Raw genomic sequence first — 137,361 nt, 5'->3', positions numbered from 1 at the left:
CAGTGACAGTGTGATTCCAAGAAATATAATTAGAATACTCCATAAATGTTTGCAATAGAAGAACAACCTATGGAGACATGCAAAGACATTTGACCCTCTGGTAGAGTTGTGTATGGCTCCTACATCCTGCAAGGCTTGAGAAAAATAACTAAAAATTCCAAAGCGTAAGATTGCATTAGCGGTCTCTTTTGTGAAAAGGCACAAAACATGCCAGGAATACCTAAAACAGCTTTGAAAAATGAGGATTACGTGTCACTCACTACACCTGTGTTAGAATTGGTTCAGCAACTTTTGGTAGTACTATAGAAGAAATTCAGGAAAGGGTATAATCATGATCCATGATAAAATACTGGTATAAATTTGGACAACTTTAATCTAGACCAGGGATGTCAAACTCGCGGCCCCGGAGAACTTCCAGTGCGGCCCTCGAACGCTTAACAATAATTGTAATAGTATTTTGGAAGTTTTTTTTATCTAAATGTAACAGATTTTTCAAACTTTTCAGAGTGAAATTGAATATTCACACAGAAAACAATTTACTGAAAGTAGTTTTAAAAAACTAATTTTTTTTGTTCACATTTTGACCCATTTAAGAATACACATCAAGCTAGCAAAAGAATACTTGAATAAAACACTTGAGTGAATAAATTAAACGCAAAGTACATGAAGAAGGTGGCATTTTCGAAGAAAATGGGAGTTGCAATATTTCTGCATTTTACAAAATTCTCTGAAGCACATTGTTCAATTTGTCATATTTCCATCAATACAATAACCAACTTCAAACAGAAAATTTCCATGTGTTTGTATATTAATATAATTATACAACGACTTAGTTTCTAAAAATCAATATCAATATTAATTCAAGAAATCCTATGCCATGCAATGTGGCGCGAAATGTCTTGTCGAAAAAATCTGTCATTTGTTTTTTTACTGATCTATACATGAAATGATAAAAGTAACTTTTTTGCATAACTGGAATTAATTAAACATTCGCAAAGATCCAGATTAACCCATGATCATGTGACCTCGTTAGTTAGAGTTGGTACTATAAAATCATTTCAGCCTGGCCTTAGTATGCTGTTGACACAAAAAAGATGCCAAACGTCAGGACAAATGTAATTAAAAGAACATTGAGTTTATATTGTAGTATTTTTGTTAATTTCAGGTCCATATATTTAGAATAAGTCATTTTTTAGTGTATGTATTATTCTTTCCTTATCGAAAGCTCGTTCAAAAATGATTTTGATGGTTGTACATGGAATTTTATGATTCTTTGTAATAAATACAGTAACTTGCAATAATAGTGGAATGCAAATAGTAATATGTAATTGCATTTGAAATTGAAGAAAATAAATAAAACTTAATCCAACTGTTTAGTTGCATCCTAATATATGTCACAAACTAAAACTATACGTATAGTATACATTATCAAAAACTGTTTGCGGCCCTTTTTACAATTTCCAACATGCAATGCGGCTCTCGAAAACCCATGAGTTTGACACCGCTGATCTATTCTAGACGATTTAAGCATTGCTTTGGGAAATAATATCACTTCAATTAAATTGAAAACAATCTCGCTATATTAAATACAAAATCGTTGCTATCATAAAGGTAAACCAATTCAGCCACTCGGAATATATTGGCCTTCACAAAGCAATGGAGGCAAAATTGAGAGTTCATGAGCTATGAATTTTTGTTCTTTTCTTTGTCTTGAACTTTTCATACTCCACTGCCCCTATTATTTTTTTTTAAATTTTAATTACCATGTGATGGTCATACATATCTTTAACTTGTATTTTCTGTCATGATGTATTAATGTGTCAAACTTTTAATTAGTGTGCATATTTTGCTTCCATATGACATAAATGTATTGTCTTGTTTATTACATCAGCTTGGAGTATTGACAAGAAAAAGGTGCCAGTAAATTACGTAAAATTTTTTTTAACTCTTCGTTATAATCAGCCAACAATCAATGAGAATTATATGCGAAATCCCTCAGAATAAATTTGTCTTCTAAATCGGAGGAAGGCAAAACATATAGGTAGTTTCCATTCACACAAATCTTTCAAGAAGACTTGTTCGAGACAAACTAAATGAGCATCGTCAGGTGATCGGTAGGGCTGCAAGTTAAATTAGCCATGCAACCTCCTGCATAGAAGATAATATTAATTAGTGGGCTATGAGCTAAATTCCTAAATTTAGACACAAACCTATTTACGAGGCATTATGTACCAGCAATGTTATCTACGATTAACTAAATATGTAATATGTCTAATAAATTCACCTACTAAAGCAAGTTCGATAGGTGCAAACTTTGTGTTATGGAATTGTATCGCAGCACCGTTAAGAGAAGTAAAAACAGTTTTGCTGTTTTGTATGACACCCTCTTTAAATGAAATTTCAATGTTTAGGCGCAAACATTAAAATTACTAACTTTGTCATTATCTGCAAAATGTTCCACACAAATCTTTACGCTATCGCGTTTGTAATCTTCTCTGATAAAAAAAAACGTCTATGATGTCCAGAATTACTCTTTCCAGCTTGTCTGCCATTCCAGCTTTCCAAGTGAGCAAAACTTCTTAGATATAGAGATTATTTTCTTTCGTTACAGGCGCAAAAAGGCAGGTACTACACGTGAAGAGGACGCCGAGTAGCAAAAGCGAGCGGAAAACGGTCGCGAAAGGCGACGAGAAATATGTGCATTGGAGCGTATCATGAAATACAATCTTTCGCATGTAGTCTTACGGAGTGACGTCAGAGTTGCCTATCATGTTGTTGTCATTGTTTGAAATAAAGGACGGTTGGCAACCCTAATTACAAATCAAGTGTGAACACAAGCGACAAATATCGACGAGAACGGTGAAGAAACCGAACTTTCATTGATACGTTTCGAATCATTGGTATAAATTATGAGTCAAAATTTCATCATCCAAGTGGTTGTTTGGTTGACACAAGTTGCCGCATACCTGCCACAGAATGCGCAAACAAAGGTCACCGACACCGTCAACCCTATTTGCATAAAAATTAGTCAAAATGACATATGTAGATCTCAACAAGGAAGTATAAACAAAGATGATTAGTTCCACCGAGAAGCGAGAATATTTTAGGTGTTCGCACCACTTTCTCCCACTACCGAAAGTTTGTCAGCTAGGTGACGCTGCTCGATAACCATTACTGGTTTATCGCGTCTTCCTTCACACTAAAATGCATTTTTTTCTTTTTTTACTTAATCCTATTCGTATAATGTGTATTTTCGGCATGTGTAAAAATAAACTACTGATACCGATACTGTCAGACTGAGAGAGAGAGTTTTTATTCCCACAAACTGCTCGTCCGCTACGGCTTCCTCCGCGATTGAGTCCAAAAATTCAAAACAAATAAATGGCTATCCAATTTCATATCAGTGGCGGCCTGGTAAGGAGACGCCGAAAACCAAAGCCGGTTATCGAGCGGCGACACCGTTGAGAAAATCCAACAAAACGTGATAAATACAATAAAGTCGAACAAAAATATGTTATTTAATAAGTAAAATGAAAGAGCAATAGGTACGTCAAGGCGACCTGGTGAAACCAAGCAGTCGCCGTTTCAATCGAAAGAATGTAGACTCCCAGCACCACAGTCTATGTAACCATGGAGATTATATTGTAAAATAGCTTGGCAGTGTTGGCAATACGAGGTACTGGTAACTTGGATTGTGTGCATATGGTCAAAGTCAAGGTGGACTGAATGTAAAGAGCACACACAGTGTACCAGCACGATATACTGTCATCTGTACAAGTATCAAAATAGTGACACTCTAATGGCAGGTAGGGAATTGTATTGTTAACCCTATCCCTTCAACCGGTACGGTACCCTGTGCTTGCAAGAGTTTTGATGCTGGAGTCTTAGAATTTACAAACAGGATTCGCGAAGACAAGAATATACGTTGAAAAATTTCACAATATTGGTAAAACTGAACAAGATAGTAATAAATAACATTCTGGATTGTCTACTTTATATTATGTAGAACATGGCAGACCAGGGTAGATTTGTAACAAAAATTAAGTTGATTAATGAGTTAAAATAGATAAAAACAATTGATATAGATTACGGTTTCATAAACATTCGAATGATAAAAAGATAGGCATTGGTGCCTGAAATTTATAAGAAGATTTCAATGAATTGCTACTAAGTTTGGGATTGGGACCATGACTTTAGAGCAGGGGTCTCAAACTCGCGGGCCGATTGCGGCTCGGAGGATGATAGTTTTTGGCCCCCGCCTTGGTATCAAAGTTTAATGTTAGTGCGACTCGCAAGTCACTTAGCATGATTAATGCTTTTAATATAACAGCGTTTCCCAAACTGTGTTCTGCGGAAACTATTGTTCTGCGAGCATCTCCCGAGTGCTGCGTGGAAAAAGTACCAAAAATACATCTAAATTGATGCCATGGCGATCTGAAAATCATGAAGTTGTTGCCCAACTGACCACTTAAAATTGCGTCACTGTCGGCCTAAAGTGGACTAACTAAGTTAGGGTAGTGGCATTTTCATTAACCGTCGGTTAGCTTTTTGACTGTTAACTTTTGACTTTATTGAAGACAAACAAAGGCAAAAGGTCAACGGTTCTTCCTCTATCTCTACCTGGTTTTACTTTGAAATGCTGAAAGTTTTTCGCCACGGCGAAACCATTGGGAACCGCTGCATTGCACCGTTTTTCTTTATCAATTTCACCCTTTCATTTTTTGGTGTTCCGCGAGGAGATATAAAAATTGTAAGTGTTGCATGGCCGAAAAAGGGAAATTCTCACGTAGGGCAAAACGAAATATTTTATCATCTATCCCCTGAAAGGTTTATGCGGTGCGGTAACCTACCAGTACCATACCTGTAGGCCTGATATTCGATCGCGGAACCGCCTGAAATAATTTAAAAACAATGTTTCATGATTTTTGACGTCACAATCACTAACGCTTAGATTTATCTTAATACATTGTAACCATGTTTCTTATGTGGCGAAACATCACTCTCCATCGGCTAAATGCTTGATAGAAACATCAGCGCAACAGTTATTACAAAATGGAATTTTATAATTTCGCACATCCCCAAACGTGTCGTTGGAAGTGAAGTTTCAAAAAACAGAAAGGTTGGTGATGAGCACAGACAATTTTAAAAAGCTGGGAAATGCAATATTTCTTTGTTGAGCATAGGAGCATCCCGACATATGTTATCTGCACAGTTAAAGTTGCAGTGCACAAGGAATACAATTTAAGCGAGTTGCTAAGCTTTTATGGTGGAAAACCTGATGCGGCCCGGACTCATCCAGACTCTGCCCTAGCGGCCCACAATAAATTGAATTTGAGACCCCTGCTTTAGAGGAACAGGATCCAATATTCGGTTCGCTTGGAGAGCCCTAGTTGTGCTTGAAATAAAACAGCAAAATGCAGGTAGATAAAATTAAATGTAATAGAATCCTAACGACCTCCTCCATCTCTGATTGATGAAATACTAATGATTCAAATGTTCATATACGATTATGATAGCTGAGAAACTGCCAGGAATATATATAAATACAGCTGATCCCGAATGCTGCAAATTCTGGGTCTGGGATGTTAAATTGTTTTGTAAAGATTTATATAACAGTATAATGGTACCGGTACCAAATTTTTTAGCATAGGCAATTTTGCATGCAGAAGAAGAATTTAGAAATTTAAATGAAATTGATATAGACCAGGGATGGCGAACCACTGACCCGCGGGTAACAAAGCCACCCACGGCGTTTTATTCGTGACCCACCAAGGCACGATTAAAATAAAAATATGCTAACATATATAGGATAAAAATTGATAAAATCAGCCTTAAATTAATCTAACAATAACTAAACTATTATAATGTACCGTCAGTTGGGCAGTCAGGGCTGCGATCGCTTATATTTATATTGTTAATTTCCGGGCCGGTATGGTAATTTTTAAAACCCCCAATCTTCGAAGCATGTCTGTACCATTGTCTACCGGTATTTAGCTATTGGCGTTTATGACATAGCAATGCAATTGATCTGTTCATTTCTCACAACATCTTGTCTCTTTGGAAGTGCATCTGCAGGATATATAGGAAATAGACTAGATGCTACTTCGCATTGCATTAGTTTCTCGCTTACAATGCCATGGAAAAAACAAATTTTTTCGGACTTGAAATAAAAACCTAGAAATCTGAAATAGCAATGGGGCAGTGCAAAAGTGCCGTAATGTAGTTGAAAGCTCATCGAAAAATATAACATTATCAGAGTGGAATTCCCTCCAAAATCTTTGGGACTGTAAAATAATTTGCCGTATCATACTAAACATTTTTGGGAATTCATATGCGTGTTTTCGTACTCTAATCGAGTGCCATAAAGAGTCCCTGATAGAAGTGCTGCATAAGAAGCTTATAATAGAAGCATATAAGATTGGTTTCAGAAGTTTCTAATAGATACAAACATTAATTAAATATCTGTGACCCACTGTCTTCTGTTCCGCGAAAAAAAATATAATTTTTGACCCATTCATTGAGAAAGGTTTGCCATCCCTGATATAGACTATAGGTATAATAATAATATTAGTATACGTATATTTTGATTTTTTTTACTACTTACTACGGTAAAAAACAGAAGAACCACATATTTGATTGAATTGAAATTTAGAAAGTACGGTACTGAATGTTATTACTTTGGCAAAATTGACAAAGGATAGAATTTATATATTTATTTCGGGGAGAGGAAAGCCGATTGCAAGCCACAGTTTATCGTCCAGTTACCAGTTCATGTCGGGTACCGGTATGGAATTGATTAGTCAGTTTGTTTCAGATGCGTGGACTTGGGTGAGGAGGAGGTTGAACCAGAATTATGTGAACCACCCTATTCTGACCGAATTATATATTTGCAATTGCTTGTTCAAGTTTCACTGAATTTAACAAATCTCAAATTACAGAATTAAAATATAGTCAATATTCTATACTAAGCTATCAGCTTTTATTCCTGTATAGAAAATATTTTCCTAAATTCAAGATGTTTTTTCTTCTACTTAAACTTGTCAGGAGAATTATTACCGATTGACAGACAAATTAAAATTTTGAATCTGGTTTAGTTTGATTCTAACTCAGCTAGTTATGACGATTATTGAGGCATGACTGGCCAGAATATTCTCATCTCAATTTATGAGCGATTGTGCTGCTATTTCTAGCTTTTTGTTTTGTCATGTTAGGTCAAGGTCAGGTCATGGTAAAGTTGACTAATACTAATACTGAGATCCACAATCCTTGTTCTAACACAGTAACATAGAATTCACCTCAGTGCAAAACTTTTTATCTTTTTTCAACCTGTGGGTCTGGGTCGACTGTTTTGGGTTTTGTTTTCGGTCTTTGTCATAAACTAGGTTGCCTGAAAATCATCTTGTGTCACTTGTTTTTTTCAACAAAAACTTGGTAAAAATTTCCAATTTCATTGCTAGTAGATTTTATTGTTGATTTTATATTAAGTATTAGAGTGTTGCTCATTAGTAACTGTTTATGTGGTATCATAGCATAAAAACTTGGCAGTATCTATTTTGCTCAAGTGAAGCCACGACATGATTTTAAAAACTCGCTGATTACAATCAGGGAGGCGCAGTTCTTACCACTTCATGGCAGCTCCTGCCACGAACGAACCGGGGCAGCTCTTGCCATGGTTTTATAGCGATTTTCAGTAATCAGTATTAACGGTATATTCACAAATTAATGTACCAGATTTTAATTGATCATGCGGAATTATATCTACTTAAACCCTAACCCCAAATCCATCAAAACTGTATCCATAAGAAAAACGTTCAAACTTACCCAATATTTGTCACCATAAGGGACAGCCCTGTCTTTACGGCCCACCTGCCGTGGTTACGGCAGCAAAATTTTACCTGGCTTTGGTTTTCAATTTGCTGCCGCTATAACGGCAGCTCGTCATTGGTTTGTGGCAGCTAAAAAGTCAGTCGCCATAGGTTGGCTGTAGCGGCCATGGTATGGAAATACCGCCATGGTTTTGCGGCAGCTGCAGACACCACAAAATACTTAAAACTGCACTTGCAATCAGGCAGATGTGGATTTGATTTGTAAATATTATCTTTTGTACTAAGGTGACTTTGGTGCTCCAGAGGTATGTGTACCAATATGGAAGTAACTAATTTTGTTTGCTTACTTTACATTAAGTTGTGTATAGAGATTGAAGCCTATGAGCAAGTGTATATTTACTTGGCTAATACTGACGGTACCGAACTCATAATAGAACAAAAATAAGGAAATTTGGAATAAAATTATGGCCTTACCCTAGCCTGGTACACATACTACGGAAGTACCGGAATTTCTAGGTAAAAAAAGACATTCAAAAATAATTGTTTTACATAGTCTTTCAATTCTGCGAATGAAAAACACTACATTGCGCTTCTATGTGAGCATATCCTTGGGTCGTGAAATATCACAAAATTTATTTAAAAAAAAAATTGAGGTGGTTTGAAAAAAGATTGGGAAACATTGTATTAGAGCATGCTTACAATATATTGTTTTTCTCATGGAATTGTAGGCAAAAACTCTGTATGTTCTGCTGAGAATGGGACAAGTTAATGTAAGTAGGTTTCATTTCTTGGTGTCTTTGCGACTCATATTTATCCATTTCACTGTTGTTTATGAAATCTCCCATTATTACTTTACCTTCATATTGTGACTCCACTTATACTTGGGGTTAAAAATTTGCTGCGACTAAGATTTGACTTTAAATTTTGAATGACCTGTGGCTCGACTTCAGACTCGGCATTCAGAGACTTCTACTCAACACTGTTATTTACATGGGAATGGGAATCATTGAAGCATGACTGGTCAGAATAATCCTAATACCAATGTCAAAGTGCTGTTGCTGCTAGTTTCTAGTTTATCAGGCTTTTGGTCAAGTGAAGTTTATTTGAGCCAAGGTTTTTACGGTTTAACAGGTGAAATGTTTTTCCCATGTATGATATATAAATTACTGTACGAATATACCTTACACCGGTTTTATATTTTTCAGAATCTAATCCTTAAAATGTGATAATGCTAGCTTTGGGGATATTTCGTATTCTCAATTTTATTGCTGCAAGTTTCTTCATTTTGTCAGCATTTGTACAATACAATGACCCAGATCCTAAGCTATGGATTCCAGTGTATCTGGCTCCTGCTATCATTTCTCGATTAATTGGTTTTAGGCCGTCACTATCTGGATCAAAATTCATAAAAGTTTTTGACTTTGGATATATTTTCTTTGGAACTATTTTATCTGTGTATGTGTTACATCAAAACTATCAGGATAATTTCATCCACTGGGTGGTGCATGATGAAGGGGGGAGGGAGTTTGGTGGACTTGTGATCGTTATATTTTGGTATTATTTTTATGCACGAAATATCACATTTATCTGTGAAGAATTGGTTATTGTCGGTTTTTATTTGGATTCCGATTGCAATGTGGATTTATGTTTATAACAATCAGGAATATCGTCAACTTTGGCCTCAACATTGCCAGACTGCTCTTTATCCAGAAAGGACAGATAATAGTTATTCTCAGAGAGAGGAAAGCTGATAAGATAGCTGAACCATAACCACCGGGAGAGGGAGGGAGGCTGAGAAGACGTCTACTGATACTATTTTTTATTATGAGAAAATTTTTTCAAAGCAAGGTCATGCACACAAAGTCAAAGCAAAAGGGGTGTTTTTTTGATATTTTACAGGCGGCCACTGGAGTGTCAAGAGCAGTTGACATGGTAAAGAATTATAGTGGTTAATTAGGTTTTAGTGAATCCCGAATGACACAGGGCTTGAAGGAGCTCAGGTCAATATAACTAGAAAAACAGTTGATAAATTGGAGTGTACTAATACAGATGTCCAACAGGTTACCATAAATCTGCCACTACTTTAGAAAATATATTCAAATGTCCTATAAACCAGCATGATTCCAAAAGCAGGGTCTGAAAAGTCAGTAAATCATAATGAAGCATTTGATTGAACATTTTACTACTTGATTTTTAGGATAGAATAGGATTTACATATTTATTCCTCTATGAAAGTCAATAATATGGCTCAATCATATGGACCAGAGCGTCTGGTCTGGTTACCAGTCCATGTCGGGTGTGGGATTAGTCAGCTAGTTATTCATTTTCAGATGCATGATGGTGGATGAAGGCAAAACCGACCAGTGGTTAATGTTACGTGAACCACCCTACGGCCGTGAGGAGTCCAGCGATACTCTCATACATAATTCTCCCTCACAAAGGATTCAAACCTGCGCTCTTGCGCAAGGTAATCAAAGGTGCGGTGGCGGGCATATTCCCAATATTAAGCCTGATGCGATACATTGTCTTGTTCTCTTTTAATTTAATTTTATGACAAAAGGTAAGACTTTAGTTTGAGAGAAACTAGCTATACATTTTAAATTGTATTCTGAACACCTATGACAAATTCTACATGGCTATTTATAACTGTTTTATTCCTGTCATATTCAGCCTTGAATTACATAGATAATAGTTAGCAGTATCAGTAAAATGCCTCTTGAAATTAAAGTGAAGACTAATGGACATGCAAATAGGATTTTACAAGACTTGAACAGGTGAGTGTGAGACAGGGATATCTAAAATGATGGGGTCAAAGCCTAACTCGGGCAAACTATGTGACGCTGTCTGAAACCGGCCTGTTCGGTAATTCAATCTGGCCCGCCTGATGCTGCCTCAACCAAACAAACAAATTTCGTTGCTTCAGCTAAAAAAGCTCAAGGGTTCGGGGTTGTATTGTCATTCTTTGGGAGGAATTCTGCCATGTATTTCATGCCTGTAGTTTTACTAATATTCTTCAGTTCTTTATCATTACTGAAATATGTATTATGTATGTGAATCGGGAGTGCGACATGGTCATGACACTAGCTTAACCGCCTTGAAGCTCCCATCGCTATCTATTTCTCCAATGTCTCCGATATTAGTAAGGATTCATTAAATATTGAATTAGTAAAGTATTATTAAATGTGTAGAGAGGAAGGAATAAGAGTTCCAAAATAGGGAAAGGGGGGGGAGGGGATTTCATGAAAAAGATTTGAAACCACTGGGTTAAAGCATTGGACATTACTGTATTGGCTTTGCAAGTAACACAGTTTTGGTTCAAATCTCATTTGATACATCAAATTTTAATTTCGGGAGTGATTTAAAACTGTTTATATGAAAATTTTTTTGATTTGACATCTGATGGTGATACAAACACTTCATTTATATAATTTTGCTTCTAAGACCTTACCATCAGTTCTTATATTTGTCACGTTTAATATTAAAAAGCCAACAAACAAATGAGTAGTAGAGATGCACCGATGTATCGGGTATCGGTATCGCCAATATCGGCCATTTTTCCGGTATTGGCCATGTATCGGTATCGGTTAGATCAGTGATTCCCAACCTGTGGTACGCGTACCACTAGTGGTACGCGAAGGTCTTCCAGGTGGTACGCGAGCACATTCTGTTTGTTTTTCAATCGACGATAGTTCTTAATTAATTGCGGTGCTTTTTTGAAGGCGTCGTGGTAAGGGACGTCTTTTTTACTTCTAGCCATTGTGACGTCATAGAATGTCTAAATTGTATGTGCGCGTCGCGAGCGCTGGATGGTACTGGTAACACACCAGGAGCTTGTCTAACGTGGTGGTTTGTTTAAGGAAGGTTTGTCATTGACAAATTTTCATTTAATATTGCGATAAATAGTATTTTTCATTTGACTTTATACCATGTCCAAGCGAAATTATGATCCAGATTATTTAAAATACGGTTTCATCTCGATCGAACACAAAGGAGAAGTTCTACCGCAATGCGTGGTCTGCATGAAGACCCTTCCCATCGCGTCCATGAAACCCAGCCTGCTTCTACGTCATTTTAGAACGAACCACGCTGATAGGAAGAATCGAGATCTGAGCTACTTCCGGCGACTTGCGGAGCAAATGAAGCGGCAGCGTTTGGACAGAACTGGCTTATTCCACCAGAAGGGGACAGAGATTGTCAAAGCGTCGTATGAAGTCGCTTTCTTGGTGGCTAAAAGCATAACAGCTCATACCATTGCAGAGTCTCTCATAATGCCGGCGGCAAAGATTTTGGTCAGACGTGTGATGGGAGAGGAGTCCGTGTCAAAGTTGGATAGTGTGTCCCTCTCTAACAATACTGTAAAGCGCCGTATCGAGGAGATGTCAGTTGACATAGCCGATCAAGTTACTGCGGGAGTAAGAGCTTCAAAATTTGGGTTTGCAATACAGGTTGACGAATCCACAGATGTTTCGAACTGCAGTCAACTACTTGTCTACGTCCGTTTCACACAGGATAATGCTGAAAAAACAGAATTACTGCTGAGCCAAGAGTTGTGCAGTACAACAAAAGGAAAGGATGTTTTCAGCGTTCTAGACAGTTTCTTCAAGCTGAATGGACTGGATTGGCGCAAACTAATCGGATGCACGACAGATGGGGCTCCGTCCATGCTTGGTCGAAAGTCTGGGTTTCAAGCCCATGTGAAAGCCGTGTCACCAAACGTCACCGGTGTACACTGTTTTTTACACAGATTCGCCCTTAGCGCCAAGATACTTCCACCGAAGTTGTTATCGTGCTTGAACCGAATTATTAAAATTGTGAATTTTGTTAAAGCGTCAGCTCTAAAGAGTCGCCTGTTTAAGCTGATCTGCGAAGATCTCGGTTCCGATCACACTTGTCTTCTCTATCACACAGAAGTGCGCTGGCTCTCCAGGGGAAATACAACAAAACATCTTTTTCAATTGAGGAATGAACTACTTGTGTTTTTACGGGAGAAAGATCACGAGTTTCAGAAAGATTTGGAGGATGAGGGATTTGTCATAAGATTGGCTTACTTGGCAGACATTTTTGAAACCATCAACCGTTTAAATTTGTCATTTCAAGGACCAAACTGTACTATCGTAGAGTTTATTTCAAAACTGAGAGCGTTTGTCCGGAAGTTGGACCTCTGGAAAAATAACGTAGATAGCAAGCAATATGGAATGTTTACATCCTTGACAACCCTTCCCAGCGCGCCCAATGATGAAGTCTCCCATAAAATCGTTGATCACCTGTCACTGCTCAATGCCGAATTGAGGCATTACTTTCCGGATGTTATATGTTGTGCCTACATAACCGATCCATTTTCTATTGATCCAGCCGACCTGCCTGTCGGGACTGGGGAGCAAGAGGAGCTCATAGATATCCAGGCTGACCAGACTGCAAAGACGAGACACAAAGAATGTTCTCCAATCAACTGCTGGCTTAGCATGGATTCCTCATATGTGACGCTTGCTTCTCGCGCTATTCCCCAGCTGTTAATTTATCCTTCGACGTGGGAGTGCGAGCAAGGGTTTTCATCCCTTATGACTATCAAATCTAAGAAATGAAACAGACTCCTTGAGCCAATGCATGACTTCCGATTAGCTGTGAGCAAATGTATGCCACGCATCGACTACCTCGTAGAAAATAAACAAATGCAGCCATCGCATTGAATGAATTGATTGTTTTGTTGTTATTTCATTATGTTGTTCTTCTTTTGAATAGTGGCGGAAAAACAATAACTTGCACCACATCAATCTTGGCTGATGCGGCCTAGTTTATTAGAATTTGTTGTTACACTTTGCATGAATCAAATACGTTATTATGACGTCACAAACGGTGAGGAATAGTACTTCGCGCGCATTATTTGTGTAGGTGGTACGCGAGCACTGCACCAAATCCCGAAATGGTACGTGGGCGGATAAAGGTTGGGAAACACTGGGTTAGATTAAGGCCGATATTTCCGATATATTTACCTTTTTGATATATATAGAATGTTTTAAAAGATAAGTCGGATTACTACTTTTTAAATTTATTTTTTGTCTGGAGAGATCGTGAGCTATGAGCCATACATGTCCCCACACCCGCGAGAGAATAGGATTCGCGTGTTTTTAACTATTTATCAGCCAAACTAGCTCAACTAATTTGGCTATTTTCGCTGTCAAATTTTTATCTTGACATTTTTAATATTACATAGTTATGAAGAAATATATCAACACAGCACATAGCAAAAAGCAACTAGGCGCCCAGTTTTAAATCATCCAGTGGAATTGGGGTCTTTATTAACGGCACATGGACTTTTGGCACGGGTATAAATTCTGACTGTTTGTCGTCAAGTACAAGTGTCATTTAGTCCGTCGACATCGATAAACTAAATTCTGACACAGTTATCCCTCTACGCAGGTATTAATTTTAATTTTGTTCAACTACACAATTTCTTTATAGATATATTGACATGACCGTCTAGCCCTAGAATCTCTCAAAATATATAATAGCAACTGTAAAATATTATTAAATAGTAAAGTTAAAAAACATCTTCGACGGTTATAGGTAAACCGTCGGTGCTGATTGATATTCTTTCATGTTGGCTTTGACTTATTGCATCGACGATTACGATTAGCCACTAAATGAAATATTTGTAAAATGCTTTTAATTTGAACGTAGGACGGCGGCGCTAGAATGTGTGGGTGATATTCGATATTCTTCTAAACACAAATAACGATATTCGAAGGTCGCGATATTAACATTAAATTCAAATTGGACGTCCCGGCTTATGAGTTTTCTAATTGAACACCGAGATTACTAGCGTTACTGAACAATGTATCTCAATCAGTTAAAGCAAACACCAAACATTAATTTCATATCATGTGATATATCTTTTTTATCGATCTAAAATAATGTGTACCATGAACAATGCTCAAAGACCATTGTTTTAGCCCGTCTGCCCTACACAGCACACCTAATTAAGTAATAATTACATAGTATCGGTATCGGAATATTGGCCTTTTTGTGGTATCGGCGTATCGGTATCGACGATTTTAGTTGGTATCGGTATCGGCGACAAAAGTGGTATCGGTACATCTCTAATGAGTAGAGGCATTACTGGTAAAGAAATGATCAAATAATATGGTCATCGCGACTGGCACCATGTGATGGCTTTTGCATGTGCTACTCCACAACAAGCCTCATGAGCCATGAGCCTCTTGGACAAGAACAAGAGTCCATTTTTGACAAACTCAGATATAAACTATTCTTTCCTACTTACCATATATCCTCGCATATAAGCCGATCCCCTAAAAACACCTTTAAAGCGGGGAATTTATAAAAATTCGCATATAAGCCAACATTACAAATCGTAGAAGGCCATACGCACCTATCACAACCAGGGATGTTCAACAGACTTTAATATTCGATATGGCTATTCGCTACCTTCCCAATATCGTTTTTGGTGAAAATTGATATCGCGCACACATCCTAGCGCCCTCCGTCCACGTTTTGATTGAAAACATTCTTCGATTATGACTTAATTTAATAAGTGAACAAATAGCTCGTGGAGCCCCTAGGTTTCTCATTCAGAGCCATGGGCACTTTGAGAACCTATGTTCTAGTGAACATATTTATCGGGTGGTTTCACGTCTTCTTTGCAAACATGACTCTAGCTCAGGGGTGAGTAAGGTTTTTAAACCTTTAGTGAGTTAAATTTTACCTCCCAAGACTGGCGGACCAAGTAAGTGTGACTTCTATTTTATGAACAAACAATAGGCCTCGTGCCAAAACTGAATTTATCTGCAATTTCAACCAATTCCTTGAGCTATTTTTTAGCTAAAACATCAAAATTTGGTTTCTGTTTGGTTGTGGCAGCATCAGGCTGGCCAGATTGAATTACCCAACAGGCCGTAGTTTCCCTATGTCAGCTCTAGCTAATCAGTCAGAATATAGGAGCAGCTATCATGTTGCAAGGTTCACTCTGGTTTGTGATATGACTTATCTATCTATAAGACTGGGTTTACTGGTGGTTGTGAGTTGTCACCCGAGACCCAGTGTTCACTTCAAGAAAATTATGAGTGTGTGCGTTTCTCACAAGCCAGAAATTAAAAAAGTCAACATTTTACTAACAATATATTAAAAAAATCTTGCATGCTGCAAAGTTTCTGATTTGGTTGTTCGGAAGACACGCAACTTCGGTTTCTGGTGTTCACTCTAAGAAAATTAGGAGTACGTGGATGCCTCACAAGCCAAAAAATAAACTGCAAATTTCCGGTTTAATCCAGACGTTAAATAAATACACAGTGCAAGAAAATTAAGAGTGTGTATGTGCATTGCAAGCCAAGAAATAAACTGAAATTTAGGTCAAATTCAAGAAAACTCTTGTTTCTGGTGTTCACTCTGAGAAAATTATGAGTCTGTGGTTCATGTGTTTGCTCTGAGAAAATTTAAAGCACAAGAATAAACTAATATTCTGGTTGAACTCGAACATTGCATAAGTGCCTTGGCGGTTCGGTATCTTTTTTGGCGCTCCAGAAGTATGTGTACCAATATGGAGGTAACTAATTTTGTTCGCCTACTTTACATCAAGTTGTGTAAAGGGACTGAAGCCTATGAGCAAGTGTATATTCGCTTGGCTAACACAGACTGTCCCCGAACATGTAATAGAACTAAAATAAGGAAAATCTGAATAAAATTATGGCCTAACTCTACCTGGTACACACACATTTTGTTATAACTCATTTTAAACATCATATGTACTCTATTATTTATACTTTCCTCATACCTTTGCTCTATGATATCGGGGCTAGCATCAAATCCTAAAAAATTAAGGTCCAAAAATTATACTACTATTATTAGCAGATGTCATAAGATTCATTATTCCTGGCTGCTGGTTTCCACCATCCAATTCCTTAATTGGACTGAGCGCAAATAAAATCTGCCACTATTATCACCGGATGTCATATCCAGCCTGAATGCATAAGATCTATTTAACCTGGATTTGCCACATTTGTGTAGCCTTTTTTTCTACATGTCACAAACCCATTGTAAAAATATGACTGCTGACTGAATGATATCTTTTACTCAAATTGTATTTTTTGCTATTTTTTTTTGGCAGACATTTCGGTGTGAGTAGTTTTGCTTTAGAAATTTAAACAAAAAGTATATCTTTGCTTGCCATTTCGACCAATCAAAATTCCCTAAAATTTTATGCTATATGCTTATCAAATTGGTTGCCCTAGAGCCATGACAATCGATCAGAAATGACGTAACGTCCCCAACAAGATCTTACGAATAAATATATACAGTTCGTTCCAATCAAAGCTCTGCACAGGCAGACACTGTTATTTAAGAAGACACTGTTATTTAAGGTAATTTATTTTGAAAAGCTCGGATTATATACTTGCGCATCGCTCTATTGTCGAATGGTAAAGAGGCAGCTGAGATGCGCGGTTCGACTGACGTCATCTCACGGTACTCCCGTAGTATGTAAACCAAGATGGTGGACAACGGAACATAGTATGTGTACCAGGTTAGGGTTAGGCCATAATTTCAGTTACAAATACTACGGAAGTCACTTTGTTAGTCCCCGAGTTCGTAATAGAACTGGAATAAAATTATGGCCTAACCCTAACTTGGTACACATACTGCGTCTGCCATCTTGGTTCACATATTACTGGATCGCCCATCTCACTCGTCGACACGCTTGGGTGTTCGGGCGCCGCCACAGTTTTGAATTTTTTAGGTCAACCACTGAGGTATCACTGTTGTTGTATAGTCAGAATTGGTGACGGTGATATCGCTTATCTCTATGATCATGTATGTTTACATACTTATTCCCTACTAATCAGAGCTGGGTCCATGTAGCCACAGTGTTTTTTTGTGGATGGAGGTGGAAAATGAAGCTGAAGCCTGAGCTACCAGAAAATTAGTGGCTCCGACTTTTAACCATCTAATTCTTTTTCCAGACTTATAATTTTCTAATACCTCATACAAATAAAATCCGTAAGCATCCTATAATTTTTTCAATTTTGATTTTCTTGTATGAAATTGAAGTTTCAATTTTACAATCTAAAGTCCCTATAACACAGATTTAACTCTCGCATAACTGTATCTGAATTAATGTGTCATGTAGTGCTCATACCAAAAAAACAGCAGACCAGCAGATGAGTAAACCAGCAGACCTGGAGCCACATTTGATATATTGTAGCTTCGGAATTAGAGATAGAACCATAGTGATTTCAAACCAGCTTCCCAGCCCTGTATTAAAACTTGAAAGTTCACACAAGAATTTCCTGTGCGGAATAGAAAACACATTTAGTGCAATGCTGATTTAAAATTTAATTTTGCAGAAGCAGAAAGGAAACTCGAGATCATTGTGATTTCATGATCATAGCTGGCTCTGAAGAAATCCCAGTTCATAAGAATATTATATCTGTAGGATCTGATTATTTCAAAGCAATGCTGGCCCATAATGTAAGTTGTGTTTATACATGCCATAAACTGTTTGAGTTAACTCTTTCACAGTTAGTACTGTAACCCTTGTTAATGTATTTTAATCGTTGGTATTATCACACTTCAGAATGCTGAGACAGCGTCTGGTAAAGTGGAAATGAAAGAAGTTGATCCATTATCCTTGCAACAATGCATAGAATATATTTACACTGGTGAATTGTCTACTACTGATGAAAATGCTGAATCTTTGATGTACGTGGCTGAATTACTACAGTTGAAAGGTGATGATATAAAGTAGATCCTTCTTCTGGACTGTACAGAGATTCACTCAATTCTCTGTGATTAAAAATACCTAGACAATCTCCCACAAATAAACCTATTTGGTTTGCTTGGGCCTGAATTTCTATAGTTGTTCTGGCCAGTTTCTCACTGAAAGGAAGACCTGTTTGTTTCTGATTTCATTCAGCTTGTTAATTAATCTGTTATATCTGTTATTAAGTTTCATTCATGCCAACCACTAAAAAATAAAAAAAAACTGAAGCCATATTTCACTGAAATCATTCACCAAAATTTATTTAACGCTTGAACTTTGTTTATGTATGATTGTACCCAAAAGTTTTACTAATCCAGGATGCTTCAAGGTGCAAAAGTTATGTCCTCTCTAAAAATATGTCTTAATTTAATATGGGTTCTGTTCTGTAAATTAGTAAGAGGTGTGAGGACTGGAGATTTGTGAGGAACAAATCAAAATGGATGTGTGCTTGCCCATAGATAAATGTATAAATACATATAATATAAATGTTTGTTTTATGATAACAGATGTCTGCAGAGGCATCGTTGATTCACTTGAAGAAAATCTCGAATCATCTGCAGAATCATTCTTTGCGACAAAAAGAATCGCAAACCTGTACAATTACAAAGAATTGATGGAAAAATGCAAGAAGTTCATGTTGGATAAATTTGATGAAATTGCAGTTCTTGATGAGTTCAAGGAAATAGAGGAAAAGGAATTTGTTAGATTGATCAAGTCACAAGAAAACAAGGTATATTTAGTGTTTAGTTAGGTTTGTTTGACTCCTTCATTCTGAACAAAAACCTTGTACCTCAAGTAGCCACTCTTTTAGCGGGGTTTTGGATTCAAGCTGACCAAAATAAACTTACGATGATTAAATACAGCCACTCATTTGTGCATAACCTACCCTATTTCTCACTTCGCTTAAGATGATAGGATAGAGATGAACAAATAGATTCCGACTCTTGATGCTAAAATAACTGTTTCAGCTTGCTAACCACGGACTTGTTTATCGAATCAATATTCAAGCAATGAATTTAAGCACTCCGCTTTCTCAGTTTACAGCATGAGTGCTAATCATTTGTCTCTAAATGTAAGATATTATTTTATATTTACATATCTGTATTCTTTCTAGGCGTCAGAGAGTGTCAAGCTAGATGCGTTGATATCTTGGATAAAACATGAGCAAAGAAATCGCAAAAAACTTCTGAAGAAATTGAACAACTACATTGATTTGCATAAAGTACCGGTGACTTATAGAAGATTCCTTGTTGAAAACGAGGTGGGTAGTTTTTTTCAATTGATGATATTTTGAAACCATTCATTTTCGAAACAGTTATATGACTTTGGATAGGCTGTGGGATCGGCGTTTATAGTATTGCACACGGTAATTTCAAACTAGAAGCGTGTGACAACTTTCAATTTCTTTGGAGTCTGATTTCAGTTTAAAAATGCTTGCATTTGCCAAAGTTTTTTTGGTCTATATTTGGTTTCAAATTCAGAATTCAAATATTTAAATTTCCTTGTATTCGGGGATCTGAGTAAATTTTATAATCCCACTACATGAATTTCCTTTTTTTATATCATTTAACATTCATTGTAATAACATAACGCACTTTGGTTGTTTCAGCCAATGGTAAAGTCATGTACTGAATGCTATCAAGCTCTCTGCATCTCTGTGATGGACAGCTTAAATGTTGGTGCTTCAAATGTTCACTCCGCTAAGAATATAAAACAAGAAGAAAAGGAAGCAAGCAAGTTTGAATTAAGATATAGACAATACAGAATATCATTTGTCATCTAAAACTTTGAAACTCACCAAACTGTAGATTGATTCTAATTCAAACGATGCTATAGTTTGTTGTCTTTGCTCTTCCCTTTCTGATACAATGTTTATTTTCTTACAGTTGCAGTGTTTGATAAAAACTCGAAGAGTCTTCAATGCTTTGACCCACGGAATAATTCTTGGACCAAAATGCAGGTTGGCAACCTTCAACTCAGTTATATCAGTCTAACCATTCTATACCTCGAAAATTTTCTATGTTAGTCTCCATTCTTACTCCAGATGGTTAAAAAGTAATGCTGAAAGCTTATGTTTTTCTGCAATTGGATTGCAAGATGGGGTTTTTGTAGTCCGGTTCGGCCTATAGTATTGTTGCGTCACTTATTTTATTTCAACAAGAGACTGTGTTTGGCCATCATCTCATTGCTTTCCGCTTCTGATTTCCCCCCTCCAAGATAGACTAAAACTCAGCTACCTGACTTGTACTGTCTATCTCACTTCGGTATCGAAGTACGTAATATACATCACATGTACGTGGACAAGGCTTTATTACGACGATTATTTGAGCAGGATTTGATTCTCTTATCCTCCCAGTTCAAGCATCTGTGTTTACATTAAAGCAAACATTGCAATCTTGTTCATTAATATTTTCCAGAACATACCTGGATCAGAATTTCGCTTTTCTGCTGTGGCTCTTGGTGACTACATTTATATTCTCATAATTGATCAATCTGTCCATCGGCTGAAATATTCAGATCATGAAGCTACTTGGGAGAGAATGAATGATATGATGTATAGCCATGGAAAGTATCCTCCTGTTGCTGATTTGTCTGGTAAGAATTGCTTCAAAAAATCTTTTGCTAAACAATATCTTGTTACCTTTGCCTCAAGACTAGTAATTGAGTTTTTCAAATATCCTGTTGCGGTTTTATTAGGTGAGAAGTTGCCTAAGGAATTCTTAGTACTGGTCTGTTTAAGGATTTATCGAAAAACACATTTTAATAGCATTGTATGTATGTATGTATGTATGTTTATTCGTCTCGTAAAAGCAATATAAAAGAGTAAGTAATTATAAATACTGAAGACGGGATGTATGCACAAGACCATATTGGCCTAAAACACAGATGTGCGCATACACCCCTTTGATTTATATAAATTATAATAGGGTAAATCAAATATGTACAATATGGTCCTTTATACAGGCAGTTGTGCAAGGAGGGTGGGTGGATGCGGTAACAGGGATAAGGGTGGAGTGTACAAAACTGTTTGTACAAAGGAGTTTGTTAGACAAAACAACATCTATAAATAGAGACACAACACAACATGAAACACACTGCATATGAATATTGTAATAAAAAAATTTTTTAAAAAAAAAAAAATTAAGAATTTGGATGAATGTACAATACCATTGAGTGATGATACCACATACTATAAAACGCGGGAATGGTCAAGTTTAAAGGGTGTGTACATATATGGTATGCACCACTCAAGGGCGACAGTATCTACCTATCTATCTATCAAGGGCGACAGTATCTCATTTGGTATCTAATTCCAGTTCAGCCTTGTATTGTAACTATATCACTTCATTGTGGGTGACCCACAATTCTTCTGAACGTTTTGTGCACAAAATACTGATCATTTTTTTCTGATTTGTAAAACTTTGTCACTTAACATATTGACCGCCAGTAAGCCAATTAGGGCTACCCGGCGCTATTTACGCTAGCGCAGGGTAACCTACTGTTAATATCGCTCTTAGCTATTTATCGACGTAATGCCTTGATGCGAGAGAAGACAAAAATGCTTCCAGCCATGACGCAAAGTGCGAATCGTATATTCAAAATCGTCAGTTAGACCTGTGAAAATGTTGACGCGATTCAGACATGAAATCAATAACATTAACTGCCTTATAATGAATTATTATTGGTTTAGCATGTATTATCAGTCATACATACAATCCCTGGCGTTGTGATGTTTTGATAAATATGATTTTGACCGCACCATACTTGGCAGAGGTATCGAGATTTTCTGTAAGTGAAAAAAACATAAAATTAATGGTAATTTTCACATGTAACTGTGCGTATTGGATTGTTTACGCCTTTACGCATTTCCGTCGTAAAAAGAGACATTTTTTGCATTGGGGGAGGGCTGTGCAGTATTAACTATAGCTGTGACATCATCAAAATTGTCAATTGAAGAATTGAATATGAAAATCCTGTAAATACAATTGTGAATTTCAGGGTAAACATTCTTGCTATAATTGTCGTTTTGGTATTGTTCTGTTGTAAAAAACTTTAGGAAAACATTGAAATAAAAATTAATTAATTAGGAATTAATTATTAACCCTCTACCGTACACAGAATATCTCAAGGATAAGGTTTTTAATTAAAAATTTTCAAAAAAAAAAAAATTATAGGAGTGTGTTTTAAAGAAATATTGCTGAATAGAACTCAAGCAGACACTTTTAAAAAGCCATGAGTGAAGTTTTAGGGTTTAATGGTTTGTGCAGTCAGAGGGTTTCAAAGCATACAAATACAAATTATATTTTTATATTAACACCATTGAAGAATTATAACAAAACCTATCTGTGTGAGAAATAGTTGTTGTTATGTAGGATTATATTTTTGAGTTCAGGCGGGACAAGATATAAATGCCAAGACAAAAATTGCCAAAATATTTAGGATTGAGTTACTTTGCTAAAACACGCTTATCCGGAATTGAATAACCAATGGACTTGAGTTTATTATACAACACACTAACACTCCTATTTTAAGATTAGTAGTTTATTTGTGTTTGTATATATCCCATGAAACTTTTTCTTATTTTTGGTTAATGTTTTGTCTTCCATTGCTAATGTCTTATCTATTATTTTGACATGATTTCCATAAGTACCGTTTGCTTTGCCTCAAGACAAATAGTTCTTTACTTTATCTTCTATTATTTTCCAAGTATCATTTGCTTTCTACCATTGGTCTGAAATATAAATTGTTTACAGGAAACCTCTACGTTGTTGGTTCTTCCGATGTTTACTCAAAATTAGTTGAAAAGTTCGAGCCATCAAGCAACAAATGGGAAAAAGTAAAAGACAAAAATCTCAGCAGTCATTTTTCAACAGCACTGGGTGCTGGAGGTTAGAAGGTGTTGTCTAATAAATAAATGGGTACTCCCGAAATATGTGGATCAAGATGGCAGACACCGGAACGTAGTATGTGTACTAACCAGGTTGGGTTAGGCCATAATTTCAGGTACAAATACTTGGATAGTCCCCAAACTCGTAATAGAACTAAAATAGAGAAAATTGGAATAAATTATGGTCTAACCGTAACCTGGTACACATACTAAGTTCCAGTGTCCGCTATCGTAGTTCACATACTCCGGGAGCGCCAAAAAAATGTCATATACATTGAACTGGCTCGAAACAGGCAGTCATACAACAGGATAATAAATGGAATTGTCGCTGGACCATATAACCAACTTAATAAATCTAGCTGGACCAATAAATGCTCTGCTTTACAGTAATAAAGGCATCGGACAAAACGGCGAAGTATTTAACACATTAAATAGAACATAAAAAACATTTTACCCATGTGGGCGACTATTTAAACATGAACTGCCGGATTAACTCTTTATGCTTGATGGGGAAAAATGAGCAAAAAAGTGTTGACAAGGGCCACACTAGATAGCTTTGCGGTCACTAAATAGTTTTTCCTGTTGCAAACCAAACCGCTGGTCTAAACCAAACAGGAAAAATACCGTCTTCAACAGACCAGTAGGTTGTTTCGTATCAGTGGTTGCTTTTACAAAGTGTTCTTATGAAGCAAACTTGCTATACACTTCGGCAACTAAAAAATGACTGCCAACAGATATCGGATTTATCAGTTTGTCCTAAGTTTTCATCGAATACCAGAATGCAGAAAACACTTGAAAGTAATAATCCCTGTTTAATTCCAGGTTGTATATACAGCATTGGTGGGTCAGTACCATATCACTACACCAACCAAGTAGAAAGATTTGACCCAACATCATCAACTTGGTCCTTTGTTGCATCCATGAATGAAGCAAAGGAATGGGTCGCAGCTGTTGAAAATGACGGAAAAATATATGTTCTAGGTAGGTTGGTGTTTGTTGCTAAAAATGTACGAGGACTCAAGAAAAAAATATATTTAGAGGTGCCCATAATAATATTTAGTTTTACATAAAATAGCAATTAACCAGAATATTTCAATGATTGTGCTTCAAGATATCAAATGCAATGCCATTATGTTAGAGCATCGTCATGAACTACTAATATTCCAATCATTTTCTTCTGCAAGATTGCAGAATTATATTGTTATGTGGAAAATCATGTTCAAATGTTTGTATAATTAATTATATATTTACGAATGCAAAGGTCAATCCGAATGCCGTGCAACTTGTAAACTCATAAATATATTTGGTACTATTGCGCCCTTCTTACTAGAAATATTAACCAGTTAGTGTTTGGAATTAGGAGTGATATTCAGACATTCTGAACAGGTTTCAAAATCTTCAGTTCAGGCTAGTTCAATTTTCTGCGGTATATTTGTAACGTTGCAGTGGTTACCTGCTATCATGTTAGTTCACTTTTCCCTCTTTATTTATTTATTGCTTTGTCTTGTGTAGGTGAGATTGTCAAAAGATGGACAAACATTGTTTTGTATCATTTTGGCAAAATTGCAAGCAGATTTTAACAAACTGTTTATTTCATTCAGGTGGATGGACAAACGATCACTTGACAACTGTTGAACGATATGATATTTCAACAAACGTGTGGTCCACGGTAACTCCCATGTTAACTGAACGGAGCTGGTTTAGTGCTTTTGTGATTGATTCAAATATTTATGCAATTGGAGGAAGGAACAGGTAGAGTTAGTGGAATTTATTACAACATGGTAGGCACTAGGGCAGGGGTTCCCAAGCTTTTCTCAGGACGACCCCAAAGACAACTTTCAAGTGTCCAGTGCGACCCCAGGTCAATATATATAATTTTTATGTAACTTTAGAGATTCTGTCACTGGACTTTTGAGTTTGGTCATGTGGTGGTATCAAGTAAAATAAGCTAAAACATTTAAACTTTCGATTTTAATTAAAAATACCGAAATTACGAAAAAAAAGTTTTAAAATTAAAAAATTTCTTTCATTGGGAATGGTCACTGTTTAATTTTAATCAATTTTCTGTATCTGGGGATGTATGATGTCAGGCAGCATACCAAAGAATTTTCCAAGGAAATGTTTGTTATGCGACTCCGATAATCACTTTTAATTAACTTTTACCATACCTCAGCGACCTACCGACCCTGTGACCTGTTTGCGACCCTACCTACTTATCACTCCGATCCAATTTGGGGTCGCGACCCCTGGTTTGGGCACCCCTGCACTAGAGTCTTCTGTTTTGGAGATTTTGTTCTGAAATACTTATTCCCAGAGAAATATTTGTTCCCCTGTATTCATCACTATAAGTGTTGTACCAATCTAGTGTCTATATTGTCGTTGCTCACAGAAATAAACTGAAATCTTTATATTTTTGTGAATATATTCATAACTTTGGATATATAATCGCTTTTGGTTTGAGCTCTTTGTGCGGATAGAAGAAGCAGTATAATCATATTGCTACCTATAAAGTTTAATCAGAGTCTGCCACCTGCGGTAATCGGTCATTTTTGCTTTTTTCGTATCTTGAGTTACTGTAGAATTTAAAAATCTAATTTCAATGAGTAGCCTAACAACCACTTTACCAACCATTTGTCTTGTAGAACTGATATCTTCTCTGTATATTTTTCAGTTCACCCGGAAGCATGGAAAAGTTTGATTTCAAGAAGAATCAATGGGAGATGATTGACGTGAAGAACATGGATCTGAGGATAATCGATGCAGTGAAGATTAATTTGAAGTGATTTGATTGTATATGACAGAGAATATTCAGTTACCATTAAAGGACATACTAGTAGCGTATGTTTGCTTCCTTACTAATATGAAATTGTATAATATACTTGATATAATATATAGATATTCGACAGTTAATAGGTGCTTGTGTTACCACTGAGTGAATTTTGTACTTCTATAATGAGTTATTGCATTACTTAACTGTAATAAATTTATATAGTTTTTTGAAATGCAATTGCTCAATGACATTGCCTAGAAACTTCAACTCACTGGCCACTGCATATAGCTATGTTTACTACTGATGTGAAGAATTTTTTTTAAATGATTTGTTTGTGTTATTAAATACCCTATATTTGTTTGTAGCATTTTTTTTTATGTGAATTCCGATTATGACAGTGTGTAGTCGGACAGAATCGATGCCCATATAAAAAACGATTGTTGGTTGATGGACATTCTGACTCCTGCTCTCAACGACAGGAAAACAGAGTTTATAAATCTTACATTGGCCTCGACTCCTCAGCCCTGATTTAGCTTGCCTATCATTTAAAGTTAATTTTTGGCGAATGGAGTGGGATTCTATATCCTTGTTATGTAAAATTTGTCACCAAATATGATAGGTCATTGGAAGCGAGTGTTATATATAGCCAGTGGCCAGTAAAAATTAAATTGATTTATTATTTCTATTCAGTTTTTGAGGCAATTCGATATTATCTGGGTATGATATATTGTCTTGTGCATTCTTCAAGCGGTTTCTTCATCAATTGAATTCACTTATCATTTTGTAATTAAAAACAGTGAATAACATGCAATTTATAAATTAGCAGATGCCTTTTACTGCATAATATAATATATTCAATATAGTTTTCCTTAAAACAAACCTTTTTTAGTGCTATCTGCAAAATACTTACATAATAAGTTGCATTCACGCCGTATGTATGTTGGGGTTTGAAATAATTTCATCTTTGCTGTATATTTTATCGTACACATGCAATCAATACTTTACTACCATGCATCTAACGCTGAATTCAATTCTTCATTTTTTACCTGATTTGAAAATTTGCCGGTTGGTATTTTCTATCACATATTTTGAATTAATTCTGTTTGATTCACTGCATTCCAAGCTTACTTTGTGTGAGAACTCAAACGAATTTATTAATTTGTCGATTTCTTTTTGGAGGATTGCTTTGGTTTTCAGCGAAAATTTGTTTCTTTGGTATCAAGTAGGAATTTATTGCTGTTGAACCTGGAAAAGACGATTGCACTTTAAAAAAAACTTGTTATTACGACCAAAATTAAAAACATATTCACGAAGAAGCGGAATTCTAAATCAAAAAATTTTCAAACTATTTACTTTTCCGAGAGTAAAATAAGTTTCTAATATTTTTCAATTTCAAATTCTATTTCTTCCATTTCATGAAGTCTGTACATGTGGTAGACGGGCTCATACCTCGATTTCTACCCCGATGGTTGCTTTATCTTTAAAAAGCTCGCAAAATTGAAATAACATTTTAGCTTCCACTGTTTCATTCCCGAGGCCGTTTTCGAAACTTCACTGAAAACTGCCAAATAACTTGAAATTAGGAAAACTAGCAAATGTTTATAACCATGCTTGAAAATCTGCCCCAATGTGAAATGCGATTGGTCAATTTCAACTATTACATCCATCGCCGTCATCTTATTGTTTATTGATTCTAGCAAATGAATTCAATAACCAGGAAGTCGATCTGGAAAACAAGCTGCCGCAATAACATATTCAATTACATACATAATATATCGTATATGCTCGTTTTACCGCCCGATTGATTAAGGGCCCGTTTGAATAGCCGCCCGTGTGAACGGAACATAAAAATAAATAAGGGGCGGTGCTCGAATACCCGCCCGATGTAAAAGCTGATTTTTCAGTGATAGAGAACAATAGGAAATAAGCGATTTTGTCACAACGCTGTTGAATTTTAAGCGCTGGTAGATAACACTCACGCCTTAGGCGTCCAATTATATAACAGATAGCATTGATAACGTTACACCGTGGTTCTTAACCCTTATCGTGCGGTGAGCACGTATACGTACCAATGACAAAACTCGCTAGATAGCGGCGGGTACTTTAAGTTACCCATTGTTTTATTTAGCAATCGGTCGCCAACTGTTGGTCTAGTTTTTCCGGGTTTTAGTTTATTGAGTCTGAGTATTTATTATTAAGTCTTCTTCGAGATTAACCCTTTCCATGCGATTTTTATTTTTTATTAAATAATCGTATTTGCTACGCCGACTTTATGCATTTGTACCCCCACAACTAATCGATCGACTAACGAAAAAGTAATGATCCTCTGCTGCCCACTGACGGCTCGTTGGAAAGCTTATTTAAAGAGCTTGCAATTGGCGATTGAAAATTTTTTTTTTTTTTCAAAAGGGGTGGTCTGAGTCACAAACAGGATAGAAAAAAGACATTTTTTTTCTTGGGTGTTGAAACTTCAAGCCGTGATAAAAAATAGAAATATTCGCTAAATCCTTTACTGTTACCGCTTCTTGGTTGGCAAACAATAGCATAATATTACTGTAGCAATTTCGTTATCTAACTCAAAATACTTTGGTAGATGGAAGGGATAATATGTCTTCTATTACCACCCAAAAAACACCGAAATTTGCATAAATCAAAAACACTCCCTCGTTCCGCCGCAAATAAAACTCCCATGGTAAACGAAAGCGAGATTTACCGTCGCTTATGTTAATCTCGAAGAAGGCTTCTTATCAATAAACTAAAACCCGGAAAAACTAGACCAACAGTTTGCGACCGATTGCTAAATAAAACAGTGGAGTACATCAACGTACCCGCCGCAAACTAGCGAGTTTTGTCGTGGGTACGTATACGTGCCCACCGCACGGAAAGGGTTTTAACATAAGCGACGGTAAATCTCGCTTTTGTTTACGACAAAAATTTTATTTGCGGCGGAATGTGGGAGTGTTTTTGAAATTTATGCAAATTTCGGTGTTTTTTGGATGGTAATAGAAGACATATTATCCCTTACATCTACCAAAGTATTTTGAGTCAGATCACGGAATTGCTACAGCAACATTATCATATTGTTTGCCAACCAAGAAGCGGTAACAGTAAAGGATTTAGCGAATATTTCTATTTTTATCACGGTTTGAAATTTCAACTCACAAGAAAAAAATGCCTTTTTTCTATCCGGTTTGTGACTCAGACCACCACTTCTGAAAAAACTTTTTTTTTATCCACAATTGCAAGCTCTTCAAATAAGCTTTCCAACGAGTGGGCAGCAGAGGATCATTAGTTGTTTGTTAGTCGATCGATTAGTTGTGGGGGAACAAATGCATAAAATCAGCGTAGCAAATACGATTATTTTTTAAAAAAAAAAATCGCAGGGAAAGGGTAAACTGGGTGTCGCGACGCACAAGTGCGTTGTTTCAATATTGATAGGGCGTCGCAAAACTTTTCTTCTTTTGCGGATTAGTACCTGCGGTGCGTAGAAAAATTTAGAGAATTGCTCTTAAGACGTGAATAATTTTCGTTTGACGTGAATAAATTGACATGGGAAAGGGATTGAAGTCGTCAAATATTTGTCTTCAAAGATACCGTAATTTTTATGTATAATTTTGCTTTAAAAATAACAAGCACCCGTGCTTGAATAAGGGCCGGTTTGAATAAGTGCCCGGTTGGTGAGTTTGGTTAAAAAATATGGGCCCGGGCTACAAAACGAGCAAATACGTAGCTGGAATATCGCATATCAACTGTAATAAAATGTTCGAACATCCCAAATCGAATATCTCGGAAGAGCTCATTCTGAAAATCGTCCATAAATATAGTATGTTATTGTGACAAAAAGTAAAACATATTTATGAAAATGCGTAATTCTAGATAAAAAATTTTACTATCCACTTTTTTGAAATTAAAATGACTTTCTAATATTTTTCAGTTTTAAATTCTATTTCTCCCATTTCATGACATGTGGGTTTACTGATGATTGCTTGATCTTTGCTAAACTCACAAAATCAAAATAATATTTTAACTTCGTCTTTTTTATTCCCGGGATCGTTTTTCGAATCTACCAAATAAACTCCAATTAGCGAAACAATTAAGTATTTACAACCGTGATTGAAAGTTCCAATGTGAAATGTGACTGGTCAATTTCAACTAATACATCGCCGTAGTCTTATTGCTTATTGATTCTAGCTAATGAATTCTATAACAAGGAAGTCGATCCAGAAAACAAGCTGCCACAATAGCATTTTCGTTTACATACATAATATAGCAGGGATACGGCCTGTAATAAAATTTCCAATCATTCTCCAATTAAATATCGTGGCTACCTATGAATATTGTCGATGATATAAATGTAATATATGCGATATATACAAGTAATCGCTGTTAATTTGAAAAACCATGCGACTCCTATTTACATGGTGAAAGAAGTGCACATACGTCCGTCTTTTGGTTTGTTTACGTCAGAATTTCAAAACTATTTCGTTTACGTCCGCTTCTTATTGGCCCATATCTGAGTAAAGTACTGGCCATCATATACAGTACAATTATGATGGAGCGTTGTGCGCCAGTAAACAGCTATGAGATACCGTGCAACTAAAGCTTTTGAAAAACTTGTGGCATGCAAATTTATTTTCATTGGGCTACGCTAAAATACTCCGTGATGCGAAGACGTAACAGTGATGATTACAAATCAAGTGTGAACTCAAGCGGCAAATATCGACGAGAACGGTGAAGAAACCGAACTTTTATTGATACGTTTCGAATCATTGATATAAACAAGAGAGCTACGCCCAAATATATGGACACCTCTGGTCGCAGTACAGTACGGTTTACCGTACCACCAGATCACAGTCTACAAATATATTAACACCAAGCGAAGCAGTACAGTAGGACACAAAATGGCGTCCGATGACCGCAGAACGTTTAATGACGTCATAGCAAACAAAAACAAATCTCACAGAGCTAACAGAAATATTTAAAATGAATAAAAGTAATAGCCCTCTGGGGAAAATTTTTATCTTCAACCACTGAACATTTCAAAGCAATTGGTCCAGTATTCGGAGAGAAAAGAGGTTTTTTAATATTTCCACTAGGTGTGTTATTCTGTGTCAAATAACAAGAACAAGAACAACATAATATTGAAACGATCGTTATGTCCACTACGTGTCCAATTATGAGTCAAAATTTCAGTGTTGTTGTTTGGTAAACACAAGTTGCCGCATACCTGCCACAGAATGCGCAAACAAAGGTCACCGTCAACCCTATTTGCATAACAATTAGTCAAAAATGACTCATGCAGGTCTCAACAGGGAAGTATAAACGAAGATGATTCGTTCCACCGAGAAGCGAGAATATTTTAGGTGTTCGCACCGTTTTCTCCCACTACCGAAATTTTGTCAGAGAGAGAGGGAGAGAGTTTATTTCCACAAACGTAACTGCTGGTCAGCCACGGCTTCCTCCGCGATTGAGTCCAAGTATTTAGAGCAAATAGATGGCTATCTAATTCATAACAGAGGCGGGCTGGTAATCGTAAGATCACTCATATTATTGAGCCGTTTAAACGACTTTCGTTTTCCACGGATAAAAATATTTGGTATGAATCAATAACCTCGACTAACCCATGAGCGTTGACGCACCATAATAAAACACATACAACTGGTATGAAGCAAACAATATATTTTACGGGAAAATAAATAAATTGCAATAAGTATACAACTGGCAAAAACTGTATGAAAAATTGTTAAACCAATAGTTAGAAATTATTTCCATACGCACGAACAGTTATTTCCCCGTGTAGGATTAATATTGAATGCACTGCTTCGCTTGATGTGAATATATTTGTAGACTGTGATCTGACGGTACGATAAACCGTACTGTACTGCGAACAGACGTGTCCATATATTTGGGCGTAGCTCTCTTGTTTGGTAGTGCAGATGTTTTCTCGCATGAATAAAGAGCAAGATTAGATCTTCTATCACTGATCGTTATCTGGAGCAATGCATGCGCTTGGCAACTACATTGTTGTAATCGGACATCAGTTTTTTAGTTCGAAAAAAACAACTTCAACTTGCTTATTAAACCAGATATATCACAACTCTCATAAAAAGCTATAAATTTCACCACTGAAATACCAGAATCAATATACATTAGTTGGATATATGATTATTCCGCCATGCAAGAAATCAAAACACTAATTACCATACTATACAGTAACAGATTTTATCGAAATTCACAGAAAGACGAGAAGAACCAGAAATGATCATATAAGTCTGCGACAACAAGATTAAAAGTGAGTCAAAAATTGATATAAAAATCAATAAGCACAATGAGAAATTTAGTCATTCAAAAATTTCACCAACAAGGTAGGGATTGATATAAATCTTCATATATGATTTGAGAAAAAAAACTAAAAGTCGGGGAAAGTACTTTAAATACAATTAAGACGCGGTAATTCTAAAAATGGTTTACCATACTATTCAGTTATATCTCGGTACGATTGCAGCTATTAAATTTTTATTTATTGTCACTTGCAGCATTTGAGTACTTGCAACATTTAAAAAATAAATAAACAGCTCCCATGTACGAATGCTGAGGCAAAATTCTTACTTCATGTAATGATAGCAAAACAATATTTCAAATTTAAAAGACCAAGAAGGCTTGTTGGGAACAGGAATAAAAAGTTAGAAACAAATAAGAATGGGAATAACTGTCTATCAACGCGTATCTGAGACGTACCATGTCTTGCCTGAAAGGTATTTTGTTGGTTTTTAAATGTAGGCTAAATTGTTTCTGCTGTTTCGGATTCTCCACGCACAACCCAGTACTGCATTCAATCTGTCGCAGCCAAGACCTCCTTCGCTGAAGCCATGGCTTGGCGCCATCCCACATATAATTAGGTTTTTAACTCCTTGTTCCCTCTGAAAAAACATCTAGTTTAAAACTTGAGCCTCAAACTCCACAACGCCACTGAACCTCCCACTTTTGCATTTTCAACCGGTGTGTGAAACGCCATGTCAAACGTTTGAATCTATCTTGAATATGAATATAGCATATACAAACAATTTTAACCTAGAACAGGGGTGGGCAACCCCTTGAAACGCGTGCCGAACTTGGCATGCGAGCCCATTTATTGGGCACTCGAGCGAAGCCTCGTAAACGAAAGTACTCTCCTTCTGATAAAAAGTTGTTCATTTATTCATTATCATTTGTTAATAATCCGTTATTTATTTATTTAAACCATTATTTGTCCTTTCGTGACATACGGCTACAAAGAAATATATTGTGACGTAACAAATGAGTGAGCTCTCGAGAAACTTGAGCGTAGAATTCATTTGGCTACATTCTTACGTAATATAGTTCGTCTGATACAGCTGATGTTGGTTAGAGTTACTTAATATTATAAATTGATTTCGAAAGAAATATAAGCGATTTGGGGAAGGGAATAAAAAAGAGAAGTGAAGAAAACGAACTATTGCGTGATTGGTATGCCAGTCGCGTCCTAAGAACTTTGCAACTTTATTATTCTCCATTTTTTCATCTACATAAGCTTGTGAATCTCTGTTTGTTTAATAAAGTGTTTAATTTTTGTCGGCAAGCGGAAGAATTTTGCTGTTAAATTTAGCCGATTCTGGCATGCGAGCCGAAAATGTTGCCCTTCCCTGACCTAGAAATATGTGTTTAACTTATATAATATGTCTCAAACCAATGACATTAAACAACATGATAGGCAACTCTGACGTCACTCCATAAGACTACAGGCAAAACATTGTATTTCATGATACGCTCCAATGCACATATTTCTCGTCGCCTTTCGCGTCCGTTTTCCGCTCGCTTTTGCTACTCGGCGTCTTTTTTACGTGTAGTACCTGCCTTTTTGCGCCTGTAACGAAACAAAATAATTTCTATATCTAAGAAGTTTTGCTTACTTGGAAAGCTGGAATAACAGGCAAGCTGTAAAGAGCAATTCTGGACATCATAGACGTTTTTTTTTTATCAGAGAAGATTACAAACGCGATAGCGGAAAGATTTGTGTGGAACATTTCGCAGATAATGACAAAGTTCAAAGTTAGTAATTTTAATGTTTGCGCTTAATCATTGAAATTTCATTTAAAGAGGGTGTCATACAAAACTGTGCTGCGATACAATTCCATAACACAAAGTTTGCACCTATCGAACTTGCTTTTGTAGGTGAATTTATTAGACATATTACATATTCAGTTAATCGTAGGTAACATTGCTGGTACATAATGCATCGTAGATAGGTTTGTTTAAATTTAGGAATTTAGCTCATAGCCCACTAATTAATATTATCTTCTATGCAGGAGGTTGCAGGGCTGAATTCAACTTGCAGCCTTACCGATCACCTGACGATGCTCATTTAGTTTGGCTCGAGCAAGTCTTCTTGAAATGCTTGTGTGAATGGAAACTACCTATATTTTTTGCCTTCTTCCGATTTTAGACAAATTTATTCTGAGGGATTTCGCATATAATTCTCACTGATTGTTGGCTGTTTATAATTCCTATTGATTGTGAATTCTGATTATAACAATGAGTTGAAAATTTTTTTACCTAATTTACTGGCACCTTTTTCTTGTCAATACTCCAAGCTGAGGTAATAAACATGACAATACATTTATGTAATCTGGAAGCAAAATATGCACACAAAATAATAGTTTGGCACATTGAGATAATACATCATGACAGAAAATACAAGTTAAAGATATGTATGACCATCACATGATAATTAAAATTAAAAAAAATTAATAGGGGCTGTGGAGTATGGAAAGTTCAAGACAAAGAAAAGAACAAATGTTCATAGAACATAGCTCATATATTGTGATGCAACTAAACAGTTGGATTAAGTTTTATTATTTTCTTCAATTTCAAATGCAATTACATATTAATATTTGCATTCCACTATTATTGCAACATTTGCAAGTTACAGTATTTATTATAAAAAATCGTAAAATTCTATGTACAACCATCAAAATCATTTTTGAACAAGCTTTGAATAAGGAAAGAATAATACATACACTAAAAATAACTTAATCTAAATATATGAACCTAAAATTAACAAAAATACTACAGTATAAACTCAATGTTTTAATAATTACATTCGTCCTGGCGTTTGGCATCTTTTTTGTGTCACCAGCATACTAAGGCCAGTCTGAAATGATTTTATAGTACCAACTCTAACTAAGGAGGCCACATGATCATGGGTTTATCTGAATCTTTGCGAATGTTTAATTAATTCCAGTAATGCAAAAAAGTTACTTTTATCATTTCATGTATAGATCAGTAAAAAAACAAATGACAGATTTTTTCGACAAGACATTTCGCACTACCTTGCGTGGCATAGGATTGCTTGAATTATTATTGATATTGATTTTTAGTAACTAAGTCGTTGTATAATTATATTAATATACAAACACATGGAAATTTTCTGTTCGAAGTTGGTCTTCGAATTTGTCATATTGACTGCTGAGCTTATTGTGTTTTTTGATTGTATTGATGGAAATATGACAAATTAAACAATGTGCTTCAGAATTTTGTGAAGAGCAGAAATGTTACAACTCCCATTTTCTTCGAAAATGCCACCTTCTTCGTGTACTTTGCGTTTAATTTAATTACTCAAGTGTTTTATTCAAGTATTCTTTTGCTAGCTTGATGTGTATTCTTAATTGGGTCAAAATGTGGACAAAAAAAATTAATAGTCCAAAACTACTTTCAGTAAATTGTTTTCTGTGTGAATAATCAATTTCACTTTAGAAGGTTTGAAAAATCTATTACATTTAGATAAAAAAAAAACTTCCAAAATACTATTACAATTATTGTTAAGCGTTCGAGGGCCGCACTGGAAGTTCTCTGGGGCCGCGAGTTTGAGATCCCTGGTCTAGATTGAAGTTGTTCAAAAAATATATGATAGTATTTTATCATGAATGATGATTATACCCCTTCCGGAATTTCTTCTATAGTACTACCAAAAGTTGATGAACCAAATATAACACAGGTGCAGTGAGGTACCCGTAATCCTCATTTCCAAAGCTGTTTTAAGTATGTCTGGCGTGTTTTGTGCCTTTTTACAAATAAGACCGCTTATGCAATCTTACGCTTTGGAATTTTTAGTTATTTTCCTCAAGCCCTGCAGGATGTGGGGGCCATACACAACTCTACCGGAGGGTCAAATGTCTTTGCATGCCTCCATAGGTTGTTTTTCTATTGCAATTTTCTATTTTCAATTGCATTATATTTCTTGGAATCACACTGTCACTGATATGTCGCCAGACTTCTGATATCTCCCCGTCTGCTATAGTTGTCCTGTGAATAAATAATAGGAAATTGAGATTAGACGAATAGTTGAAAGTTTTGCTTTATGTCGGCTTAATTTCTTAATTGATATACTTACTATTTCTGCTATTGCCTCTTGTGCTGCAAGAGTCTCACAATGCTTAGACAGGTTTGTCCACAACTTTCACATCTGAAGAAAGAGAGGAGATTTATTAATTTTCGTTAAGAATAAATAAAGCAGTCTATATGATTCAGAATGGAAAAGCTAATAAATCCAATATCTCATGTTTTATTTAAAAAATATTTTACTGAATTTTGGAAAATAAACCAACTAATAAAAGGGTTTAGTCAGAAAATTACAAGCATTCGTGGCTCCAAATACTTGAGAAATCAGACTATACAATATAGACCGGTATGAGTGAAATGTTAGGTGAACTTGTTAACACTTTGATTCAATACGCAAATAAAAGTGAATGCGTAATAGTATGTTACAATGAGCAGCAATCAACAATGAGTATATATCCTCACTGATTAAAAAAATCTAACTGGAGGTGCATGAACTATTTGAAACCATAAGGAGTAAGTAAATATGTAATTTCGGCAAATGGGCAACTACGTACCGTACTGAATTAATAACTTCGTAGTATTTGACAAAGGCTGGCTTTCCCACATGTACTTAACAGTGCGATGCCCGGGTGTGATATACAACAATAGTATTCACCTTACCTTTTACCGATTTCTTTTTACCCCAACTTTCAAAAATATCATTAAAATCGACAACAACTGTCAAAGCAGGCACGAACACCATTCGTGCTACGCCTTGAAAGCAGCACACATCCGCTCGTTTTCGTCTCGTCAAGTATGTGCATTGGAGCGTGCTATCGAATACGATCTTCGGACAAAAATGCCGGAGTTGCGCATCATGTTGTTATATGTCATTGCTCAAACTAAGATATATTCGAATAAAGAGCATAGAGCGCTGTTGCCCTATAGACATATTTGCACAATTGGTATTCCTCGTGCGTTTGTTGTTGTGGGCGTGCCTATGGTGTATTGCTCATTAAGGGCCGCTTTCCGCTCGGGACCATATCGCGTTTTTTTCTCACCCTGTGGGGCGAATAATTGATAAATTCAGTACAATTTTAAGAAAAAACATTTCTAATAATGAGCGTTGTGGTAAACAAAGGATAAATGGAAGAAATATAAACATACTTGCCTAAAAGAGCACGTCCATTTCAGACAAGAGCAGACTCCTGAAGTGAAACAAATGCGATATATGGTAGAGATCTTGTGAACACACGGGTCAAGCATCAATAACTTTGGTCTATCCTTGGTTTATCAATTTTTCCAATCAAAAAGTAATACAGCGCGTTATCCACGAGTGTGCTTCACAATGCATTAGTACATTACATCATCGAATAATAAAACGCGACACAAACAAATTAGTTTTAAAAAATAAGACGTAAACGAACAAAAAGTACTAGACGGACGTAGGCAAATTTCTTTCCCCTTGCTAATCCGTGTCCAGCATATTTGATTAGGAATGTTCGAACATTACATTACAGGCCGTATTCCCGCTATCATGTATTGTATTTGTTGCAGCTTGTTCTCCAGAACGACCTCCTTGTCACTGAATTAATCGGCAATAAGTTTACGGCGATGTGACAGGTAAATTGACTGGCGCATTTCACGTGGAAATGGTTCATAATATATAGTTAATTTGATAGTTTTCAGTAGGGGTCCGAAAAACGGCCCAGGAATAAAACAGACGCAGCCAACATATTATTTTAATTTTGCGAGCTCAAGATCGAGAAATAACCGAACTATAAATCAAGGCGTGAAACATTAGAAAGTCCTTTTCAGTTCTTAAAGGTATATAATTTGTAAAATTTTAGATCCAGAATTACGCTTCTTCGTAAATGCGTTTTTACTTTTTGTCACGATAACACATTTTTAAAGTGCAAACTACTTTTCCAAGCACAACAGCAATAACTTCCCACTTTAAAAACAAAGCAATCCTCCAAAATAACAATGAATTTGAGAAAACAAGATAAATAAATTGATTCATTTGTTTATTTAATAAAGTTCTGTCACAAACTAATACATGAACATTCGAAATGCACTGAACTGTGGGATTAAAATATAGAGTCATCACGTGGCTGATTTTAAAAGTAACTAAAAACCGCGTTTAATTTAACTTTTTATTAATAAATTAAGGATGATAAATGAAGAATTGAACTCAGCAGCATTACATGAATATTGATTGCATATATAATATAAATTATACAGTGATGTTAAAGATAAATATTAATATACATTAATGAACATTGGGTAAATGAAGGCATGTATTAATCTATAAATTACAATTTATTCAGAGAGTTTAGTTATAAGTGACCGGTGAATAAGTATGATTGAGGAATTAGCACATAGAACAAACAATATTTCACACCCAGATAATATTCAATAACACAAAAAATGAATGGGAATTCTATTTGCCTACTAGTTCAACGTTTGTCAATCAGAGAGGAATTTTTTATTTGCTTTACTATTACTAATATTCTTTAGATTTTCATTATCGCTAAAATATTATACGAGAACAATAATAAACTTCTTGAACTGTACAAAATCAGGAGTACGAATTGCGTATAACACTAGCAAAGGATTCATTACAGTCTGAACAAATAAAGTAGTACACAAAACAAGGGCATCAAATTTCGCATTCTCCAATTTGCCAAAAACCATCTTTTAATGGTAGGCGAGCTAAATCAGGACTGTGGAGTCGGGATCAACGTATGGTTTATTAAAAACTTTGTTTTCCAGTCGTTGAGAGCAAGAGTTGAAATGTCCATCAACCAAAATCAGTTTTTTAAATGGGGGTGAATTTTCTCCGACTTTCTTCTTGTATAAATAATACAAACAATTTGTGTGTTAAATACAATCAAACCATTTAAAATTAATCTTGTTGTCATCAGTTGTAAACATATCTATGTCCAGAGAGGTGATGATGCTGGACAATGTCACATGTGAATCATATTTAAGAAAACTATATAAATTATTTACAGTAATTAATGCAGGAACTCATTATAGCAAATATACAAAATTCAATCAGTGGTTTCACAAGCACCTATGCCAATTATATTAACAACTACTAGTGTCTGGTAATGGTAACTAACTATTCTCTGTCATATACAGTCAAATCACTTCAATTTAATCTTCACTGCTTCGAGTATCCACAGTTGCATGTTCTTCATGTCAATCATCTCCCATTGATTCTTCTTGAAATCAAACTTCTCCATGCTTCCCGGTGAACTGAAAGATACAGAGAGAAGTGGTGTGTGAAAAGGTTGTTAGGCTACTCATTGAAAGAAGATTTCAATTTCTGTGGTTGATTCGACCTTATTTGATAAAAACTACAAATAACCAGATGCCGCGGATGAATACCTCCTAGTCAGCAATATGAATATACTGCTTCTTTTATCTAGCTAAGGTTATGAATATTTTCACAAAAAAAAAATTGCAAGATTTCTGTTATCATCGACGATACAAATATAGACACTGGCTAGATTGGGTACACGCTTGTACTGATGGATACAGGGAAACAATATTTCTTTATTATTAAGTATTTCAGAACAAAATCTCCAGAAACGTTAGACACTAATGCCTACCATGTTGATAATAAATGAAGCACAACCGGTGTTAGCAAAACGATGTAATTTGCCGACGTTTCGAATTTCTATACAGAAAAACTTGCGCTAGTTTGTTTATTTATACATATTATCTTATCATCTTCCTTTTAGATTAGAGTTGACGCCATGATAATTTTTACATATTTTTCTTTTTCTTGCGCTATATATATCCACTTGTGTCCTTTCCATATCATGCCCTGATGAAGTTTTTCTGTATAGAAATTCGAAACGTCGGCAAATTACATCGTTTTGCTAACACCGGTTGTGCTTCATTTATTTTCAACATGAGTTTACCTGGTGGCAATCACGCACTATAATGCCTACCATGTTGTAATAAATGTTAATAACTTTACCTGTTGATTCCTCCAAATGCGTAAATATTTGAATCAATAACAAAAGCACCGGGCCAGCCACGTTTATTTAACATGGGAGTTACCGTGGACCACACGTTTGTTGAAATATCATATCGTTCAACTGTTGACAAGTAATCGTTTGCCTTTCCACCTGGATAAATAAACAGTTTGTTGGAATCTGCTTGCAATTTTGCCTAACGACACAAAACAATATTTGTGAATTAATTTATAACTTCACTCAAGTAAACCATAAGGAAATAAATGACTAAAAAAGGGATGGTGGACTAACATGGCAGGTATCAAATACAAGGCAATACATTTATTGCGTAAAATACAAACCCCCAGACCGAGAATTTTGAAACTCTATCTGGTATCTCTGAATATCACATACGTCTTTACAGCAATTTCTAGTTAGAAGGGCGCAAATGTATTTTTACAAACTTGCACAGTAATTCTAGTGACCTTTGCAATTGTGTGAACATATAGGTGTACAATCATGATTCCTTGCATAAAAATACAATTCCGTATTCCTACAGGAAAGCATGAATGGAATATTGATAGTCAATAACAATCGGGTGAAAAGCTTAAATATGTTGACATTGCATTTGATATCAAGAAATCATTGAAATATTTTGGATAATTGTAATTTTGTGTAAAAATGATTAAAACTATATTACTTAAAACATATCTTTAGCAAAAAATTGAGCTATGTCACTCTTGAGTCCTCATTTTTATCAACAAGCACATACCTAGAACATATATTTTCTCATCATTTTCAACTGCTGCGGCATAGTACTTTGCTTCATTCATGGATGCAACAAATGACCAAGTTGATGATGTTGGGTCAAATCTTTCTACTCGGTTGGTCGAACGACGTGATACTACTCCACCAATGCTGTATATACAACCTGGAATTATACAAGGATTATTATTTTCAAGTGTTTGCTGCATTCTAATATTTAATAAATATTTGAACAACTTATCAAGTCAATATCTGTTGCTGCCAATATCTGGTGGTCTTTGAGTATATTACCCTTGGTTTAGATTCCATTTATTACTCGCTTACAAGTTTGTGTGAAGTTGGTTATATGGCCCTTCGATAAAAAAATGTTGTATACCTCTAGTACAGAGGTTCTCAACCTGGGGTTCTCGAGAAGATTTCCGGGGGCACTTGGAAGGCAGCCTAGTTTTTGTGTGTTGTTGTTTTTATTATCCTTTATTACTACCAGAGGGAAAAGCATGTCAATTGAAACGTAGATTTTCATTGATCTTGCGTTATTGTGATTGTGACGCAACAATGTGGAATTCACGGCTTTGCAGGCAAACTGAAATCTCTAAGACAGCGTGCAACGAGCATTAGAGAAAGTGATTTTGCCTTTTAAAACTTGGAACGATTTTCAGAATTCATTAGTTAGGCAGACAACAAGGGCAATATTATCAACGAAGAGATTTAATTTAGTTGCATATGGTTAATAAATTGTCGTTGCAACAAATTGTTATTGAATTTATCACAACTTTGTTCGTTGCCTGATTACGGGGGTTCGCGTTGCTTGCTTCGTGACTCGGGGGGTACTTGACAGAAAAAAGGTTGAGAACCCCTGAGTCTAGTACCTCTAGTTTAAACCATTCCATTTATCACCCGCTTGTGCACCTTCCTGTTTTGATCAAGTGAGTTCTACTTAAATGAAGTTTATTTATTAGAAAACTCTTTCTAACCTCGAGCACCCAGTGCTGTTGAATTAGTATTGTTGAGATTTTTGTTTTTTACTTTTTCCCATTTGTTGCTTGATGGATCGAACTTTTCAACTGATTTTGCGAAACTATTGAGAGCACCAACAACATAGATGTTTCCTGTAAACAATATATATTTCAGACCAATGGCAGAAAGCAAACAGTTCTTATGGTATTTATTCCAATATAAATCATGTAATATTACTAGATAACAAAATAGCACTGGATGACATAACTTACAAAATAATTCTCCATGAGATATATACAAACACGAAACTACTAATCTTAAAACAGGAGTATTAGTGTAATCTATCATAAACTAAAGTCCCTTCTAGAAATAAGCAAAGTATTTTTACAGTTAATTGAATAGTGGAAATTCCCCACTACATTGCTGAATTAAAAATTTAAGCAAACTTCGAAATGTCCCGAACATTGAATTTGATTTGACATCGAACAAGCATCCTTTCTAAACAATGAAATTTGAGAATTTAGAAAATATTTTTTTTTGCTTTGAACTGTTCAAAATTCATGTGATCCATGAATACTGATATGCTGAATTAGGTCTTGCCTTATACACTTAATAATAGTAAATAGATGAAATACAAAAAAATAGGTATGGAACAACATTAAATAATTGTTAACCTGACAGTGCCGGAAGCACTAAAAATATACCTGTTCGGGGGTCAGCGGGTAATGCACTTTGTAAGGCTCAATCATTATTATTAAATTTAACTACTATAATTTATATTTAAGTATGGCACAGCGTGTTTATTGTGTGTTATCAAGACTCGTAAAATACAGTTGCTGTAACCATGATTTTATACTTCTAAAGAGTCTTCTTCTATCACATGATTATATCGTCGACTAAAAAACCACAGACACTCGACCAAACGTGTGTCGATATAGATTCTAGGAAGATAGGATCGTCCGCTTGGATCCCAAAAACAAATGTAACGAAGTGCCTTGTTTTGCGAAATAACTTTGTATTTTCGGAGATCGCGCATCATGAAAGTATTCAAATTATGCGCAAATAATTTTATAACATTTCATACCGACTTTTGGTTTACATCATTTTTTTCGAATGAAATCGCGGGTCGCGAAAATTATTTTAATGGATGTAAAATGAAGATTTTGAAGCGAGAGAAAACGCTCGTTTTGAATAAAAACCCGAAGAACAAAATTAACACTTGGCGCCGAACAGGCATAAAAAATATCAGTATTTTGCGAGCAGAATTTTGGGTCACTGTAATCATCGGCACTAAAATGATATAGTTACAATAAAATATCAATTACAGCTAAAATATTACAAAATAAAATTACAGCTGAACTTAATTTAGATACCAACTTCTTATTCTTAAAAAAAAAAAAATTCATTAAATTTTAAACAGAACAGTACTAAGTGGTCTTTGAATCAAATTCTTACCAGACAAAACAGCAACGCGAGGACAAAACCCGTGGTCATACATCATATCATTCATTCTCTCCCAAATAGCTTGATATTGATATTTTAGCCGATGAACAGATTGATCATGCACGAGAACATAAATGTAGTCATCGACAGGCACAGCAGAAAAGCCAGCTACTAATCCAGGCATGTTCTGCAAAATAGCGATAAACAAGAATAAAATGACCAAATTTGTTTCTCAAATGAAGGTGCCGGTTGTTTGCTGGGAATGCCTCAATGATACGAGGTCTACTCAAAAAAGGTATTATGAAGCCTGGCTTGTGTATATGTTAATGATCTTTTGCAAATTAAATTAATAGCTGATTAGGACACAATAGAATACCGAATAGTCAAATACCAAATATTTTCGATACACAACAACATAACGTCGGAGGTTGATATTTTCAATCCTTTTGGAAATTAATTGAAATATTGACAAGTTGGTAACAAAGCGATTTTCTACTGGGTAATTTCATTATAATCACTGACGGTTTTTGTCATCACGATTGTTTCGGCTGCTGGCATCCTCATATTGCTTAACTATATTATTGCCCACTCTCTTTTTTCATTAGTATTAATTCTTACGGGTTTTTATGTTACCAGTGTAAAAGTGCATTCACATCGTCCACAGAAGGATACATACTGTTTTTATGTTCATCCAGGGAGCGAAAATACAATAGGAAAATCAGCCATGACCATGGAAATGGCTGACCAACTACATTGCACTTTCACAGGAGTGGGAACAATATAATAACTACCACATCCACGTCGTGAAACCACATCGAAGCTTTGGCAGTGGTTCCCAACCTTTTCCCAAGCGATCCAAATTTTAAAAAATAAATAAATTTTGTTCTTAAGTCTAGCGACCAAAGAATATGCTCACATACTAAACGACAAGCAGTGCTTTTATGGCCGTAATATTACTGTATATTACTATCATCATTACACAACAAAACTCATCAAGTTGAGAAAGCTGCGCCGGTTTGCCATCAACGAGTTTTTGAGATAGTATTTTTGAGCAAGTATTCACACTGTGATACTCCACATGTATACAATTGCTATTGAGTAAAACTTCAATGCAAAAAATATAAAAGAAATAATAAAATTTAAGTTTTAGAGGAATTAACAAGCGCCCAAGAAAATTTTCGGGCGAACCAGCACAGTGAGCCAACAATAAATAGGTGCAGTGCTTATATAACGCACCAACCTGCATTTTTGTCAAAGTATTATTCAGAGGGTCGAAGCATTGAAGACTCATTGAGTTTTTATCGAACACTGCAACTGTAAGAAATAAACCTTGTATCAGAAAGGAAAAGCAAAGACAACAAATTATAGAATCGTTCGAGTTAGAACCAATCCACAATTGCGTGAGTTTCTCAATTTTTAAGATGTTTAATGGTATTATATATCAGTGTTCTTCGACCTCTTTTTTATCGTTGTATACCTTTTACAATTTTTCAAGAACTTTATATACCTTACAAATATCAATGTTTATTGGAGCCCCAAATAAACATTAAATTTTTAGCACATATTGTACTGCAATATCATCATGGAATCTAATAGGCTAGTAGTGTCCGCAAGAGATAAATTTGACTGGCGGCCTCAGCGTCAACGGGAATGATGTTCAACTTCAATCAAACGAAGTGCATGGCAGCCGAAATCACCCACCCGGACAAGTGACCGCATTATCTATATAGTTTGTGATGTAACAATGTGCTCACGTCGTTTATATTTCATGTGCGCCGCATTCGCATTGTTGTCTCCGCTTGAATATTTTATAATTTATTATATTAGAGTTATTATATTATAGTTGAATTAGGCTGTACACCCTTCGTATACCCGTTATCAGTTGTATACCCAACTTATGGTCCGGAATGCACTTAGGTATACAGTATACCCGGTTCAAGAGCACTGTTCTATATCTCTTCATCTTAATTCAACTTACTTGCTTCCCTTCCTTCTTGTTTTATATTCTTAGCATCTGAAGTACCAACGTTTAAGCTATCCATCACAGAGATGCAGAGGGCTTGATAGCATTCAGAACATGACTTTACCATAGGCTGAAACAACCAATGTGCGGTATGTTATTTCAAAGAACGTAGAATGATGAAAGAAAAGGAAATTGATCTTACGGGAATAGCAGGAATGCGGAGTCTGAACAAAAAATTACTCAGACCTACGGATTCAAAGAAATTTGTAGCCTTAAGCTCCGAACCTCGAGAAAACCACATTTAGACCACAAATCGTTGGCACACAAGAGCCTTTTGGCTGAAATTCCGACTCCAATGAAATTGAAAGTTGACTCAGCTCCGAGTTTGAAAATACCGGGTGCAATATTGCAAACTTCGATCCCACAGCCATGTTCATTAGTCAGTAAAAATCCGAATTACATATTCAAAACCATTAGCATGTTGCAAAAATGAATGGCTCATTATCATCAATTCAAAATAACCGACCTCGTTTTCAACAAGCAATCTTCTATAAGTCACTGGTACGTTATGCAAATCAATGTAGTTGTTCAATTTCTTCAGAAGTTCTGTGCGATTTCTTTGCTCATGTTTTATCCAAGATATCAACGCCTTTAGCTTAACACTCTCTGGCGCCTGGAAAGAATATGTGAATAAAAGGTAATATTTCAATAGGTGTACAGAACATGCAAATATTCAATATAGAATACTCAGTTGTATACATACATTTATAGAAAAACGCTCTAAACTAAGATGATTAAATAATAATTGAATAAAAGCAAGTGGTTAGCGGGCTAAACCAGACATTTAAGAGTGAGGACATATTTGTTCAGTCCAATCCTGTTATCTTACGTAAGTGAGAAATAAGGTAGGTTAAAAAAATACAGTAAAACAGTGCGCCCTTTCAAGCCAGGTGGTTCCTTACGATTGAATGACTACTTCACGGCTGTTCCATGGAGAGTTTATTTCGGGCAGCCTGAACTTAAAGCCTTACCCCAATGAACTGAGCAACTTGTACCATGAGAAATTAACTTTGACCGGCATAAACCTAAAACCTTGATCCGTTGTATGAGTGACTACTAAAGTCTTGTTCGGAACGAAGGAGTGAAACAAACCTAACAAAACACTACGAATACCTTGTTTTCATGTGATTTGATCAATCTGACAAAATCCTTTTCCTTCATTTCCTTGAACTCATCAAGAACAGTAATTTCTTCAAATTTATCCAGCATGAACTTCTCGCATTTTCCCATTAATCCTTCACAATTGTACATGTTCGCGATTCTTTTTGTCACAAAGAATGATTCTGCAGATGATTCAAGATTTTTTCCAAGTGAATCAACGTTGCCTTCACAGACATCTGTTACAAAACAAACATGGCGTTTTGTGTGTATTTATACATTTATTTATGAATAAAAAAACATTCATTTTGATTCGTTCCTAACAAAATTTCCGCCCCCCAGACAAAAACTTGTCATTTGGAAGATATTTTTGAGAAAACATAACTTTTGAGCAATGCGTCCTTAATTAACAAGATTAATAAAATCAGAAACCAACAGGTTTTCTATTCAGTAAGAAACTGGCCGGGATAACTGTAGAAATGCAGGCCCTTGCAAACCGAATAGCTCATTTGTAGAGATTTTGTCTAGTTAATTTGAATCAAAGAGGATTGAGTAAACCTCGGTGCAATCTAAAAGAGAGATCTATTTTTATATCATCACCTTTCAACTGTAGTAATTCAGCCACGTACATCAAAGATTCAGCATTTTCATCAGTAGTAGACAATTCACCAGTGTAAATATATTCTATACATTGTTGCAGGGATAATGGATCAACTTCTCTCATTTCCACTTTACCAGACGCTGTCTCAGCATTCTGAAGTGTGATAATACCAACGATTAAAATACATTAACAAGGGTAACAGTACTAACTGTGAGAGAGAGTTAACTCAAACAGTTTATGGCTGAGATATCACATAAACATGAATATACACAACTTACATTATGAGCCAGCATTGCTCTGAAATAATCAGATCCTACAGATATAATATTCTTATGAACTGGGATTTCTTCAGAGCCAGCTATGATCATGAAATCACAATGATCTCGAGTCTCCTTTCTGCTTCTGGAAAATTATATTTCAAATCATAATAGTGCTAAATGTGTTAGCTATTCTGCACAGAAAATCCTTGTGTGAATTTGCATGTTTTATTACTAGTCTGGGAAGCTGATTTGAAATTGCTATGGTTCTAGGACCTAGGTGTATTTTTGGAGCTACAGTATATTCAAACTGTGACTCCAGCTCGTGCGCTTCATTTTTCACTTCATTTTTGGGCTTCAAAGTCATTGATTTTTTTTTGGTTTGACTACTACTATGACAAATCAACTCAGATGCAGGTATACCGATTGTAAAGTAAACTGTTTTAACTATACATACTGAATAGAAACTTTTGATTCCATGTAAGAAATTAAATATTGACAAAAATATGTGATGAATAAGGATAGATTTGATTATTTTTATAAGGTATAAGAAGGTGGTTAGTGGCTGGAGTCACTAATATTCTGGTAGCTCAGATTCCAGCTCCATTTCTCACCTCAACCCACAACAAAACTGTGGTTAGCTTTCCAGTCCCGATTGTCGGGGTATGATTATGTGTACATGATCATAGATTTAGAACAAGTGATATCTAACCGTCGCCAATTTTGACTATACAACTAGAGGGATACCATTCTTCTGGTAGTCAAACGACTCAATACTCAAACAACTCGGTAGGCGACCAGAATTTCTAGTTAAAATAGCTGCAGCGATTAAGGGAAATTCGGTGCTCGAACAATAGAGTGTCCTGTCGAGTGAGATGACGTCACCCAAACCAGTGGTCGGCAACTTTTTTCGGTGACAGGCCTAGTCAAAATAGTTATAGCCACCTGTAGTGGCTAACTGTAGTTATATATTAAGTTAAGTTATTTTGTAAACATGAGTTTGAGAATGAAACCTGACGAATTCAAACAAATTTTTAACTGGATGTGGGAGGGAAAATACCACAATTCTTTCGCGATATGTCTGCAAGTTGTGTAGGTGAAAAAACAATTGAATTTCAAACGACATTTTAGAATCTTGAAAGCAATAAGCATTTTCCAAGTTAAGATTTTGCATTGAAAATCTATAGATGTTCGAAAGCACGTACATTTGCGAAAGCATTTTTTTCCATAATGAAGAGTTTTCAATCATGCAATATATATATGTAGATATATTTTTTGCTTATGCAGCAATTAATTACTGCCGACATGAAAGAATTTAAATCAGTGCCAACTTTGAATACCGTACACTCATAAGTTACTTTGAGTGAATGGCAGAAACCAGAATTTCAGTTTATTTTTGGCTTGCGAGGCAGGTAAATAAAATCAAGTAAAGGAAGCTTGTCTCAGTGTATGAAGGACTTTGCATACAATAAATAATGGAATAACTGTTATCTACAAATAGGGCTGTCTGAAATCGAATACCGTATATCCCCGCATATACGTGGACTGCGCACATAAGCCAAAAAATAGGGATGCGACAAGATTCGGACTCGTGCTCGGATTCGTGGCCGAATCTCTGGTAATTTGATACTCGGATTCGGCCCGAGCCTTTGATGATTTCACTCGAGTCCGGGATATCATACGTCACGCGATAGTCAAGCGCAGACTGGTGGCGGATTAGACGAGAAATTGAACTTTTTCGTTCTGTTTTGCCACGAGACTGTCCAGCCTATTTTCTCTACGGTGAAATTAAAACTAGGCGCCAAAACTACAAATTCACGACGCCGTAAGAACAAAAATATGTCAGCGAAAGTCAGCTGAATAAATTCCAGTGTTGCGTGTAGCTTGCCTTCCATTGCCAGACGTTGTCGTTTAGTGAATGTTTACCACGTCCTATTTCAAGCATATACTTGATAATCCTCGAACAGTGATTAATCTGTAATCAGCGGTAACCATGTCGCACTGTTCGCCTCTTATCGTTCCACAAATGATCTAGCCATTTCCGGAGAGAAACAAATGTGAGAAATGTTAGAAATAAAACGATAAAATAGTGAAAATTACGGTACTTTTGAGAGAAAAGTACAACTCGCAGATGTCAGTGGCATTACAATCGTATATATGTACAAAAACAATCTCACAAGTCGCATCGATTAAATGTGCATAAATTTGGAAACTATTACCGGTACTCGTGGTAATTGAATGTTAATCGGGCCGACTTTTTATTTTTATTCAATAAGTATACACCGCGATTAGTGACGAGCAAAATCGAATTTTTCCTGATAGAACAATTCGACTATTTCTTTTTATTTACCAATAGTAGAAAATTACTAGAAGACTGGAGACTCGATAAAAAAGCGGCGCCTTTACTTCTTATCTGTAATTTTATCACAATCGCGAATTGTTTTTTTGTGAATTCATAAACATATTAATTTTATTCTGGTCTCATCTTCTGGATTTGATCTTCCATATCACAGTTTGTAAATTACGGTCCCTATTTTAAGCGAACAATACCTATCGTGGCTTAAATCTTACTCGTAACTCTCACTTCTGAATTAATGCTAATAAATTCGATTTTGCTTTTCAAAGCGCCGTTATTTGTATTAATGAAAATGATTGCGTCATGATCATGAGTTTGAACAGACAGCCGTAACTTAGCATATAACACATTTCGCCTTTTGCGTCTCTCTTATTCAACAATTACACATTCCTAAATTCCGCGGATCCGACAATCGCTATTGATGGTTTTCAAACGAAGAATAGCTAGCTATTTTGTTACGATATATTTATAAGATACATTTATTCGATGCTTCCACAGTTGGCAATTCTTTATCACGGAGATGGGCGTCTGTATCAGCGCCGACTAAAAAAGATAACATATAAGTGAAAATTTCCCATAAAAAATTTGTTCCAAACGTGTGGATTATGGCCCATATTTATCGTGACAGGACACGAGCGCGGCGTCGTCAGCAGTCGACGCGGCGGTAGATCAGAGTTACGTAACAAAGTATTTATTCCTTCGACGGGGAATAGGACCTATTTATATTAATTTAAACTAGCCGCTCAGCGAATGATTGCCTCGAAAGCAATAGTGTTTATGTGCAACGTTTTTAATTACATAGTCTTATCATACAGAATGAATATACGCGAACAACAGCATCAATTTGGGTATTTATTTCGGAGCTATGTAAAAGTATTGGACTCGGGACTCGGACACGAGTCCAGCGCAAATACTCGGGATTCGGCCGAGCCGAACCTTTTTGGATTCGTCGCATCCCTACCAAAAAACGGCCATGAAACGACGATGTTATAAATATTCGCATATAAGCCGACTCTACGATTCGTAACACGCCGTACGAACCTATCACAGTCAAGGATATCAAAATATTCGAATACTTTTTGGCTGATTTTTGAATAATAGCAACTTTTCGTCCTCATCACGGTGTTTCGTTGTCAAGAGAAATATTTAAACGAATTTTAGCACTTTGCCACGTATTGTAATGACAACGATAAATAAAATCGGCACTTTGATTGTGTTTAACTTCTGTGCGACCTTGCACCTCATATTGTTGAGACACATTTGCATGGTTGCGTGGTGGAAATTGCCGCCATTTCATTCCAAGGCTTTTTATTTTACATTTATTTAAATTATTTCCATTACGTGCAAAAAAGGGAAATTATATTATTATTAAAAGTTGTATCTCTGTCCGTAGAATGTAATAGGCCATTTCATGTCAGGTCATGACTAAAAAGATATTATCGGTAACAACATTTAAAGTGTGCTTTTTAATGTTTACACAGGAGAAAACGCTAGTTATTTCGAGTTGTATCTCTGTCCGTAGAACGTAATAAGCCATTTCATGTATGATCATGACCTAAAAGTTATTATAGGTAATGTGAATATTTAGATCTTTACAGAGATAAGAGTCTTTATCAGTGGCACTAAAAAGATAACATATCTGTAAAGATGATTATTAAAAGTCGAGTGGCGTTACCGCGATAGCGCTTCAAATAATTTATGACTAGAGATGGGCAATAAAGAATACCGAATCCAGAGGATTCGATAACAGGATTCGGTTTCCGCCTCTCCAGCACCATGCATCAATTTTTGCATTTCGGGTTTCTAATTTTCAATTAAAGACGAGCGTTTTTTCTCGCGTGAAAATCTCTCTCGTTTAATTAGACTTGCGTCTGCTCGGAAGGAACCTGTATAATCGGTAAACTTCAAACACTGCAATCTCAATCGGCGTATTCTGGACAAGAAGTCGGTGGAGTACACCTCACGGCGAAGACTTGTTATTGCACCATTTTTGCGTTTTCGCCGTGGGTCAATTTTTGTATTTCGGGTTTCTAATTATCCATTAAAGACAAGCGTTCTTTCTCGCGCGGAAATTTCTCTCGGCTAATTAAACTTGCCGAATCGCAAAGAACCCGTAAAATCGGTAAATATCAAACACTGTAATCTCAATCGGCGTATTCTGGACAAGAAGTCGTGAAGTACACCTTACGGCAAAGACTCGTTATTGCACCATTTTTTCGTTTTCCTACTTTGCTATCTAGCTAGGGTTTTAATAATAATAATTATTTGTGCCGACTTACTGGCGATATTCCGATAATCTGATTGCAACAATCTTCAATTGTTTACAGGCGTGCCTTGCTTCATTTTACATTACTGTAAATGATTTTCGGCGACCAGCGAGTTTTCCCCAAAAAATGATGCATGTAAACCAAAAGCCAGGCGTGAAATGTTATGACATCACTTGCGATTAATTTTCTTTTATTACTCCAGTTTCCGAAATACAAAGTTATATCGCAAAACAAGACGATCTGTCGCATTTAAATTTCACCCTCAAAATATTACATATCTTTCGGTCCGTTTCTATCGTTCAAGATAGACGCACGTTTGATCGAGTGTCTGTAATATTTTAGTCGCGGATAAATTTAAAAAATGATGCCGCATCTGGCGAAGATAGTTGAGTATTGAGTGTGAGTAGGGCCAAGTCTGGGTAGATAATGATATTTAACGACAATAATAGAAAATGAATTAGTCTTCAGATGTTATTACCTAATGACTAACTAAGAAATCGGCGTTTACGGTAACTTTACCATGGCTGCATAGGTTGCAGTGGACATACGCTGGACCTGCATCTAATTAATTCTCAGCGGGTGTGTTTTAGTACACTCGGCAACATTAATAATGATTTAATGCCGTTTCTTATCTATTTTTATATTTAACCGCTTACTATCAAAGTGTGTAACGCGCATCTTAATTTAGCATTTTCATATCAGTATTTAGAGATGACATACAAGCAAAAATAATATTTTAATGTCCTGGGAAATGCCTGTTTAGTATCAAATAAAATCCAATGTTAAGGATATTTCCAAATATATAACACATTTATGGTAATACATTTACAATTTTTGAACATCTAAATCTAGCAATGTGGAAAACTCCCACTATTTGAATAAATATAAAAATAGAATAGGATTCGGTATTCTGGATTCGATGAAACTATTCTAGAATAGTAAATTATTCTACATTGCCCATTCCTACTTGAAATGTACGCGAAATATTGCATTCTGAACAAAGTTTAAATTAAATTTCAATCAAAATTAAATATTATCTAGACATCGGTAGCTGATTCTTTATCCAATCATGCCAGGGCGTACAATAACTTAGTCGCAGCGCTTTGATATTCGATTCATTTTGGACAACCCTGGTATATACTCGTGAACACCAGAAATCAGAGTTTTCTTAAATGAACCAGAATTTTAAGTTTATTTTTCAGCTTGCGAGGCATGGAAGTAATTATAATTTTCTTAGAGTGAACACTACAAACCAGAGCTTTCTTGAAATTTCAAAGTTTATTTCCTGGCTTCTGAGGAACAAACACACTCATAATTTTCTTAGAGTGAACACCAGAAACCAGAGTTTTTTTTAAATTTTTGCAGCTTGTTTTTTAGCTTGTGAGGAATGCATACAGTCATAATTTTCTTATAGTGAACACTGGATTCAGATAAAACCTCACACCCGCCACTGAACCCAGGATGTGTTAGTCTATATAAGATAATACATATTCCAAACTAAAGTAAGCTTGACAAAAACATAATAGCTCCTTGTGTATCAGTGGCTGCTATCTAGACCAGGGGCGTCAAACTCGTGGGTTTTGCGCCAAGGGATGCATTGCATTTTGGGAATTGTGCCAAGGGCCGCAACCAGTTTTTATACAGCTATACTTTGATAAAATGTTCTTCAAGAATATTTTTAGATAGGTGTAGTTTGTGACACATATTGTAATATAATTGAACAGCCGAATGAAGTTTTATTATTTTCTTAAATTTCAAATGCCATTTAAACATTAATTTCTTGCATTTTACTGTATTCGTTACAAAAAATCGTAAATTTTTATATATACAACTTTTCAAAACAAAGGAAAAGAATAATACATACTAAAATTGACTCAACCTTAATATATAGACTTAAAATTTACGAAAATACAAAACTACTTTCTGTAAATTGTCAATTTCTGTGTGAATAATAAATTTCACTTTAAAAGGTTTGAAAAATGTATTACATTTAGATAACAAAAAAAAACTTACAAAATATTACAATTATTGCATTAGAGGGCCGTGAGTTTGACAGACCCCTGGTCAAGACCTTGTTTGCGAAGAATAAGTAGAAAAATTCATAAAAATGTAAATCAAATGAACAAAATTATGCATGGCAGTCCATTAGGCAGAGAAATTTTCATATATGATTGATTTATAGAAATTGAATTTAGTAAACGTTAGGCGGAAATGCAGAATGGTTTAGAACTGGTCCTAAACTGAGACCTCGCTTCCTTCGAAAGGGCCAGGTGCCACAAGCAAAGTCCTCATAAAATAAAGTGACTGTAATTTGTTTAATTCTTTGGCTGTGATGCATTTATTTTGCTCTCGTTTCTTGGCTTTTTATTATTAAATATGACAATTAAAATAACTCATGAAACATTTTACAAATAAACCCTATTTTTGCAATAATAATAGGTTTTACCATCATATATCAAATCAAGTAAATGACAATTCTGAATAATTTATTCCTGAAATTAAAACTTGATATATCGAATACAATGAAGGTATATTCTTTATGAGACGCTTATTTATACCTTTTTCCACATGCAGCCGCCCCCTCTGGTATCTAAAAACTATGACTCCATTCCATTCCTAGTTAATTCTAACGCTTTAACCGCATAGTTTTGGAAATCCCTGCTTCACACTCACCTATTCAGGTCTTGTAAAATCCTAATTGCATGTCCATTAGTCTTCACTTTAATTTGAAGAGGCATTTTACATACCGTATATTAATAACTAATCACTCTGTAATTCAAAGCTAAATATAACAGGAATAAAACAGTTATAAATAGCCATATAGAATTTGACATAGGTATTCAGAATAAAATGTAAAAACCTGATTTCTCTCAAACTCAAATCTTACTTTTTATCATAAACAGAGGGAACATTGACAATCAAGCAGTGAAAAATTCGAAAAAAATGCTTCACTGACATTTAAGAACAGGCATTTCGGACCCATGCAGGTTAGGGACATACTGACATACCGGTAGTAATGACAGATTCATGGTAACCTGTCGGCATCAGTACACTCCAATTATTAGCTGTTTTCCTAGTCATATTGACCTGAGCTTCTTCAGGCCTTATGCCATTCGGTATTTACTAAAACATAATTTAATCAATATAATTCATTACTATGTCAACAGCTCTTGACCCTTCAGTGGCCGCCCGTAACTTATTTAGAGACCACTTTTTTTGCTTTAGACTTGGTGTGCATGATCTTGCTTAGAAAAAATTTACTTACCGTATTTTCTCGAATATACGCCTATCACGCGGATAAGCCGACTCCCTAATAACAGCTTCGAAATAGTGAATTTATAAAAATTCGCATATACGCCGTTTCCACAAATCGTAACACGCGCACGCATCTATTACAGTCAATGATGTTCAATTCAAATTTAATATTCAAATATCGCGATTCGCTACCTTCTTGTATAGCGCTGCTGTCCACATTTTGATTAAAACAATTTTCGATTATATTTTCTGTTTTATCGTAATGGAAGACAGCACTTTGCGGCACAACTAAATTACTGCCAACATGAAAGGAATCAAATCAGCGCCGACTTGAAGTACCAAACGTATAACATGAGGACATTTTTGATTGAAAATATTTTACAATCATTATTTATATTAAGGTAGTCGAGATATCCTGAGCGGACACGGCAATAAATTTGGTTATTTTTCGCAAGTATTCTCAAACATGATTTGTGTGAGCTTCATATATGGGCTGATATATTTTATAATGTATGCCAAAGTGTCTGCCGATTATTTAATTGACTTTGTATACCAGCTGTTATTTGTTTTAATCCTAAAAACAAAAACGTGGCCGGTGCAATGAAGCACTCCCTGCCCGATAACGGCACTTCAGAAAGAAAACGGCTACCACGAAATAAAGTGATTGATTTATGACCCTTCCGTTTTGCTGATTCAGGAAAAAACCGAAAACACAGCTGTTGCCTAACCCATGGACGTACAGCACAGTATTTATCACATCATATTCATATGTTATTTCAACTCTTCAGTTACCGTAAATGGTTGTTCATAATGATTGAAATTACAGTTTTATTGTTAAGAATTAATGCTGTGAGTATTATTCTACCTGAAACTTCTATCTGATTCTTACTTGTGCACAAATGATAACGTTTTGACCACGAGACGGCTGGTAGATCAATGCTGTTGCTCTTATGCAAAAGATACAATTAAATTTAATCAAATACAAGCGGTCACGTTAATGATCAGACAATCACACCTAGACAAGCGATCGCGTGTGTGGTGTGTGCGTGCACGCTCTTTATCGTGAGAATTAAGCATGGTCTGTAGCTGTTGCAATTACCCGCAAGTCAGCATTATATCATTTCGTTGCGTGATCAAAGTCTCGATGCGCGAAGGAGCCGATTTTTTGGTGCTATCTGAGTTATGCGCGCATAAGACGGTCCCTTAGTTGGGCAACTTTTTTTTTGAGTTTTAAACTCGGCCTATACGCGATCATATACGGTATAACAAAATATGGTCAAGTTGTCTTATCATCTTTGCTTTTCCTGTGAATAACTATTATCTGTCTTTTCTGGATAAAGAGCAGTCTGGCAATGTTGAGGCCAAAGTTCACGATATTCCTGATTGTTATAAACATAGATCCACATTGCAATCGGAATCCTTATAAAAACCGACAATAACCAATTCTTCACAGATAAATGTGATGTTTCGTGCATAAAAATAATCCAAAATATAACGATTACAAGTCCACCAAACTCCCTCCCCACTTCATCATGCACTACCCAGTGGATGAAATTATCATGGTAGTTTTGATGCAACAAATACGCAGATAAAATAGTTCCAAAGAAAATATATCCATAGTCAAATACTTTTATGAATTTTGATTCAGACAATGAGGGCTTGAAACCAATTAATACAGAAATGATAGCAGGAGCCAGATATACTGGTATCCATAGCTCAGGATCTGGGTCATTGTATTGTACAAATGCTGACAAAATAAAGAAACTTGCAGCATTGAAATTGAGAATACGAAATATCACCATAACAGGATTCAGTTTCCGCCTCTCCAGCACCATGCATCAATTTTTGCATTTCGGGTTTCTAATTATCAATTGAAGACGAGCGTTTTTTCTCGCGTGGAAATCTCTCTCGTTTAATTAGACTTGCGTCTGCTCGGAAGGAACCTGTATAATCGGTAAACTTCAAACACTGTAATCTCAATCGGTGTATTCTGGACAAGAAGTCGGTGAAGTACACCTCACGGCGAAGACTTGTCATTGCACCATTTTTGCGTTTTTTTTTTGCGTTTTCGCCGTGGGTCAATTTTTGTATTTCGGGTTTCTAATTATCAATTAAAGACAAGCTTCTTAAAGTTCTTTCTCGCGCGGAAATTTCTCTCGGCTAATTAAACTTGCCGAATCGCAAAGAACCCGTAAAATCGGTAAACATCAAACACTGTAATCTCAATCGGCGTATTCTGGACAAGAAGTCGTGAAGTACACCTTACGGCGAAGACTCGTTATCGCACCATTTTTGCGTTTTCCTGCTTTGCTATCTAGCTAGGGTTTATATTTGTGCCAACTTATTGGCGATATTCCCATAATCTGATTGCAACAATCTTCAATTGTTTACAGGCGTGCCTTGCTTCATTTTACATTACTGTAAATGATTTTCGGCGACCAGCGAGTTTTCCCCAAAAAATGATGCATGTAAACCAAAAGCCAGGCGTGAAATGTTATGACATCACTTGCGATTAATTTACTTTTATTACTCCAGTTTCCGAAATACAAAGTTATATCGCAAAACACGACAATCTGTCGCATTTAAATTTCACCCTCAAAATATTACATATCTTTCGGTCCGTTTCTATCGTTCAAGATAGACGCACGTTTGATCGAGTGTCTGTAATATTTTAGTCGCGGATAAATTTAAAAAATGATGCCGCATCTGGCGAAGATAGTTGAGTATTGAGTGTGAGTAGGGCCAAGTCTGGGTAGATAATGATATTTAACGACAATAATAGAAAATGAATTAGTCTTCAGATGTTATTACCTTATGACTAACTAAGAAATCGGCGTTTACGGTAACTTTACCATGGCTGCATAGGTTGCAGTGGACATACGCTGGACCTGCATCTAATTAATTCTCAGCGGGTGTGTTTTAGTACACTCGGCAACATTAATAATGATTTAATGCCGTTTCTTATCTATTTTTATATTTAACCGCTTACTATCAAAGTGTGTAACGCGCATCTTAATTTAGCATTTTCATATCAGTATTTAGAGATGACATACAAGCAAAAATATTAAAATATTCTTAGATTTTAATGTCCTGGGAAATGCCTGTTTAGTATCAAATAAAATCCAATGTTAAGGATATTTCCAAATAAATAACACATTTATGGTAATACATTTACAATTTTTGAACATCTAAATCTAGCAATGTGGAAAACTCCCACTATTTGAATAAATATAAAAATAGAATAGGATTCGGTATTCTGGATTCGATGAAACTATTCTAGAATAGTAAATTATTCTACATTGCCCATTCCTACTTGAAATGTACGCGAAATATTGCATTCTGAACGAAGTTTAAATTAAATTTCAATCAAAATTAAATATTATCTAGACATCGGTAGCTGATTCTTTATCCAATCATGCCAGGGCGTACAATAACTTAGTCGCAGCGCTTTGATATTCGATTCATTTTGGACAACCCTGGTATATACTCGTGAACACCAGAAATCAGAGTTTTCTTAAATGAACCAGAATTTGGAGTTTATTTTTCAGCTTGCGAGGCATGGAAGTAATTATAATTTTCTTAGAGTGAACACTACAAACCAGAGCTTTCTTGAAATTTCAAAGTTTATTTCCTGGCTTCTGAGGAACAAACACACTCATAATTTTCTTAGAGTGAACACCAGAAACCAGAGTTTTTTTTAAATTTTTGCAGTTTGTTTTTTAGCTTGTGAGGAATGCATACAGTCATAATATTCTTATAGTGAACACTGGATTCAGATAAAACCTCACACCCGCCACTTAACCCAGGATGTGTTAGTCTATATAAGATAATACATATTCCAAACTAAAGTGAGTTTGACAAAAACATAATAGCTCCTTGTGTATCAGTGGCCGCTATCTAAACAAGGGGTGTCAAACTCGTGGGATTTGCACCAAGGGACGCATTGCATTTTGAAACAGTTTTTGCTATATTCGATTCCATTTGTTTGGAAAACCCTGGTATATACTCGTGAACACCAGAAATCAGAGTTTTCTTAAATGAACCAGAATTTTAAGTTTATTTTTCAGCTTGCGAGGCATGGAAGTAATTATAATTTTCTTAGAGTGAACACTACAAACCAGAGCTTTCTTGAAATTTCAAAGTTTATTTCCTGGCTTCTGAGGAACAAACACACTCATAATTTTCTTAGAGTGAACACCAGAAACCAGAGTTTTTTTTAAATTTTTGCAGTTTGTTTTTTAGCTTGTGAGGAATGCATACAGTCATAATATTCTTATAGTGAACACTGGATTCAGATAAAACCTCACACCCACCACTTGACCCAGGATGTGTTAGTCTATACAAGATAATACATATTCCAAACTAGAGTAAGCTTGACAAAAACATAATAGCTCCTTGTGTATCAGTGGCTGCTGTCTAGACAAGGGGTGTCAAACTCTTGGGTTTTGCGTCAAGGGCCGCATTGCATTTTGGGAATTGTGCCAAGGGCCGCAAACAGTTTTTGCTATATTTTGATAAAATGTTCTTCAAGAATATTTTTAGATAGGTGTCGTTTGTGACACATATTGTAATATAATTGAACAGCCGAATGAAGTTTTATTATTTCCTTAAATTTCAAATGCCATTTAAACATTAATTTCTTGCATTTTACTGTATTCATTACAAAAAATCGTAAATTTTTAATATATAGACTTAAAATTTACAAAAATACAAAACTACTTTCTGTAAATTGTCAATTTCTGTGTGAATAATAAATTTCACTTTAAAAGGTTTGAAAAATGTATTACATTTAGATAACAAAAAAAAACTTACAAAATATTACAATTATTGCATTAGAGGGCCGTGAGTTTGACAGACCCCTGGTCAAGACCTTGTTTGCGAAGAATAAGTAGAAAAATTCATAAAAATGTAAATCAAATGAACAAAATTATGCATGGCAGTCCATTAGGCAGAGAAATTTTCATATATGATTGATTTATAGAAATTGAATTTAGTAAACGTTAGGCGGTAATGCAGAATGGTTTAGAACTGGTCCTAAACTGAGACCTCGCTTCCTTCGAAAGGGTCAGGTGCCACAAGCAAAGTCCTCATAAAATAAAGTGACTGTAATTTGTTTAATTCTTTGGCTGTGATGCATTTATTTTGCTCTCGTTTCTTGGCTTTTTATTATTAAATATGACAATTAAAATACCTCATGAAACATTTTACAAATAAACCCTATTTTTGCAATAATAATAGGTTTTACCATCATATATCAAATCAAGTAAATGACAATTCTGAATAATTTATTCCTGGAATTAAAACTTGATATATCGAATACATAGTTTTGGAAATCCCTGCTTCACACTCACCTATTCAGGTCTTGTAAAATCCTAATTGCATGTCCATTAGTCTTCACTTTAATTTGAAGAGGCATTTTACATACCGTATATTAATAACTAATCACTCTGTAATTCAAAGCTAAATATAACAGGAATAAAACAGTTATAAATAGCCATATAGAATTTGACATAGGTATTCAGAATAAAATGTAAAAACCTGATTACTCCCAAACTCAAACCTTACTTTTTATCATAAACAGAGGGAACATTGACAATCAAGCAGTGAAAAATTCGAAAAAAATGCTTCAGAAAGGTTTACTGACATTTAAGAACAGGCATTTCGGACCCATGCAGGTTAGGGACATACTGACATACCGGTAGTAATGACAGATTCATGGTAACCTGTCGGCATCAGTACACTCCAATTATTAGCTGTTTTCCTAGTCATATTGACCTGAGCTTCTTCAGGCCTTATGCCATTCGGTATTTACTAAAACATAATTTAATCAATATAATTCATTACTATGTCAACAGCTCTTGACCCTTCAGTGGCCGCCCGTAACTTATTTAGAGACCACTTTTTTTGCTTTAGACTTGGTGTGCATGATCTTGCTTAGAAAAAATTTACTTATAACAAAATATGGTCAAGTTGTCTTATCATCTTTGCTTTTCCTGTGAATAACTATTATCTGTCTTTTCTGGATAAAGAGCAGTCTGGCAATGTTGAGGCCAAAGTTCACGATATTCCTGATTGTTATAAACATAGATCCACATTGCAATCGGAGTCCAAATAAAAACCGACGATAACCAATTCTTCACAGATAAATGTGATGTTTCGTGCATAAAAATAATCCAAAATATAACGATCACAAGTCCACCAAACTCCCTCCCCACTTCATCATGCACCACCCAGTGGATGAAATTATCCTGATAGTTTTGATGCAACAAATACGCAGATAAAATAGTTCCAAAGAAAATATATCCAAAGTCAAATACTTTTATGAATTTTGATTCAGATAATGAGGGCTTGAAACCAATTAATCCAGAAATGATAGCAGGAGCCAGATATACTGGTATCCATAGCTCAGGATCTGGATCATTGTATTGTACAAATGCTGACAAAATAAAGAAACTTGCAGCAATGAAATTGAGAATACGAAATATCACCAAAGCTAGCATTATTACATTTTTAAGATTAGATTCTGAAAAATAGAAAACAATCTTTAGGTTAAATTTGCATCTTATGGAACCTATAACAGGTATTTTACCGTGATGACTGATAACCATAAAACTTTTAGTCTTTTCCACTTCATACAAGTTGACCTAAAGCCAACAAGCTAGAAGCTGGAAAGTAGGAACAGCAGCACTTTGTCATTAGTATTATGATGGGTAGAAGTCCCTAAATGCTGTCACAAGTCAAGTCTGATTTGCAGCAAATTTTAAACTCTTTGAGTCCGAGTCAAATCACTGCATTACCAAGTCACATGTCAACTCACAAGTCATTAATGTCAAGAGTCACAAGTTCGAGTCCAAGTCATAATAAAAGATTTCATAAACAACAGTAGAATGGATAAATATGAGTGGTGTTTACACCAAGACATGAAACCTCCCATCTTGTGTTAAATCAGGGTCCGCATTTTTCATGCCGGATGCCCAAATCAACTTATCTCATTTTCAGTGGAACGTACAGAGTTTCTACCTGCAATTACATGCGGAAAACGATATATTGTATGCATGCAAGCTCTTATACAGTGGTTCCCAACTTTTTTTTCAGGCGACCTCATTTTGAAAAAAAAAAATCAATTTTGTAATATCTTGTGACACAAGGATATGCTTTCCTACCTTATGGACATAAAAAAATTTGAATGACTAATATAAAACAATCATTTTCAAATGGCCTTTTTTGCCTTGAAATTACCTCAAAATAAGAAATCCACACTTGTTTGTAATCAGGGAGTTTTTGAAATTGTTGCGTGGGTTCACTCAAACAAAGTCAATACTGCCAAGTTTCTATTCCGTGATACTTACCACATATACAATTACTAATGAGCAACACTTTAATACTTAATATACAATGAAGAATAAAATTTACTAGTCAATGAAATCGGCAACTTTTACTAAGTATTTGTTGAAATAACGAGCGACCCGAGATGATTTCCAGGTGACCCAGTTTTGGGTCGCGACCCATAGGTTGACGAAAGACAAAAGTTTTGCGCTGAGGTGGATGTTTATGTGAGAACAGATTTTGGGGCATGATTTGACCTTAACCTAACATGAAAAACCAAAAAGCTAGAACTGTAGAGGTACCGGTAGCAGCACAATTACTTATAAATTAAGATTAGAATATTCTGGCCAGTCATGCCAGATAACTATCATAAAGTTAAAGCTGTAAGGAGTTGTAATCACACTAAACCGAAATCAAAACTTAAATCAGTCTATAAACTGGTACCGTAAAAGCAGGTAACTTCGGATGGTTTGTAACTTCGGATGAAATTTCTAATCGTTTATATCTCGACTAAATTGCGTCATATTGTGCTTCTGGCAGTTTCTATAGTGAGGACTTTTGTATCTAAATCTGTTATCATATTCAATCGCGCAGTTTAATTTATTTTTTGATTAAAAAAATCACGTTTTAGCATAAAATTGACACTCTGTTTTCGAGCGGCTCAAATCGTGACTTCTACTGATGCTAACTTCGTCAAAATAGCGTCATTTGATAGAGGGCATTATCAATGTATAGAGAAAATTAGACTGATCGCGAGATGTCGTAGGAGACTCGATAAAAATTAAAATTTGAATAATCTTTTTTATCACAATAATAGCATCTGACGCACACGTTGAACTTGACGTCACCCTGGCGTCGCTCACTTCGAAGACGACGACATGTTGCGTCGCCGTTACAGATTTGATGCCAGACATTCGGGCGCCGACGAGTAGACGTATATTTGAAAATAACAACGATATTTTGTTTGATTGATCAATATCGGCTAAAATATACGCAACAACAGTTTTTTGTGAATCGTAAATTCAAGGCGTCAAATGCTGGAAATTTAATACAATCAAATTTATTTGACGATTTCAAATTTCTCCATTTGGTACGGCAACATGGTTCAATACAGAAAAATTGTGAGCAGTCGAGAAATATTGAGTAAATATAAAAGTATATAACCAGCGATAAATAACAACAATCATTGTTGCAAATGAGTTCTGTTTCGTGAATTTAATGAAAGTAATTTTAATAAAGTTGCCAATTGCCAAATCGGTGTTTTGTCATGATTTATGCACGACCGACATTTAAATACGACGAGTGTAAAAAACGCTATCAAAACATTATCGGCTATAACAAAATCGACTATGATCGGTGAATATTCGGATCTAAAGTTACGATGAGAAAAAATGAAATGAGACAACTTGAAAGTGCTGCGGCGGAAATCCACGGTCGACATTATCATAGTCACTCGCGTACGACGTAAAGTGTGTTTTGTCTTCACACATGCACTTTTCGCTCTAGTTGCGGTGACGCAGGGCGGGGATACACCCATCCGAAGTTAGATATTTATTTGCGTCTTTACAGATCGCAGAAAATGAGACAATTACGACAGAAAAATGATCCGATCGTCGAGACAATTATATGCAGATGCAGAGAATTGGATCAATGTAATATATTGTAATCAATGTAATATAAGTTTGGCGCAATATGCGCAACAAACGGCAGAGTTATTGATTAAAATATAGTGAAATCATCCGAAGTTAGCTGCTTTTACGGTAATAATTCCTCTGGTTATGGACTTGTTCAGTCCAAGCTAGTTTTACTATGATTAGATTTTGACTTTAACCTAACATGAAAAATTCAAGAAAGCTAGCAGCACAATCACCTTTAAATTACGATGAGAATATTCTGACCAGCCATGCCTCAATAATTGGCTGAGTTAGAATCAAACTGAAACAGATTCAAAACTTTAATCTGTCTGTTAATCGGTACCGTAAAACCGGCTAACTTTGGATGGTTTCACTATACTTCAATCAATATCTCTGCCGTTTGTTGTCCAATTCGCGTCAAATTTGGAATATATTACATTGATGCAATTCTCTGCACGTGCATTTACTTTTCTCGTCAATCAGATCATTTTTTCTATCTTAATTGTCTCATTTTTCATTACACCACTAAATATCTAACTTCGGATGGGGAATCACCTCCATGCGTTACCGCAACTCGAGCGAAAATTGCGTTACGCTTTACGTCGTTGCGAAAATGCCAGATGTTCAATCCACGTCGCGAGTGGCGGTGATAATGATGACCGTTGGATTTCTGGTGCGGCACTTTCAAGTTGTTTTTATACTAAAATGTCTCGTTTTATTTTCTCTTATCGTAACTTTAGATCCGAATATTCACCGATCATAGCCGATAATGTTTGGATAGCGTTCACATATTCCACATCGTATAGTCGCACGATAAATATTATTGAGCATGTATATGACCGGATACTTTACTAAATTGATCTATTAAAATGTACGCCGTGCATAAATCACGACAAAACACAGATTTGGCAAAAATTACTTTAGTTAAATTCATTAAACGAAACTCACTTGCAAGTGTTGCAACAATGATTCTTGTTATTTATCGCTGATTATATATTTTTATATTTACGCAACATTTCTTGACTGCTTACAATTTTTCTATTTTAAACCATGCTGCCGTTCCAAATGGTGGAATTTGAATCGACAAATCGAACGAAAATATTCTTCGTTAATTGCCATTTCAATAAATTTAATTAAATTACATTTCCAACATTTGACGGCATGAATTTAAGATCCACAGGAAACTGTTGATGTGTATATTTTGGCCGATATTGATCCAATCGAACAAAATATCGCTGTCATTTCCAAATATACGCCAACTCTTCGGCGCCCGAATGTTTGGCGTCAAATCTGTAACGACGACGCAACATGACGTCGTCTTCGAAGCGAGCGACGTCAGGGTGACGTCGGTTCAATGTGTGCGTCAATTCTATTATTTTGATGTAAAAAAAATATTTAAATTTTAATTGTTTCTCGAGTCTCCTGCGACATCTCGCGATCAGTCTAATTTTGTACCTATATACATTGGTAACGCCCTCTATCGAATGACGGTGTTTTGACGAAGTTAGCGTAGTTAGAAGTCACGATTTAAGCCGCTCGAAAACGGAGTGTCAATTTTTTGCTAAACGTGATTTTTCAATCAAAAAATAAATAAAACTGCGCAATTGATTATGATAACAGATTTAGATATATAAGGACTCAGTATAGAACCGGGTCTTACTACTTACTGAATACAGCGCGAAACACCGCAAAGAGCGCAAAACCGCGCGAAACAGCGCAAAATAGCGCGAAACAGCGCAAAATAGCGCGAAACACCGCAAAACAGAGGAAAACAGCGCGAAACAGAAGGAAACCAGCGCAAAACAGAGGGAAACAGCGCAAAACAGAGGGAAACAGCGCAAAACAGGAGACGCAGTCATTACCACCTCCTGCCACGAAAGAATCATGGCGCCTCTCGCCATGGTTTTATGGCGCTATTTCCGGTATATTTACAAGGTTATGTACCGACTATAGGTCATCATGCGAAATTTTATCTACCTTTTTGGTGCTCCAGAAGTATGTGCAGCAATATGTCGCACAACCTGAATCCGCTACACACACACACACACACACACATGCTATTTTCTGGTTGTGCGCCATCTTGGCGCACATACTTCTGGAGATCCCTTTTACCTAACCCTAACCCTAAAGCCAACCATATCCAAATGGGAAATGTTCTAAATTATGGTACCCAAAATGTGTCACCAGCAGGGGTAGACCTGCCATTACAGCATTACTGGCTACATACCTTGGTTTGTGTTTTTAATTTGCTGCCGTGGTACTCCAACTCAAAACAAGGTGCCCCGAACTCATTGCAAAATTTTTTTCTGCTTCACACTGTTTCCCTCTGTTTTGCGCTCTTTTGCGCTGTTTCCCCACTGTTTTGCGCTGTTTCCCTCTGTTTTGCGCTGTTTCTCGCTGTTTTGCGCTGTTTCGCGCTGTTTTGCGCTCTTTGCGGTGTTTCGCGCTGTATTCAGTAAGTAGTAAGACCGGTATAGAACGTATTATCTGCATACGTAAGCATACCGGTACCGGTACCTATTCAATCCTGAAAATTGAAAAATTGCATGCCTGCTAGAGGAGACCAAAGTTAATACCTTTTTTTTTTTTATTTTTTTCATTTTTTTTGTGCCAAATAAATTCCAATGCCAAACGGAATTTTCGTATTAATATTTTGGTATCAAATCATTTTATTATAAATATATAAATAGATATTTTTTTTTTGTTTCCATGTTTTTGTTTATCATTTTTTAATTTAATCCCATTCCCCCCAATACATATGAATAGCTCTGATTCAGCGTATTTTTCATACAATAATTTTACACGAATGTACTGAACAGTACCGGTATCTAAAGTTGCTCAAACACTCCCAAAATTAGTGACAAAGTATGAAAATAATGTTTGGGGTCAAAGGTCAAACGTCCATTTTGCTCTAATTTGACGTATTTTTTATCCATTAATTCTACGTAAAAACACTACCAAAATTAATGACAAAGTATGTCTATTTTGCTCTGGTTCAACGTATTTTTTATCCAATAATTTTACGCGGATGTACTGAACAGTACCGGTATCCAAAGTCGCACAAACACTCTCAAAGGTAGCGACAAACTGTAGAAATAATGTTTGGGGTCAAAGGTCAAACATCCATTTTTTCTCTGATTCAACGTATTTTTTATCCGATACCGGTAATTTTACGCGGATGTATTGAGAGGTATCTGATGTCAAAGTCAGTTGCACGCGAGTGCACAGTTGTTTTGCACGTCGTGAGCTATAATTGCACGCCAGGAATTCTTGCACAGTTGTTTTGCACGTCGTGAGCTATAATTGCACGCCAGGAATTCTTATTTGCACGCGGGAATTTCTGATTGCACGCCCGATTTCTCGTTCAAAAAGGCCATGAAATCCAGACTGGACCGGTACTAAACTATACCCAATAAACTACCGTCTGACCGTATTATCTGCATACGTAAGCATACCGGTACCGGTACCTATTCAATCCTGAAAATTGAAAAATTGCATGCCTGCTAGAGGAGACCAAAGTTAATACCTTTTTTTTTTTTATTTTTTTCATTTTTTTTGTGCCAAATAAATTCCAATGCCAAACGGAATTTTCGTATTAATATTTTGGTATCAAATCATTTTATTATAAATATATAAATAGATATTTTTTTTTTGTTTCCATGTTTTTGTTTATCATTTTTTAATTTAATCCCATTCCCCCCAATACATATGAATAGTAAAAATCAAAATAAAGACAAAATTCATACCATTACCATGATGTCATTAATTTAATATAATCCAATATATGTCCAAATATTGGATATACATCCAATATAAAAAGTTGAGTTAATCCACATGTAATCCACTCAGCAGTTAGTTGAATATAATTTTAATTTACAGGTAATCAGTTTTTATTTTAATTTTTTAGTTAGCATGAAAAATACAAGAATACAAAAATTAGACAGAGAATATGGAAAAATCCACGCTTTCATATTGGGTTTTTCCCATTCGCCATCTATGTTTCATAGTCGATACATCTTCCTCTTATGAAAATGATGTACAGATAACATACTTTCAATAATTTTCAGAGTATGGTGTTGCATATAAACTTACATCATGATTGACCTATGTAAAAGATCATCCATGTGCTCATATAACAATAATTCATTTCTTTCGCTTGCTTTTAGTAAATTTAAAATCCCTACCAGTTTACACTTGAAAATTGAACGCATACTACTTTTCATTTTATCTATTTCATCATATTTTACTGAATTTCGATATTCCCAAATTGTTGATTTTCCGCATAATATTGTGATTAATTTTGATTTGCATTCCGAATCGTTTGCTATAATAGTATTTTGACTAATATCTATGCAACACCATTGCCAAAAATCACTAGACCAGTCACATTCTAAAAATAAATGACACACAGTTTCTTCAACATTATTTTCACATAAGACACACATTCCTGGTTCATCAATGAACCAGTGTTTTATTTTGTCTCCAGTGGGCAACCCATTATGAATTAACTTCCAGCATAACTCTTTATACTTGTTTCCAATATTTATTTTCCATATTTTATTCCAATTAATTGCCTTAGTTAGGTGAAATTTATTAAATATGTATTCCTTATGGTTTTTCAAATATGTATCATTTTTCTTACTTTGTAAAATCCTATAAATTTGATTAGTGGTCAAGTCTTTCGACCAAAGTTAATACCGGTACGCAGCCTAAATTTAATTAACAATGCAACACAACAACGACACCACTGTGAAGTGACTCTCACGGTGACCTTTGTATGCAACCAAGCGAAAAGTTCAAATATCATATCAGAATCGGAGGCGGGACTAAATTCCCATACGCAATTAGGAAGCGAATGAATATAAAAATACAAAAATAAAGTTATATACGTTATTTCTGTAAATTGGAACAATAGTGCGTGCCAGAAAAATGTAAAGTGCGAATCATCAAACAACAGCTTATAAATATGAGTTTTAAACAAAAAAATGCAGCACGACTAATTACTTTGAAAGTAAATATCGTAAACCATACACTTTTCAAACATTAGTCACATGTCTTTCCGCCCAAGAGGGGCGAGATTTTATTGATTGATATAAAAAAAAATTCATACACTCTACACAATACAATTTGAGTCGATGGGTACAAAATTTTAAAATTATGTGTAATCCATTGCTGAAAAAAGCCTATTTCGCCTATATCGTCATAGGTGAAAAATCGTAAATTTATGCACTTTTCAAACATTACTCACATGTCTTTCCGCCCAAGAGGGGCGAGATTTTATTGATTGATATAAAAAAGATTCATACACTCTACACAATACAATTTGAGTCGATGGAAATTTGCAATTGCTCACCAATGTAAATCGGTTTAAATGGTTTTAAAATCAATAATCCAGTAATATAAAGATGCCAAAATATTATAACTCCACAATTGTCGACAAATACCAGCCTGCAAGATTTGGTCTGATCGAAATATTGCGAAGCAAAAAGACCATGGACCTTTCCCCAACCTTTGACCCGCGAAAAATTCCTCCATTGTTACGTCCTTTTTTGCATCTTGCTGATTGGCCAATGTCACGAAGTAAACAAGGAATTCGATGCTCGGGGAAAGGTCCATATCGTGTTGAATGATAGGAAATAGGAATCCCGTGAGAATAGTTATGGACGAAAAGATCGCCTCCGCACCAATGGCCAAGTACGGCTCTGATTCAGCGTATTTTTCATACAATAATTTTACACGAATGTACTGAACAGTACCGGTATCTAAAGTTGCTCAAACACTCCCAAAATTAGTGACAAAGTATGAAAATAATGTTTGGGGTCAAAGGTCAAACGTCCATTTTGCTCTAATTTGACGTATTTTTTATCCATTAATTCTACGTAAAAACACTACCAAAATTAATGACAAAGTATGTCTATTTTGCTCTGGTTCAACGTATTTTTTATCCAATAATTTTACGCGGATGTACTGAACAGTACCGGTATCCAAAGTCGCACAAACACTCTCAAAGGTAGCGACAAACTGTAGAAATAATGTTTGGGGTCAAAGGTCAAACATCCATTTTTTCTCTGATTCAACGTATTTTTTATCCGATACCGGTAATTTTACGCGGATGTATTGAGAGGTATCTGATGTCAAAGTCAGTTGCACGCGAGTGCACAGTTGTTTTGCACGTCGTGAGCTATAATTGCACGCCAGGAATTCTTGCACAGTTGTTTTGCACGTCGTGAGCTATAATTGCACGCCAGGAATTCTTATTTGCACGCGGGAATTTCTGATTGCACGCCCGATTTCTCGTTCAAAAAGGCCATGAAATCCAGACTGGACCGGTACTAAACTATACCCAATAAACTACCGTCTGACCGTATTATCTGCATACGTAAGCATACCGGTACCGGTACCTATTCAATCCTGAAAATTGAAAAATTGCATGCCTGCTAGAGGAGACCAAAGTTAATACCTTTTTTTTTTTTATTTTTTTCATTTTTTTTGTGCCAAATAAATTCCAATGCCAAACGGAATTTTCGTATTAATATTTTGGTATCAAATCATTTTATTATAAATATATAAATAGATATTTTTTTTTTGTTTCCATGTTTTTGTTTATCATTTTTTAATTTAATCCCATTCCCCCCAATACATATGAATAGTAAAAATCAAAATAAAGACAAAATTCATACCATTACCATGATGTCATTAATTTAATATAATCCAATATATGTCCAAATATTGGATATACATCCAATATAAAAAGTTGAGTTAATCCACATGTAATCCACTCAGCAGTTAGTTGAATATAATTTTAATTTACAGGTAATCAGTTTTTATTTTAATTTTTTAGTTAGCATGAAAAATACAAGAATACAAAAATTAGACAGAGAATATGGAAAAATCCACGCTTTCATATTGGGTTTTTCCCATTCGCCATCTATGTTTCATAGTCGATACATCTTCCTCTTATGAAAATGATGTACAGATAACATACTTTCAATAATTTTCAGAGTATGGTGTTGCATATAAACTTACATCATGATTGACCTATGTAAAAGATCATCCATGTGCTCATATAACAATAATTCATTTCTTTCGCTTGCTTTTAGTAAATTTAAAATCCCTACCAGTTTACACTTGAAAATTGAACGCATACTACTTTTCATTTTATCTATTTCATCATATTTTACTGAATTTCGATATTCCCAAATTGTTGATTTTCCGCATAATATTGTGATTAATTTTGATTTGCATTCCGAATCGTTTGCTATAATAGTATTTTGACTAATATCTATGCAACACCATTGCCAAAAATCACTAGACCAGTCACATTCTAAAAATAAATGACACACAGTTTCTTCAACATTATTTTCACATAAGACACACATTCCTGGTTCATCAATGAACCAGTGTTTTATTTTGTCTCCAGTGGGCAACCCATTATGAATTAACTTCCAGCATAACTCTTTATACTTGTTTCCAATATTTATTTTCCATATTTTATTCCAATTAATTGCCTTAGTTAGGTGAAATTTATTAAATATGTATTCCTTATGGTTTTTCAAATATGTATCATTTTTCTTACTTTGTAAAATCCTATAAATTTGATTAGTGGTCAAGTCTTTCGACCAAAGTTAATACCGGTACGCAGCCTAAATTTAATTAACAATGCAACACAACAACGACACCACTGTGAAGTGACTCTCACGGTGACCTTTGTATGCAACCAAGCGAAAAGTTCAAATATCATATCAGAATCGGAGGCGGGACTAAATTCCCATACGCAATTAGGAAGCGAATGAATATAAAAATACAAAAATAAAGTTATATACGTTATTTCTGTAAATTGGAACAATAGTGCGTGCCAGAAAAATGTAAAGTGCGAATCATCAAACAACAGCTTATAAATATGAGTTTTAAACAAAAAAATGCAGCACGACTAATTACTTTGAAAGTAAATATCGTAAACCATACACTTTTCAAACATTAGTCACATGTCTTTCCGCCCAAGAGGGGCGAGATTTTATTGATTGATATAAAAAAAAATTCATACACTCTACACAATACAATTTGAGTCGATGGGTACAAAATTTTAAAATTATGTGTAATCCATTGCTGAAAAAAGCCTATTTCGCCTATATCGTCATAGGTGAAAAATCGTAAATTTATGCACTTTTCAAACATTACTCACATGTCTTTCCGCCCAAGAGGGGCGAGATTTTATTGATTGATATAAAAAAGATTCATACACTCTACACAATACAATTTGAGTCGATGGGTACAAAATTTTAAAATTATGTGTAACCCATTGCTAAAAAAAGCCTATTTCGCCTATATCGTCATAGGTGAAAAATCGTAAATTTATGCACTTTTCAAACGTTACTCACATGTCTTTCCGCCCAAGAGGGGCGAGATTTTATTGATTGATATAAAAAAGATTCATACACTCTACACAATACAATTTGAGTCGATGGGTACAAAATTTTAAAATTATGTGTAATCCATTGCTGAAAAAAGCCTATTTCGCCTATATCGTCATAGGTGAAAAATCGTAAATTTATGCACTTTTCAAACATTACTCACATGTCTTTCCGCCCAAGAGGGGCGAGATTTTATTGATTGATATAAAAAAGATTCATACACTCTACACAATACAATTTGAGTCGATGGGTACAAAATTTTAAAATTATGTGTAACCCATTGCTGAAAAAAGCCTATTTCGCCTATATCGTCATAGGTGAAAAATCGTAAATTTATGCACTTTTCAAACATTACTCACATGTCTTTCCGCCCAAGAGGGGCGAGATTTTATTGATTGATATAAAAAAGATTCATACACTCTACACAATACAATTTGAGTCGATGGGTACAAAATTTTAAAATTATGTGTAATCCATTGCTGAAAAAAGCCTATTTCGCCTATATCGTCATAGGTGGAAAATCGTAAATTTATGCAATTTTCAAACGTTACTCACATGTCTTTCCGCCCAAGAGGGGCGAGATTTTATTGATTGATATAAAAAAGATTCATACACTCTACACAATACAATTTGAGTCGATGGGTACAAAATTTTAAAATTATGTGTAATCCATTGCTGAAAAAAGCCTACTTCGCCTATATCGTCATAGGTGAAAAATCGTAAATTTATGCAATTTTCAAACGTTACTCACATGTCTTTCCGCCCAAGAGGGGCGAGATTTTATTGATTGATATAAAAAAGATTCATACACTCTACACAATACAATTTGAGTCGATGGGTACAAAATTTTAAAATTATGTGTAATCCATTGCTGAAAAAAGCCTATTTCGCCTATATCGTCATAGGTGGAAAATCGTAAATTTATGCACTTTTCAAACATTACTCACATGTCTTTCCGCCCAAGAGGGGCGAGATTTTATTGATTGATATAAAAAAGATTCATACACTCTACACAATACAATTTGAGTCGATGGGTACAAAATTTTAAAATTATGTGTAATCCATTGCTGAAAAAAGCCTATTTCGCCTATATCGTCATAGGTGAAAAATCGTAAATTTATGCACTTTTCAAACATTACTCACATGTCTTTCCGCCCAAGAGGGGCGAGATTTTATTGATTGATATAAAAAAGATTCATACACTCTACACAATACAAATTGAGTCGATGGGTACAAAACTTTAAAATTATGTGTAATCCATTGCTGAAAAAAGCCTATTTCGCCTATATCGTCATAGGTGAAAAATCGTAAATTTATGCACTTTTCAAACATTACTCACATGTCTTTCCGCCCAAGAGGGGCGAGATTTTATTTATTGATATAAAAAAGATTTATACACTCTACACAATACAATTTGAGTCGATGGGTACAAAATTTTAAAATTATGTGTAACCCATTGCTGAAAAAAGCCTATTTCGCCTATATCGTCATAGGTGAAAAATCGTAAATTTATGCACTTTTCAAACATTACTCACATGTCTTTCCGCCCAAGAGGGGCGAGATTTTATTGATTGATATAAAAAAGATTCATACACTCTACACAATACAATTTGAGTCGATGGGTACAAAATTTTAAAATTATGTGTAATCCATTGCTGAAAAAAGCCTACTTCGCCTATATCGTCATAGGTGAAAAATCGTAAATTTATGCAATTTTCAAACGTTACTCACATGTCTTTCCGCCCAAGAGGGGCGAGATTTTATTGATTGATATAAAAAAGATTCATACACTCTACACAATACAATTTGAGTCGATGGGTACAAAATTTTAAAATTATGTGTAATCCATTGCTGAAAAAAGCCTATTTCGCCTATATCGTCATAGGTGGAAAATCGTAAATTTATGCACTTTTCTAACATTACTCACATGTCTTTCCGCCCAAGAGGGGCGAGATTTTATTGATTGATATAAAAAAGATTCATACACTCTACACAATACAATTTGAGTCGATGGGTACAAAATTTTAAAATTATGTGTAATCCATTGCTGAAAAAAGCCTATTTCGCCTATATCGTCATAGGTGAAAAATCGTAAATTTATGCACTTTTCAAACATTACTCACATGTCTTTCCGCCCAAGAGGGGCGAGATTTTATTGATTGATATAAAAAAGATTCATACACTCTACACAATACAAATTGAGTCGATGGGTACAAAATTTTAAAATTATGTGTAATCCATTGCTGAAAAAAGCCTATTTCGCCTATATCGTCATAGGTGAAAAATCATAAATTTATGCACTTTTCAAACATTACTCACATGTCTTTCCGCCCAAGAGGGGCGAGATTTTATTGAATGATATAAAAAAGATTCATACACTCTACACAATACAATTTGAGTCGATGGGTACAAAATTTTAAAATTATGTGTAATCCATTGCTGAAAAAAGCCTATTTCGCCTATATCGTCATAGGTGAAAAATCGTAAATTTATGCACTTTTCAAACATTACTCACATGTCTTTCCGCCCAAGAGGGGCGAGATTTCATTGATTGATATAAAAAAGATTCATACACTCTACACAATACAATTTGAGTCGATGGGTACAAAATTTTAAAATTATGTGTAATCCATTGCTGAAAAAAGCCTATTTCGCCTATATCGTCATAGGGAAAAATCGTAAATTTATGCACTTTTCAAACATTACTCACATGTCTTTCCGCCCAAGAGGGGCGAGATTTTATTGATTGATATAAAAAAGATTCATACACTCTACGCAATACGATTTGAGTCGATGGGTACAAAATTTTAAAATTATGTGTAATCCATTGCTGAAAAAAGCCTATTTCGCCTATATCGTCATAGGTGAGAAATCGTAAATTTATGCACTTTTCAAACATTACTCACATGTCTTTCCGCCCAAGAGGGGCGAGATTTTATTGATTGATATAAAAAAGATTCATACACTCTACACAATACAATTTGAGTCGATGGATACAAAATTTTTAAATTATGTGTAATCCATTGCTGAAAAAAGCCTATTTCGCCTATATCGTCATAGGTGAAAAATCGTAAATTTATGCACTTTTCAAACATTACTCACATGTCTTTCCGCCCAAGAGGGGCGAGATTTTATTGATTGATATAAAAAAGATTCATACACTCTACACAATACAATATGAGTCGATGGGTACAAAATTTTAAAATTATGTGTAATCCATTGCTGAAAAAAGCCTATTTCGCCTATATCGTCATAGGTGAAAAATCGTAAATTTATGCACTTTTCAAACATTACTCACATGTCTTTCCGCCCAAGAGGGGCGAGATTTTATTGATTGATATAAAAAAGATTCCTACACTCTACACAATACAATTTGAGTCGATGGGTACAAAATTTTAAAATTATGTGTAATCCATTGCTGAAAAAAGCCTATTTCGCCTATATCGTCATAGGTGAAAAATCGTAAATTTATGCACTTTTCAAACATTACTCACATGTCTTTCCGCCCAAGAGGGGCGAGATTTTATTGATTGATATAAAAAAGATTCATACACTCTACACAATACAATTTGAGTCGATGGGTACAAAATTTTAAAATTATGTGTAATCCATTGCTGAAAAAAGCCTATTTCGCCTAAATCGTCATAGGTGGAAAATCGTAAATTTATGCCTTTTTCAAACATTACTCAAATGTCTTTCCGCCCAAGAGGGGCGAGATTTTATTGATTGATATAAAAAAGATTCATACACTCTACACAATACAATTTGAGTCGATGGGTACAAAATTTTAAAATTATGTGTAATCCATTGCTGAAAAAAGCCTATTTCGCCTATATCGTCATAGGTGAAAAATCGTAAATTTATGCACTTTTCAAACATTACTCACATGTCTTTCCGCCCAAGAGGGGCGAGATTTTATTGATTGATATAAAAAAAATTCATACACTCTACACAATACAATTTGAGTCGATGGGTACAAAATTTTAAAATTATGTGTAATCCATTGCTGAAAAAAGCCTATTTCGCCTATATCGTCATAGGTGAAAAATCGTAAATTTATGCACTTTTCAAACATTACTCACATGTCTTTCCGCCCAAGAGGGGCGAGATTTTATTGATTGATATAAAAAAGATTCATACACTCTACACAATACAATTTGAGTCGATGGGTACAAAATTTTAAAATTATGTGTAATCCATTGCTGAAAAAAGCCTATTTCGCCTATATCGTCATAGGTGAAAAATCGTAAATTTATGCAATTTTCAAACGTTACTCACATGTCTTTCCGCCCAAGAGGGGCGAGATTTTATTGATTGATATAAAAAAGATTCATACACTCTACACAATACAATTTGAGTCGATGGGTACAAAATTTTAAAATTATGTGTAATCCATTGCTGAAAAAAGCCTATTTCGCCTATATCGTCATAGGTGAAAAATCGTAAATTTATGCACTTTTCAAACATTACTCACATGTCTTTCCGCCCAAGAGGGGCGAGATTTTATTGATTGATATAAAAAAGATTCATACACTCTACACAATACAATTTGAGTCGATGGGTACAAAATTTTAAAATTATGTGTAATCCATTGCTGAAAAAAGCCTATTTCGCCTATATCGTCATAGGTGAAAAATCGTAAATTTATGCACTTTTCAAACATTACTCAAATGTCTTTCCGCCCAAGAGGGGCGAGATTTTATTGATTGATATAAAAAAGATTCATACACTCTACACAATACAATTTGAGTCGATGGGTACAAAATTTTAAAATTATGTGTAATCCATTGCTGAAAAAAGCCTATTTCGCCTATATCGTCATAGGTGAAAAATCGTAAATTTATGCACTTTTCAAACATTACTCACATGTCTTTCCGCCCAAGAGGGGCGAGATTTTATTGATTGATATAAAAAAGATTCATACACTCCACACAATACAATTGGAGTCGATGGGTACAAAGTTTTAAAATTATGCGTAATCCATTGCTGAAAAGTGCCTATTTCTCAAATATCGGCATAGGTCAAAAATCGTAATTATATACACTTTTCAAACGTTAGTCACATCGCTTTCCGCCCAAGTGGGGATAGATTTTATTATTTGATATTAATAAGGTTTTAAAAGTCTACACAAAACAAATTGAGTCGATGAGTACAAAATATTAAAATTATGCGTAATTCATTGCTGAAAAGTGCCTATTTCTCAAATATCGGCTTAGGTCAAAAATCGTAAATATATACACTTTTCAAACGTTAGTCACATCGCTTTCCGCCCAAGTGGGAAGAGATTTTATTATTTGATATTAATAAGGTTCTAAAAGTCTACACAAAACAACTTGAGTCGATGGGTACAAAATTTTAAAATTTTGCGTAATCCATTGCTGAAAAAGCCTGTTTCGCATATATCGGCATAGGTGAAAAATCGTATATCATATATCATTCGATCGACGTACAAAGGAAACAAAATATTCTTAAAGTTTGAGATTTATTCATATTTATTCAAAGTCCCAAATGCATATTTGATACATAATAAACAGACCTAATATTATACAGACAAAATTTGAAAGCCAAATCGTAGAGAATTCAACTAGAAAAAGCCAGGTTTAATCAATGAATATAAAACATACAAAAATACATACAATATATACATGTTATAAGTCTTTCGAATTCAAAATGTTTTGCAATTAAAATACACATATTTAGGATGCAAAAATTTTAGAAGTTCATGTATCCACGCAAACAGGGTGAGATTTTATCATTTTATACAAATGAGCTATATTTAATTAATAAGGTACATACACTATACATACATCTCAAAAACATACATTGCGTATATATATATATATGTAATCAGTAACTGATAATTTTATATCTGTGCATGTCGTTTAGCATATTTAATGGTCTAATGATAAATAAAACACATTTGATGCATTTATACTAATGAAAATCCAAAATGTCCGATTAAAAAAGAAATTGATAAAATTATCTGTCCAAAATCCAAAATGTCCGATTAAAAAAGAAATTGATAAAATTATCTGAACAAAATTTACCTGTTACGCCAGTAAGGGAGGTTTAGGGGGTGCTGTCACTTCTGGGTGAGCCCCCAGACTAGTGGAGCGATGTAGCTGCCTTAAGGCTCCATTCTCTACTGGCACCAACAGGCAACAGTAAAGCCACGAGCATCCATCCTTCGTGTTGACTAAACTTCTGAAAAAAATATTGGATATGCTAACTAATTAATATTTAATATAATTCTACACGGACACGAGACCAATAAAATGTGGACAGTATGCCCGTGGTTTGATTGTCAGCATGTTCGTGGTTTGCCCGTTATCCCTTTGAAAGATTGGCTGCGCATTTTACTGTTCAGAATTTAAACACTTCTGGTTTAGTATCAATTTTTACCTCTTTTTATGAAAACATTAATCTTATACGTCAACAAAGCAGTAAATACAAGTTTTACATTGATAATTAGTAAGACAGTGGTTCTTAAACTTTTTCGAGCGCGACCCAAATCTGAGTTTTATGAATACTCGCGACCCAATCCTAAATAACGCAAAATGTGTTTTTAATGTTAGTACAGTTTGACTCAGATACAGACAACTATTTATTAGAAACAGTCCATTGACTCAGTGAGATTGATGAAACTGAAAGGGATGGCCAATACCGAATAGTTCACTATTTCGAATACATTCGAAATTATTTTTTTCGAATATGAAATTTCGAATACTTCGAAAATAAAATCCACTAATTGAAGCTTATCTAAATGTATGTAGGAATTTCCATACAATAAGCAATGGAATAACTGCTATCTACAAGTTACAACCTAGCTATATTACCAGGCATTTCATATTTGCAAATTATTGCAGTATATATTTTATATACCATCAGTCATGTTAACAGAATTAAATTAATACGACAATAGTGGTATCGATGATGGATTTGAATACTTGCGCAACACAAAATCATCCTAGTAAAACGCCCATACTTTTAAATACCAACCATTATCCAAATTATTTGTCGAAAAGCGGGATAAAGTATGAGGTATTTTTCCGACTTGTGACAATTTTTTTGTGAGTACAAAAATACGAATCAAAAATTAATTATATTCGGGAACTTTACCACACATTTTAAGTCCGCAGATCGCCGTTGTATGTTTGAGTAATAATACTTTTATTATTTCATCAATATGAAAATAGGAATCAAAAACTATTTATAATCGGGTAGTTTACCACACATTGTAAGTCCACAGATCGCCGTTGTATTTTGTAAATACGAAAATAGGAATCAAAAGTTAATATTAATCGCGAGTTTGCCACACAATTTATGTCGGAAAAAGAATTTATATTTTATCCCGCTCTTGGGAACTAATTTGAATAATGGTTGCCAGTGCTTTGTATTTAAAAGTATGGACTTTTTACGAGGATGATTTTGTTCTGCGCAAAATATTCGAATCCATGACCGATACCACTACTTGAAATGCCTTACCGCGTTAATTTAATTCTATTATCATAACTCAAATGTTTGTAAATCGGGCAGTTTACCACACATTTGAAGGCCACAGATCGCCGTTGCATTTTAGAATTATTAGTTTTATTATTTTGTAAACACGAATCCGAAATTAATTATAATTGGGCAGTTTACCACATATTTCATGTCCACAAATACCCGTTGTATTTGGCATTAATACTTTCATTATTTTATCAATATAAAAATAGGAATCAATATTTAATAATATCGGTCAGTTTACTACACATTTTATGTCCACAGATTGTCGATACAACCATAAGTTACGTTGAACAGAATTAAATTAATACCGCATGACATTTTAAATGCTGGTACCAGTCATGGATTGGATTATTTTGTGCAACAAAAAATCATCCTGATAAAGGATCGATACTTTTAACTATCGTTATCATATTTATTTGCCAGAAATTATTTTCTAATAAATCGACTTGTTTTTCCAACTTGTGACAATTTATTGGATATCGTAACAATGACGGCTATAAATACTGTATTTCTCGGCTAATAAGTCCACATGGCAAATAGGACGATGTCTATTTTTAGCACTCAAAAAAGGGATTTTTACATATAGGCCTCCAATAAGACGGGTAGAAAAATTCGCTAATAATGTTATATGTTTAGAACCAGATCATGTTAGTTTGGTAGAATCATACTCACAGAATTAACTATTTTTAATAATTGAGCGGTAAATTTAAGTTGTAAAGCGGCAATCATTTTGGACAATTTATTACCCGAATGTTGAAATAATTTTCGAATGTGATAGTACTACACTGTACGTCCACGGGTTATTTCACAGCTGTGTTTCCTGTCCCTGTCGTGTTTTGCTGAATCGGCAAAACGAAAGGATCACAAATCACTTTATCTTGGTGGCCGTGTTTCTCTTTAAAGTAACGATAACCAGCCTGCGATTAAATAGCATGATTGGCAGACCCTAAGACCCAAATATAAGGTTACACAAATCATGCTTGAGAAGACTCATGCGAATAATAAGCTGGCCACATAGAAATAAAATAAACATACTTTCTCAATTTTTCGACATAATGGAAATGAATTTGTAAATTAACAGCCTCGTACACGAATGTCGGCAATGTCCACCCACGCAAACGTGCAAATGTGTCGCAACACTATGCGACGTACGGTCGCACAGAATATAAACAATCAATGTGCCGATTCTATTTCATCGTCATTACGTGAGACAGCGTAAAAAGTCCTTTAAAGATTCCCGTAAATCGAAACACCACGTTTACGGCAAAAAGTGGCTACTATTCGGAATTATTCGAAAATCAGCCGAAAAGGTATTCGAATACATTCGAATATTCGATTCGTTTTGGACAACCCTGTCTTCAATACACAGCTCTGTTTTACTTAACGCAATACGCAAGTTGTCACGGGTATCGAGGCGATTGCGAGCTTAGTTTTGATAACCGTCAGTGCCAAATATCCTCGCTCGCACAAGTGCCTTGTCGGGAATTGTAGCAGAATAGGCGTCCGCTGTCCGTCGCAAACACGACATCCTAGCTGGCCTTCGGTATCTCTCGCAATATACAACTTTTTACTCATCAAATGTGCACACACTGCTTCGTTCGCGGTAAATGGTGCCTCGAGATGAAGTCACATTCTCTCTAGATATTGAATAATCTAATGTCGAGAAGCGAGCTTTTTTATTGCGTCGTCTATTACAATTTACATTACCAAAAAGACACCCATTTTTGGTTATTTTAATCCACTAAGACGACATTCCACGCGGTCAACACAACGACAAGCGACGTGCATGGTTACCGATACCATAAAAATAATACACGTGACTGGCATATCAGAATTGTGATGTAACAATGAGCTCAAGACAGTTCTTTCTGTGAATGAAATTTTATATTTCATTATTTGCAAATACCCCAGAGTTTAAAAGCTAAATTGAAACATTGGGAAAGCTGAAAATTCGTCCTTTCCTCTTAGATTGCCCTTGCATTGACGACCTTGTCGCGACCCATTTTTAAACCTTCCGCGACCCATGTTTGGGTCGCGACCCATACTTTAAGAACCACTGTAGTAAGACATCAGAACAACTTTAGTTTTCAGGTTTAAAAATCTTTCCCTAATTGAACAAACTTGACATCTTCAACTTACATCAGTTGAACGTGGTTGGTGGAATAACAACACTCATCGTTATTGTGGTACGAGAACAAGCATCAAAAGGGAATTAGTCTTGTATTATGGCACCGTGTCATGGGCCGGAAACAAATATATAGTCAACAAAGTGATAAGGAAAATACCGGTACAGAATATGGTGATACTGCACCTGATCAATTAAAGCCTTTTTTTTCTTGACGAGACACATTTCAATATAGAGTTCAATAAACCATTTTAATGCAAAGATTCGAATTATGTCATATTGGATAGAATTGTCCTATTTATTCCGGGGAGAGGGAAGGCCGATAGAATGGTTTATTCATACGGCGCGACACGGCCTTAGGACAGGGTTACGAGTCCATAAAAATAGCCAACCAGGTATTTAATTCCGGTGCGCGGACTGGACGTCGGAGGAAGTTGTAATCGACCGGGGATTACATGAACCACTTTCTAGAGACCAGCAGTCCTCTTGCATATGATTATCCCAAAGGATTTGAATCTTTGAACCTGCCCATCGCATTCGGAGATGCGGTGGTAAACTAATTTAAAACGTTTGCACCATGCAAAAACCGAAGCACCAACCGTTTTATAACAAGACATTGTCCGTTGTTATGGTGTGCGGATGCTATAATGTCATCAATATTCCTATTCTTTTCAAGTTGAAGAGGTGCAGAAAAAGGAATCACATCCGCGGTGATATGAAAAGTCGTTCATAACTCTTAGTCACCCTACGTCACCCATCATATCCAACCATCCAACGTCAACATCGCACAAAATCCATAATTTCAGCGAGTATGTAAACAAGTTTTTAAAAAAGGTTTCGAAATTGTGACATGTATTTGAATGTGGTGATCGGATTATACGGTCGAGAAAATTAAAAGAGCCAAAACCTATATTATTTGACCAAGCCGTTTCATAATTTCTCGTGTACTCGTTTGTCATCTTTGACTGATAAGAAAGCCCATGCATCAATAACATCGCGTGAACTAAAAATCTATTTCTTGCAACTTCTGAACGGCGAAAAAGTCATTTTATATTGAAAACGGTTGCGCTCATGCTACTGAAGAAAGAAGTCAACCTATGATCCCCAACACCAAACCATGAGATATTTGACCTATCTGATTGCTAATCCCATATCTGATATGAAGACCGTATCCCGCTATGCAGTTTTCTGTATCTGCCTCGAGATAAATATGAATATATACTATCATACAATCCCACCAAATATTCCAAACAACTATTCAAGTATGCCAATATGAGCACAAAAACATCATAAAATGTAGGTCATTAATTAAGACAAACAAACCTTTTTTAAAAATTGCATCAACATTTTGTTGCAGGATTACGACGAACCAGCCCAGTTCCCCCAGTATTCACCTAATGCAGGGGTGGGCAAATTACGGCCCGCGGGCCGGATCCGCCCCCCCCCCCCCCCGTGATCGTCGGCTAAAGTAAATACCGTAATCCCTACGTATGGATGTTTCCCCCTGGTTATATCCGTAACAATGACCAATCAGCAAAAAGTTTACGATGACGTAGCTAACAATTAAAGATATTCAAGCATAGATGTAAACATTGCCTAGTTTTAGCGATTTTGCGTCAATTTGTCGATTTTTAGTTGTATTTCGATAAACTAGTTGTAAATGAACTGTTTGAATTGTCACTATGTCTTTCGGTGAGATGTAAATCAGTTTGTACGTGTCAACTCTCCAAAACACTTGCAAACTTCTTTTTCTATAAACTTTATTCGTGCAGCTGCCGTAATTTGCCATCCTCTGCTATAACGTCCCATTAATAATCGTTATGTCTACGTATTCACAAATAACCGTTTTTGATCATTTTGAGTTTGGATCATCTGGCCCAGTAACCAGGTCTATTATCCGAATCCGGCCCACTCAGTAAAGTAATTGCCCACCCCTCCCCTAATGCTTCTAAGTTTAGAATGCTCTATCTTTTAGTTATTGCCAATCGACAAATAGCATCATTGACCTCTGGCACGCAGTGAGCATGTCGGCCTGGTTGGGGAAGCACCAATGCCAAAACAATCTAAAATAAATAAATAAACTTGATCTATTAATGAAATGGAGATGGTATTTGACGCAGCATTTCAAGTTACAATGTGAATATAATAGCTTGGCTTACAGAGTTTGATAATTCTTATTCCCTATTGTTGTCAAATGTAACGAAAAAGCAGCAAAACTATAAACGAAAAGATGTATCTCCCTTTGTAACCAGATACACGAGCGACACGGCATCCAAAAGTGGGTTCAAGTCTTTCTCGATTCGCTTTCCATACGTTGAACAAGGGCCATCGATGTCGTTCGTACTGAGCGCAAGGATTATATGTCTACCAGGTGGAACATTTTACCCTCCAATATATGATAAATGATTTTAAAATTTTGTAACCGTCGACTTAAATCGTATTGTGCAGAGTTTTTGAATCTTTTCAATATCAATCAATAAAATCTCGTGCCACTTGGGCGGAAAGACATGTGAGTAATGTTTGAAAAGTGCATAAATTTACGATTTTTCACCTATGCCGATATAGGCGAAATAGGTTTTTTTCAGCAATGGATTACACATAATTTTAAAATTTTGTACACATCGACTCAAATTGTCATGTGTAGAGTGTATGAATCTTTTTTATATCAATCAATAAAATCTCGCCCCTCTTGGGCGGAAAGACATGTGAGTAATGTTTGAAAAGTGCATAAATTTACGATTTTTCACCTATGACGATATAGGCGAAATAGGCTTTTTTCAGCAATGGATTACACATAATTTTAAAATTTTGTACCCATCGACTCAAATTGTATTGTGTAGAGTGTATGAATCTTTTTTATATCAATCAATAAAATCTCGCCCCTCTTGGGCGGAAAGACATGTGAGTAATGTTTGAAAAGTGCATAAATTTACGATTTTTCACCTATGACGATATAGGCGAAATAGGCTTTTTTCAGCAATGGATTACACATAATTTTAAAATTTTGTACCCATCGACTCAAATTGTATTGTGTAGAGTGTATAAATCTGTTTTATATCAATCAATAAAATCTCGCCCCTCTTGGGCGGAAAGACATGTGAGTAATGTTTGAAAAGTGCATAAATTTACGATTTTTCACCTATGACGATATAGGCGAAATAGGTTTTTTTCAGCAATGGATTACACATAATTTTAAAATTTTGTACCCATCGACTCAAATTGTATTGTGTAGAGTGTATGAATCTTTTTTATATCAATCAATAAAATCTCGCCCCTCTTGGGCGGAAAGACATGTGAGTAATGTTTGAAAAGTGCATGAATTTACGATTTTTCCCCTATGACGATATAGGCGAAATAGGCTTTTTTCAGCAATGGATTACACATAATTTTAAATTTTTGTGCCCATCGACTCAAATTGTATTGTGTAGAGTGTATGAATCTTTTTTATATCAATCAATAAAATCTCGCCCCTCTTGGGCGGAAAGACATGTGAGTAATGTTTGAAAAGTGCATAAATTTACGATTTTTCACCTATGACGATATAGGCGAAATAGGCTTTTTTCAGCAATGGATTACACATAATTTTAAAATTTTGTACCCATCGACTCAAATTGTATTGTGTAGAGTGTATGAATCTTTTTTATATCAATCAATAAAATCTCGCCCCTCTTGGGCGGAAAGACATGTGAGTAATGTTTGAAAAGTGCATAAATTTACGATTTTTCACCTATGACGATATAGGCGAAATAGGCTTTTTTCAGCAATGGATTACACATAATTTTAAAATTTTGTACCCATCGACTCAAATTGTATTGTGTAGAGTGTATAAATTTTTTTTATATCAATCAATAAAATCTCGCCCCTCCTGGGCGGAAAGACATGTGAGTAATGTTTGAAAAGTGCATAAATTTACGATTTTTCACCTATGACGATATAGGCGAAATAGGCTTTTTTCAGCAATGGATTACACATAATTTTAAAATTTTGTACCCATCGAATCAAATTGTATTGTGTAGAGTGTATAAATCTTTTTTATATCAATCAATAAAATCCTCTTTTTACATGTGTCCTTATTTCTGTTTTATTTCAAGGGTAGAGGTTCTTATTCCGGGCGCTCGGGTTGGGCAATTGAAATGATTGATTTCACAGAAATTATATTAGAATCTTATTGATTGCTAGGCGCATTAGTGGCAACAACAACAGCAAATTATTGCCACAATAGCCAAGATCAGTTCTTTTATCTAGAAGCAAAATACAACTTAGAAGTGAGATGGAACTAATAGTTTTTAGGACTAAAGAACTCATGTAGCAAATCTTTGCTAATGAAAAGTATGATTGGACCCTGGTCGCTCTGGCATGAATACATTTTGGTTCATTACATTTCGTTCTTTGTTATCTTATGATTATGTTTCCCTGTTGTCCTTATTGTGGGGTTAATATCGATGGCACCTGGCTATAGGACTTAGGCCTGTAATTGTCCCGGTTTCAAAACATTTTCAAAGTCGTATATGGATACGTGGTTCTCACGTTATAGTAGCACTGGCATCATTAATGGTATATTCTCTGAGAGTAAACTCCTTTGATTACGAATCTTATTAACTGACTTGCTCAGATCTTATTTTGTTAGTCGGGTGAATACTTTTTTGATAAGATATTTGGAAAATACAGTATATTCCTTGAAATTCTTATCCCTAACTTACCGTAAAATGTACTTGAATTTACCGCTTATCGCAGTGGTACTTAAAGTATGGGTCGCGACAAGGTCGTCAATGCAAGGGCAATCTAAGAGGAGAAGGACGAATTTTCAGCTTTCCCAATGATTCAATTTAGCTTCTAAACTCTGGTATTTAAAAATAATGAAACATAAAGTTTCATTCACGGAAAGAACTGTCTTGAGCTCATTGTTACATTACAATTCTGATATGCCAGTCACGTGTATTATTTTATGGAATCGGTAACCATGCACGTCGCTTTTCGTTGTGTTGACATCGCGGAATGTCGTCTTAGTGGATTAAAATAACCAAAAATGGGTGTCTTTTTGGTAATGTAAATTGTAATAGACGATGCAATGAAAAATCTCGCTTCTCAACATTAAATTATTCAATATCTAGAGAAAATGTGACTTCATCTCGAGGCACCATTTACCGCGAACGAATCAGTGTGTGCACATTTGATGAGTAAAAAGTTGTATATTGCGAGAGATACTTAAGTCCAGCTAGAATGTCGTGTTTGCGACAGACAGCGGACGAGGTTTCTGCTACAATTCGCGACAAGGCACTTGTGCGAGCGAGGATATTTGGCACTGAATGATATTAAAACTAAGCTCGCAATCGCCTCGATTCCCATGACAACTTGCGTATTGCGCTCAGTAAAATAAAGCTGTGTATTGAAGATATAATGAAAAGGAAATTTCAGTTTCATCAATCTCACTGAGTCAATGGACTGTTTCTAATAAATAGTTGTCTGTATTTGTACGAACATTAAAAACACATTTTGCGTTATTTAGGATTGGGTCGCGAGTATTCATAAAATTCAGATTTGGGTCGCGCTCGAACAAGTTTAAGAACCACTGTTTCGGGATGTATTCAGTTCATATCCCAAATTCGAGAGAATTTTCTCCGTGTTGAATTTTGGACTCGCCCATGTTTCATACCACCACCCTTCACTGAACACAGACGAGAGATTCATCGCACCACTACACAGGAATAGAAGAAGGCATGTGAGTCACTTCACAGTGGTAACAACGACGACTAATCTCCAAGATCTGCAATTCTCAAATTTCGCGTGACGTCATAACACGTGACAAAGTCGCTCGACCAAAACTGCAGGTATATCTCGCTGGACTGTCGTCTGCCGTGAACTGTTTTGCGCGTTCGTTTCCTGCAGTTGTGTTTGAAAGTATATCTATTTTGTAGCGTTAGTTGGTATAGCCTATGTTTGCACGGCATTTGTTTGTTCATGTAGCTTAATAGTACAAGGCTTTATGATAATATGTTACGATGAGACAGGGTGTTAGCACTGCAGTATTTTGGGTTTGCCTGGATCTGTAACAGTTTTTTTGTCTGTCATTTCCAAATTTTTACCAGCATATGGTACTGTACGTAACGCGTATATAGACTATAAATAATCTCCTTTTTATTGTTGTGCATTAATCCATATAATGGCGTCGTCAGCTTCTGTATATAGCATTCACCACCCGGATTTCAATACAAAAAAAACGCTAGCCGACTTTGAAAAACTTAAGATGTGTCACTTGGAAGGATGAACCTAGGCTATATGTCACCACAGGATGCATGAGTGGATGAAACATCTCTATGGCCAAAGGTTGAATACCCTGACGTATATATTAATATCTCATCAATACACCTAGAATATACACAAAAGAGGCCATGAAAAACAGGAAAAGTTTGGAAGCATATAAAATTGAACCGTTCCAGCGTTCGGTGTACAAGCTATTAAAAATTTGACAGTGGAATGTTTTTTGTAACTAGAGTATACTTGGGCTCAGGCAAGTAATCGTTTCGGTCTATTGATAAATATTTCACAGCAGTCTATGATGCCAATCTTGGGAAGTATTGTCGAAAAAGTGGTGGTAGAGTTTTAATATTTGCTTCACAGTCCAACAAATCAGAAACGACATTTTGTTTTCGATTAAATCAATCCAGCGCCAGAATGCGTTGTCGAGATTTGATTTAGACAAATTGAATATGTCTGCTAACGTATCAAAATGTTTGTTTAAGCGTAGTTTCATGAGGATCATGAGCATTTTATAATAGCACAGATCTGGCAAACAGGGGCAGAGGAAATTGAACATAACATCAAATGTTTCTACTGGTAAACCAGTATAGTAAATGAATTTTTTTGGCTATTTGCTCAAGTTCTTGTAACTAAAAATGTTCAAATTTTCTAGTTTTTCTCTCCATTCTGAGCTGCAAAAGTTCTGCCTCAAAGTTTTCTAAATTAACTAATTTGTCTAAAGCTTCATCTTTCTCTTTTCTTATTCGTAAATTTTACTCCTCGAGTAACTTCAATTGATTTTCTTTGGCGGTTGTATTTGACTCACTATGAGATGAAGCTGAAGTATCGACTGGTTCTGTATCTCTATTGAATAGTTCTATTTTATGACTTTTCGCTTTTTTATGCAAACTGTACTGTATATTTATTCATTGTATCCGTTTTTATTTGAACTTGTTTTTGTGATGACAAATATACGATTGATTGATATGCACACTTCTATCTTTTGTACTGCTGTATCTGGAAAGTCTTTTTAAATTGGATTTACTCTAGGCGGCCGAATATACAAAAATTGATAGAATATAGTCTGGATGGCAGGGATCTCTAACTGGTTTGCCTGAAAATAAATTTCTTGCAATTTTTTTGACATGACAACAACTCAGATACTTTCAGAAATTCAATATTTCAGTTTATTTCACCAATGAAGAAGTGCAGTGGTACAGTGCATAAGTGTAAGTCAGGAAAAAAACACAATAGAGAGCATTACAAGAGTTTACATACATATAAAAAAAAATAGAGCAATTCCAGAAATAAATAAAACTATTGGCAAACATATGGATATTTACCACTGATAAAGTGCTTACCGCAAATGTAGAAATTTGGGCCCGTTTGATTCCACGCGTTAGATAGATAGTTTATTTTGAAAACTCCATAACAGACATAAATTAAAGTAGAGAATTCTGGAGAGCAAGCAAAACCAATATAATCTCATGCAAAGATATTGTTGGGAGTGGAATGTAATAAATTGGCAAAGATAGTCATGCTCATGAAAGCTTTAAGAAGAACCAAGCCATGAAAAAAAAACTACACTGATTGCTAGATGGGGCATTGCGGAAAAGGTGATATGTGGTTTAATATACAAACAAACGCAAAACCATGACGGCAAATTCTGTGTGCGGACACTCATAAAAACAATTATCAAGAAAAACACTAATCACATGTGAACAGGTCTGTAGCCTATAATTGATATATTGACGTGGCCAGCATTGCAGTATACACACAGAGAGAGCAAAACAAAAATATGCCATTAAATGAATGTTTAAAAACGTTGAGTATTGATATGGTCATAGTAAGTTACTCTGCAAACTATTTACACATGTTATATAGTCGAATATTCATTTAGTATTCGTTCCATCGCTGTTATTTACACGCTGCACATTTTTGTCGCGGTTCACTTCCTATTCGGGAACCTGAAATATCCTTATTGATATTCGCTTTGTTCCTGCATCCAAAAGCGATACACTATATAGGTATCTTGCACCGGTACGTCAAGAAGTAGACAAAAATAATGTAACAAACCTGCAGTCCCGGTTAGCGCGTATACCTGCAGTTTTCGTCGCCTGGTAACTGTTGGTCACGCATGAATGCGTCAGAATTACAGAATAGGCGACCGTAAACGAAAACAATAATACCAAAATATCATAATCTTATCAGCTATTCAAAATCCATCCCACGCGGGAATAAAATAAAATTAAATAAATTTTTAATAAAATTTAAAATTTGGCCGTATGCAAAGGATTTTTAACTTTGGGTGTAAGATATTTTTATATAGTTTTGGGCAGTTGTGTATTCATTGCAATTCCTTTCCTTCCATCGTTTGCCTCGTACCAGTTATATGCTTTTTTTTTATCATGGTATGCCAACGCTCATCGGTTAGTCAAGGTAATTGGCTCTGTTGTATTGGGTAGTAACTGACTCAGATGACCGTAAATGGTCGTATCGTTTACTCCCAGTCATACCGGAAACTTTTGTTTCAATTATATTGTTATTATTATTATATTATAGAATAGATTATGTGTTTTGCGTTTAACAAAATAATAACTTTTCTCTCTTTGACAGGACAAGAAATTTCGTATTGTTCTGGGCGGGAGTGGAAAGTCGATAATATTGCGTACCAAGGCCAATCTCACAGTTATCAGTCCATATCTGGATGAGATTAGTTAGCCATTTATTTCCTTTCAGTTGCATGGACTTAATGAGAAAGCCGTAATCGACCAGCTGTTACGTGTCCAATTCCCAGTATTTTTAACAAAGCTTTGGGAAAGTTGTTTCGTCGGGGTCTCATTATTGTTAACCCTGGGTTAATTCACAAATTCACAATATAGGATATATGTTGGAGGAGATTTCAACTGCGTTTTGAACAAAATCGATAAATACCCAAATAAAAGATACAAAGAGGATAATAGTGTAAAAAAATTGAATGAATTTATTACAACATTAGATTTAGTATATTGAGACACATCAATACACACAAAAAACAATATACATAGATACAAAAAAGCAACAATATGCAAAATTTTAACTCTGAGAGTCGATTAGATCGGTGATATGTTTCGCAATGTCACATTCACAATTTTACTACTGTTATGTAAAAGCTACCACAGAATGGAAGAAATGCCCCAAGATACAATAACAGGAGTCATATCGCTAATATATAAGAATGAAGAAAAAAAGATATAAAAAATTGGCGAACCATCACTCTCCTTAATTTTGATTAATGGTTGATAGCTAAAACAAGATAGCTATGCTCAAATATATGGACACGTAGCGCCACATAATTTTGATGACGTCATAGCAGAAGTAAAAGTAATAGCCTTCTGGAGAAAAATTCCATCTTCAACCATTGAAAATTTCAAAGCAAATATTCCAGAAATTGAAGAGAAAACAATTTCTTCAAAACGTGTCAATGAACAAGAACAACATAACAACAAAACGATCGTTATGTCCACTAAACGTGTCCAATAATTGCAAACAGAATATAAAGTATATTACCAGACATAATCGACATTAACCAAACTGCCTTTGTTCCAGGGAGATCAATTCACGAAAATCTTATCTCTATTAGAGACAACATATTTTGGGCAAACAAGGAAAATTCACCATTAATTGTTTTATCAATAGATCAACAAAAACATATGATATGACAGACAGAAATATACTAGTATTAATAAAAAAATCTGGATTGGGAAAAACCTCATAAATTGGATAATTACTTCATATAAAAATGCTTCTTCAAAAATAAATGTGAATGGATATTTGACAGAAAAAATTTGGATGCAGAGGTGTGAGGCAGGGCGGCCCCGTTCTCCATTGTTATATTAATTCATTTCAGAATTGATATCATCAAATATCAAAAGCGACAAAGAAATAACTGGATTTAAGAACTGCATAAATCAGAGAGAAGTTTATAAAGGATTTGCAGATGACATAACACTGACCCTTGAATCATTGTCATCTGTAGATTCAGTGTTAAAATTATTCGGATTATTTCAACGTGGCACTGGTCTTAAAATAAATAAAAACAAATGTACAATGCTTATATGTGGAACTGCTCGAAGTTGGCCGTAGAATGGTATAACTGTAAAACGTGAGGACATTAAATTACATTAATTGGCAAAAATACAAAAAGTTGTAAATCTTTTGAAAGGGCGGAATCTAACTATTGTTGGAAGAGTTCTTATAGCTAAAACCCCTGCTACAATCAAAATTATGGTACATGGTCAGTTTTAAATTTAAGACAGAAAAATATATTCAGAAATTGGAAGTAAATATTTGGAAATTTATTTAGAATGAAAAAGCGCAAATGATCAGTAGGAATATCGGTTGTAGTGAACAAAATGAAGGGGGTATAAAAATGATAAACGTTAGGAAGCAAATTAAGGCATCGCAAATTGCTTCTGCCGGATATGAGTTCTTGGGCTAAAAGAGCAAAATTTTATGTGAATAGGTATTTTAAAGTGTTGTCAAAAGGTAATTCAGAATGTTTACATTTGAATTTTAAATTGGAAACTAATATCAATATTCCAAAATTTTATACCAGTATTATTAATTCATTCAAACAAGTTAGCTTAGAATGGAATCAACCACAAAACTATGGGAAATATCACAGGAAATTGATTGGCACAATCCATCAATCTTAGATAGGAATAAAATTGAACTCACTGCAAAATTAAGTTGGGTCAAAGCAAAAATAATAACAGTTGGTGATATACTTGACAAAACGCTTGATAGCCTATCCAAAATAATTTATCAGCAATTACAAATTATTACAATGAGTACGTTTAGGAGAAGTAGTTTATTAAGCAAGTATATGCATGGGTGACCGGCTGGGAATACCGAGTGTCGTAGGCATTTTATCTGATTTTGCTGGCTTTTCTAATGACTGCGAAATACAAATAGCTGAATACACCAAGCTATCATCGCCTGAGACCATACTACGTTGAATGCACCCGATCTCGTAAGTTGAGCAATGTCGGGCTCGATTAGTACTTGCATGGGTGACCGGCTGGGAATACCGTATGTCGTAAGCGTTTCGTCGCCGTTTCATTCGATTTTGCTCTTTTTTACTAACAACTGCGAAGTACAAATAGCCGAATAGACTACTACTTTATCGTCTACAACCATACCACGTTGAATGCACCCGATCTCGTTGGATCTCGGAAGTTAAGCAATGTCGGGCTCGGTTAGTACTTGCATGGGTGACTGGCTGGGAATACCGAGTGTCGTAGGCTTTTCGTCGCCGTTTCATTGGATTTTGCCCTGTTTTCTAACAACTGCGAAATACAAAAAGCCGAATAGACTACTACTTTGTCGCCTACAACCATACCACGTTGAATGCACCCGATCTCGTTCGATCTCGGAAGTTAAGCAATGTCGGGCTCGGTTAGTGCTTGCATGGGTGACCGGCTGGGAATACCGTGTGTCGTAGGCATTTTTTCTGATTTTGCCGTCTTTTCTAATGACTGCGAAATAATAATAGTTGAATACACCACGCTATCATCGCCTACGACCATACCACGTTGAATGCACCGGATCTCGTTTGATCTCGGAAGTTAAGCAATGACGGACTCGGTTAGTACTTGCATGGGTGACCGGCTGGGAATACCGAGTGTTATAGGCTTTTCGTCGCCGTTTCATTCGATTTTGCTCTTTTTTACTAACAACTGCGAAGTACAAATAGCCGAATAGACTACTACTTTATCGTCTACAACCATACCACGTTGAATGCACCCGATCTCGTTGGATCTCGGAAGTTAAGCAATGTCGGGCTCGGTTAGTACTTGCATGGGTGACTGGCTGGGAATACCGAGTGTCGTAGGCTTTTCGTCGCCGTTTCATTGGATTTTGCCCTGTTTTCTAACAACTGCGAAATACAAATAGCCGAATAGACTACTACTTTGTCGCCTACAACCATACCACGTTGAATGCACCCGATCTCGTTCGATCTCGGAAGTTAAGCAATGTCGGGCTCGGATAGTACTTGCATGGGTGACCGGCTGGGAATATCGAGTGTCGTATGCTTTTCGTCGCCGTTTCATTCGATTTTGCTCTGTTTTCTAACAACTGCAAAATACAAATGGCCGAATAGATTACTACTTTATCGCCTACAACCATAACACGTTGAAGGCACCCGATCTCGTAAGTTAAGCAATGTCGGGCTCGGTTAGTACTTGCATGGGTGACCGGCTGGGAATACCGAGTGTCGTAGGCTTTTCGTCGCCGTTTCATTCGATTTTGCTCTGTTTTTTAACAACTGCAAAATACAAATAGCCGAATAGACTACTACTTTATCGCCTACAACAATACCACGTTGAATGCACCCGATCACGTTGGATCTCGGAAGTTAAGCAATGTCAGGCTTGGTTAGTACTTGCATGGGTGACCGGCTGGGAATACCGAGTGTCGTAGGCTTTTCGTCGCCGTTTCATTCGATTTTGCTCTGTTTTCTAACAACTGCGAAATACAAATAGCCGAATAGACTACTACTTCATCGCCTACAACCATACCACGTTGAATGCACCCGATCTCGGAAGTTAAGCAATGTCAGGCTTGGTTAGTACTTGCATGGGTGACCGGCTGGGAATACCGAGTGTCGTAGGCTTTTCGTCGCCGTTTCATTCGATTTTGCTCTGTTTTCTAACAACTGCGAAATACAAATAGCCGAATAGACTACTACTTCATCGCCTACAACCATACCACGTTGGATCTCGGAAGTTAAGCAATGTCGGGCTCGGTTAGTACTTGCATGGGTGACCGGCTGGGAATAACGAGTGTCGTAGGCTTTTCGTCGCCGTTTCATTCGATTTTGCTCTGTTTTCCAACAACTGCGAAATACAAATAGCCGAATAGACTACTACTTTATCGCCTACAACCATACCACGTTGAATGCACCCGATCTCGAAAGTTAAGCAATGTCAGGCTTGGTTAGTACTTGCATGGGTGACCGGCTGGGAATACCGAGTGTCGTAGGCTTTTCGTCGCCGTTTCATTCGATTTTGCTCTGTTTTCTAACAACTGCGAAATACAAATAGCCGAATAGACTACTACTTTACCGCATACAACCATACCACGTTGAATGCACCCGATCTCGTTCGATCTCGGAAGTTAAGCAATGTCGGGCTCGGTTAGTACTTGCATGGGTGACCGGCTGGGAATAACGAGTGTCGTAGGCTTGTCGTCGCCGTTTCATTCGATTTTGCTCTGTTTTCTAATAACTGCGAAATACAAATAGCCGAATAGACTACTACTTTATCGCCTACAACCATACCACGTTGAATGCACCCGATCTCGTTTGATCTCGGAAGTTAAGCAATGTCGGGCTCGGTTAGTACTTGCATGGGTGACCGGCTGGGAATACCGAGTGTCGTAGGCTTTTCGTCGCCGTTTCATTCGATTTTGCTCTGTTTTCCAACAACTGCGAAATACAAATAGCCGAATAGACTACTACTTTATCGCCTACAACCATACCACGTTGAATGCACCCGATCTCGGAAGTTAAGCAATGTCAGGCTTGGTTAGTACTTGCATGGGTGACCGGCTGGGAATACCGAGTGTCGTAGGCTTTTCGTCGCCGTTTCATTCGATTTTGCTCTGTTTTCTAACAACTGCGAAATACAAATAGCCGAATAGACTACTACTTTACCGCCTACAACCATACCACGTTGAGTGCACCCGATCTCGTTCGATCTCGGAAGTTAAGCAATGTCGGGCTTGGTTAGTACTTGCATGGGTGACCGGCTGGGAATACCGAGTGTCGTAGGCTTTTCGTCGCCGTTTCATTCGATTTTGCTCTGTTTTCCAACAACTGCGAAATACGAATAGCCGAATAGACTACTACTTCATCGCCTACAACCATACCACGTTGAATGCACCCGATCTCGTTTGATCTCGGAAGTTAAGCAATGTCGGGCTCGGTTAGTACTTGCATGGGTGACCGGCTGGGAATAACGAGTGTCGTAGGCTTTTCGTCGCCGTTTCATTCGATTTTGCTCTGTTTTCCAACAACTGCGAAATACAAATAGCCGAATAGACTACTACTTTATCGCCTACAACCATACCACGTTGAATGCACCCGATCTCGAAAGTTAAGCAATGTCAGGCTTGGTTAGTACTTGCATGGGTGACCGGCTGGGAATACCGAGTGTCGTAGGCTTTTCGTCGCCGTTTCATTCGATTTTGCTCTGTTTTCTAACAACTGCGAAATACAAATAGCCGAATAGACTACTACTTTACCGCATACAACCATACCACGTTGAATGCACCCGATCTCGTTCGATCTCGGAAGTTAAGCAATGTCGGGCTCGGTTAGTGCTTGCATGGGTGACCGGCTGGGAATAACGAGTGTCGTAGGCTTGTCGTCGCCGTTTCATTCGATTTTGCTCTGTTTTCTAATAACTGCGAAATACAAATAGCCGAATAGACTACTACTTTATCGCCTACAACCATACCACGTTGAATGCACCCGATCTCGTTCGATCTAGGAAGTTAAGCAATGTCGGGCTTGGTTAGTACTTGCATGGGTGACCGGCTGGGAATACCGAGTGTCGTAGGCTTGTCGTCGCCGTTTCATTCGATTTTGCTCTGTTTTCTAACAACTGCAAAATACAAATACCCAAATAGATTACTACTTTATCGCCTTCAACCATACCACGTTGAATGCACCCGATCTCGGAAGTTAAGCAATGTCGGGCTCGGTTAGTACTTGCATGGGTGACCGGCTGGGAATACCGAGTGTCGTAGGCTTTTCGTCGCCGTTTCATTCGATTTTGCTCTGTTTTCCAACAACTGCGAAATACGAATAGCCGAATAGACTACTACTTCATCGCCTACAACCATACCACGTTGAATGCACCCGATCTCGTTTGATCTCGGAAGTTAAGCAATGTCGGGCTCGGTTAGTACTTGCATGGGTGACCGGCTGGGAATAACGAGTGTCGTAGGCTTTTCGTCGCCGTTTCATTCGATTTTGCTCTGTTTTCCAACAACTGCGAAATACAAATAGCCGAATAGACTACTACTTTATCGCCTACAACCATACCACGTTGAATGCACCCGATCTCGAAAGTTAAGCAATGTCAGGCTTGGTTAGTACTTGCATGGGTGACCGGCTGGGAATACCGAGTGTCGTAGGCTTTTCGTCGCCGTTTCATTCGATTTTGCTCTGTTTTCTAACAACTGCGAAATACAAATAGCCGAATAGACTACTACTTTACCGCATACAACCATACCACGTTGAATGCACCCGATCTCGTTCGATCTCGGAAGTTAAGCAATGTCGGGCTCGGTTAGTACTTGCATGGGTGACCGGCTGGGAATAACGAGTGTCGTAGGCTTGTCGTCGCCGTTTCATTCGATTTTGCTCTGTTTTCTAATAACTGCGAAATACAAATAGCCGAATAGACTACTACTTTATCGCCTACAACCATACCACGTTGAATGCACCCGATCTCGTTTGATCTCGGAAGTTAAGCAATGTCGGGCTCGGTTAGTACTTGCATGGGTGACCGGCTGGGAATACCGAGTGTCGTAGGCTTTTCGTCGCCGTTTCATTCGATTTTGCTCTGTTTTCCAACAACTGCGAAATACAAATAGTCGAATAGACTACTACTTTATCGCCTACAACCATACCACGTTGAATGCACCCGATCTCGGAAGTTAAGCAATGTCAGGCTTGGTTAGTACTTGCATGGGTGACCGGCTGGGAATACCGAGTGTCGTAGGCTTTTCGTCGCCGTTTCATTCGATTTTGCTCTGTTTTCTAACAACTGCGAAATACAAATAGCCGAATAGACTACTACTTTACCGCCTACAACCATACCACGTTGAGTGCACCCGATCTCGTTCGATCTCGGAAGTTAAGCAATGTCGGGCTTGGTTAGTACTTGCATGGGTGACCGGCTGGGAATACCGAGTGTCGTAGGCTTTTCGTCGCCGTTTCATTCGATTTTGCTCTGTTTTCCAACAACTGCGAAATACGAATAGCCGAATAGACTACTACTTCATCGCCTACAACCATACCACGTTGAATGCACCCGATCTCGTTTGATCTCGGAAGTTAAGCAATGTCGGGCTCGGTTAGTACTTGCATGGGTGACCGGCTGGGAATAACGAGTGTCGTAGGCTTTTCGTCGCCGTTTCATTCGATTTTGCTCTGTTTTCCAACAACTGCGAAATACAAATAGCCGAATAGACTACTACTTTATCGCCTACAACCATACCACGTTGAATGCACCCGATCTCGAAAGTTAAGCAATGTCAGGCTTGGTTAGTACTTGCATGGGTGACCGGCTGGGAATACCGAGTGTCGTAGGCTTTTCGTCGCCGTTTCATTCGATTTTGCTCTGTTTTCTAACAACTGCGAAATACAAATAGCCGAATAGACTACTACTTTACCGCATACAACCATACCACGTTGAATGCACCCGATCTCGTTCGATCTCGGAAGTTAAGCAATGTCGGGCTCGGTTAGTGCTTGCATGGGTGACCGGCTGGGAATAACGAGTGTCGTAGGCTTGTCGTCGCCGTTTCATTCGATTTTGCTCTGTTTTCTAATAACTGCGAAATACAAATAGCCGAATAGACTACTACTTTATCGCCTACAACCATACCACGTTGAATGCACCCGATCTCGTTCGATCTAGGAAGTTAAGCAATGTCGGGCTTGGTTAGTACTTGCATGGGTGACCGGCTGGGAATACCGAGTGTCGTAGGCTTGTCGTCGCCGTTTCATTCGATTTTGCTCTGTTTTCTAACAACTGCAAAATACAAATACCCAAATAGATTACTACTTTATCGCCTTCAACCATACCACGTTGAATGCACCCGATCTCGGAAGTTAAGCAATGTCGGGCTCGGTTAGTACTTGCATGGGTGACCGGCTGGGAATACCGAGTGTCGTAAGCTTTTCATCGCCGTTTCATTCGATTTTGCTCTGTTTTCTAACAATTGCGAAATAAAAATAGCCGAATAGACTACTACTTTATCGCCTACAACAATACAACGTTGAATGCACCCGATCTCGTCGATCTCGGAAGTTAAGCAATGTCGGGTTCGGTTAGTACTTGCATGGGTGACCGGCTGGGAATACCGAATGTCGTAAGCTTTTCGTCGCCGTTTCATTCGATTTTACTCTGTTTTCTAACAACTGCGAAATACAAATAGTCGAATAGACTACTACTTTATCGCCTACAACCATACCACGTTGAATGCACCCAATCTCGGAAGTTAAGCAATGTCAGGCTTGGTTAGTACTTGCATGGGTGACCGGCTGGGAATACCGAGTGTCGTAGGCTTTTCGTCGCCGTTTCATTCGATTTTGCTCTGTTTTTGAACAACTGCGAAATACAAATAGCCGAATAGACTACTACTTCATCGCCTACAACCATACCACGTTGAATGCACCCGATCTCGTTTGATCTCGGAAGTTAAGCAATGTCGGGCTCGGTTAGTACTTGCATGGGTGACCGGCTGGGAATACCGAGTGTCGAAGGCTTTTCGTCGCCGTTTCATTCGATTTTGCTCTGTTTTCCAACAACTGCGAAATACAAATAGCCGAATAGACTACTACTTTATCGCCTACAACCATACCACGTTGAATGCACCCGATCTCGGAAGTTAAGCAATGTCAGGCTTGGTTAGTACTTGCATGGGTGACCGGCTGGGAATACCGAGTGCCGTAGGCTTTTCGTCGCCGTTTCATTCGATTTTGCTCTGTTTTCTAACAACTGCGAAATACAAATAGCCGAATAGACTACTACTTTACCGCCTACAACCATACCACGTTGAATGCACCCGATCTCGTTCGATCTCGGAAGTTAAGCAATGTCGGGCTCGGTTAGTACTTGCATGGGTGACCGGCTGGGAATAACGAGTGTCGTAGGCTTGTCGTCGCCGTTTCATTCGATTTTGCTCTGTTTTCTAATAACTGCGAAATACAAATAGCCGAATAGACTACTACTTTATCGCCTACAACCATACCACGTTGAATGCACCCGATCTCGTTCGATCTAGGAAGTTAAGCAATATCGGGCTTGGTTAGTACTTGCATGGCTGACCGGCTGGGAATACCGAGTGTCGTAGGCTTGTCGTCGCCGTTTCATTCGATTTTACTCTGTTTTCTAACAACTGCGAAATACAAATAGCCAAATAGACTACTACTTTATCGCCTACAACCATACCACGTTGAATGCACCCGATCTCGGAAGTTAAGCAATGTCGGGCTCGGTTAGTACTTACATGGGTGACCGGCTGGGAATACCGAGTGTCGTAAGCTTTTCATCGCCGTTTCATTCGATTTTGCTCTGTTTTCTAACAATTGCGAAATACAAATGGCCAAATAGACTACTACTTTATCGCCTACAACCATACCACGTTGAATGCACCCGATCTCGGAAGTTAAGCAATGTCGGGCTCGGTTAGTACTTGCATGGGTGACCGGCTGGGAATAACGAGTGTCGTAGGCTTGTCGTCGCCGTTTCATTCGATTTTGCTCTGTTTTCTAATAACTGCGAAATACAAATAGCCGAATAGACTACTACTTTATCGCCTACAACCATACCACGTTGAATGCACCCGATCTCGTTCGATCTAGGAAGTTAAGCAATGTCGGGCTTGGTTAGTACTTGCATGGGTGACCGGCTGGGAATACCGAGTGTCGTAGGCTTGTCGTCGCCGTTTCATTCGATTTTGCTCTGTTTTCTAACAACTGCGAAATACAAATAGCCAAATAGACTACTACTTTATCGCCTTCAACCATACCACGTTGAATGCACCCGATCTCGGAAGTTAAGCAATGTCGGGCTCGGTTAGTACTTGCATGGGTGACCGGCTGGGAATACCGAGTGTCGTAAGCTTTTCATCGCCGTTTCATTCGATTTTGCTCTGTTTTCTAACAATTGCGAAATAAAAATAGCCGAATAGACTACTACTTTATCGCCTACAACAATACAACGTTGAATGCACCCGATCTCGTCGATCTCGGAAGTTAAGCAATGTCGGGTTCGGTTAGTACTTGCATGGGTGACCGGCTGGGAATACCGAATGTCGTAAGCTTTTCGTCGCCGTTTCATTCGATTTTACTCTGTTTTCTAACAACTGCGAAATACAAATAGTCGAATAGACTACTACTTTATCGCCTACAACCATACCACGTTGAATGCACCCGATCTCGGAAGTTAAGCAATGTCAGGCTTGGTTAGTACTTGCATGGGTGACCGGCTGGGAATACCGAGTGTCGTAGGCTTTTCGTCGCCGTTTCATTCGATTTTGCTCTGTTTTCTAACAACTGCGAAATACAAATAGCCGAATAGACTACTACTTCATCGCCTACAACCATACCACGTTGAATGCACCCGATCTCGTTTGATCTCGGAAGTTAAGCAATGTCGGGCTCGGTTAGTACTTGCATGGGTGACCGGCTGGGAATACCGAGTGTCGGGTGTTGTCAAAAACTGAATATAACTGAATACAACTGAATACAACTGAACACAACTGAAAACAACTGAATACAACTGAATACAAAAACTGAACACAACTGAATACTACCGCACACAACTGAATACACGGCTCGTGGCACGTGACATAAGTTTGAAAATGAATACAACTGAATATAACTGAACACAGCTGAATACAACTGAAAACAACTGAACAAAACTGAATACGACTGAACAGAACTGAAAACAACTGAATACACGCAACGAATACAACTGAACACCACTGAATACAACTCGACAATGGCGCGGGAGGCATAAGATTCGTGACGTCATCACTGATTACGTCATAATCGATGATGCGAATTTTGGAGATAGCCTCTCGAGCAATACATCAAACGTTTCAGAAAGATGAGGCGGTTTCATTACGGTTATTCTTGGCGTGATTGGTGACGTCATTGCTGATTACGTCATAATTGATATTGCAAATTTTGGAGATAGCCCCTCGAGCAACGCGTCAAACGTTTCAGAAAGATTAGGTGGTTTCATTACGGTTATTCGTGTCATAATTGGTGACGTCATTACAAATTGCGTCACAATTACAAATGTGCATATTCGAAATATAGTGACGTGCAGTATAATGCACCCTTAATAAAAACGAGATGATTTGAGTGCGGTAACTTTTGTCGTGATTGATGATATCATCACATATCACATCGTTATCGCCAATGCGAATTTTCGAAATAGCACAGGGACAGGTATAGTTCTTATGATTCCGAAAACTAGAGGCGATTTCGTTATGACGGTGTTCTCCGACCAGATCCGCCCCTCACCGCCGCGTGTTCGTCTCAACATTTAATTTTTGAACTATAATTCATTTTCAAGCAATTTTCAAAATCAATTCATCGCGTCATAATATATTCTATGAAGATCTCATTGTTGAAGAGGGGCCACAAATGTCGTAGCCTGTTTATTTCTCATCGTCTAGATTCGATCCTGTCTATAGCTTAGGCCAGGGGTAGGCAACCTACGGCCCGCGGGACGTATCCGGCCCGCGACGCTTCACTGATTTAGACTAAATTATATTATAATCTAACAAGTATATAAATCTCGTTTAATGAGCCTATAATTTTATTATAATTAGACAAATGGCAACAAAACGTAGTTGATGCCGAGTCCAAATGGTTTAATGGCGCAGAAAATATTCAAATGATCAGTCTTCGCGCGCTGTTTGAAATTTAACGTCGGATCTGTGTGAAAAAGGTGATTCATTGGCCATCCATTCGGTTTTTAACTTTTTTTTTAAATATGTGCGGCCCGCTAATGACTTGCAAGCTTTAATTTTGGCCCGCGAGCGATAAAAGGTTGCCGACCCCTGCTTAAGCCTACTATTTAACATACTATTGTATTATAATGCGGCTTATTGTGGCATCGGATGTTCACGATAGATTGCTTGCAGTCCATTTGCAGATCTGAATATTCGTGTGCACACTAGTAAAGACAGTTCGTTTTCAGTTGTTTGACAGGTTTACATATTTATCCCCGGGGAGAGTAAAGTACAAAAGACGGCTTGATCCTAGGGCTAACCACGACCTCTCGTCCGGTTACCATCCATGTCAGGTGTGGGTTAGTTAGCCAGTTACCGTATTTGCTCGTTTAATAGCCCGGGCGCTTATTTTTTTTAAACAAACTCACTAACCTGGCCCTCATTCAAACCGGCGCTTATTCAAGCAGGAGCGCTTGTTATTTTTAAAGTGAAATTATACACAAAAATTACGATACCGGTATCTTTGAAGACAAATATTTGACGACATTAATCCTTTTTCCATGTCAAACGCAAATTATTCACGTCTTAAGAGTAATTCCTCATAATACGCTTCTTATTTCCTATTGTTCTCTACCACTGAAAAATCAGCTTTCACACCGGGCGGCTATTCAAACGGGCGCTCAATCAAGACCGGGCGGTTAAACGAGCATATACGGTATTTGTTTTTAGAGGTATGGACTTGATGGTGAAGAAATCCGTAACCGACCAGCGGTAACGTGAATAGTGTCGAGGAGTACAGCAACCCTCTCGCATAAAATTAACCTCCGAATGTGATACGGACCTGCAAACCCACGCAGAGGGATCGAAGGTGCGATGTCGAGTGTATTCCTAACGCTGAGCACGCTGTAGCCTACCGCCTAGCTGCAAACCACCCATTATTCCTTGTTAAGTACGGGATTGCTTACGGAAGTGCTGAAGAAGGATGTGTTTTGTATTCTAACTAAAGCACTTGGCGATGAATCACTGACACCTGGATTGAATATTTTCGCTTGTTTTAATAATATTACCACATGATCAAATTGCGAAAATTAGTTTAGTGTCGCATTTGACGCTGAAAACTTGTCTCCGGGGTCACAGGTCACCAGATGTCGTTTCAAACCTCAAACAAGACTTCTGACACTTCGCCCGCGCAAGGTGTTAGGTTATTTGGATGCTCGTTGGTCTTAGTTCTCCGATGAGATCATAAGCAATAATTTCGTAAGTGGTTTATGCGAGTAGTAACCAAGGTATCTTACGACAGGACTACAAATCTGTATCGCTTGCCCTCGGATGAATACCAACCGTTATATGATTGCGACCAAAGCCTTATGTATACAGCACTCAGCCCTGCTGCCTCTCTGTTACGTGTTAGCCTGTACAATTCTGTTAAATCTGCTTCGTACCAAGCAAAGATTTCATCGAACCTTTCTTTCCCTTGGATGTATTAGGTAACTTATGCAATTGATTTAGCTAGACTATTTTTACTGAGAAAGTCCATTCAAGTTGTCACTAAGAACTGAAGGAGATGGATCAATCCAGTGAATCACCATGCGGCATATGCTTTAAGAATTGTGCCGAAGGAAGCCACAGCATTTTATGCGAAATATGTGGAAACTGGTTCCACGGCACCTGCGAGAAATTGAAAGAAGAATCTATCATGGAACTTGGGAACCTCTCGCAAGCATCGTATATATGCAGAAAGTGCTCTTCGGAAGACGATGGTTCATTCGACTTCTTGACTGCACTCCATCGCTTACGCAGAGTAAGTAATTCACCGCTCTTCCGTTCTTATAGACCTAATTACAGATTGTGCATCATCCGTCTAGTGTTTTTATAAAGAAATTTATTAAAAGTAAAGTCACGCGCACTCGCTCAAAATGTAGGCACTGATCTCTGAGCAAAGTTACGGACGATCGCTAAATTGCCAAGAGTTACTGAGGCTATAAATTATTATTATATTGAGTGCAGTTAGTAAATACGGATTGCCACGAGACGTTAACGCTGTTTATGTCAACACGATGAAAAATAACTATGAAATAATGAATTTCCACATGACGGAATTTATTACAAATTTGGGAATGAAAATTGCTTGTCTGATGGATATATTGTTAGTAAAACGGGTGAACACAGTCCATTCGATTATGTATAGATTAAGCACAGTATTGATGGGAAAGATTTTACGGAATTTCATTCTCCATAACCATATGACGACTTTTCCCGAAGGTGAAAATGGGATTTTGTGTCTGTTCCAATCGGTTTGACAAACCCCGGATGGTTCCCGCTCAATGGGGTCAATGTGAATTTTAAAGTATTGTGATGGTGGAAACGCCATTAGGGATGCTTGATAGCGGAATTAAACATCAAATTCCATAAATTTTGTGATTGGTGATTCACAACTAATCTCCATTTCTATTTCTAGAGTGCCAAGAAGAATTGGGGCATTTTTTGTGCATGTACAATCAGGGAAAAGCATATCATGCCATATTTCATAAGTCATGAAAAAGATATCACCAAGTACCATACATCCACTGATCGTCACTCACTGGACATATTGCGAAAGCATGGACTGGAGAAAGGCAAACGCCCACTTAAGACTACAGCAGATGGTAATTGTCTTTTCAACGCAGTGTCGTTGCTTCTGAATGATTCTGAAGATATGGCTAATGAGCTTCGGACAAGAACTTGCATCGAAATGGTCAATAATGAAGACGAATACATTCAGTCTGATATGGGGAGAGTTGTTTGTCATGTGTCCCCGGACTACCGCGAAGCCTGTGTCGACTGTACTCGTATTGGTGCTTTTTCTTCAGCTTGGACAATAATGGCACTCTCTAACATCATTAAAAGACAAGTGAACATGCTGTACCCCCCTGTTAATGGGACAAGGGACTTATATCCAAAGTTTCTCAGCAATTGCATCAAGCCTAGAGAAATAGTTGGCGTAGATCTGTGGATTATGTGGACAACAACAGAACTGACGATGACTTCTGACTGGATTCCAAATCACTTTGTACCACTTGTTGAAGAAACTGAATTTAATCCTGGTGCTCTCCATTCTACCCCAGTAAAGGAGGCTTTGAATACTATTCCTGACTCTCCAGGCGTTACCCCATTCAAATTTGGAAAACTCAATTTTGATGAAACCAGTTCTGATACTAGCATCGGTTTTGACCAGATTAATTTTGAATTTGGTTGGGATATCAGTGACGACAGCGATGACTCTGCTGATGCGTTCGAGCCAAAAAAGATGAGGGCTACCACACCAATTACCACATCAAGTCCATCTACTGCTTTCGAATCATCAAATGATGAGCGTGAAATACAATTGAGTGGCAGATTTCTTGCACCCAATGAACTTTACACAACTATGCTGGCAGAGGTTATTGCTGAAAAAGAAATCCCCACTGGTCCGAAAAGCAACATTGGATTCGTGGTACAGTTGGGAAAAAATAACAAGAAGAATTTTGTTCCAGATGATTGTGGCGCGTGGTGTGGTGTAAAAGCAGGGTCTACCAGAGCATATTTCCTCATTGAAGAAAATGGCAACCTGAAATTCGTCAGAAAAGATAAAGATGGCTTCTACACAGAGAAAAAGTCCGGGGGAAAATTCAGGAAAGAGCATGTACGGCCAATGCCCGACACCCAAGATATCCTAATTCTTCATAGAGTTTACAGCAAACTAAAGGCTAACACGAACTATCGAAAACGGGTGTCCTGGTTTCGTGGTTACGATGGTTCCTGCATCGGTGAAGGGAAAGCTGTCGTTGAATACCTGGGAGCTTTTCCGAAACAGCCCATGCCTCCCCATGGAAATACAAAACGAAACAAGCGTGAGTATGTAAGAACACCTCCTGGAGTTGTAAAAAACATCGATGATCATGTGCAGTCGAGGATGTCCACAAGGGAAATCTATAAGAAAATGATTGGCGAAGATTCGATTCATGCCCCGAGGGACTATCGACAAGTGAGATATAGGAAAATGCATGCCAAAAAAGACAGTTGGGGTACAGAGGGTTCACGCACTTTCGCTGATGGGGTTCTTGATGTGCTAAGCATGGTACAGACAGATGACTTCGTGCGAGAGGCAGCGGTAATCAAAGGTTCCCCACCCTGTGTGATTTTGTATACCAACAATCAGCTCGCTGATCTCAAGCGAATAGCTTCAACAACAAGTGACAAAACAATTTTGGGTGTTGATCGCACGTTTAACCTTGGTGCCTGTTATGCCACTATAATAGTGTACAAGCAGTCGAAAGTTGTAAGAAATAGCACTGGTGAAAATCCTATAATTTTGGGCCCAATTTACCTCCACTGGGATGGAAAATTCACGACATATTGTCACTTTTTCTCTCACTTGAGCTCCAGGATATCAACCACTGCTTTCACTTCGGAAATTAGGATTGGAAGTGACAACGAGTTTGCTTTAACAAAAGCTCTTGACAAGTGTTTTCCGGGAGTTCAGCGGTTTCTATGCACACGACACTTGATCCAAAATGTGCAGCGTTTGTTGCGGACAAAGGGGTCGATTTCCGAAGAGTCGAAAAAAATGCTGTTATCCTCTCTTTTCAGGGATGATGGAATTGCCAGAGCAGTTTCAAATGAGGAATTTGAAACCAAATCTGTCGAATGCAAAAGGCTTATTTCAAAGTTCCCCGAAGATATCAAGAGGTATATAACTGCACAGATTATGCCTCTGCTTGCAGAGTACGTTGTCAAACTGAGGAATGGGCTAATGCAAAAAGCGCTGTGGACCAACAACAATTCTGAGTCGATGAACAACCTCATAAAAGTTGACATTGATTGGAAGCCACAAAAGCTGCCTCAACTAATCAAAAAATTTAAAGACCATGCTATTTTGCAGTACACAGACATGCGGAGAGCCATTCACGGCAGGGGCAATTATTCCCTAAGTTCAAGGTTCAAAAAGTATTCCTACAGCAATGCAGTATGGCGAGAGATGGGAGAGGGCCAAAAAGAGAAAATATTTCAAAAATTAATTTTTGAAAAGGACCGTTCCCATATTCCCCTTGAAAACGAAATGGAAGAAGCGTCGAACCCAGCATTTCTTTGTCCAAGAAAATCGCACATTGCCAGAAAGCCGGGACAAAAGAAGGGAACTAGGGCCGAAAGAGCAGCAAAAAAGTAGATGGAGAGATGTAACGTGGCTCCTATTATGACACAGACTAATATTCACTACACATAGCTTATTCATCCAGTGTTTTTGATGAGCTATCGGACAAAATAGTCACTGGCTTCGTGTTTTTATCTTTTATTACAGTTCGTTTGTGTGTTGGTGTTTTAACAGTTCATTGTTTTCACGTTGGTTAGGCTGATGTGTATGCTTTAATGAACATGTCATTTCTTTGCACGAATAAAACAAAACGTGATGTTACATACTTTTCTTTGCTGTTGTTAAGATAATCATGCTCGCCTTTCAGTTTGTTCTTGGTTTGGGTTTACTGCACCAAGTACCGCAGATACCGGCACAGGATGCAAGACAATAGGAAGACTAAAGCACCTTCATCCCATAAAAAGAAGGCAGGCGGTTCAGTTCATTGGATCCAGATTTGCTGGCCTTATCGCCGTCGCAATGTGGTTCACGTAACTGCTGATCGGTTACGGCTTCCTCCATCATTAAGTCAAATTCATGCACCTGAAATATCTAGCTAGCTCACCATACCCAATATTGGCTACCAACCAAACGAGAGGCCACACGATTCCTATACATTTGTATCAAAATAAAATGATATCATATGTACGAGCATCGGCGCTCATTCAACCACTGTTCTTCACTCTAGGCAAATTTTGATTACCTCCTAAACAAGCCACGCGTATATTTTGCTTCGTAGACAAAACTGAGTATGTATCATGTAACATTGTCAGTGATTTCGTGTTACCTCAATCTCAAAAATTTGCACGAGCGTCAATAAAGTAATTAGTGATGACGCCACAAATCACGTCGAAATATTTTGACGTCATCAGCGGTGACGTATCTAAACACGCCGAATGACCGTAATAATATGGTCTCATTTTCAGAAACGTTTGATATACTAGTCGTGATTATATGTTGAAATTTTGCATTTGATATTATGACGTAACCACTAATGACGTCATAAATTTAGTCGAATGTCGCCACATTCAAACCATCTCGTTTGTCTCAAAGGTGCATTATACTGCACGCCAGTATATTTCGAATATTCAAATCTTAGATTGTGACGCAATCAGCAATGACGTCACCAATCACGCCAAAAATAACCGTATTGAAACCGCCTCATCTTTCTGAAACGTTTGCTATATTGCTCGATGTTCTATCTCCAAAATTCGCATTATCGATTGTGACGTAATCAGCAATGACGTCACCAATCACGCCACAAATAACCGTAATGAAACCGCCTCATCCTTCTGAAACGTTTGATGTATTGCTTGAGGGGCTATCTCTAAAATTCGCATTATCTATTATGACGTAATCAGTGATGACGTCACGAATCTTATGCGTCCCGTGCCATTTTCTCCAGTTGTATTCAGTGGTGTTCAGTTATATTCAGTTGTATTCGTTGCGTGTATTCAGTTGTTTTCAGTTCTGTTCAGTCGTATTCAGTTTTGTTCAGTTGTATTCAGCTGTGTTCAGTTATATTCAGTTGTATTCATTTTAAAACTTATGTCACGTGCCACGAGCCGTGTATTCAGTTGTGTGCGGTAGTATTCAGTTGTGTTCAGTTTTTGTATTCAGTTGTATTCAGTTGTTTTCAGTTGTGTTCAGTTGTATTCAGTTGTATTCAGTTATATTCAGTTTTTGACAACACCCCCGAGTGTCGTAGGCTTTTCGTCGCCGTTTCATTCGATTTTGCTCTGTTTTCCAACAACTGCGAAATACAAATAGCCGAATAGACTACTACTTTATCGCCTACAACCATACCACGTTGAATGCACCCGATCTCGGAAGTTAAGCAATGTCAGGCTTGGTTAGTACTTGCATGGGTGACCGGCTGGGAATACCGAGTGTCGTAGGCTTTTCGTCGCCGTTTCATTCGATTTTGCTCTGTTTTCTAACAACTGCGAAATACAAATAGCCGAATAGACTACTACTTTACCGCCTACAACCATACCACGTTGAGTGCACCCGATCTCGTTCGATCTCGGAAGTTAAGCAATGTCGGGCTTGGTTAGTACTTGCATGGGTGACCGGCTGGGAATACCGAGTGTCGTAGGCTTTTCGTCGCCGTTTCATTCGATTTTGCTCTGTTTTCCAACAACTGCGAAATACGAATAGCCGAATAGACTACTACTTTATTGCCTACAACCATACCACGTTGAATGCACCCGATCTCGTTCGATCTCGGAAGTTAAGCAATGTCGGGCTCGCTTAGTACTTGCATGGGTGACCGGCTGGGAATACCGAGTGTCGTAAGCTTTTCATCGCCGTTTCATTCGATTTTGCTCTGTTTTCTAACAATTGCGAAATACAAATAGCCGAATAGACTACTACTTTATCGCCTACAACAATACCACGTTGAATGCACCCGATCTCGTCGATCTCGGAAGTTAAGCAATGTCGGGTTCGGTTAGTACTTGCATGGGTGACCGGCTGGGAATACCGAATGTCGTAAGCTTTTCGTCGCCGTTTCATTCGATTTTACTCTGTTTTCTAACAACTGCGAAATACAAATAGCCGAATAGACTACTACTTTATCGCCTACAACAATACCACGTTGAATGCACCCGATCTCGTCGATCTCGGAAGTTAAGCAATGTCGGGTTCGGTTAGTACTTGCATGGGTGACCGGCTGGGAATACCGAATGTCGTAAGCTTTTCGTCGCCGTTTCATTCGATTTTACTCTGTTTTCTAACAACTGCGAAATACAAATAGTCGGATAGACTACTACTTTATCGCCTACAACCATACCACGTTGAGTGCACCCGATCTCGTTCGATCTCGGAAGTTAAGCAATGTCGGGCTTGGTTAGTACTTGCATGGGTGACCGGCTGGGAATACCGAGTGTCGTAGGCTTTTCGTCGCCGTTTCATTCGATTTTGCTCTGTTTTCCAACAACTGCGAAATACAAATAGCCGAATAGACTACTACTTCATCGCCTACAACCATACCACGTTGAATGCGCCCGATCTCGTTTGATCTCGGAAGTTAAGCAATGTCGGGCTCGGTTAGTACTTGCATGGGTGACCGGCTGGGAATACCGAGTGTCGTAGGCTTGTCGTCGCCGTTTCATTCGATTTTGCTCTGTTTTCTAACAACTGCGAAATACAAATAGCCAAATAGACTACTACTTTATTGCCTACAACCATACCACGTTGAATGCACCCGATCTCGTTCGATCTCGGAAGTTAAGCAATGTCGGGCTCGCTTAGTACTTGCATGGGTGACCGGCTGGGAATACCGAGTGTCGTAAGCTTTTCATCGCCGTTTCATTCGATTTTGCTCTGTTTTCTAACAATTGCGAAATACAAATAGCCGAATAGACTACTACTTTATCGCCTACAACAATACCACGTTGAATGCACCCGATCTCGTCGATCTCGGAAGTTAAGCAATGTCGGGTTCGGTTAGTACTTGCATGGGTGACCGGCTGGGAATACCGAATGTCGTAAGCTTTTCGTCGCCGTTTCATTCGATTTTACTCTGTTTTCTAACAACTGCGAAATACAAATAGCCGAATAGACTACTACTTTATCGCCTACAACAATACCACGTTGAATGCACCCGATCTCGTCGATCTCGGAAGTTAAGCAATGTCGGGTTCGGTTAGTACTTGCATGGGTGACCGGCTGGGAATACCGAATGTCGTAAGCTTTTCGTCGCCGTTTCATTCGATTTTACTCTGTTTTCTAACAACTGCGAAATACAAATAGTCGGATAGACTACTACTTTATCGCCTACAACCATACCACGTTGAGTGCACCCGATCTCGTTCGATCTCGGAAGTTAAGCAATGTCGGGCTTGGTTAGTACTTGCATGGGTGACCGGCTGGGAATACCGAGTGTCGTAGGCTTTTCGTCGCCGTTTCATTCGATTTTGCTCTGTTTTCCAACAACTGCGAAATACAAATAGCCGAATAGACTACTACTTCATCGCCTACAACCATACCACGTTGAATGCGCCCGATCTCGTTTGATCTCGGAAGTTAAGCAATGTCGGGCTCGGTTAGTACTTGCATGGGTGACCGGCTGGGAATACCGAGTGTCGTAGGCTTTTCGTCGCCGTTTCATTCGATTTTGCTCTGTTTTCCAACAACTGCAAAATACAAATAGCCGAATAGACTACTACTTTATCGCCTACAACCATACCACGTTGAATGCACCCGATCCCGGAAGTTAAGCAATGTCAGGCTTGGTTAGTACTTGCATGGGTGACCGGCTGGGAATACCGAGTGTCGTAGGCTTTTCGTCGCCGTTTCATTCGATTTTGCTCTGTTTTCTAACAACTGCGAAATACAAATAGCCGAATAGACTACTACTTTACTGCCTACAACCATACCACGTTGAATGCACCCGATCTCGTTCGATCTCGGAAGTTAAGCAATGTCGGGCTCGGTTAGTACTTGCATGGGTGACCGGCTGGGAATAACGAGTGTCGTAGGCTTGTCGTCGCCGTTTCATTCGATTTTGCTCTGTTTTCTAATAACTGCGAAATACAAATAGCCGAATAGACTACTACTTTATCGCCCACAACCATACCACGTTGAATGCACCCGATCTCGTTCGATCTAGGAAGTTAAGCAATGTCGGGCTTGGTTAGTACTTGCATGGGTGACCGGCTGGGAATACCGAGTGTCGTAGGCTTGTCGTCGCCGTTTCATTCGATTTTGCTCTGTTTTCTAACAACTGCGAAATACAAATAGCCGAATAGACTACTACTTTATCGCCTACAACCATACCACGTTGAATGCACCCGATCTCGTTCGATCTCGGAAGTTAAGCAATGTCGGGCTCGGTTAGTACTTGCATGGGTGACGGGCTGGGAATACCGAGTGTCGTAGGCTTTTTTTTCGTCGCCGTTCCATTCGTTTTTTCTCTGTTTTCTAACAACTGCAAAATACAAATAGCAGAACAGACTACTACTTTATCGACTACAACCATACCACGTTGAATGCACCCGATCTCGTTCGATCTCGGAAGTTAAGCAATGTCGGTCTCGGTTAGTACTTGCATGGGTGACCGGCTGAAATACCTAGTGTCGTAGGCTTTTCGTCGCCGTTTCATTCGATTTTGCTCTGTTTTCTAACAATTGCAAAATACAAATAGCCGAATAGACTACTACTTTATCGCCTATCCAACCTAATGTTATCTAATTCGAACCCATTAGCATTCCTCATCTATGAGTGATCCTTATCCTACCTGGGAATCAACCAATTTTCATCCCGAAATTCCTTCTATTGCAAGTCGATACCTTGAAATATCCAATATCAATAGAGTAACTTCAAGTTTTCTAGCAACAGACTTTATTATATTGCACCATAACATCAGATCTTTGGAAAAATATGCCGATAATCTAGTTGAGCTAATTTCAAATTTTTGTATTCCACCTCAAATTATTGCTCTAAGCGAGACTAGGATCATGAGTGAAACTGCTGTTGTCAATATTGATATCTCTGGTTACACCTTCATTCATGCTCCCTCCTCTACTCGCGCAGGCGGTGTTGATTTTTATATTAGGGACAATCTAAACTTTCATTTATGCACTGACTTCAGCCTTTGCCTCCCAAACTGTGAGGACTTGTGGATCGAACTCAAATATTTCCAACCAACCTCAAAAATTCAAAATCTTGTTGTCGGTGTAATATATAGACATCCAAAAAATAATATCCCATCATTCACCACAGCAATGTCTTGTTTATTTGAGAAGCTGGCGATGGCTAAAAAGCAATTTATTATATTAGGCGACTTCAATATAAATCTTTTTAATTCTTGTGACAATCCTACTACCAAGTATCTGGATATGCTAATGTCCAATTTCATATGTCCACTTATCACCAAACCAACCAGAGTGACCTCAACCTCCCACACATTAATTGACCATATCTACACTAATATCATAGATTCCCGCACTTCGTCATTTATTTTGCTCAGTGATCTCACCGACCACTTTCCCATAATGTGCACAATACCAGCAACTAATAGTAACGTTAAAACAAACACTCGCATGAAACGGGACATGACTAAATTTTGTGCTGACTCGTTCAGGCTAGAAGTTGAGTCAATGTGTAATAATTATACTAGTGTTATATTATCTGAAGTAAACTTCAATAGCTCATTTGATACTTTTCTTAGTCACTTCAAGTGGTTAATCAATAAGCATGCCCCATTAAGACCATTTTCGCGTAGAGAAAACAAATTTTATTCCAAACCTTGGATTACTAAAGGAATTCGTAATTCCATTAAACATAAGAACAAAATGTTCAAAAGTAAGTTCCTGAAGGGAAATTTATCCCAGCGTCTCCACTTTAAAAAATATAAAAACATTTTGACACATTTGCAGAGGAGATCAAAACAAATGTATTACCATAACATCCTAGAGAACAACAGAGGCGATGTTAAACGCACTTGGAAAACTATAAATGACATCATCAAAGTAAGGTCCAATGATGAAACCACTATCTCGGAACTGAAGCTTGAAAATGGTACCATAGTCTCAGACCCTGTCGCGATATCCGTTGAATTTAATAAATTTTTTTCATCCGTAGGAAAGAGACTTGCCGATAATGTCCCACACAGTACGAAATCTTTCAAAGCCTTTTTGGGTGCTCCTACACAGAATTCGTTTTTTCTGGAGCCATCAACACCATTAGAAGTTCACCAAGTAATAATGAACCTGAAAAAAGGCAAAGCAGTTGGGCATGATAATATTCCTTCTTTTTTCTTAAAATTAGTCGCAGACAGCATATCCCCAGCTTTGAGTCATTTCTTTAATCTATCATTTAGTTTAGGAATTTTTCCCTCCGCTCTGAAGATTGCTAGGGTAATACCCATCTTCAAAAGTGGCAACAAAAATAATCCTTCAAATTATAGGCCAATTTCAATTCTACCCTGTATCGGCATCGTCCTGGAAAAATTAGTCTATAAAAGAATGCTCAACTTCTGTAACAAATTCAATCTGATCGACAAATGTCAATTCGGATTTCAATCCAATCACTCGACTTCCCATGCCATCCTAGATCTTATTTCATTTATCTATGAAAAAATTGATGAAGGGGAGTCTGTCTGTTGTGCATTCCTGGATTTAAAGAAGGCCTTTGACACAGTTGATCATCAAATTCTTGTCCAAAAGTTGATACACTGTGGTTTTAGAGGTAACGCATGCAAACTATTATGTAATTACCTGAGTGGTCGATCACAGTTTGTTGAAGTAGGATGTCATAGGTCTCCGATGTTGCCCATCCACTGTGGAATTGTCCAAGGTTCGGTCATTGGACCATTGGCTTTCTTACTTTTCATAAATGATTTGTCGAACTGTTCGAATCTTTTAACAAAACTCTTCGCCGATGACGCTTGCTTGCTTGCCAGTGCCAAAGATTCAACCACGCTCCAAAATACTATGAACACTGAAATAGATAAAATAATTGAGTGGATGTTATGCAACAAACTCACTGTGAACGTAAAAAAATCTAAAGTCATGCTATTCAGTCCTAAATCAATTAAAAAACATCCCAACATGTTAATCAAAATCAGGGGGGTTGCTTTGGAAGTTGTTCAATCCTTTAAATATCTCGGGCTCTATATAGATAGTAACTTAAAATGGAACACTCATATTACCGAGATGCACAAGAAATTGTCAAGGTCTGTTGGGATTTTGGGAAAACTTAGGCATTATGTGCAGGATGCTACCCTGCGAACCATTTATTTTGCTCTTTTTCAATCCCACATCCAATATGCTATAACTGCATGGGGCTCTGCAACACAAACCAACATTCACAAATTGGAGGTCTTACAGAATAAAGCTGTTAGAACTCTCTCCAGAGCGTCTATTCGTACAAACTTAAACACCCTTTACCATAAAACCAGGGTGTTGAAACTATCCGAAATTTATACTCTAGAGATTGCCAAAGTTATGCACCAATTTCAGAATAATTACTTGCCCACAGCGTTCGACAATTATTTTGTTTCGCTTACCTCTGTGCATGAACACAACACACGCTCTTCGACCAAATCCAATCTTTTTGTACCTCGCTTTTCGCTGAGCAAATCTCAAAATTCCCTGAAATACAAAGGCGTAATAATTTGGAATAACATTCCCCAAAGTTTACGTGACTCCACATATGCTACTTTCAAAATAAAATATAAAAAATTCATGCTTTCATCCTACCTGTCTTTCTCCAGCACATCTGTTTGATGTGCTTACTGACTTTCCCTCGGCACTGCCAGCAGAATACTTGACTAGGTCCACAACCTCCCAGAGTCGACAGTACCTGTAATAAGTGAATCTGAATGTTTCATGTAAATTTTAAGTTGCTTCTTTATTATCATCTACTTCCATAGTGCATGCTCTGCACTATATTATGCTGTATGGCCATTTGTCATACAATGGTAATTCAATTTTGCTCATAGCCTAATCGTATAGTGTTAGCAGTATCTTTCAACAGTTCTACACTCATGATCCTTGATATTGGTCTCTCACCAAATACAATTTAATAACTATCTCGTATATATTTTTGTAAAAATCTATCATATTTACCACTTTATTATTATTGTGCTTTGTTGCATTTTCGAAATTTGTATATATATAGCACTGTTGATACTCAGTGCTGCAGTGGGTATTTCATCCATCTGTTCATACACATATTGTGTTCATTCTATATTCTCAACGATTCCAAGCGGTATGCTTACTAATTTACAACGCTATTTATTGTTACCCCCATCTACTTTGTTGAGTTAACCTGTTTTTCACAGATTAGAATAATTTTTATCTTTAATGTATTAATGACAATTCGACTTACCCCAGCACTTGCAATCTTCTTGCACCCCAGCACTTGCAATCTTCATGCAATCTTATTCGAACTCTTGGCAAACATTTATAACTATGATTACGCCGTGTTATCGGCATAATATCCCTACCGGGATATATTTAAAATCTGTTAAATAACTATCAATTCCATAACGCTGCGATATCGGTTCGGTATCCTGTCATCGCACTGTACTGCATTCCTGCTGCCGTTCCCATAGTTACTCGCACATATGTGCTTGGAGTCGTTTTTGGTTTTGCTTTTCTGTGTCTCGAGCGTCTCTTGGATTCAGGTCGTCTCGATTTTCCACTTCTTTATATTCTTTTATTTATTGTTTGATTTTTTTCATTGTTTTATGATTCATTTATTAGACTTTAGCTCAGGTGTCGCCGCTCGATAACCAATTTTGGTTTTCGCGACTCCTTTCACCTCGAATTATCCGTTTTTGCTTCCTTTTACATTCCGTATGCATTTAGTGTATTTCATGTGTGGTGAAAAAATAAACTACTGATTACTACTGATTACTACAACAATACCACGTTGAATGCACCGGATCTCGTCGATCTCGGAAGTTAAGCAATGTCGGGTTCGGTTAGTACTTGCATGGGTGACCGGCTGGGAATACCGAGTGTCGTAAGCTTTTCGTCGCCGTTTCATTCGATTTTACTCTGTTTTCTAACAACTGCGAAATACAAATAGCCGGATGGACTACTACTTCATCGCCTACAACCATACCACGTTGAATGCACCCGATCTCGTTCGATCTCGGAAGTTAAGCAATGTCGGGCTTGGTTAGTACTTGCATGGGTGACCGGCTGGGAATACCGAGTGTCGTAGGCTTTTCGTCGCCGTTTCATTCGATTTAGCTCTGTTTTCCAACAACTGCGAAATACAAATAGCCGAATAGGCTACTACTTTATCGCCTACAACAATACCACGTTGAATGCACCCGATCTCGTCGATCTCGGAAGTTAAGCAATGTCGGGTTCGGTTAGTGCTTGCATGGGTGACCGGATGGGAATTCCGAATGTCGTAAGCTTTTCGTCGCCGTTTCATTCGATTTTACTCTGTTTTCTAACAACTGCGAAATACAAATAGTCGAATAGACTACTACTTTATCGCCTACAACCATACCACGTTGAATGCACCCGATCTCGTTCGATCTCGGAAGTTAAGCAATGTCGGGCTTGGTTAGTACTTGCGTGGGTGGCCGGCTGGGAATACCGAGTGTCGTAGGCTTTTCGTCGCCGTTTCATTCGATTTTGCTCTGTTTTCCAACAACTGCGAAATACAAATAGCCGAATAGACTACTACTTCATCGCCTACAACCATACCACGTTGAATGCACCCGATCTCGTTTGATCTCGGAAGTTAAGCAATGTCGGGCTCGGTTAGTACTTGCATGGGTGACCGGCTGGGAATAACGAGTGTCGTAGGCTTGTCGTCGCCGTTTCATTCGATTTTGCTCTGTTTTCTAATAACTGCGAAATACAAATAGCCGAATAGACTACTACTTTATCGCCCACAACCATACCACGTTGAATGCACCCGATCTCGTTCGATCTAGGAAGTTAAGCAATGTCGGGCTTGGTTAGTACTTGCATGGGTGACCGGCTGGGAATACCGAGTGTCGTAGGCTTTTCGTCGCCGTTTCATTCGATTTTGCTCTGTTTTCTAACAACTGCGAAATACAAATAGCCGAATAGACTACTACTTTACTGCCTACAACCATACCACGTTGAATGCACCCGATCTCGTTCGATCTCGGAAGTTAAGCAATGTCGGGCTCGGTTAGTACTTGCATGGGTGACCGGCTGGGAATAACGAGTGTCGTAGGCTTGTCGTCGCCGTTTCATTCGATTTTGCTCTGTTTTCTAATAACTGCGAAATACAAATAGCCGAATAGACTACTACTTTATCGCCCACAACCATACCACGTTGAATGCACCCGATCTCGTTCGATCTAGGAAGTTAAGCAATGTCGGGCTTGGTTAGTACTTGCATGGGTGACCGGCTGGGAATACCGAGTGTCGTAGGCTTGTCGTCGCCGTTTCATTCGATTTTGCTCTGTTTTCTAACAACTGCGAAATACAAATAGCCGAATAGACTACTACTTTATCGCCTACAACCATACCACGTTGAATGCACCCGATCTCGTTCGATCTCGGAAGTTAAGCAATGTCGGGCTCGGTTAGTACTTGCATGGGTGACGGGCTGGGAATACCGAGTGTCGTAGGCTTTTTTTTCGTCGCCGTTCCATTCGTTTTTTCTCTGTTTTCTAACAACTGCAAAATACAAATAGCAGAACAGACTACTACTTTATCGACTACAACCATACCACGTTGAATGCACCCGATCTCGTTCGATCTCGGAAGTTAAGCAATGTCGGTCTCGGTTAGTACTTGCATGGGTGACCGGCTGAAATACCTAGTGTCGTAGGCTTTTCGTCGCCGTTTCATTCGATTTTGCTCTGTTTTCTAACAATTGCAAAATACAAATAGCCGAATAGACTACTACTTTATCGCCTATCCAACCTAATGTTATCTAATTCGAACCCATTAGCATTCCTCATCTATGAGTGATCCTTATCCTACCTGGGAATCAACCAATTTTCATCCCGAAATTCCTTCTATTGCAAGTCGATACCTTGAAATATCCAATATCAATAGAGTAACTTCAAGTTTTCTAGCAACAGACTTTATTATATTGCACCATAACATCAGATCTTTGTAAAAATATGCCGATAATCTAGTTGAGCTAATTTCAAATTTTTGTATTCCACCTCAAATTATTGCTCTAAGCGAGACTAGGATCATGAGTGAAACTGCTGTTGTCAATATTGATATCTCTGGTTACACCTTCATTCATGCTCCCTCCTCTACTCGCGCAGGCGGTGTTGATTTTTATATTAGGGACAATCTAAACTTTCATTTATGCACTGACTTCAGCCTTTGCCTCCCAAACTGTGAGGACTTGTGGATCGAACTCAAATATTTCCAACCAACCTCAAAAATTCAAAATCTTGTTGTCGGTGTAATATATAGACATCCAAAAAATAATATCCCATCATTCACCACAGCAATGTCTTGTTTATTTGAGAAGCTGGCGATGGCTAAAAAGCAATTTATTATATTAGGCGACTTCAATATAAATCTTTTTAATTCTTGTGACAATCCTACTACCAAGTATCTGGATATGCTAATGTCCAATTTCATATGTCCACTTATCACCAAACCAACCAGAGTGACCTCAACCTCCCACACATTAATTGACCATATCTACACTAATATCATAGATTCCCGCACTTCGTCATTTATTTTGCTCAGTGATCTCACCGACCACTTTCCCATAATGTGCACAATACCAGCAACTAATAGTAACGTTAAAACAAACACTCGCATGAAACGGGACATGACTAAATTTTGTGCTGACTCGTTCAGGCTAGAAGTTGAGTCAATGTGTAATAATTATACTAGTGTTATATTATCTGAAGTAAACTTCAATAGCTCATTTGATACTTTTCTTAGTCACTTCAAGTGGTTAATCAATAAGCATGCCCCATTAAGACCATTTTCGCGTAGAGAAAACAAATTTTATTCCAAACCTTGGATTACTAAAGGAATTCGTAATTCCATTAAACATAAGAACAAAATGTTCAAAAGTAAGTTCCTGAAGGGAAATTTATCCCAGCGTCTCCACTTTAAAAAATATAAAAACATTTTGACACATTTGCAGAGGAGATCAAAACAAATGTATTACCATAACATCCTAGAGAACAACAGAGGCGATGTTAAACGCACTTGGAAAACTATAAATGACATCATCAAAGTAAGGTCCAATGATGAAACCACTATCTCGGAACTGAAGCTTGAAAATGGTACCATAGTCTCAGACCCTGTCGCGATATCCGTTGAATTTAATAAATTTTTTTCATCCGTAGGAAAGAGACTTGCCGATAATGTCCCACACAGTACGAAATCTTTCAAAGCCTTTTTGGGTGCTCCTACACAGAATTCGTTTTTTCTGGAGCCATCAACACCATTAGAAGTTCACCAAGTAATAATGAACCTGAAAAAAGGCAAAGCAGTTGGGCATGATAATATTCCTTCTTTTTTCTTAAAATTAGTCGCAGACAGCATATCCCCAGCTTTGAGTCATTTCTTTAATCTATCATTTAGTTTAGGAATTTTTCCCTCCGCTCTGAAGATTGCTAGGGTAATACCCATCTTCAAAAGTGGCAACAAAAATAATCCTTCAAATTATAGGCCAATTTCAATTCTACCCTGTATCGGCATCGTCCTGGAAAAATTAGTCTATAAAAGAATGCTCAACTTCTGTAACAAATTCAATCTGATCGACAAATGTCAATTCGGATTTCAATCCAATCACTCGACTTCCCATGCCATCCTAGATCTTATTTCATTTATCTATGAAAAAATTGATGAAGGGGAGTCTGTCTGTTGTGCATTCCTGGATTTAAAGAAGGCCTTTGACACAGTTGATCATCAAATTCTTGTCCAAAAGTTGATACACTGTGGTTTTAGAGGTAACGCATGCAAACTATTATGTAATTACCTGAGTGGTCGATCACAGTTTGTTGAAGTAGGATGTCATAGGTCTCCGATGTTGCCCATCCACTGTGGAATTGTCCAAGGTTCGGTCATTGGACCATTGGCTTTCTTACTTTTCATAAATGATTTGTCGAACTGTTCGAATCTTTTAACAAAACTCTTCGCCGATGACGCTTGCTTGCTTGCCAGTGCCAAAGATTCAACCACGCTCCAAAATACTATGAACACTGAAATAGATAAAATAATTGAGTGGATGTTATGCAACAAACTCACTGTGAACGTAAAAAAATCTAAAGTCATGCTATTCAGTCCTAAATCAATTAAAAAACATCCCAACATGTTAATCAAAATCAGGGGGGTTGCTTTGGAAGTTGTTCAATCCTTTAAATATCTCGGGCTCTATATAGATAGTAACTTAAAATGGAACACTCATATTACCGAGATGCACAAGAAATTGTCAAGGTCTGTTGGGATTTTGGGAAAACTTAGGCATTATGTGCAGGATGCTACCCTGCGAACCATTTATTTTGCTCTTTTTCAATCCCACATCCAATATGCTATAACTGCATGGGGCTCTGCAACACAAACCAACATTCACAAATTGGAGGTCTTACAGAATAAAGCTGTTAGAACTCTCTCCAGAGCGTCTATTCGTACAAACTTAAACACCCTTTACCATAAAACCAGGGTGTTGAAACTATCCGAAATTTATACTCTAGAGATTGCCAAAGTTATGCACCAATTTCAGAATAATTACTTGCCCACAGCGTTCGACAATTATTTTGTTTCGCTTACCTCTGTGCATGAACACAACACACGCTCTTCGACCAAATCCAATCTTTTTGTACCTCGCTTTTCGCTGAGCAAATCTCAAAATTCCCTGAAATACAAAGGCGTAATAATTTGGAATAACATTCCCCAAAGTTTACGTGACTCCACATATGCTACTTTCAAAATAAAATATAAAAAATTCATGCTTTCATCCTACCTGTCTTTCTCCAGCACATCTGTTTGATGTGCTTACTGACTTTCCCTCGGCACTGCCAGCAGAATACTTGACTAGGTCCACAACCTCCCAGAGTCGACAGTACCTGTAATAAGTGAATCTGAATGTTTCATGTAAATTTTAAGTTGCTTCTTTATTATCATCTACTTCCATAGTGCATGCTCTGCACTATATTATGCTGTATGGCCATTTGTCATACAATGGTAATTCAATTTTGCTCATAGCCTAATCGTATAGTGTTAGCAGTATCTTTCAACAGTTCTACACTCATGATCCTTGATATTGGTCTCTCACCAAATACAATTTAATAACTATCTCGTATATATTTTTGTAAAAATCTATCATATTTACCACTTTATTATTATTGTGCTTTGTTGCATTTTCGAAATTTGTATATATATAGCACTGTTGATACTCAGTGCTGCAGTGGGTATTTCATCCATCTGTTCATACACATATTGTGTTCATTCTATATTCTCAACGATTCCAAGCGGTATGCTTACTAATTTACAACGCTATTTATTGTTACCCCCATCTACTTTGTTGAGTTAACCTGTTTTTCACAGATTAGAATAATTTTTATCTTTAATGTATTAATGACAATTCGACTTACCCCAGCACTTGCAATCTTCTTGCACCCCAGCACTTGCAATCTTCATGCAATCTTATTCGAACTCTTGGCAAACATTTATAACTATGATTACGCCGTGTTATCGGCATAATATCCCTACCGGGATATATTTAAAATCTGTTAAATAACTATCAATTCCATAACGCTGCGATATCGGTTCGGTATCCTGTCATCGCACTGTACTGCATTCCTGCTGCCGTTCCCATAGTTACTCGCACATATGTGCTTGGAGTCGTTTTTGGTTTTGCTTTTCTGTGTCTCGAGCGTCTCTTGGATTCAGGTCGTCTCGATTTTCCACTTCTTTATATTCTTTTATTTATTGTTTGATTTTTTTCATTGTTTTATGATTCATTTATTAGACTTTAGCTCAGGTGTCGCCGCTCGATAACCAATTTTGGTTTTCGCGACTCCTTTCACCTCGAATTATCCGTTTTTGCTTCCTTTTACATTCCGTATGCATTTAGTGTATTTCATGTGTGGTGAAAAAATAAACTACTGATTACTACTGATTACTACAACAATACCACGTTGAATGCACCGGATCTCGTCGATCTCGGAAGTTAAGCAATGTCGGGTTCGGTTAGTACTTGCATGGGTGACCGGCTGGGAATACCGAGTGTCGTAAGCTTTTCGTCGCCGTTTCATTCGATTTTACTCTGTTTTCTAACAACTGCGAAATACAAATAGCCGGATGGACTACTACTTCATCGCCTACAACCATACCACGTTGAATGCACCCGATCTCGTTCGATCTCGGAAGTTAAGCAATGTCGGGCTTGGTTAGTACTTGCATGGGTGACCGGCTGGGAATACCGAGTGTCGTAGGCTTTTCGTCGCCGTTTCATTCGATTTAGCTCTGTTTTCCAACAACTGCGAAATACAAATAGCCGAATAGGCTACTACTTTATCGCCTACAACAATACCACGTTGAATGCACCCGATCTCGTCGATCTCGGAAGTTAAGCAATGTCGGGTTCGGTTAGTGCTTGCATGGGTGACCGGATGGGAATTCCGAATGTCGTAAGCTTTTCGTCGCCGTTTCATTCGATTTTACTCTGTTTTCTAACAACTGCGAAATACAAATAGTCGAATAGACTACTACTTTATCGCCTACAACCATACCACGTTGAATGCACCCGATCTCGTTCGATCTCGGAAGTTAAGCAATGTCGGGCTTGGTTAGTACTTGCGTGGGTGGCCGGCTGGGAATACCGAGTGTCGTAGGCTTTTCGTCGCCGTTTCATTCGATTTTGCTCTGTTTTCCAACAACTGCGAAATACAAATAGCCGAATAGACTACTACTTCATCGCCTACAACCATACCACGTTGAATGCACCCGATCTCGTTTGATCTCGGAAGTTAAGCAATGTCGGGCTCGGTTAGTACTTGCATGGGTGACCGGCTGGGAATAACGAGTGTCGTAGGCTTGTCGTCGCCGTTTCATTCGATTTTGCTCTGTTTTCTAATAACTGCGAAATACAAATAGCCGAATAGACTACTACTTTATCGCCCACAACCATACCACGTTGAATGCACCCGATCTCGTTCGATCTAGGAAGTTAAGCAATGTCGGGCTTGGTTAGTACTTGCATGGGTGACCGGCTGGGAATACCGAGTGTCGTAGGCTTTTCGTCGCCGTTTCATTCGATTTTGCTCTGTTTTCTAACAACTGCGAAATACAAATAGCCGAATAGACTACTACTTTACTGCCTACAACCATACCACGTTGAATGCACCCGATCTCGTTCGATCTCGGAAGTTAAGCAATGTCGGGCTCGGTTAGTACTTGCATGGGTGACCGGCTGGGAATAACGAGTGTCGTAGGCTTGTCGTCGCCGTTTCATTCGATTTTGCTCTGTTTTCTAATAACTGCGAAATACAAATAGCCGAATAGACTACTACTTTATCGCCCACAACCATACCACGTTGAATGCACCCGATCTCGTTCGATCTAGGAAGTTAAGCAATGTCGGGCTTGGTTAGTACTTGCATGGGTGACCGGCTGGGAATACCGAGTGTCGTAGGCTTGTCGTCGCCGTTTCATTCGATTTTGCTCTGTTTTCTAACAACTGCGAAATACAAATAGCCGAATAGACTACTACTTTATCGCCTACAACCATACCACGTTGAATGCACCCGATCTCGTTCGATCTCGGAAGTTAAGCAATGTCGGGCTCGGTTAGTACTTGCATGGGTGACGGGCTGGGAATACCGAGTGTCGTAGGCTTTTTTTTCGTCGCCGTTCCATTCGTTTTTTCTCTGTTTTCTAACAACTGCAAAATACAAATAGCAGAACAGACTACTACTTTATCGACTACAACCATACCACGTTGAATGCACCCGATCTCGGAAGTTAAGCAATGTCGGTCTCGGTTAGTACTTGCATGGGTGACCGGCTGAAATACCTAGTGTCGTAGGCTTTTCGTCGCCGTTTCATTCGATTTTGCTCTGTTTTCTAACAATTGCAAAATACAAATAGCCGAATAGACTACTACTTTATCGCCTATCCAACCTAATGTTATCTAATTCGAACCCATTAGCATTCCTCATCTATGAGTGATCCTTATCCTACCTGGGAATCAACCAATTTTCATCCCGAAATTCCTTCTATTGCAAGTCGATACCTTGAAATATCCAATATCAATAGAGTAACTTCAAGTTTTCTAGCAACAGACTTTATTATATTGCACCATAACATCAGATCTTTGGAAAAATATGCCGATAATCTAGTTGAGCTAATTTCAAATTTTTGTATTCCACCTCAAATTATTGCTCTAAGCGAGACTAGGATCATGAGTGAAACTGCTGTTGTCAATATTGATATCTCTGGTTACACCTTCATTCATGCTCCCTCCTCTACTCGCGCAGGCGGTGTTGATTTTTATATTAGGGACAATCTAAACTTTCATTTATGCACTGACTTCAGCCTTTGCCTCCCAAACTGTGAGGACTTGTGGATCGAACTCAAATATTTCCAACCAACCTCAAAAATTCAAAATCTTGTTGTCGGTGTAATATATAGACATCCAAAAAATAATATCCCATCATTCACCACAGCAATGTCTTGTTTATTTGAGAAGCTGGCGATGGCTAAAAAGCAATTTATTATATTAGGCGACTTCAATATAAATCTTTTTAATTCTTGTGACAATCCTACTACCAAGTATCTGGATATGCTAATGTCCAATTTCATATGTCCACTTATCACCAAACCAACCAGAGTGACCTCAACCTCCCACACATTAATTGACCATATCTACACTAATATCATAGATTCCCGCACTTCGTCATTTATTTTGCTCAGTGATCTCACCGACCACTTTCCCATAATGTGCACAATACCAGCAACTAATAGTAACGTTAAAACAAACACTCGCATGAAACGGGACATGACTAAATTTTGTGCTGACTCGTTCAGGCTAGAAGTTGAGTCAATGTGTAATAATTATACTAGTGTTATATTATCTGAAGTAAACTTCAATAGCTCATTTGATACTTTTCTTAGTCACTTCAAGTGGTTAATCAATAAGCATGCCCCATTAAGACCATTTTCGCGTAGAGAAAACAAATTTTATTCCAAACCTTGGATTACTAAAGGAATTCGTAATTCCATTAAACATAAGAACAAAATGTTCAAAAGTAAGTTCCTGAAGGGAAATTTATCCCAGCGTCTCCACTTTAAAAAATATAAAAACATTTTGACACATTTGCAGAGGAGATCAAAACAAATGTATTACCATAACATCCTAGAGAACAACAGAGGCGATGTTAAACGCACTTGGAAAACTATAAATGACATCATCAAAGTAAGGTCCAATGATGAAACCACTATCTCGGAACTGAAGCTTGAAAATGGTACCATAGTCTCAGACCCTGTCGCGATATCCGTTGAATTTAATAAATTTTTTTCATCCGTAGGAAAGAGACTTGCCGATAATGTCCCACACAGTACGAAATCTTTCAAAGCCTTTTTGGGTGCTCCTACACAGAATTCGTTTTTTCTGGAGCCATCAACACCATTAGAAGTTCACCAAGTAATAATGAACCTGAAAAAAGGCAAAGCAGTTGGGCATGATAATATTCCTTCTTTTTTCTTAAAATTAGTCGCAGACAGCATATCCCCAGCTTTGAGTCATTTCTTTAATCTATCATTTAGTTTAGGAATTTTTCCCTCCGCTCTGAAGATTGCTAGGGTAATACCCATCTTCAAAAGTGGCAACAAAAATAATCCTTCAAATTATAGGCCAATTTCAATTCTACCCTGTATCGGCATCGTCCTGGAAAAATTAGTCTATAAAAGAATGCTCAACTTCTGTAACAAATTCAATCTGATCGACAAATGTCAATTCGGATTTCAATCCAATCACTCGACTTCCCATGCCATCCTAGATCTTATTTCATTTATCTATGAAAAAATTGATGAAGGGGAGTCTGTCTGTTGTGCATTCCTGGATTTAAAGAAGGCCTTTGACACAGTTGATCATCAAATTCTTGTCCAAAAGTTGATACACTGTGGTTTTAGAGGTAACGCATGCAAACTATTATGTAATTACCTGAGTGGTCGATCACAGTTTGTTGAAGTAGGATGTCATAGGTCTCCGATGTTGCCCATCCACTGTGGAATTGTCCAAGGTTCGGTCATTGGACCATTGGCTTTCTTACTTTTCATAAATGATTTGTCGAACTGTTCGAATCTTTTAACAAAACTCTTCGCCGATGACGCTTGCTTGCTTGCCAGTGCCAAAGATTCAACCACGCTCCAAAATACTATGAACACTGAAATAGATAAAATAATTGAGTGGATGTTATGCAACAAACTCACTGTGAACGTAAAAAAATCTAAAGTCATGCTATTCAGTCCTAAATCAATTAAAAAACATCCCAACATGTTAATCAAAATCAGGGGGGTTGCTTTGGAAGTTGTTCAATCCTTTAAATATCTCGGGCTCTATATAGATAGTAACTTAAAATGGAACACTCATATTACCGAGATGCACAAGAAATTGTCAAGGTCTGTTGGGATTTTGGGAAAACTTAGGCATTATGTGCAGGATGCTACCCTGCGAACCATTTATTTTGCTCTTTTTCAATCCCACATCCAATATGCTATAACTGCATGGGGCTCTGCAACACAAACCAACATTCACAAATTGGAGGTCTTACAGAATAAAGCTGTTAGAACTCTCTCCAGAGCGTCTATTCGTACAAACTTAAACACCCTTTACCATAAAACCAGGGTGTTGAAACTATCCGAAATTTATACTCTAGAGATTGCCAAAGTTATGCACCAATTTCAGAATAATTACTTGCCCACAGCGTTCGACAATTATTTTGTTTCGCTTACCTCTGTGCATGAACACAACACACGCTCTTCGACCAAATCCAATCTTTTTGTACCTCGCTTTTCGCTGAGCAAATCTCAAAATTCCCTGAAATACAAAGGCGTAATAATTTGGAATAACATTCCCCAAAGTTTACGTGACTCCACATATGCTACTTTCAAAATAAAATATAAAAAATTCATGCTTTCATCCTACCTGTCTTTCTCCAGCACATCTGTTTGATGTGCTTACTGACTTTCCCTCGGCACTGCCAGCAGAATACTTGACTAGGTCCACAACCTCCCAGAGTCGACAGTACCTGTAATAAGTGAATCTGAATGTTTCATGTAAATTTTAAGTTGCTTCTTTATTATCATCTACTTCCATAGTGCATGCTCTGCACTATATTATGCTGTATGGCCATTTGTCATACAATGGTAATTCAATTTTGCTCATAGCCTAATCGTATAGTGTTAGCAGTATCTTTCAACAGTTCTACACTCATGATCCTTGATATTGGTCTCTCACCAAATACAATTTAATAACTATCTCGTATATATTTTTGTAAAAATCTATCATATTTACCACTTTATTATTATTGTGCTTTGTTGCATTTTCGAAATTTGTATATATATAGCACTGTTGATACTCAGTGCTGCAGTGGGTATTTCATCCATCTGTTCATACACATATTGTGTTCATTCTATATTCTCAACGATTCCAAGCGGTATGCTTACTAATTTACAACGCTATTTATTGTTACCCCCATCTACTTTGTTGAGTTAACCTGTTTTTCACAGATTAGAATAATTTTTATCTTTAATGTATTAATGACAATTCGACTTACCCCAGCACTTGCAATCTTCTTGCACCCCAGCACTTGCAATCTTCATGCAATCTTATTCGAACTCTTGGCAAACATTTATAACTATGATTACGCCGTGTTATCGGCATAATATCCCTACCGGGATATATTTAAAATCTGTTAAATAACTATCAATTCCATAACGCTGCGATATCGGTTCGGTATCCTGTCATCGCACTGTACTGCATTCCTGCTGCCGTTCCCATAGTTACTCGCACATATGTGCTTGGAGTCGTTTTTGGTTTTGCTTTTCTGTGTCTCGAGCGTCTCTTGGATTCAGGTCGTCTCGATTTTCCACTTCTTTATATTCTTTTATTTATTGTTTGATTTTTTTCATTGTTTTATGATTCATTTATTAGACTTTAGCTCAGGTGTCGCCGCTCGATAACCAATTTTGGTTTTCGCGACTCCTTTCACCTCGAATTATCCGTTTTTGCTTCCTTTTACATTCCGTATGCATTTAGTGTATTTCATGTGTGGTGAAAAAATAAACTACTGATTACTACTGATTACTACAACAATACCACGTTGAATGCACCGGATCTCGTCGATCTCGGAAGTTAAGCAATGTCGGGTTCGGTTAGTACTTGCATGGGTGACCGGCTGGGAATACCGAGTGTCGTAAGCTTTTCGTCGCCGTTTCATTCGATTTTACTCTGTTTTCTAACAACTGCGAAATACAAATAGCCGGATGGACTACTACTTCATCGCCTACAACCATACCACGTTGAATGCACCCGATCTCGTTCGATCTCGGAAGTTAAGCAATGTCGGGCTTGGTTAGTACTTGCATGGGTGACCGGCTGGGAATACCGAGTGTCGTAGGCTTTTCGTCGCCGTTTCATTCGATTTAGCTCTGTTTTCCAACAACTGCGAAATACAAATAGCCGAATAGGCTACTACTTTATCGCCTACAACAATACCACGTTGAATGCACCCGATCTCGTCGATCTCGGAAGTTAAGCAATGTCGGGTTCGGTTAGTGCTTGCATGGGTGACCGGATGGGAATTCCGAATGTCGTAAGCTTTTCGTCGCCGTTTCATTCGATTTTACTCTGTTTTCTAACAACTGCGAAATACAAATAGTCGAATAGACTACTACTTTATCGCCTACAACCATACCACGTTGAATGCACCCGATCTCGTTCGATCTCGGAAGTTAAGCAATGTCGGGCTTGGTTAGTACTTGCGTGGGTGGCCGGCTGGGAATACCGAGTGTCGTAGGCTTTTCGTCGCCGTTTCATTCGATTTTGCTCTGTTTTCCAACAACTGCGAAATACAAATAGCCGAATAGACTACTACTTCATCGCCTACAACCATACCACGTTGAATCATGGTTAACTGAATATAGTTGGCTCACGCTTTTTTCGTCTTTGTTTATTTATGTTAAATTGTTCTCTCGTTCCGCTTGAGCGATGCGTCATGGAATTCCTTCAACGTGATATTGCGGCCCGTGTATTTCCTCAGCTAATTTGCTGTAGCCGATGTTGAATAAGGATTTAGGTTAACGATTTTAGGTTAGGATTTAGGTTAACTCTGTAGATTTGAAGTACCTATATAAAGTGTTAGGAAAATTTGGATTTGAAAACAAATTTATAAGTTTGATTCGGGAATTATACACAGGTTCTGAAGCTAGAATAATAGTAAATGGGTATTTGACTTCTAAAATTAAATTTGAAAGAGGAATTCGTCAAGGTGATCCGATTAGTATGTTTATTTTCATAATTGCAATAGAACCACTTATAATATATATAAACACAGAAAATAATATTCGTGGAATTGTTGTACCAGGAAATAATGAATTGAAAAGTCTTGGATTTGCTGATGACGTGACTCTGGCATTAGGTAAAGAAAATTCCATAAAAGAAGCATTGAAATTTATTGAAAGGCATCAAATAGCAACAGGTATGAAATTGAACAAATCTAAAACAAAATTAATGAGAATTGGAATTTGGAGACGAATAAACCCACAATAAGACATCAGTGAAGTTGAATCCATGGAAATATTAAATGTTACATTTGGGAATATAGATATGTGTCAAATTAATTGGATGAAATGTTTAGAGGAAGCAAAAAATGTTGTAAGAGAATTACAGGATATCAAGTTGACTTTAGAGGGCAAATGTATATTAGTAAAATTAAAGGTGTTGCCGCAGTTTCTATATTTATCGAAAGTATTTCCGATGCCAAATTCTATAGGAAAAAGAGTGAATGACATGGTGGAAAAATTTGTATTCAATGGAAGAAGCATACTGAAAATAGGGAATTTGTGCAAACCAAAAAATTTGGGGGGTTATGATATTATTATCATACCCATTTTTACAATGAGCATGTACATAATTAGTGTCTTGGATTATTATAAAGCTTGGGAATGTGATTATAATGAGGATTACAATCATATTTGTATGTCCTTTGTTGAATACAATATTGGACAACAACTTAGTACATTTTGGGGGATTAGAACTAAAAATACATGTTTACATAGATTTTGTCCTCAAAGTGAGTATAGATTAATATTAGAATTTTTAAGAAAGCATAACATAAGTAGTACAGATATAAAAGAAGATATGCATAAAAATATTTATAAAAAAATTGTTATTTCTATGACTGGGGACAGATTAATTTTTCTACGCAATTGTAATTTAAATATTGCATGTGAGAATATTCATAATAATATTCTGGCAAACTATATGAAAACCTCTAATTTCAAGTTAATGTGGGATATCTTACCAGTAAAAACAAAACCTGGAATAAGAAATATAGCAGGAAATGATATGTGTGTGTTATGTGGAAAAGAACCAGAATTTGTTAGCCATCTATTTATGAATTGTGAATATTTTGATTATGTTTTCGATTTTATGGAAAATACTGTTAGGAAATTAAATAATGCCAGACTTTTGAAAAATTATGAAACTTGTGTTTTATTGGATTTAAGCTATTTGTTACATTCCAACATTACAAGACGAGATTTAGATATTATTGTTTTGTGGCGAACCACTTAACTAATAGCCGTTATGAGTCACAATTGTTTTGTTTATGTTTTTGTCACGCATGATTACTTACGTGCTTTTCTTACGATAACTTGTCATTCTGTTTTCTGTTCGCTTGTCGTTAACATTGCTTTGTTATGGATTAAACATCAACATAGTTGAAAGTCTTTTTCTTGTTAGAAAGAAGTTAGTTCGCTTCAAATGGTGACCCCGACCTCAAAAGCATACTTTTGAGAAAAGAATACGCGCATAGCGTAGAATATGAGTGAAGACAACAAAGTAGGCCTAACAGCGGTATCATTAAAGCTGCCGATTTTCTGGACTAAAAATCCTGCCGTTTGGTTCCATCAAGTCGAAGCGCAGTTCGCTGTTCGAAATATCACAACAGATGAAACAAAATACCACTACGTGGTTGCCGCTCTGGATGAAAATACCGCTGCCAGCATTCTTAATGTTCTCAATAACCCGCCGGAAACGAACAAGTACCAAGATCTCAAAGAGAAGCTCACTACTAAATGTTCGCTAACGGATCCTGAACGAGCTGCGCGTCTTTGTTCAATGCCTGGACTAGGGGATGGAACGGCAACGGAACTTATGGACAACATGCTTGCATTGTATCCAGTAGGTAAGACACCTGATTTCTTATTTCGCCATTTGTTCGTCAGTCATCTGCCACCAGACGTCCGGTCTCAACTTACAGACATTTTAACAACCACGGGCGACGATTTTCGGAAGCTGGCAAGGAAAGCAGATGATATTTTAACTGCAAAAGGCTATGAGGTGACAAACGCTGTACAAAAAACCAGTTCGTTCAAACCATCTCATGTTTTGTCTGAAATGTGTTTTTATCACAGGAAATTCGGCAAGAAAGCCAAAAAATGTCGCCCGCCATGTTCTTTTGTGGTTTCGGAAAACGCCATAGCCGACCGTCAGTAACCTCTTTGGCGGTCGGCGATTCAAACCTTTATTACGTCACAGACAAAAACTCTGGACGCAGTTTTTTAGTTGATACGGGTGCACAAGTCAGCGTGCTGCCTGCCACCGGTCATGACCGTCGTTACGGGCGACCAGGACAAGCACTTTTGGCAGCTAACGGCACCTCAATTACGACATATGGCACACGAAAAGTGCCTTTGACTATATGCGGTAGAAATTTTACCTGGAAATTCACATTAGCCAATGTTTCACGGGCAATTATCGGGGGAGATTTTTTGCGCTCTCACGGACTTTTGGTTGACATCAGGGGCAAACGACTTATCGAGGCATGCACATATGCTTGTATTCCAACCAGAACGATTATTCAGCAACCCGACCACTGCACACGGGGTAAAGCATCATATTGTTACAGACGGCCCCCCGGTGCACGCAAAGGCTCGAAGATTGCACCCCGATAAGCTAGCCGCGGCAAAGGCAGAGTTTGATAACATGATTGAACTCGGAATCATCCGACCCTCAAATAGCCCCTGGGCGTCTGCGCTTCACATCGTACCTAAACAGGACGGCGGGTGGCGCCCATGTGGAGACTACAGACGTCTCAATGATATGACCGTGCCTGACCGCTACCCAGTCCCAAACATACAAGATTTTACGGCCCGTCTTGCGGGAAGGACAATTTTCTCTAAAGTGGATCTTGTTCGCGGTTATCATCAAATACCTATTCATGAACAAGATATCCCCAAAACTGCCATTATCACACCATTTGGCCTATTTGAATTTCTCCGCATGCCGTTTGGGCTTAAAAACGCCGCCCAGGTATTCCAGCGTTTAATGGATACCATCTGTCGAGGTTTGCCTTTCGTATTTGTCTATCTTGACGACATCCTGATCGCCAGTACGTCCAAAGATCAACACAAAAAGGACTTGCGAAATCTTTTCCAAAGGCTAAAAAGCCACGGTATGGTTATCAATCCTGCCAAATGTAAATTCGGTTTAAGCGAATTAGAGTTCCTGGGACATACTGTTACAAAAGAGGGTGCTTTTCCTCTCCCCAATAAAGTGAAGGCGATAACTAATTTCCCTCGCCCTTCATCTGTTAAAGGCCTTCAAGAGTTTCTTGGCATGGTTAATTTCTATCATCGGTTTTTGCCCAAAGCTGCCCAAATAATGCAATCACTATTTGCAGCACTTTCCGGCCTGCCTAAGAAGTCGAAGGTTTTGCCCGAATGGACTGACAGTATGATACGTGCATTTGAAAAAACTAAGAAAGCACTGGCAAATGCAGTTATGCTTACACATCCACAACCAAACGCACCAACTGCCCTCACAGTCGACGCCTCGGACGTTGCCTTAGGAGGTGTTCTCGAGCAAAAGTTAAATGGATCTTGGAAGCCAATTGCATTTTATAGTAGACAGCTACGCAAACCCGAGACGAAATACAGTGCATTCGACAAAGAACTTTTGGCCGTTTACTTAGGAATACGACATTTTCGTTATTTTCTCGAAGCACGACCCTTCACGATTTTTACAGATCACAAACCCCTCACTTTTGCTATGTCAAAAGTCTCTGAGCCATGGTCAGCGCGACAACAGCGTCACCTCAATTTCATATCTGAATACACAACAGATATAAAACATATTTCCGGTAAGGATAATACTGTCGCCGACGCCCTGTCGCGCGCGGTCATCAACGACATCAATGACGGCATCGATTATGAAATTATGGCCACAGATCAACTAAACGACAAGGATACACAGGCTTACCGCACTGCTATCACCGGCCTTCGTGTCGAAGATGTCCCTTTTTGCAACGGCAAATTTACATTGCTGTGTGACGTATCTACGGATAGACCACGACCTATAGTGCCTGCCAGCTGGCGCAGAAAAATTTTCGATGCGGTTCACGGGCTCTCGCATCCAGGCATACGTACCACTCGCAAACTGATCTCACAAAAATTTGTGTGGCATGGTCTTTCCAAACAAATTGGACAATGGGCCAAAACATGCCTGGAATGCCAAAAGTCTAAAATAAATCGTCATATACGGGCCCCTTTAGAAGATTTCAAAATGCCAGACAAACGCTTTGACCATATCAACATTGACTTAGTTGGTCCTTTACCACCATCACAAGGATACAATTACCTTCTTACAATAGTAGATCGTTTCACAAGGTGGCCAGAAGCCATTCCCCTCAAAGACATATCAACTATGTCTTGTGCCCGAGCTTTCCTGTCAAATTGGGTTGCCCGTTTTGGTGTTCCACTTCACATTTCTTCTGACCGAGGATCACAGTTCATTTCAGGCCTTTGGTCTGCTGTTGCCGAATTATTGGGAACAAAAATTCATCACACTACAGCCTACCACCCACAGGCAAATGGTTTGGTAGAACGTTTTCATCGAACAATGAAATCTGCCATCAAGGCACGACTCAATGATTCAAACTGGTTGGACGTGCTTCCATGGGTTTTATTGGGAATCCGCACAGCTCCGAAAGAAGATCTTACGGCATCGTCAGCTGAGCTTGTTTATGGCGCTCCCCTCACTGTCCCCGGTGATTTCATATCAGACTCTAAAGACAATAGCTGCCCGACCACAAATCTTCGGCTTCTCAGAGAAAGAGTAGGATCATTGGCTCCAATTCCTACGTCGCACCATGGTCCTTTCAGAGCAAGAATGCCAGCCGCACTCAATCAAGCCAAGTTCGTGTTTATTCGTCGTGACGCACACCGATCTCCTTTACAAAGACCTTATGAAGGACCATTCGAAGTTTTGCAACATGGGAATAAACATTTCAAAGTACAGATTGGAAACCGAAGCGAAACTATTTCTGTTGACAGGTTAAAGCCAGCTCATCTTGATCTCGACCATCCTGTTTCTGTATCCATTCCTAAACCAAGAGGACGTCCTCCAATCCCTAAAACAACAACGAACAATCAGCGTTCTACAGACGATCGTTCATCCGAACCTACAACCGGTTATGATTACAGAACCAAATTTGGTAGAAAAACTCGTAAACCCACTAGATTTTTATAACTCATTCCGTCTGGGGGGGGGGGGGGGGGGGTAGTGTGGCGAACCACTTAACTAATAGCCGTTATGAGTCACAATTGTTTTGTTTATGTTTTTGTCACGCATGATTACTTACGTGCTTTTCTTACGATAACTTGTCATTCTGTTTTCTGTTCGCTTGTCGTTAACATTGCTTTGTTATGGATTAAACATCAACATAGTTGAAAGTCTTTTTCTTGTTAGAAAGAAGTTAGTTCGCTTCAGTTTATTTAATTTCAATCACTAGATATAAAATATGGATACAAAGAAATTCTGTTATATTCGAAGGTAATCCCCCTAATCAGCACCTAGTTATCAAACAAATAAAAACTGCAATCACTTACAGACTCAACATTGAAAAAAATAGAAAATCACCAAATTTTGTCAGAGAATCTGAAATACTAAGGAATTGTATTTGAACTATAAATCT

The 137,361-nt window shown here is 37.3% G+C and overlaps 9 protein-coding genes, 39 non-coding genes and 45 pseudogenes across 52 annotated transcripts; 87 read left to right on the top strand and 6 right to left on the bottom strand.

Moving 5' to 3' along the window:
- The first annotated feature begins 9,483 nt into the window (after positions 1–9,483).
- LOC120335392 (kelch-like protein 3) lies at positions 9,484–27,131 on the top strand. Its single transcript, XM_078119786.1, has 12 exons — positions 9,484–10,600; positions 18,179–18,302; positions 18,409–18,562; positions 19,101–19,324; positions 19,709–19,855; positions 20,204–20,327; positions 20,481–20,554; positions 21,012–21,189; positions 23,349–23,483; positions 24,305–24,463; positions 25,084–25,234; positions 26,154–27,131. Exons 1-12 carry the CDS (start codon positions 10,536–10,538, stop codon positions 26,263–26,265), a joined length of 1,647 nt encoding a protein of 548 aa, XP_077975912.1. The 5' UTR covers positions 9,484–10,535; the 3' UTR covers positions 26,266–27,131.
- On the top strand, positions 11,575–13,775 carry LOC120332226 (zinc finger BED domain-containing protein 5-like). The gene has a single exon (XM_039399429.2). The coding sequence runs from the start codon at positions 11,753–11,755 to the stop codon at positions 13,406–13,408; it is 1,656 nt and encodes a 551-aa protein (XP_039255363.2). The 5' UTR covers positions 11,575–11,752; the 3' UTR covers positions 13,409–13,775.
- An 11,515-nt stretch (positions 27,132–38,646) lies between the features above and the next one.
- On the bottom strand, positions 38,647–55,270 carry LOC120335016 (kelch-like protein 30). 2 transcript variants are annotated; one of them, XM_078120034.1, is made up of 12 exons: positions 54,999–55,270; positions 47,724–47,847; positions 47,445–47,598; positions 46,860–47,029; positions 46,213–46,359; positions 45,702–45,816; positions 44,964–45,037; positions 43,736–43,910; positions 42,298–42,432; positions 41,331–41,489; positions 40,582–40,732; positions 38,647–39,851 (listed from the first exon to the last, which is right to left on the bottom strand). In XM_078120034.1, the coding sequence occupies exons 1-12, from the start codon at positions 55,061–55,063 to the stop codon at positions 39,740–39,742; spliced, it is 1,581 nt and encodes a 526-aa protein (XP_077976160.1). In that variant the 5' UTR covers positions 55,064–55,270; the 3' UTR covers positions 38,647–39,739. The 2 variants fall into 2 exon arrangements, with proteins under 2 accessions (XP_077976160.1, XP_077976159.1); XM_078120033.1 differs by having other exon boundaries at positions 38,648–39,851; positions 46,860–47,083.
- A 683-nt stretch (positions 55,271–55,953) lies between these two features.
- Positions 55,954–57,415, bottom strand: LOC144432019 (transmembrane protein 220 pseudogene; annotated as a pseudogene).
- Positions 57,416–61,040: 3,625 nt separating this feature from the next.
- LOC144431961 (transmembrane protein 220-like) lies at positions 61,041–62,110 on the bottom strand. Its single transcript, XM_078119845.1, has one exon. The coding sequence runs from the start codon at positions 62,078–62,080 to the stop codon at positions 61,559–61,561; it is 522 nt and encodes a 173-aa protein (XP_077975971.1). The 5' UTR covers positions 62,081–62,110; the 3' UTR covers positions 61,041–61,558.
- Positions 62,111–93,988: 31,878 nt separating this feature from the next.
- On the top strand, positions 93,989–94,107 carry LOC120335150 (5S ribosomal RNA). The gene has a single exon (XR_005568630.2). It is a non-coding gene; the product is annotated as a 5S ribosomal RNA (ribosomal RNA).
- An 81-nt stretch (positions 94,108–94,188) lies between these two features.
- On the top strand, positions 94,189–94,307 carry LOC120335143 (5S ribosomal RNA). Its single transcript, XR_005568629.2, has one exon. It is a non-coding gene; the product is annotated as a 5S ribosomal RNA (ribosomal RNA).
- A 70-nt stretch (positions 94,308–94,377) lies between these two features.
- LOC120335136 (5S ribosomal RNA) lies at positions 94,378–94,496 on the top strand (annotated as a pseudogene).
- An 82-nt stretch (positions 94,497–94,578) lies between these two features.
- On the top strand, positions 94,579–94,697 carry LOC120335129 (5S ribosomal RNA). The gene has a single exon (XR_005568627.2). It is a non-coding gene; the product is annotated as a 5S ribosomal RNA (ribosomal RNA).
- Positions 94,698–94,778: 81 nt separating this feature from the next.
- Positions 94,779–94,897, top strand: LOC120335123 (5S ribosomal RNA). The gene has a single exon (XR_005568624.2). It is a non-coding gene; the product is annotated as a 5S ribosomal RNA (ribosomal RNA).
- An 81-nt stretch (positions 94,898–94,978) lies between these two features.
- On the top strand, positions 94,979–95,087 carry LOC120335115 (5S ribosomal RNA; annotated as a pseudogene).
- Positions 95,088–95,168: 81 nt separating this feature from the next.
- On the top strand, positions 95,169–95,287 carry LOC120335100 (5S ribosomal RNA; annotated as a pseudogene).
- An 81-nt stretch (positions 95,288–95,368) lies between these two features.
- On the top strand, positions 95,369–95,477 carry LOC120335094 (5S ribosomal RNA; annotated as a pseudogene).
- Positions 95,478–95,739: 262 nt separating this feature from the next.
- Positions 95,740–95,848, top strand: LOC120335079 (5S ribosomal RNA; annotated as a pseudogene).
- Positions 95,849–95,929: 81 nt separating this feature from the next.
- Positions 95,930–96,048, top strand: LOC120335071 (5S ribosomal RNA). The gene has a single exon (XR_005568617.2). It is a non-coding gene; the product is annotated as a 5S ribosomal RNA (ribosomal RNA).
- Positions 96,049–96,129: 81 nt separating this feature from the next.
- LOC120335065 (5S ribosomal RNA) lies at positions 96,130–96,248 on the top strand. Its single transcript, XR_005568616.2, has one exon. It is a non-coding gene; the product is annotated as a 5S ribosomal RNA (ribosomal RNA).
- Positions 96,249–96,329: 81 nt separating this feature from the next.
- LOC120335057 (5S ribosomal RNA) lies at positions 96,330–96,438 on the top strand (annotated as a pseudogene).
- Positions 96,439–96,519: 81 nt separating this feature from the next.
- Positions 96,520–96,638, top strand: LOC120335049 (5S ribosomal RNA). The gene has a single exon (XR_005568614.2). It is a non-coding gene; the product is annotated as a 5S ribosomal RNA (ribosomal RNA).
- Positions 96,639–96,719: 81 nt separating this feature from the next.
- On the top strand, positions 96,720–96,838 carry LOC120335042 (5S ribosomal RNA). Its single transcript, XR_005568613.2, has one exon. It is a non-coding gene; the product is annotated as a 5S ribosomal RNA (ribosomal RNA).
- Positions 96,839–96,919: 81 nt separating this feature from the next.
- LOC120335034 (5S ribosomal RNA) lies at positions 96,920–97,028 on the top strand (annotated as a pseudogene).
- Positions 97,029–97,109: 81 nt separating this feature from the next.
- LOC120335187 (5S ribosomal RNA) lies at positions 97,110–97,228 on the top strand (annotated as a pseudogene).
- Positions 97,229–97,309: 81 nt separating this feature from the next.
- LOC120335181 (5S ribosomal RNA) lies at positions 97,310–97,428 on the top strand. Its single transcript, XR_005568640.2, has one exon. It is a non-coding gene; the product is annotated as a 5S ribosomal RNA (ribosomal RNA).
- Positions 97,429–97,509: 81 nt separating this feature from the next.
- Positions 97,510–97,618, top strand: LOC120335174 (5S ribosomal RNA; annotated as a pseudogene).
- Positions 97,619–97,699: 81 nt separating this feature from the next.
- Positions 97,700–97,818, top strand: LOC120335108 (5S ribosomal RNA). The gene has a single exon (XR_005568622.2). It is a non-coding gene; the product is annotated as a 5S ribosomal RNA (ribosomal RNA).
- An 81-nt stretch (positions 97,819–97,899) lies between these two features.
- On the top strand, positions 97,900–98,008 carry LOC120335026 (5S ribosomal RNA; annotated as a pseudogene).
- Positions 98,009–98,089: 81 nt separating this feature from the next.
- Positions 98,090–98,208, top strand: LOC120335166 (5S ribosomal RNA). The gene has a single exon (XR_013480537.1). It is a non-coding gene; the product is annotated as a 5S ribosomal RNA (ribosomal RNA).
- Positions 98,209–98,289: 81 nt separating this feature from the next.
- On the top strand, positions 98,290–98,408 carry LOC144432333 (5S ribosomal RNA). The gene has a single exon (XR_013480538.1). It is a non-coding gene; the product is annotated as a 5S ribosomal RNA (ribosomal RNA).
- An 81-nt stretch (positions 98,409–98,489) lies between these two features.
- Positions 98,490–98,598, top strand: LOC144432205 (5S ribosomal RNA; annotated as a pseudogene).
- Positions 98,599–98,679: 81 nt separating this feature from the next.
- Positions 98,680–98,798, top strand: LOC144432219 (5S ribosomal RNA). Its single transcript, XR_013480455.1, has one exon. It is a non-coding gene; the product is annotated as a 5S ribosomal RNA (ribosomal RNA).
- Positions 98,799–98,879: 81 nt separating this feature from the next.
- LOC144432324 (5S ribosomal RNA) lies at positions 98,880–98,998 on the top strand. The gene has a single exon (XR_013480529.1). It is a non-coding gene; the product is annotated as a 5S ribosomal RNA (ribosomal RNA).
- Positions 98,999–99,079: 81 nt separating this feature from the next.
- On the top strand, positions 99,080–99,188 carry LOC144432211 (5S ribosomal RNA; annotated as a pseudogene).
- Positions 99,189–99,269: 81 nt separating this feature from the next.
- Positions 99,270–99,388, top strand: LOC144432341 (5S ribosomal RNA; annotated as a pseudogene).
- Positions 99,389–99,469: 81 nt separating this feature from the next.
- Positions 99,470–99,588, top strand: LOC144432329 (5S ribosomal RNA). The gene has a single exon (XR_013480533.1). It is a non-coding gene; the product is annotated as a 5S ribosomal RNA (ribosomal RNA).
- An 81-nt stretch (positions 99,589–99,669) lies between these two features.
- LOC144432209 (5S ribosomal RNA) lies at positions 99,670–99,778 on the top strand (annotated as a pseudogene).
- An 81-nt stretch (positions 99,779–99,859) lies between these two features.
- Positions 99,860–99,977, top strand: LOC144432201 (5S ribosomal RNA; annotated as a pseudogene).
- Positions 99,978–100,058: 81 nt separating this feature from the next.
- On the top strand, positions 100,059–100,167 carry LOC144432214 (5S ribosomal RNA; annotated as a pseudogene).
- Positions 100,168–100,248: 81 nt separating this feature from the next.
- Positions 100,249–100,367, top strand: LOC144432326 (5S ribosomal RNA). The gene has a single exon (XR_013480530.1). It is a non-coding gene; the product is annotated as a 5S ribosomal RNA (ribosomal RNA).
- Positions 100,368–100,448: 81 nt separating this feature from the next.
- LOC144432210 (5S ribosomal RNA) lies at positions 100,449–100,557 on the top strand (annotated as a pseudogene).
- An 81-nt stretch (positions 100,558–100,638) lies between these two features.
- Positions 100,639–100,757, top strand: LOC144432291 (5S ribosomal RNA). Its single transcript, XR_013480524.1, has one exon. It is a non-coding gene; the product is annotated as a 5S ribosomal RNA (ribosomal RNA).
- Positions 100,758–100,838: 81 nt separating this feature from the next.
- On the top strand, positions 100,839–100,957 carry LOC144432192 (5S ribosomal RNA; annotated as a pseudogene).
- An 81-nt stretch (positions 100,958–101,038) lies between these two features.
- On the top strand, positions 101,039–101,147 carry LOC144432207 (5S ribosomal RNA; annotated as a pseudogene).
- An 81-nt stretch (positions 101,148–101,228) lies between these two features.
- On the top strand, positions 101,229–101,337 carry LOC144432196 (5S ribosomal RNA; annotated as a pseudogene).
- Positions 101,338–101,418: 81 nt separating this feature from the next.
- Positions 101,419–101,537, top strand: LOC144432328 (5S ribosomal RNA). Its single transcript, XR_013480532.1, has one exon. It is a non-coding gene; the product is annotated as a 5S ribosomal RNA (ribosomal RNA).
- An 81-nt stretch (positions 101,538–101,618) lies between these two features.
- Positions 101,619–101,727, top strand: LOC144432208 (5S ribosomal RNA; annotated as a pseudogene).
- An 81-nt stretch (positions 101,728–101,808) lies between these two features.
- Positions 101,809–101,926, top strand: LOC144432200 (5S ribosomal RNA; annotated as a pseudogene).
- An 81-nt stretch (positions 101,927–102,007) lies between these two features.
- Positions 102,008–102,116, top strand: LOC144432203 (5S ribosomal RNA; annotated as a pseudogene).
- An 81-nt stretch (positions 102,117–102,197) lies between these two features.
- LOC144432342 (5S ribosomal RNA) lies at positions 102,198–102,316 on the top strand (annotated as a pseudogene).
- Positions 102,317–105,061: 2,745 nt separating this feature from the next.
- On the top strand, positions 105,062–108,755 carry LOC120325535 (uncharacterized). The gene is made up of 2 exons (XM_039391655.2): positions 105,062–105,371; positions 106,029–108,755. The coding sequence occupies exons 1-2, from the start codon at positions 105,135–105,137 to the stop codon at positions 108,753–108,755; spliced, it is 2,964 nt and encodes a 987-aa protein (XP_039247589.2). The 5' UTR covers positions 105,062–105,134.
- Positions 108,756–110,511: 1,756 nt separating this feature from the next.
- Positions 110,512–110,620, top strand: LOC144432202 (5S ribosomal RNA; annotated as a pseudogene).
- An 81-nt stretch (positions 110,621–110,701) lies between these two features.
- LOC144432212 (5S ribosomal RNA) lies at positions 110,702–110,820 on the top strand. Its single transcript, XR_013480454.1, has one exon. It is a non-coding gene; the product is annotated as a 5S ribosomal RNA (ribosomal RNA).
- An 81-nt stretch (positions 110,821–110,901) lies between these two features.
- LOC144432335 (5S ribosomal RNA) lies at positions 110,902–111,020 on the top strand. The gene has a single exon (XR_013480540.1). It is a non-coding gene; the product is annotated as a 5S ribosomal RNA (ribosomal RNA).
- An 81-nt stretch (positions 111,021–111,101) lies between these two features.
- On the top strand, positions 111,102–111,219 carry LOC144432191 (5S ribosomal RNA; annotated as a pseudogene).
- An 81-nt stretch (positions 111,220–111,300) lies between these two features.
- LOC144432190 (5S ribosomal RNA) lies at positions 111,301–111,418 on the top strand (annotated as a pseudogene).
- An 81-nt stretch (positions 111,419–111,499) lies between these two features.
- LOC144432204 (5S ribosomal RNA) lies at positions 111,500–111,618 on the top strand. Its single transcript, XR_013480453.1, has one exon. It is a non-coding gene; the product is annotated as a 5S ribosomal RNA (ribosomal RNA).
- An 81-nt stretch (positions 111,619–111,699) lies between these two features.
- LOC144432250 (5S ribosomal RNA) lies at positions 111,700–111,818 on the top strand. The gene has a single exon (XR_013480486.1). It is a non-coding gene; the product is annotated as a 5S ribosomal RNA (ribosomal RNA).
- An 81-nt stretch (positions 111,819–111,899) lies between these two features.
- Positions 111,900–112,018, top strand: LOC144432334 (5S ribosomal RNA). Its single transcript, XR_013480539.1, has one exon. It is a non-coding gene; the product is annotated as a 5S ribosomal RNA (ribosomal RNA).
- An 81-nt stretch (positions 112,019–112,099) lies between these two features.
- LOC144432189 (5S ribosomal RNA) lies at positions 112,100–112,217 on the top strand (annotated as a pseudogene).
- An 81-nt stretch (positions 112,218–112,298) lies between these two features.
- On the top strand, positions 112,299–112,416 carry LOC144432343 (5S ribosomal RNA; annotated as a pseudogene).
- An 81-nt stretch (positions 112,417–112,497) lies between these two features.
- On the top strand, positions 112,498–112,616 carry LOC144432194 (5S ribosomal RNA). The gene has a single exon (XR_013480452.1). It is a non-coding gene; the product is annotated as a 5S ribosomal RNA (ribosomal RNA).
- Positions 112,617–112,697: 81 nt separating this feature from the next.
- On the top strand, positions 112,698–112,816 carry LOC144432240 (5S ribosomal RNA). Its single transcript, XR_013480476.1, has one exon. It is a non-coding gene; the product is annotated as a 5S ribosomal RNA (ribosomal RNA).
- An 81-nt stretch (positions 112,817–112,897) lies between these two features.
- On the top strand, positions 112,898–113,006 carry LOC144432213 (5S ribosomal RNA; annotated as a pseudogene).
- Positions 113,007–113,087: 81 nt separating this feature from the next.
- On the top strand, positions 113,088–113,206 carry LOC144432289 (5S ribosomal RNA). Its single transcript, XR_013480522.1, has one exon. It is a non-coding gene; the product is annotated as a 5S ribosomal RNA (ribosomal RNA).
- Positions 113,207–113,287: 81 nt separating this feature from the next.
- Positions 113,288–113,406, top strand: LOC144432340 (5S ribosomal RNA; annotated as a pseudogene).
- An 81-nt stretch (positions 113,407–113,487) lies between these two features.
- Positions 113,488–113,606, top strand: LOC144432332 (5S ribosomal RNA). The gene has a single exon (XR_013480536.1). It is a non-coding gene; the product is annotated as a 5S ribosomal RNA (ribosomal RNA).
- Positions 113,607–113,691: 85 nt separating this feature from the next.
- On the top strand, positions 113,692–113,809 carry LOC144432195 (5S ribosomal RNA; annotated as a pseudogene).
- A 351-nt stretch (positions 113,810–114,160) lies between these two features.
- Positions 114,161–117,862, bottom strand: LOC144431971 (uncharacterized). 2 transcript variants are annotated; one of them, XR_013480320.1, is made up of 6 exons: positions 117,558–117,862; positions 116,927–117,029; positions 116,734–116,818; positions 115,943–116,165; positions 115,127–115,435; positions 114,168–114,479 (listed from the first exon to the last, which is right to left on the bottom strand). XR_013480320.1 is itself a non-coding variant. In XM_078119887.1 (5 exons), exons 1-4 carry the CDS (start codon positions 117,662–117,664, stop codon positions 115,978–115,980), a joined length of 483 nt encoding a protein of 160 aa, XP_077976013.1. In that variant the 5' UTR covers positions 117,665–117,862; the 3' UTR covers positions 114,161–115,435; positions 115,943–115,977. The 2 variants fall into 2 exon arrangements, 1 of the variants encoding a protein (XP_077976013.1); XM_078119887.1 differs by having other exon boundaries at positions 114,161–115,435.
- Positions 117,863–118,085: 223 nt separating this feature from the next.
- LOC144432217 (5S ribosomal RNA) lies at positions 118,086–118,203 on the top strand (annotated as a pseudogene).
- Positions 118,204–118,284: 81 nt separating this feature from the next.
- Positions 118,285–118,403, top strand: LOC144432327 (5S ribosomal RNA). The gene has a single exon (XR_013480531.1). It is a non-coding gene; the product is annotated as a 5S ribosomal RNA (ribosomal RNA).
- Positions 118,404–118,484: 81 nt separating this feature from the next.
- Positions 118,485–118,602, top strand: LOC144432199 (5S ribosomal RNA; annotated as a pseudogene).
- Positions 118,603–118,683: 81 nt separating this feature from the next.
- Positions 118,684–118,802, top strand: LOC144432281 (5S ribosomal RNA). The gene has a single exon (XR_013480517.1). It is a non-coding gene; the product is annotated as a 5S ribosomal RNA (ribosomal RNA).
- Positions 118,803–118,883: 81 nt separating this feature from the next.
- Positions 118,884–119,002, top strand: LOC144432313 (5S ribosomal RNA). The gene has a single exon (XR_013480526.1). It is a non-coding gene; the product is annotated as a 5S ribosomal RNA (ribosomal RNA).
- Positions 119,003–119,083: 81 nt separating this feature from the next.
- On the top strand, positions 119,084–119,202 carry LOC144432339 (5S ribosomal RNA; annotated as a pseudogene).
- An 81-nt stretch (positions 119,203–119,283) lies between these two features.
- On the top strand, positions 119,284–119,402 carry LOC144432288 (5S ribosomal RNA). The gene has a single exon (XR_013480521.1). It is a non-coding gene; the product is annotated as a 5S ribosomal RNA (ribosomal RNA).
- An 81-nt stretch (positions 119,403–119,483) lies between these two features.
- On the top strand, positions 119,484–119,602 carry LOC144432338 (5S ribosomal RNA; annotated as a pseudogene).
- Positions 119,603–119,683: 81 nt separating this feature from the next.
- LOC144432331 (5S ribosomal RNA) lies at positions 119,684–119,802 on the top strand. Its single transcript, XR_013480535.1, has one exon. It is a non-coding gene; the product is annotated as a 5S ribosomal RNA (ribosomal RNA).
- Positions 119,803–119,887: 85 nt separating this feature from the next.
- On the top strand, positions 119,888–120,005 carry LOC144432193 (5S ribosomal RNA; annotated as a pseudogene).
- A 351-nt stretch (positions 120,006–120,356) lies between these two features.
- LOC144431970 (uncharacterized) lies at positions 120,357–124,058 on the bottom strand. 2 transcript variants are annotated; one of them, XR_013480319.1, is made up of 6 exons: positions 123,754–124,058; positions 123,123–123,225; positions 122,930–123,014; positions 122,139–122,361; positions 121,323–121,631; positions 120,364–120,675 (listed from the first exon to the last, which is right to left on the bottom strand). XR_013480319.1 is itself a non-coding variant. In XM_078119886.1 (5 exons), exons 1-4 carry the CDS (start codon positions 123,858–123,860, stop codon positions 122,174–122,176), a joined length of 483 nt encoding a protein of 160 aa, XP_077976012.1. In that variant the 5' UTR covers positions 123,861–124,058; the 3' UTR covers positions 120,357–121,631; positions 122,139–122,173. The 2 variants fall into 2 exon arrangements, 1 of the variants encoding a protein (XP_077976012.1); XM_078119886.1 differs by having other exon boundaries at positions 120,357–121,631.
- Positions 124,059–124,281: 223 nt separating this feature from the next.
- On the top strand, positions 124,282–124,399 carry LOC144432216 (5S ribosomal RNA; annotated as a pseudogene).
- An 81-nt stretch (positions 124,400–124,480) lies between these two features.
- LOC144432286 (5S ribosomal RNA) lies at positions 124,481–124,599 on the top strand. The gene has a single exon (XR_013480519.1). It is a non-coding gene; the product is annotated as a 5S ribosomal RNA (ribosomal RNA).
- Positions 124,600–124,680: 81 nt separating this feature from the next.
- LOC144432198 (5S ribosomal RNA) lies at positions 124,681–124,798 on the top strand (annotated as a pseudogene).
- An 81-nt stretch (positions 124,799–124,879) lies between these two features.
- On the top strand, positions 124,880–124,998 carry LOC144432270 (5S ribosomal RNA). Its single transcript, XR_013480506.1, has one exon. It is a non-coding gene; the product is annotated as a 5S ribosomal RNA (ribosomal RNA).
- An 81-nt stretch (positions 124,999–125,079) lies between these two features.
- On the top strand, positions 125,080–125,198 carry LOC144432302 (5S ribosomal RNA). The gene has a single exon (XR_013480525.1). It is a non-coding gene; the product is annotated as a 5S ribosomal RNA (ribosomal RNA).
- Positions 125,199–125,279: 81 nt separating this feature from the next.
- LOC144432337 (5S ribosomal RNA) lies at positions 125,280–125,398 on the top strand (annotated as a pseudogene).
- Positions 125,399–125,479: 81 nt separating this feature from the next.
- On the top strand, positions 125,480–125,598 carry LOC144432287 (5S ribosomal RNA). The gene has a single exon (XR_013480520.1). It is a non-coding gene; the product is annotated as a 5S ribosomal RNA (ribosomal RNA).
- An 81-nt stretch (positions 125,599–125,679) lies between these two features.
- On the top strand, positions 125,680–125,798 carry LOC144432336 (5S ribosomal RNA; annotated as a pseudogene).
- An 81-nt stretch (positions 125,799–125,879) lies between these two features.
- On the top strand, positions 125,880–125,998 carry LOC144432330 (5S ribosomal RNA). Its single transcript, XR_013480534.1, has one exon. It is a non-coding gene; the product is annotated as a 5S ribosomal RNA (ribosomal RNA).
- Positions 125,999–126,083: 85 nt separating this feature from the next.
- On the top strand, positions 126,084–126,191 carry LOC144432218 (5S ribosomal RNA; annotated as a pseudogene).
- Positions 126,192–126,542: 351 nt separating this feature from the next.
- On the bottom strand, positions 126,543–130,244 carry LOC120327669 (uncharacterized). Of its 2 annotated transcripts, XR_013480317.1 has the most exons (6): positions 129,940–130,244; positions 129,309–129,411; positions 129,116–129,200; positions 128,325–128,547; positions 127,509–127,817; positions 126,550–126,861 (listed from the first exon to the last, which is right to left on the bottom strand). XR_013480317.1 is itself a non-coding variant. In XM_078119884.1 (5 exons), the coding sequence occupies exons 1-4, from the start codon at positions 130,044–130,046 to the stop codon at positions 128,360–128,362; spliced, it is 483 nt and encodes a 160-aa protein (XP_077976010.1). In that variant the 5' UTR covers positions 130,047–130,244; the 3' UTR covers positions 126,543–127,817; positions 128,325–128,359. The 2 variants fall into 2 exon arrangements, 1 of the variants encoding a protein (XP_077976010.1); XM_078119884.1 differs by having other exon boundaries at positions 126,543–127,817.
- A 223-nt stretch (positions 130,245–130,467) lies between these two features.
- On the top strand, positions 130,468–130,585 carry LOC144432215 (5S ribosomal RNA; annotated as a pseudogene).
- Positions 130,586–130,666: 81 nt separating this feature from the next.
- LOC144432188 (5S ribosomal RNA) lies at positions 130,667–130,785 on the top strand. The gene has a single exon (XR_013480451.1). It is a non-coding gene; the product is annotated as a 5S ribosomal RNA (ribosomal RNA).
- Positions 130,786–130,866: 81 nt separating this feature from the next.
- Positions 130,867–130,984, top strand: LOC144432197 (5S ribosomal RNA; annotated as a pseudogene).
- An 81-nt stretch (positions 130,985–131,065) lies between these two features.
- LOC144432259 (5S ribosomal RNA) lies at positions 131,066–131,184 on the top strand. The gene has a single exon (XR_013480495.1). It is a non-coding gene; the product is annotated as a 5S ribosomal RNA (ribosomal RNA).
- A 2,024-nt stretch (positions 131,185–133,208) lies between these two features.
- Positions 133,209–133,883, top strand: LOC144432018 (uncharacterized). The gene has a single exon (XM_078120022.1). The coding sequence runs from the start codon at positions 133,209–133,211 to the stop codon at positions 133,881–133,883; it is 675 nt and encodes a 224-aa protein (XP_077976148.1).
- The last annotated feature ends 3,478 nt before the right edge of the window (positions 133,884–137,361 follow it).

The sequence above is a fragment of the Styela clava genome, chromosome 14 (genome assembly GCF_964204865.1).
Source record: "Styela clava chromosome 14, kaStyClav1.hap1.2, whole genome shotgun sequence".
NCBI classification, from domain to species: domain Eukaryota; kingdom Metazoa; phylum Chordata; class Ascidiacea; order Stolidobranchia; family Styelidae; genus Styela; species Styela clava.
This window is presented reverse-complemented; position numbering and strand designations above follow the sequence as displayed.

Bases quoted from the DNA above. Each gene is read 5' to 3' on its own strand.
- LOC144432018 (XM_078120022.1), top strand. From the start codon at position 133,209: ATGAGTGAAGACAACAAAGTAGGCCTAACAGCGGTATCATTAAAGCTG.
- LOC144431971 (XM_078119887.1), bottom strand. From the start codon at position 117,664: ATGCCGATAACACGGCGTAATCATAGTTATAAATGTTTGCCAAGAGTT. The intron at 117,030-117,557 runs GTAAGTCGAATT...CACTTATTACAG, and splicing joins AGAAGATTGCAAGTGCTGGG to GTACTGTCGACTCTGGGAGG. The intron at 116,166-116,733 runs GTAAGCGAAACA...TATCTATTTCAG, and splicing joins TGTTGTGTTCATGCACAGAG to TGTTCATAGTATTTTGGAGC.
- LOC144431961 (XM_078119845.1), bottom strand. From the start codon at position 62,080: ATGCTAGCTTTGGTGATATTTCGTATTCTCAATTTCATTGCTGCAAGT.
- LOC120332226 (XM_039399429.2), top strand. From the start codon at position 11,753: ATGTCCAAGCGAAATTATGATCCAGATTATTTAAAATACGGTTTCATC.
- LOC144431970 (XM_078119886.1), bottom strand. From the start codon at position 123,860: ATGCCGATAACACGGCGTAATCATAGTTATAAATGTTTGCCAAGAGTT. The intron at 123,226-123,753 runs GTAAGTCGAATT...CACTTATTACAG, and splicing joins AGAAGATTGCAAGTGCTGGG to GTACTGTCGACTCTGGGAGG. The intron at 123,015-123,122 runs GTAGGATGAAAG...TTTGTATTTCAG, and splicing joins GATGTGCTGGAGAAAGACAG to GGAATTTTGAGATTTGCTCA.
- LOC120327669 (XM_078119884.1), bottom strand. From the start codon at position 130,046: ATGCCGATAACACGGCGTAATCATAGTTATAAATGTTTGCCAAGAGTT. The intron at 129,412-129,939 runs GTAAGTCGAATT...CACTTATTACAG, and splicing joins AGAAGATTGCAAGTGCTGGG to GTACTGTCGACTCTGGGAGG. The intron at 129,201-129,308 runs GTAGGATGAAAG...TTTGTATTTCAG, and splicing joins GATGTGCTGGAGAAAGACAG to GGAATTTTGAGATTTGCTCA.
- LOC120325535 (XM_039391655.2), top strand. From the start codon at position 105,135: ATGGATCAATCCAGTGAATCACCATGCGGCATATGCTTTAAGAATTGT. The intron at 105,372-106,028 runs GTAAGTAATTCA...TTCTATTTCTAG, and splicing joins CACTCCATCGCTTACGCAGA to AGTGCCAAGAAGAATTGGGG.
- LOC120335392 (XM_078119786.1), top strand. From the start codon at position 10,536: ATGCCTCTTGAAATTAAAGTGAAGACTAATGGACATGCAAATAGGATT. The intron at 19,856-20,203 runs GTGGGTAGTTTT...TGGTTGTTTCAG, and splicing joins GATTCCTTGTTGAAAACGAG to CCAATGGTAAAGTCATGTAC. The intron at 23,484-24,304 runs GTTAGAAGGTGT...GTTTAATTCCAG, and splicing joins AACAGCACTGGGTGCTGGAG to GTTGTATATACAGCATTGGT.
- LOC120335016 (XM_078120033.1), bottom strand. From the start codon at position 55,063: ATGCCTCTTCAAATTAAAGTGAAGACTAATGGACATGCAATTAGGATT. The intron at 45,038-45,701 runs GTAAGTTGAATT...TATTTCTTACAG, and splicing joins ACAAGAAGGAAGGGAAGCAA to TTGCAGTGTTCGATAAAAAC. The intron at 39,852-40,581 runs GTAAAGTTATTA...TGTATCTTTCAG, and splicing joins GCATTTGGAGGAATCAACAG to TTCACCGGGAAGCATGGAGA.